At 42.3% G+C, this 107,295-nt stretch overlaps 4 protein-coding genes and 7 long non-coding RNA genes across 21 annotated transcripts in view; 9 read left to right on the top strand and 2 right to left on the bottom strand.

The window, feature by feature from the left end:
• Positions 1-825: 825 nt before the first annotated feature.
• LOC140738364 (C-signal-like) lies at positions 826-19,076 on the top strand. Of its 3 annotated transcripts, XM_073065585.1 has the most exons (6): positions 826-944; positions 11,886-11,937; positions 13,725-13,912; positions 16,398-16,553; positions 18,104-18,214; positions 18,800-19,076. In XM_073065585.1, exons 2-6 carry the CDS (start codon positions 11,934-11,936, stop codon positions 18,911-18,913), a joined length of 573 nt encoding a protein of 190 aa, XP_072921686.1. In that variant the 5' UTR covers positions 826-944; positions 11,886-11,933; the 3' UTR covers positions 18,914-19,076. The 3 variants fall into 3 exon arrangements, with proteins under 3 accessions (XP_072921686.1, XP_072921687.1, XP_072921685.1); XM_073065584.1 differs by lacking the exon at positions 826-944 and having other exon boundaries at positions 11,769-11,937; XM_073065586.1 differs by lacking the exons at positions 826-944; positions 16,398-16,553 and having other exon boundaries at positions 11,756-11,937.
• A 1,844-nt stretch (positions 19,077-20,920) lies between these two features.
• LOC140738365 (uncharacterized) lies at positions 20,921-27,563 on the top strand. The gene is made up of 2 exons (XR_012101364.1): positions 20,921-21,228; positions 27,287-27,563. It is a non-coding gene; the product is annotated as an uncharacterized lncRNA (long non-coding RNA).
• Positions 27,564-29,400: 1,837 nt separating this feature from the next.
• On the top strand, positions 29,401-42,743 carry LOC140738360 (C-signal-like). 3 transcript variants are annotated; one of them, XM_073065581.1, is made up of 7 exons: positions 29,416-29,708; positions 33,119-33,254; positions 35,209-35,260; positions 37,379-37,566; positions 40,056-40,211; positions 41,764-41,874; positions 42,463-42,743. In XM_073065581.1, the coding sequence occupies exons 2-7, from the start codon at positions 33,186-33,188 to the stop codon at positions 42,574-42,576; spliced, it is 690 nt and encodes a 229-aa protein (XP_072921682.1). In that variant the 5' UTR covers positions 29,416-29,708; positions 33,119-33,185; the 3' UTR covers positions 42,577-42,743. The 3 variants fall into 3 exon arrangements, with proteins under 3 accessions (XP_072921684.1, XP_072921682.1, XP_072921683.1); XM_073065583.1 differs by lacking the exon at positions 40,056-40,211 and having other exon boundaries at positions 29,401-29,708; XM_073065582.1 differs by lacking the exon at positions 33,119-33,254 and having other exon boundaries at positions 29,423-29,708.
• On the bottom strand, positions 42,630-44,268 carry LOC140738362 (uncharacterized). The gene is made up of 2 exons (XR_012101363.1): positions 43,699-44,268; positions 42,630-42,816 (listed from the first exon to the last, which is right to left on the bottom strand). It is a non-coding gene; the product is annotated as an uncharacterized lncRNA (long non-coding RNA).
• A 93-nt stretch (positions 44,269-44,361) lies between these two features.
• LOC140738361 (uncharacterized) lies at positions 44,362-49,711 on the top strand. 2 transcript variants are annotated; one of them, XR_012101361.1, is made up of 4 exons: positions 44,362-44,482; positions 44,709-44,878; positions 46,796-46,931; positions 49,431-49,711. It is a non-coding gene; the product is annotated as an uncharacterized lncRNA (long non-coding RNA). The 2 variants fall into 2 exon arrangements; XR_012101362.1 differs by lacking the exons at positions 44,362-44,482; positions 44,709-44,878 and adding an exon at positions 46,475-46,692.
• A 2,373-nt stretch (positions 49,712-52,084) lies between these two features.
• LOC140738354 (C-signal-like) lies at positions 52,085-64,479 on the top strand. Of its 4 annotated transcripts, XM_073065577.1 has the most exons (8): positions 52,085-52,264; positions 52,495-52,664; positions 54,870-55,005; positions 56,949-57,000; positions 59,123-59,310; positions 61,799-61,957; positions 63,507-63,617; positions 64,199-64,479. In XM_073065577.1, exons 3-8 carry the CDS (start codon positions 54,937-54,939, stop codon positions 64,310-64,312), a joined length of 693 nt encoding a protein of 230 aa, XP_072921678.1. In that variant the 5' UTR covers positions 52,085-52,264; positions 52,495-52,664; positions 54,870-54,936; the 3' UTR covers positions 64,313-64,479. The 4 variants fall into 4 exon arrangements, with proteins under 4 accessions (XP_072921678.1, XP_072921679.1, XP_072921681.1 ...); XM_073065578.1 differs by lacking the exon at positions 52,085-52,264 and having other exon boundaries at positions 52,393-52,685; XM_073065580.1 differs by lacking the exons at positions 52,085-52,264; positions 54,870-55,005 and having other exon boundaries at positions 52,400-52,664.
• LOC140738359 (uncharacterized) lies at positions 64,366-67,273 on the bottom strand. The gene is made up of 2 exons (XR_012101360.1): positions 65,435-67,273; positions 64,366-64,552 (listed from the first exon to the last, which is right to left on the bottom strand). It is a non-coding gene; the product is annotated as an uncharacterized lncRNA (long non-coding RNA).
• An 11,502-nt stretch (positions 67,274-78,775) lies between these two features.
• LOC140738352 (C-signal-like) lies at positions 78,776-87,468 on the top strand. The gene is made up of 6 exons (XM_073065574.1): positions 78,776-78,925; positions 79,943-79,994; positions 82,118-82,305; positions 84,791-84,946; positions 86,496-86,606; positions 87,188-87,468. The coding sequence occupies exons 1-6, from the start codon at positions 78,791-78,793 to the stop codon at positions 87,299-87,301; spliced, it is 756 nt and encodes a 251-aa protein (XP_072921675.1). The 5' UTR covers positions 78,776-78,790; the 3' UTR covers positions 87,302-87,468.
• A 4,066-nt stretch (positions 87,469-91,534) lies between these two features.
• LOC140738358 (uncharacterized) lies at positions 91,535-94,436 on the top strand. Its single transcript, XR_012101359.1, has 2 exons — positions 91,535-91,654; positions 94,156-94,436. It is a non-coding gene; the product is annotated as an uncharacterized lncRNA (long non-coding RNA).
• Positions 94,437-96,445: 2,009 nt separating this feature from the next.
• LOC140738357 (uncharacterized) lies at positions 96,446-101,405 on the top strand. Its single transcript, XR_012101358.1, has 3 exons — positions 96,446-96,567; positions 98,487-98,622; positions 101,125-101,405. It is a non-coding gene; the product is annotated as an uncharacterized lncRNA (long non-coding RNA).
• Positions 101,406-103,762: 2,357 nt separating this feature from the next.
• The window catches only part of LOC140738356 (uncharacterized), a 5,427-nt gene continuing 1,894 nt past the window's right edge, over positions 103,763-107,295 (top strand). Inside the window, exons 1-2 of one of the 3 annotated variants that reach the window (XR_012101356.1) lie at positions 103,763-103,958; positions 104,189-104,358. This is a non-coding gene — a long non-coding RNA (uncharacterized lncRNA). Of the gene's footprint in view, positions 103,959-104,050; positions 104,380-106,276; positions 106,413-107,295 lie in introns of those variants that run through there. The other 2 variants (XR_012101357.1, XR_012101355.1) reach the window with 2 other exon arrangements.

The raw sequence follows: 107,295 nt of genomic DNA, 5'->3' as shown, positions 1-107,295 counted from the left end.
TGGAATGGTGGGACAGACTTGATGGACTGAATGGCCTAATTCTGCTCCTAGCTATTATGGTCTTATATAAAATTAAATGAGTAGTACAAAAATAAAAATTTGAAAAATAGTAAGGTAGTATTCATGGGTTCAATGTCCATTCAGAAATCTGATAACAGAGGGGAAGAAGCTGTTCTGAATCACTGAGTGTGTGTCTTCAGGCTCCTGAACCTCCTCCTTGACGGTACTGTATCAATGAGAGCAGGGCCTGTGTTGGATGATGGGGTTCCCTAATGATGGATGCCACCTTTTTGAGGCATCGCTCCTTGAAGATGTCCTGGATGCTACGGAGGCAGTCCATCCTCCCTTACATACCAGGAGAGCACAGAACTCCAACCAGGGCTTCAAATCAGACATTTGAAAACAAAGGTACGTATTAGGCAATGATATCCTTATGGGTTTAATGATAACAGACGAGGCTGCCCTTCACTGGGGAGCCCCATGCATCCTCAGAACCCAATGTCTCGCAGTTTATCTCCATGCTGTAATTCACATACTGAAATGGATAACCCTCGACTCTTGAGGTGTTAACTCCATCGCTTCATGCGTTTGGGGTGTGCACATTGGGAACCAAGTTCCAAAGCTTGGTTACTTTGATTCATGAGTGATAGATGTATTTAAAGTCTAATTTCTTTCTATGCCTGGGCTGAAAATCGGCCGAGAGAGGATTGACCAGTTTTACATATCGGGATTATCCTCACCCAGATTTGCATAAACTAACATAACGCCAAGGACCCGCCCGGAATTTACATGTGGAAGGGGAGCCAGGTCGGGGGTGGGGGTGGAGGGATTCGGAGCGGCGACTGTGGCGGTGGGGATGCAGCCGGAGCGAGTCACAGGCTGAGTCCGGGGGGGACAGTGATTGATTTCGGCCAATTACGTTTGTTCAGTGAGGCCCTTCTCAGGTAACTCTGTAAATTCCTGTGGCTGTAAAAAGCTTAATCTAAGTGCTGAGAAAGATTGCAAAATTATGTAATACAGAGGCTGCCATTAATATACCAGTGCAGCGGTGTGCTACACGCAGCGCTGAAATAACGACACGGAGTCGGTAAACTGCAGTTAAAGAAGATTTTATTCGAACTTCGCGGCTTCGCTTTAAAGCCTCCCTGATCCCGCCCTCCCCGGGCACGGATGCTGTAGGGGCACGTACTCACAAACCCCCGCGGGCTTTTCCCTTTGTTGGTGAAGCAGACCTGGCCTTTGTGCCTGCACGCTGGCTATTTGTGAGCCGGTTCGAGTGCGCTAGGAAGTGGGTCGCCACATACCCCCCCCCCCGAACCGGCGGTACACCCCCCAATGTCCACAGTCTGGGCCGGGCCCTGTTTGGGAGGTCGGCCTCTGCGCCGCGGTGCCGGGAACTCGACCAGTTGCGCCACGTCCACATGGGCCGGTTTGAGTCGGTCCACCGTGAAAACCTCCTCTCTCCCCCCAACGTCCAGCACGAACATGGACCTGTTGTTCCTGAGCACCGTAAATGGCCGCTCATAGGGCCGTTGCAGCGGTGGCCGATGCCCGCCCCATCGTACAAACACAAACTTACAGTTCTGCAGGTCTTTGGGTACGCAGGTCGGGTTCTGCCCATGCTGTGAAGTGGGTATGGGGGCCAGGTTGCCGAGCCTCTCGCGTAGTCTGCCCAGGACTGCTGCGGGTTCTTCGTCGTGCCCCCTTGGGGCCGGTATGAACTCTCCTGGGACGACCAGAGGTGCACCGTACACCAACTCGGCCGACGAGGTGTGCAGATCGTCTTTTGGCGCCGTGCGGATACCGAGTAGGACCCAGGGAAGCTCGTCCGCCCAGTTAGCTCCTCGCAGGCGGGCCATGAGAGCCGACTTTAGGTGACGGTGGAAACGTTCAACTGTGGGTGGTAGGCAGTTGTGTGGTGCAGCTGAGTCCCCAACAGGCTGGCCATCGCTGACCACAGGCTGGAGGTGAACTGGGCGCCTCTGTCGGAGGTAATGTGGGCCAGTACACCAAAGCGGGACACCCAGGTGGTGATCAGTGCCCGGGCGCAAGATTCGGAGGTGGTGTCGGTGAGCGGGATCGCTTCTGGCCATCTTGTGAACCAGTCCACGATAGTCAGGAGGTGTCGCGCTCCACGCGACACTGGCAGGGGGCCGACAATATCCACATGAATGTGGTCGAAACGCCGGCGGGTGGGGTGGAACTGCTGCGGCAGAGCTTTGGTGTGCCGTTGCACCTTGGCCATCTGGCAGTGCATGCACGTTCTGGCCCATTCACTGACCTGCTTGCAGAGTCTGTGCCAAATGAACCTGCTGGAGACCATCCGGACAGTTGTCCGGATGGAGGGGTGCGCTAAGTTATGAATGGAGTCGAAAACACGTCGCCACCAAGGTGCCGGAACAACGGGACGGGGCTGGCCAGTGGCGACGTCACAGAGTAGGGTCCTCTCACCTGGGCCTACGGGGAGATCCTGGAGCTGCAAACCGGAGACTGCGGTTCTGTAACTAGGGATCTCCTCGTCTGCCTGCTGCGCCTCTGCCAGCGCCTCAAAGTCTACCCCTTGGGAAACGGCATGAATGTTGGGGCGAGAGAGCGTGTCCGCCACGACATTGTCCTTACCTGAGACGTGCCGGACATCCGTCGTGTATTCAGAGATGTAGGACAGATGGCGCTGCTGGTGGGACGACCAGGGATCGGACACCTTTGTGAATGTAAAGGTAAGCGGTTTGTGGTCCGTGAACACGGTGAAGGGCCTACCTTCTAAGAAGTACCTGAAATGCCAGATTGCCAGGTATAGCGCCAACAGTTCCCGGTCGAAAGCACTGTATTTGAGCTCGGGTGGTCGCAGGTGTTTGCTGAAAAACGCCAGGGGTTGCCAGCGGCCCGCGATGAGTTGTTCCAGCACCCCACTGACTGCCGTGTTAGATGCGTTCACTGTGAGGGCGGTAGGGACGTCCATTCTGGGGTGCACTAGCATCGTGGCGTTTGCCAAGGCTGCTTTGGTTTTAATGAAAGTGGCGGTGGACTCCTCGTCCCAGGTAACGTCCTTGCCCAGACCCGACATCAGGGTGAACAGGGGGCGCATGATTCGGGCAGCTGAAGGGAGGAAACGGTGGTAGAAATTTACCATACCCACAAATTCCTGAAGGCCTTTGATTGTGGTGGGTCAGGGGAAATGGCGGACTGCGTCTACCTTAGCGGGCAGAGGGGTTGGCCCGTCTTTAGTAATCCTGTGGCCCAGGAAGTCGATGGTGTCGAGCCCGAACTGGCATTTGGCCGGGTTGATTGTTAGACCGTATTCACTCAGTCGGGTGTAGAGTTGACGGAGGTGGGACAGATGCTCCTGACGACTGCTGCTTGCTATGGGGATGTCGTCCAAATAGATGAAAGCGAAGTCCAGGTCGCGTCCCACCGCGTCCATTAACCGCTGGAACGTCTGTGCGGCATTCTTCAGGGCGAACGGCATTTGGAGGAACTCGAAAAGGCCGAACGGGGTGATGAGTGCCTTTTTGGGGACGTCGTCCGGATGCATCGGGATTTGATGGTATCCCCGGACGAGGTCTACCTTGGAGAAGATCCGTGCGCCGTGCAGGTTTGCTGCAAAGTCCTGAATGTGCGGCACAGGGTAGCGGTCCGGTGTTGTAGCCTCGTTCAGCCTGCGGTAGTCGCCGCATGGTCTCCAGCCCCCTGTTGCTTTGGGCACCATGTGCAGGGGGGAGGCCCATGGGCTGTCGGACCGCCGGATGATCCCCAGTTCCTCCATCCTCTTGAACTCCTCCTTCGCCAGTCGGAGCTTGTCCGGGGGAAGCCTTCGAGCATGGGCGTGGAGGGGTGGTCCCTGGGTCAGGATGTGGTGCTGTACGCCGTGTCAGGGCATGGCTGCCGTGAACTGCGGTGCCAGAACCGATGGGAAATCCGCCAGGACCCTGGTGAAGTCGTTGTCGGACGGCGTGATGGAGTCTAGGTGTGGGGCCGGCAACTAGGCTTCATCCAGGGAGAACGTTTGAAAGGTCTTGGCGTGGACCAGTCTCTTCCTTGGCAGGTCGACCAGTAGGCTGTGAGCCCGCAAAAAATCTGCTCCCAGGAGCGGTTGGGCTACGGCGGCCAGTGTGAAGTCCCACGTGAACCGGCTGGAGCCGAACTGTAGCTGCACCGTACGGGTGCCGTAGGTCCTTACTGTGCTGCCGTTCACGGCCCTCGGGGGGGACCCGGTGCCCTGCTGCGGGTGTCGTAACTCGTCGGAGGTAAGACGCTGATCTCGGCACCGGTGTCGACCAAAAAGCGGCGTCCCGACTGCTTGTCCCAGACATACAGGAGGCTATCCCGATGGCCAGCCGCCGTAGCCATCAGTGGCGGCTGGCCCTGGCGTTTCCCAGGAACTTGCAGGGCGGGCGACAGCGGCGGGCTTCTGCGCCCCACCGCTGGTGGTAGAAGCACCATTGTTCGTTGGTCTCCTCACCCCTGCCTCTGGGTTTAGCGGGCTCTGTGGCCGGGCCTGGTCTGGTCTGCTGCTGGGAGCGTGGCCTGGTGATCTGTGCGATGGACGCCTCACTCACTTTCTTGGCGTTCCACAGCACGTCCGCCCAGGCTGCCACCTTCCAGGGGTCGCTGAAATCCGCGTCGGACAGCAGCAGGCGTATGTCCTCGGGCAGCTGCTCCAGGAATGCCTGCTCAAACATGAGGCAGGGCTTGTGTCCGCCGGCCAGAGACAACATCTCATTCATTAAAGCCAATTGAGGTCTGTCTCCCAAGCCATCCAAGTGCAGTAAGCGGGCAGCCCGCTCGCGCCGTGAGAGTCCGTAAGTCCTTATGAGCAGGGCTTTCAATTCTGTGTACTTGCCATCCGCTGGGGGAGACTGTACGAACTCCTCAACCTGGGCGGCTGTGTCCTGGTCGAGGGAGCTCACCACGTAGTAGTAACGTGTGGCATCCGAGGTTATCTGCCAAACGTGGAATTGGGCTTCTGCTTGCTGGAACCATAGGTGAGGTCGCAGCGTCCAGAAGCTTGGCAGTTTCAACGAAACCGCATGAATAGATGCGGCATCGTTCATCTCCGGTCCAAATATCGTTTGGACCATCGGGGTCACCAATTGTAGCGGTGTGCTACACGCAGCGCTAAAATAACGACACGGAGTCGGTAAACTGCAGTTAAAGAAAGATTTTATTCGAACTTCACAGCCTTGCTTTAAAGCCTCCCTGACCCGCCCTCCCCGGGCGCAGATGCTGTAGGGGGCACGTACTCACAGTCCCCCGCGGGCTTTTCCCTTTGTTGGTGAAGCAGACCTGGCGCCCTTTTGGGACTGGCCTTTGTGCCGGCGTGCTGGCTATTTGTGAGCCGGTTCGAGTGCGCTAGGGAGTGGGTCGCCACACCAGCACCTTTTCTGGTATCATTTCCAGTCATTGGCAGGTGTCCAAGGTACCTGCCGTAACAGAACTGAGTGTTGCCCTGCTATCATCGCTCGGGAACTCGGCCGTATCAAAGGAAAGGAGAATGTTACTACATCTTTCTAAAGTGAGAAAGAATTATATATTCATTGAGCAGGTCTGCCATTAAGAATGAAATAGTCTGGCACCTCAGTAACCCCCCCCCCCCCCCCAGTCGGATGGCTGAATACCTCAAGGATTGGCAGCTCACTAGAACCAACACGTAAATGGGCATTCGTTAGTTCATGCAGCCCATTTTTGGAAGCCATGGGTTAGACTAATGTGAACTTCTACTCCACCTTGGAATAAATAGATAGATAGATAGATAGATACTTTATTCATCCCCATGGGGAAATTCAACATTTTTTCCAATGTCCCATACACTTGTTGTAGCAAAACTAATTACATACAATAATTAGCTCAGTAAAAATATGATATGCATCTAAAATCACCCTCTCAAAAAGCATTAATAATAGCTTTTAAAAAGTTCTTAAGTAGTTTACTTAAATACATTGAGTCCTAACCCCGGCACTTTAACATATCTTACTCCTGGCGGTTGAATTGTAAAGCCGAATGGCATTGGGGAGTATTGATCTCTTCATCCTGTCTGAGGAGCATTGCATCGATAGCAACCTGTCGCTGAAACTGCTTCTCTGTCTCTGGATGGTGCTATGTAGAGGATGTTCAGGGTTTTCCATAATTGACCGTAGCCTACTCAGCGCCCTTCGCTCTGCTACCGATGTTATACTCTCCAGTACTTTGCCCACGACAGAGCCCGCCTTCCTTACCAGCTTATTAAGACGTGAGGCGTCCCTCTTCTTAATGCTGCCTCCCCAACACGCCACCACAAAGAAGAGGGCGCTCTCCACAACTGACCTATAGAACATCTTCAGCATCTCACTACAAACATTGAATGACGCCAACCTTCTAAGGAAGTACAGTCGACTCTGTGCCTTCCTGCACAAGGCATCTGTGTTGGCAGTCCAGTCTAGTTTCTCGTCTAACTGTACTCCCAGATACTTGTAGGTCTTAACCTGCTCCACACATTCTCCATTAATGATCACTGGCTCCATATGAGGCCTAGATCTCCTAAAGTCCACCACCATCTCCTTGGTCTTGGTGATATTGAGACGCAGGTAGTTTGAGTTGCACCATATCACAAAGTCCTGTATCAGTTTCCTATACTCTTCCTCCTGTCCATTCCTGACACACCCCACTATGGCCGTGTCGTCAGCGAACTTCTGCACATGGCAGGACTCCGAGTTATATTGGAAGTCTGATGTGTACAGGGTGAACAGGACCGGAGAGAGCACGGTCCCCTGCGGCGCTCCTGTGCTGCTGACCACCGTGTCAGACCTACAGTCTCCCAACCGCACATACTGAGGTCTATCTGTCAAGTAGTCCACTATCCAATCCACCATGTGAGAGTCTACTCCCATCTCCGTTAGTTTGTGCTTTAAGATCTTGGGCTGGATGGTGTTAAAGGCACTAGAGAAGTCCAGGAATGTAATCCTCACAGCACCACTGACCCCATCCAGGTGAGAGAGGGATTTGTGCAGCAAATACGTGATAGCATCCTCCACTCCCACCTTCTCCTTATACGCAAACTGAAGAGGATCCCGGGCGTGCCTGGTTTGTGGCCTCAGATTCTGTATTATCAGCCGCTCCATGGTCTTCATCACGTGCGACGTCAAGGCAACAGGTCTGAAGTCATTCAACTCCTTTGGTTGTGGTTTCTTCAGTACCGGGACAATACAGGATGTTTTCCACTGTCTGGGTACTCTTCTCTGCTCCAGGCTCATGTTGAAGATGCGCTGTAGTGGTTCTCCCAGCTCAGTCGCACAGGCCCTCAGTAATCGTGGGGAAACTCCATCCGGTCCAGCCGCCTTGCTGGTACAGATCTTCCTCAGTTGACCTTCCACCTGTGCAGCCGTTATCCTGGGCGTGGGCAAGGTCTCCTGTGAGTGGCTATTTTCCTGTGAGGGAAGTAAGCCTGGCGTGGAGTTCTGCTGTGAGGATGAGATTGTGCTGTCGAACCTATTGAAGAAGTTTTTCAGCTGGTTCGCTTTCTCCACATCTCCACTTATGTTTGCCCCCCGCTTTGCACCGCATCCGGTGATGATCTTCATCCCATCCCACACCTCCTTCATGCTTTTTTTCTGCAGCTTTTGTTCTAGCTTCCTCCTATACTGCTCCTTTGCCCCCCTTATCTGTACTCTGAGTTCCTTCTGAACTCTTTTAAGCTCCAACCAATCACCATCTTTAAAGGCCCTCTTCTTCTGATTTAGGAGGCCTTTGATGTGACTAGTGATCCAGGGCTTATTATTGGGATAGCAGCGAACAGTTCTAACAGGAACAACGACATCCACACAAAAGTTAATATAGTCCGTTGTGCATTCAGTGACCTCCCCAACGCCCCTACAAAGCCCCCCTTGCAGTTCATCCCAGTTAGTAGTACCGAAGCAGTCTCTCAGGGCCTGTTCAGCTTCAGGAGTCCACTTTCTAAAAGAGCGTGTAGTAGTGGGATGCCTCATCACAATTGATTTATATCTGGGCTGTAACAAAACCAGGTTGTGATCAGCTTTCCTCAGTGCAGGCAGCGGGGATGCACTGTATGCATCCTCTACGTTTGCATACAGTAGGTCAATAGTCCTATTACCCCTGGTGTAGCAATCCACGTACTGGGAGAAAGCAGGTAGTGTCTTGTCCAAAGTCACATGGTTGAAGTCCCCTGTAATTAACACCAGTGCCTCAGGGTGCTGTGTCTGAAGCCTAGCAACAGCGGAGCTGATGACGTCACACGCTACCGTTGCGTCGGCACGCGGCGGGACATACACATTCACAACAATGACACTTGTGAATTCTCGCGGCAGATAATATGGCCTCATACTCACGGCGATCAGCTCAATATCTCTTTCACAAACGGAGATCTTTGTACTTACATGCCCGGGGTTACACCATCTTACGTTAATGTAGACAGCGAGTCCCCCTCCTTTCTTCTTCCCACACTTTTTGGCATCTCTGTCAAATCTTACCGTAGTAAAACCAGGTAATTCTACATTTACATCCGGGATATTAGCTGTCAGCCATGTTTCGGAAAAGCACATTAAACTGCATTCCTTGTATGCTTTAACATTCCTGGTTATATATCCTGGTTTATATGGTTTATATCCTGGTCTGCATTCCAGGGGTAAAATAATTGAGCCTAGGTGAGAAAAGACCCAACTAATTGGCACAGTTGGAGTAGTGGAGGCTAACTCCGATGAGGTCCTCTTGGCAGAAATGACTGGGAGCATCTTGTGATAACCAATGGCCATTTCAAAGGAAGCGCCAAGACAAGATCTCATACCACTTCCTCCTGTTTAGTTGTTGGCATTGGTTAGATTAATTTTAATTAAGCGTGCATTCGATGTACACAAGTTATGGTTTTAATCGTGAAGCCTGATGTGGTCATTCTGTCAGAAACCTTGAAGTAGATGGTCCTGGTAGAACTGACAGTTCCTGCGGAAGACCTGGTTGAGGAGGCCTTCGAAGGTAAGAAAGCCAGATACCAGGAGCTGGTGGAACAGTGCCAGAGACGGGGTGGAGGGCACGATGCGAGTACATAGAGGTTTAGCTGGCAGCTTGATGTGCAGAAACTGCTCTCTCTTCTTGGCAAAGAAATGAGCCAGTAGAACTGTCACAGAGGCTGCTGGGCGAGCAGGTGGCTGTGTAACAAGAGGTTTGACCTGTGGACTGGTGCTGCTGGGACACAAGCTAGGGCCTGATCTACCCTGGCTGTTGAAAGACCCAAAGCACCCAAAGGACAGGTTACATCACTGATGATGTGTCCCAGGGCATCCTAGGATATATCGCAGCATCATAATCATCAAATATAACTGTTGCCTCAATAAAGAAGTGAAGAAAGCTAATGGCATGCTGGCTTTTATAACAACAGGAATTGAGTATAGGAATAAAGAGGTCCTTCTGCAGCTGTACAGGGTCCTAGTGAGACCCCACCTGGAGTATTGTCTGCAGTTTTGGTCTCCAAATTTGGGGAAGGACATTCTTGCTATTGAGGGAGTGCAACGTAGATTCACAAGGTTAATTCCCGGAATGGCGGGACTGTCATATGTTGAAAGATTGGAGCGACTGGGCTTGTATACACTGGAATTTAGAAGGATGAGAGGGGATCTGATTGAAACATATAAGATTATTAAGGGATTGGACACACTGGAGGCAGGAAGCATGTTCCCACTGATGGGTGAGTCCAGAACTAGAGGCCACAGTTTAAGAATAAGGGGTAGGCCATTTAGAACAGAGATGCAGAAAAACTTTTTCACCCAGGGAGTGGTGGATATGTGGAATGCTCTGCCCCAGAAGGCAGTGGAGGCCAAGTCTCTGGATGCATTTAAGAGAGAGTTAGATAGAGCTCTTATAGATAGCGGGGTCAAGGGATATGGGGAGAGGGCAGGAACGGGGTACTGATTGTGTATGATCAGCCATGATCACAGTGAATAGTGGTGCTGGCTAGAAGGGTCGAATGGCCTACTCCTGCACCTACTGTCTATTGTCTATAAAGTTATTCTGAAATGGAGATCTTTAACAGAGACATTTTTAATGTGTTTAATTCGTGATGGAACTCCAGTGGCACTGCTCACATCTGTGGTGAAAGGTTGAGTGATCAGCAGAGAAGTGGAGAAGTCTGCAGGCTGCAATAATGGAATAGGACAATAGATATTTACATACAAACACCGTTCAGGAACAAAATTTAGAAACATTGGCAGAGCTGTGACTATAGCAGCTACTAAAGAAACTGCCATCTAGTATAAGGGCGCGAACTTAAAAAATGAGATGTTAATTTTATTTATTACAAAAAATAATTTACACTAGATACAATTATATTTAAAATTTTAATGGTGGGAACTATATACACTTTTCACCGAAAATTATTCCTAGCCATTCAGAATATTACTTGATGCCAATTTCAGACAAGTTAAAAATTATATAATAAGATCAAATTTCATGATATAAATGGACTGAAGGGCAGGAATTTAGAGAATTTCAAGCTTTTACTGGATGGATATTCCATCAGAGGGAAGGGGACCGTGGCACGGGGGGTGGGGGCAGGAGGGTCAAATTGGACCGGCTTTCACTTGCGGACAGTCCGCTCGGGTTGCAGAAGGGAGTTTCTCAGCAGGATGGGGCCATCACCTAACCCAGCCTTTACATGAGTTAACGTTCAAGTCGCGGGCCCGCCCAGAGTTTATATCAGTCGATACCCAGACATTGTGATGGGAGAGCCGGGGCTGGAGTGATGGCAGCAGGGATGCAGCGAGCGGTGCTAGTGACGGGAGTGAATCGCGGGCTGGGCCTGGAGTTGATCCGCCAGCTGAGCCGGGCTGAGCGGCCGCCACGTTACCTGTTCGCCGCCTGCAGAGACACCGAGGAAGCCCGGGGGACGGTGAGTGGCTTCAGCTCTGAAAGGCAGCTTATTGCTTGAGGCAATGGTCAAGAGGGCTTTTACCAAACGGTTAATAGCCTGATGATGGGGTGGGATCTTTCTGCAGAGGCGACCCACTCGGTACGAGGCTGAGTCAAATAATTTCTCCCTTAGCCGCGCCTGTGCTTTGTTTCTATTTAAACAAAGTCCAGCTCCCGTTGCAACTCTCAACCCCCAGCCCTGGTAAGAATGGATCACTGGAGCGACAAAGAGCAGGAGGTCAATATTTACAGGGACATCGACAGGTTATACGGATATGTTGTGGTCCGATTGAAAAAGCCGAATAGGCACGGGGCGAGGGGCTGAATGGCCTACGCGTGTTTCTGTGCATCAGGTAAAATGACCATTATCTGGCCATTGAGTCCGTTTGTTTTCATTTTTTTTAAATCTCGCTCTTCTTTGGATTCTGTGGTTATCGTTTGCTGCACTTTTGGAGCATGAGGTAGGGTAAATCATTAATTTAAAATATTCTTCCACCTTTGAAAAGATTCTCTTTGGTTTTCTGTTGATGTATGTAAAAATAAAGATATATGTCAACATTGTGCAGCTTTTTTCCTCTGCCACTTGTTGAATTCTCATCAGTAATTTTTCTGTTTTATATTACCCGTGCCCAGAAGGATCCCAGTGTCATAAAGTCACTAGAACATTGTGCATTGTGAATGGGCTGAAGTCAGATGTTTTGTATTCCTGCTTTTGAAACCACAAATAATGTATTTAGTACAATTTTCTTCTATTTGTCCAACATGCACAATTTGGCTGTTCTTTCATAGTACTTATTCTGCTAAAATCATCAAAACATTTGAAAATGTACTCTAGTGATTTATTGTTAATGCCTCTCTGGACTCTTGCCATATTTTTCATGCAACAAAAAAATGTCCACAGAGCCGGCTGTAGAGATTTTCACTGATCAGATGCTGTTGGATAATATTGCCGTTTATTTTTCCGAATGGTATTTAATTAATGTCTCTGTGCTCTGTAGGATCTTAAGAACTTGGCAAAAGGTTTCTCAAACATAAAAATAGTTAATATGGGTAAGTGGTTATTAATACCATAGAGACCTTTGTTAAGACTGTGAATTTTCCTGCATGCTCTGAGTTGATTTCTGTATTAATCGTCGTCCTATTAAATTAATTTGATTATATCAAAAAACTATATAATTGCAACTTGTTTAAATGAGATGATCTCCTTTCACATTTGATAAATAGACATATTTGTTTCTGTATCTCGATCAGCTAAATTTGTAAAATTGGAAATCGCGGTTTGTACATCAAATTCCTTTTCATAAGATGAAGGAGCAGAATTAGGCTATTTGGTCCATCAAATCTGCTCCACCATTCCATCACAGCTGATTATTAACCCCATTCTCTTGCCCTCTCCCCAACTACTTTGACACCGTTACTACCTACCGTGTTACCGTGTTCATCAGCACCTTTGACTCAGCCGACAACTGTGGTTTCACCAGCAAACTTGAATATGGCTTTGGAGCTGTGCTTAGCTACATGCTTCTAACGGTAGAGCAGAGCAGAGGACTAAACACACGGCCTTGCAGTGCACCTGTGGGATTGTGGGAGGAAACCAAAGCGTCTGGAGGAAACTCATGAGGTTACGGGGACAACACAAAACTTTACAGGCAACAGTGGGAATTGAATCTGGGTCGGGTCGGTGGTACTGTAAGTCATTGAGCTAATCATGATGGTACTGTGCCACCATCTTGTACGTGTACAACCTCTTATATCCGATTCTATGCTGTTTGATGGATCTGCTTCGCACATCTTCAGACTTGCCCCCTCTTACTGCAGAGTTACCCCTTTTAGTACAGTATTCGGTATTTCTGCCCTGGGGTAAAGAGACTCTGACCATCTATACTATTTATTCCCCTCTTAATTTCATATACTTCTGTCGGGTCTTCCACCCATCAGTCCTGAGCATTCCAGAGAAGACAATCCGAGTTTGTCCCGTCTCTCCGTATAGCTGTTATGTTTGACGACATATTCCGGTGATGGTAAACCTGGTCCTAACATTTCATCCAACTTGCCATTCCCAAAGCCACAAAAGATTTACTCGTGTTGTAAGTATAGTTAAGAGTTGTTTTCTTTTGTAAATTTATGGCACTTTTTATAATAATGTGCTGCAAATACTTTTTTTGTTTAAACTCGAATGTTACCAATGTTTAAACAAATCTCAGGCTGCTTTTGTTGTATCAGGGTAGTTTTGCACCTACAGCTATCTTGATTCCTGCAGGTGTGGCTTTTTGAAAGATTCAAGCTACTGCAGTTACCAAACATGGTGATGTTTGCTGATCAGCCAATTTGATAAATGTACATATATCTGCAAAAATTATCTTTTAGCTGCTCAAGTTAACTTACCAGAACTAAATTTTGAACTGATTTATTTCTTCCTTTTATTTATCAGTGTTTTAACTAACATCATAAAATACTGAAGTATATTGTCAATCATGTTTTGGTATTTGTACATTTATAAATGATACTCTATTAGCATATCAGAGCTCTGAGAATGAGGGGTGTAGACTTTATGCAGGCGTACAAGTGGCTAAGGTACCTGTGGCTGTAACCATCCAGCAATCCAGAAAATTGATTGAGAAAAAAAAGGTAGTTTAAGAGTTAAAGAATGTGCTTAACGTTTGTACTCCAACTTTAGATACACTGCACTGCGTTTTACAATCTATTTGTTAAATATCATCAGTGTTAGATATAATGTACATCTCTGTGCTGTAATATGACACGAGCAGCTTTTAAGTTAGAAAAAGGCAGTACAAATGAATAACCCAGATTTAATTTCTTTATGTATATTTTTAAAGATCTGGATGACTTTGACAGCATTCAAACGAGTGCTGAAGAGATACAAAAGGTATTGAAAAACGATGGCCTGAATCTGTTAATAAACAATGCTGGGATCAATATTGACGGAGGTCTGAATGACATTACCCCAGAAATGATGACGAAGTCTCACACGATCAATGTCATTGGCCCAATGATGGTTACCAAGGTAACTTGCAATTTAGGTTTGGTTTTGAGGTATTCATTGTACCATTGGTTCTGTTCAATTTCCTTGGCTGGGCAGAGGGTACAGAGAAGAGGGTGGGGACTAAATCCTCCTCGTACTATCTTTCAGAATGGATGCAAGAGATGCTGTGTACAAACGCTGTACTTTGTACCCTAGTTTTTGAGATTGCTTTTCTTCCAAGAAATCTTGCTTAAATGCTGCATTGATAGGTCTACAACAGGGGTTCCCAACTTTTTTTTAATGCAGTGGAGTTTTATCATTAATTGATGCACCATCAATAACTCTCTGAGACGTGAGGCGAGATATCGGCTTTTATTGACTGGAAGAAAGAACAAGCAGTAGTTGACCACCATACTACATCCTGGAGACTGAGGGCCGGGCTCAGGCCTCAATCGCCTTTATACCGGGGTCTGTGGGAGGAGCCACAGTCAGTGGGAGGAGCCACAGGAGCAGTCAGCAGGGGCATGTCCAGACAGGTATATGTAGTTCACCACATTAACTAAGGGGTCCATGGACTCCAGGTTGTGACCGCTGGCCTACACTTAATCGATGACTTGTTTGGCCAGTTTGTTAACTGTCTCTCATCAAGTTGTCAACTTGTGAACATGACTAAGTAGATCATTATGAAGGAGCAGAAAACATCATTCATTGGGCAACTGAGAGAAGGAAAATAATAATATTGACTTTAAAATAGGACTTGAAACTACTAAAATCTTTTCAGGTCACCTGAAGCAGTTAATGGATAACTTTGGAAAAGTAGTCACTAGCCAGTTCATGGACAGCAAGATGTAACAAATGATCACGTGATTTATTTCTGGCAGTGTAGAAAGAGAGAAAGTAATGGTTAAATTATTGGTTCTTATATCCACCTAAGAGAACAGACAGTTGAACAGCTCTGTGTTTAAATCCCATCTAAAAGTCAGTAAAATTCCAAAGATGTACAGGTTAGGGTTACTAAATTGTGGGCATGCTATGTATGCTGCCCTCAGCACCTTCCTGAAGCAAGCAACACAGTTCACTGTGTGTTTTGATATACATGTGACAAACAAAGTTAATCTTTAGTATCACTGCTAGTGCAACAGTGTTCAGAACTGCTGTGGTATGCCTGCTGACGGCTTTTGTGCTCAGTCCTCGGAAGCTGGACTTGAATCTGCAACCTCCTGACTTGAGTTGAGATTATTACCAAGTAGGCAGCAGCTGATGCAAAGATATCAGCAGATTTTGAAAATTCTGTTTGACAAGTTATAGTCGCTAATGAGAAGAGTTTAAGACTGGCGTATTTGGACAACAATTTTTTTCATAAGTGCTGCTTCCTCAGAGTTTATTTTATGATAGACTGCTTGAAGCTAAAATATAATTTCAGATCACTTTTATCACCTGGGAATTTGGAGAAAGAAATTAACTCTGAATGAATTAATGTGTTTCATTGCATAACGGTTGCTGATGCCTTGCAATAGTTCAACTAAGCTAAAAACGTTTTGCTGATGATTATCGCGTACTCAGTGTGAGAGGTTTCTCAACCTTGTCCAAAAATCAGCCGGTATTGATGGATTCCAGTTGCCCTGATGCCGTTTCTCCATGACAGCAGTGTCCTGGTGAAAACCTCCACCACGCTTGTCTCTGATAGCGCTAAGATTTGCAGGGAAAAATCTAAATGGGAATGCAGAAAATTAATCTTCCGTGACATGTTGCACTTCATGGTTTTGTATGCTTGAAGCATGTTGTCAACCAGCTACAGGTAGTTTGGTGTTCTGCATTTGCCAAGAAAAATTTCAACAACATCCTTGAATACCTTCCATGCAATTTTCTCCAGTCCCACTAGAAGTTCTTCAAGTGCCTGTCATTGATGATCTGTTTGATTTGTGGACCATCAAAAATGCCTTTCTTAATCTTGGCATCAGATATTCTGAGAAATTCGTCTCAAACATTGAAATCTTTTGAGGAAATTTATAGCCTTTCTAAAGCTTGTCCTGCCTAAACATGCCCAGGGGTGCCTGGACAAGATGGAAATCTTTTCAGCTTACATTGTGGACAATGTTTTAATTGACTTGAATTATGAGTTCAAATAAAAAATAGAGGTGATTTCAAAATAATGGTTCACGATAAGGAAATTCCATGGAGGTTGCATGATCATCAGCCCAAAATCCATAAGATACACCCAAAAGTATTCAGCAAGCAAAATTTTTGTTGCCCAGTGTCATCTGTTATCTTAGTTGTCATTATCATTTGACATTCCTCTCCATATATTTGTACTTCAAAGATTATTTTAAAAATCTTTAGAAAGGCAATGAAGTGCTCAATAAGCTATAATAGATGTTCAGGTTGTTTATTTTGCTTGTTTTAATCAATTTTGTTAATTTCAATGACATTGTCTCATTTTCCCAAAAAGAAGAACGTGCCAAGTGTTATTCCTGTTTATAATGCTCGTTTGTGCTGCTTTTCTCAGTACCTCTTCCTTATGTTACAGGCTTTTCTGCCGGCTTTAATGAAAGCAGCTCAGCTGAGTGATGAACCTGGCTTCAGCAGTAAGAAAGCAGCGGTTATCAACATGTCCTCTATCATGGGCTCCATGGAGACTTTCAGCATGGAGTTTTGGAAAGCATGTGCCTACAGGATCAGCAAGGTCCTTGTCCTTAACTGCATGCACAAAGGGGAACAATGATTAAACAAATCCAACTGCATTCGATAACTCGTGTTTGTTGATGTTTGTTTATCCTCCAGGTTCTTTACAGAACTTTTACTTTGCCATTTGGAGGCGGTGGACGTGTGGGCTGGTTGTACTTACCAAAATGAAGCCATAGTTAGCATTAGTTACTTCCTGCCATGACATCAGTGAACCCTATCGCAGATAAAATATTGGGGCGGCAGTGGTATCGTGGTGGCTAGCACAATGCTTTACGGTACCAGTGACCCAGGTTCAGTTCCCGTCGCTGTTTGCAAGACATTTTGTACATTCTCCCTGTGACCATGTGGCTTCCTTGCATATTCCAAAGACCTACCTGTTGGTAGGTTCATTGGCCATCGTAAAGTGGTTAGGCTAGTGCATAGTAGATGCAGAGTAAATCTTTTAACTTCCTCAATTTCATTCTTTAGCTCACCCCTCAGAAGAACACCGCTGTTTTTTTTAAAAATCAGCATGATCTATTTCTAATTTTCTGCCCTGGCATCCCACAGCATCTTGTGTGAAATTACCATTTGTAGAGATTTTCATAATGTCAGCTGGGTGCCAATCCTTGGAAGAGGTTTCACCCCTTGGTCTAAGCTGCAATGAAAAGTTAGTACTTTTGTCTAGAACCATTCTGCTAAAGTGCCTTAATGACACAACTGGCTATAGACAAATTGCAACAAGAATGGCACAATGCAGAATGGTCTAGTCATTAATAAAATGTGACTCAATGCATTCAGACTAAAGCTGAACAATGCGTGATTAATTGGAACTGTGTGTGGATAGAAAAGACTGCAAAAACACAAATAATGCTGAGATTTCTGAATAAGAACATAAAGTGCATGAAAGATGATGAATGTCTACAAGTGGCCGGAGCTCAAATGCTATGAGAAGATTGGCCATTCCGTTATGACCTTTTTTCATTCCTTTCCACACCTTGTGGCACATAGGCTGGAAACCTATAGCACTTTTGTCTGCTTTCTTGAGGCCGAGTTGCCAGCTCGACACCCAACCCAGCACGGATGGAAAGCGTGCAGGGAGCCAGCCGGATTCGAACCCAGGACCACTCGCCTCCAAGTCGGGTGTGGATGCCACAACACCACCAACTGGCTATTCCATTATGGAAAGCGCAATAAAGCTTCAGGATGTGTACACCACAAATCACCGGGATTATCACAGTAGATAAATTAGAGTGACATTCACATTTTTCAAGAATGCATAAAACTATATAAACCCTTGCCTGGAATGTCTTTTAAAACCCATTTTAAAAGTGAAAAGTCACAATACCTAATGGTTGTGACAAGGAGTTTGGGCTGAAACCATTGCGGTTTTTAATCGGAAGGGCAAATGAGAGTCTGAAGAAGAGTTAGTATTCTGGGAAAGAACAGTGAGGAGGTGGGATTGACACTTGTATGAGTTGGTCATCTGATGCCTTAAAGAAAACTTGCGAACTGCAATTTTTGCCAGATAATAATGCAGTCACTTAGCTATATTGGTCTTTTAAACAGGCTGGACTGAATATGGTCACCAAGTGCTTAACTAATGAGCTGACACCCCACGGAATCCTTTGTGCTTCAGTGCACCCCGGCTGGGTCAAAACAGACATGGGTACTGAAAAGGTAAGAAAAAAGACATAGTGAATAGTCTAGAATTGCATCAGCCATCAATATGACTAAGTTTTTTAAATAAGAGATTTCAATTCTATCTCAGTAGTTAATTTGTTATTAATCTTGATTAATATCCACCCATTTTATTGTTTGCTTATACTATTTACCTCAATTTCCTCTGTAATTATTTTAATATTTGCCAAGCTTGAGTTTTAATGAAAGTTGTTACATCAGAAAATGAACTTTTTGTTTTTGGATTATGCAGCGTAACCCCCCCCCCCCCATTTCACCATCAGTGAGTTATGTTGCCATATTCAAAGTAGTTCATTGCAGTTCATCACTTTAATTAGGCTTTTGCCTTTGGCACACATCACGTTTGTTGTCATATTGTCTCCTGCTGTCCAGGCTGCCTCACTGAGGCCACTGATACGAGGGGTCTGCAAGTTCATTCCAATGCAGATTTTTCCCCAAGGTCCGGTAACTAGTTTGGATATTGATTCAGAGCTGCCCTTGCCGGACAAAATACCTTCATGTCTGGGGATCTTGGTCTTTGTACTTTATTTCTATCTAATCTTTTATTTTGTTTGCTTTCACCAGGCACCACTAACCAAAGAAGAAAGTATACAAGGATTACTCAGGGTGTTTTCGAATCTGTCAGACAAAGACAATGGATCGTTTATAGACTGGAGAGGTGAACGTGTACCTTGGTGAAGACTAACTTGCACGAATTAACATGAAATCAAAGTGGAATTTATTACCACTGATTTTTGAATTTATAAGTTTAATATTGCATATTGGAAGTAATGAACAGTATACTAGATGTACTTAACACTTTAATAAATATAAATTCTTAATAAAGTTATCACAATTTAACTGAATTACGTGTATTGAATTTCTTGCACTTCATTTGAATATACACCCAGTGGCCGCATTATTAGGTAGCTCCTGTACCTAATAAAGTGGCCACTGAGTATACGATCATGGTCTTCTGCTGCTACAGCCCATCCACTTCAAGGTTTGATGTGTTGTGCCTTCAGAGATGCTCTTCTGCACGTCACTTGTATCATGTCATTATTAGCTACTGTTGCCTTCCTGTCAGCTTAAGCCAGTCTGGCTATTCTCCCCTGACCTCTCTGTTCCAGCTGCTACCATCCGGGAAACGGTACCGCAGCATTAAAGTCAGGAACAACAGGTTCTGGGACAGCTTCTTCCACCAGCCCAACAGACTGATTAATTCATGCTGATACAATTGTATTTCTATGCTGTATTGTTATACATACATTTATTACAAATTACTATAAATTGCACATACAGATGGAAATGTAAAGATTTTTACTCATGTATATGAAGGATATTAGAAATAAAGTCAAATATTCAATTCATTGACAAGGCATTTTTGCCCATGGAAATGCCTCACATTGGATGTTTTTTGTAATTTATCTTTTTATTGAAGTTCATCATCAAACAAACATTTCCACAAGATGTATTTCAGACGTTGTACATATCTATCATATAATCATATATATCACAAATCTCCACAAAGTATTTATCTGAGGTATACACATAGAAAAGAGTGGAAAGAAAAAACAAGCAAAAGGAAAGAACTATGTACAAGTAGGGAGTGATTTTTTTTTACAACATATTCATTGATTTGTGAGAATAAAATCAGGTCTATGAGGCATTATGTAGTTAAACCATTTTTCCCAGTATGAATCAAATTGTTCCAAATTAGATAAAATTCTCTTACGTTTGATTGGATTTAATAGCCCATTGACCTTAGAAGAAATGAATTTTACCTTGTCCTTATCCATCTGTATTTATCTGTCAATGCACCATTGAAATTAGAATAAAACTTGATCGATCTACTCCCTGAACAATTAAGAACCAAGAAGTGCAAATAACATCAAAAATGGCAATGAACGTGTGATTCCAAGGCTGAGGTCTCTAGTAGATGACCCTGCGTTGAGTTACAGGAAATGTCTAGCTGTGGGGGATAACCCCTCCTACTTGTGAGTTGAGGGCCCCCAATGCAGTATTCATAAAAGTCAGTGAACAAATCCATTACACAGAAAAGATTTCCCTGTGTACTCCTCCTATATATATACATACACACACATATACATATATTTATATATATATGTATATATATATATACACACACACACATACATACACACACACACACACACACATTACATACACATATATATTGTCATTTTGGTGGGGAAAAAGGAGTAAGTGAGAGAATAAAGAATAACAACTAAGTAATATAAAATCCACATTATAATAAATATTTCTCGAGATAGGTATATCACCGTGTACTTTTGCTTCCATTTAGCTTCTCAACATTTTTAAAGTTAGCCAAACCTTATGGCTCTTCTGAAGGGGGTGAGGACTGTCTTTGGGAAACTCCCGGTCTCTTCCTGATATATTTCTCTCGGCCTCCTCCCGTCTCCTGCCTTCTCGTTTCTCACACTATTTCCCAAGCGGAGCGGGACAGTTCCTCAGTCAGGCTTTCCCTCGTTTTGGTGACACTAACGGGCAACCCTCTTGTCTTCATGTCTGTAGTCGCCTCTTCCACCGTCTGGTACAACCACATCCCATTGTCATAAAACATTCGGTATAGCAGGGTACGGAGTTTGAAATCTAATCTTGTTTTGCTTTAGTACTCGCTTTACTTCAGAATATTCTTTACGCTTCTGCAGAACCATGGGGGGGGGTAATCTTAGTCGAGATATATTAATTTATCGTCATAAAACACTCTCTTCTTACCCCTGGCCCTTTGTAGAATCTGCGCCTTGGTGCTGTACTGCAGGAATTTTATTATTATTGAGCGTGGCTTTCTATCCTGGGTAGGTTTCGGAACGAACGTGCGGTGGTCTCTCTCAACTTCCAGCTCCATAACCGATGGAAGATCCAGCGCGTCCCGCAGTAACTTTTCGACAAATTCCGTCATGGATGAGCCCTCCGCTCCTTCGGGAACGTTGTAGATTCTGATATTTCCCCCGCCGTGATCTTCCCTCCAGGTCAAGCAGTTTACCTTCTTGGTGATGTATTATTTTTATTGTCTTGCTCAGTATCCACTCCACGTTTTGAACGCGATCTTCCACCTTCTCAATGCGAGTCTCTGCCACCGCTATTTTTTGATTAACGCTGGCGAGCTCTGCCTTAATATCACGGAGCTGCTGCTTTATATCTTTCTGGACCTCCATTATTTCTTTCAGGATTTCGAAGCTGTTCGCCACTTTGCATGAACGAGGCCCAGCAGCCGCCTCGCTAGCATGCAGTCGGGTCGTAGAGACGCTCGCTGCACTCCTCTCGGACGCAGGCTCCGCAGTGTCGCTTTTTTTATTTCCATTTCTTCTCCCCATTCTTGCCCCCCTTTTCAGTTCAAGTATTTTTCGAAAAATATTATATTTGATGGGTTATTGGGGCTTAATACGTGCTTTTCCGGAGGAGCTTGTGACTTAAGCTGCCATTCTCGATGATGACATCACCGGACTCTCGCCTCTGCTTCCACATTGGATGTTTTTTGTTTTTCTCAGTATTCTCTGTATAGTTGAGAGACTGTGTGTGCAAATCCCAGGAGGTCTGCAGCTTCTGAGATACTCAAACCACCCCATCTGGCACCAATAATCACTCCACAGTCAAACTCACTTAGAGCACATTTCTTCCGCATTCTGATGTTTGGTCTGGGAAAAGAAACAAGTGAACCTCTTGACCATGTCTGCATGCTTTTAAACACTGAGTTGCTGCCTTGCGATTGGCTGATCAAATATATACATTAATGAGCAGGTGTACTGGTGTACCTAATAAAGTGGCAGCTGAGCGTAATCTTCAGCGGCATTGGCAATGTAGTGAAATCAGATTTTTTTGGTATCGATAATTTGTTTATTATTGTCACGTGTGCCCAGATAGAGCAAAAGCTTGTCTTGTATACAGTTCATACGAATGAAATGATCATCGGGAATTGGGGGAGATTGCAAGTTGCAAGCAGAGGTCACGATTGGAGAGTAATAGCCAGTAAGGATCAATAATAAACTAACATTCAGAGGGCAGTTACAAACTCAGTGAGAAGAACGTGGGTAAAGCAGATGCAATATATAGACAATAGGTGCAGGAGTAGGCCATTCGGCCCTTTGAGCCAGCACCACCATTCAATGTGATCATGGTTGATCATCCACAATCCCCGTTCCTGCCCTCTCCACGTATCATTTGACTCCACTATCTTTAGGAACTCTATCTAACTCTTTCTTGAAAGCATCCAGAGAATTGGCCTCCACTGCCTTCTGAGACAGAGCATTCCATAGATCCACAACTCTCTGGGTGAAAAAGTTTTTCCTCAACTCTGTTCTAAATGGCCTACCCCTTATTCTTAAACTGTGGCCTCTGGTTCTGGACTCCCCCAACATCAGGAATATGTTTCCTGCCTCTAGCGTGTCCAATCCCTTAATAATCTTATATGTTTCAATCAATAACCTTATATGTTTCAGTCATTATATATAGGGAAACTTGTCTGGGGGAGTCAGCAAGAGATGAGAACAAATTTGATAGTTGGTCTCTTTAGTAGCATGTATCAATAAACTGTTAACGTGAAAGGATTTCTCCAGCAGGTAGCCCATCATCCAGTTGGGAAACTGTCCAGAGGCTTCTCTATGCAAGATATCAATCTGTGGGGGAATTCTGCAGGGTTTATAATCCAAATATGCAAGGACTCTCGCGCCTGAACGTTATTTAGTGTATAAACTAGCTAGCCTCCTTCCCCCTCCCGCCACCTTTTTATTCTGGCCTCTTTTCAGACCTGAAGAAGTGTCTTGGCCCGAAACGTCGACTGTTCATTTATTTCTATAGATGCTGCCTGACCCGCTGGGTTCCTCCAGCATTTTGTGTGAGTTACTTGGATTTCCAGCGTCTGCAGTTTTTCTCGTGTTTTGTCTTCCACCAGATTGGTAGTTACGCCAGGTTCCTGTGTTTGCAGCCTCTTGTGTTTCACTTGATCACACACTCTTGTTGCAATTCCAATGCAGTACCGACGAAGGGTCTCGGCCCGAAACGTCGACAGCGCTTCTCCCTATAGATGCTGCCTGGCCTGCTGTGTTCCACCAGCATTTTGTGTGTGTTGTTGTTCCAATGCAGTACTGTTGCTTTCTGGGTGAAGTGTTTCATCTGCTCTATTAAAAGGATCTAAAGATTCAAAGGCACTACTTTGAAGAGTAGGTAACTTATTCCTTATGCCCCTCAAGTAACGCCATTGAAACTGATTATTACAGTGCTGTTTGTGGGAATTTACAGTTTGATTAGCTGTTATGATTCCAGCATTACAATAGTTAATAAATATTTAACTGCAGAATGTTCTGGAAAAACCAAGGTTAAAAAGTGTTGTAAAAAACAAAGATCTTTCGAAAAAATTTCGTAAATTGATAATACAGTGGTCACATTATATTTTGAAGTTATCTGTTAAGTCAGTTGTCATAATGTAAATAAAGTACTTTCCACAGATTTATTTGGGAACCAGTGGATCCTTTAAGCTGGAAAGAACTGAGTTTGCCACATCACAAGGAGTAAATGTAATAAAGATAGAATTTCATCTAAATACTATTAATTTTTTGGAATATGTACTTCCAGTCTGAAAAATATTGGGCCTAAATTCTTTGATGTGCCAAACTCTTTCTCACCATTCCCGCCATTACATTTCCTGTGGGATATGGGTGACTTTGATTTTGCATGTCAGTCTTTATTCTGCATGCAAAACAATTTATCATGAAAGCATTTGCCCAAAGGTTGGCATTCTGATTCGGAATCTTGTGCCAAATGATACCTTTTTAAAAAAAATAATTTAAATTAGTTTTTCAAAACATTTTACAAAATTAAAAAACCCCAAATCCCAATGAGGAACATTAATACAGTGCAAGATTAAGCATACAATAACAATATGCTACAAAGGAAGAGAATTTAACAAAAAAGCACCTAAATTAAAGACAAGTGAGCTTAGTGTCCTCCCCAAGCCCCACAACACAAGAAAAAAACAACAACAACTCCAGACCAACCACCACACAGTATAAAGAGTATAAGTCCGGACAGTCAAACTCCCAGACTGTGAATACACTTAGCAACAGAGGATAATAATGCCTACTACCAGAAAAAAAAAAAGGGAGCTGAAAGCAAGGGACTGAAAAGAAGAAGAAAAAAAAAACCCTAGTCAGGAGGAAGGTTATGAAAGTACTCGATAAAAGGTCCCCAGACCTTATGGAACTTTAGATCCGAATTAAGAACTGAATAATGAATTTTTTCGAGGTCCAAGCAGGCCATAATGTGCCAAATGATCCCTTGACCAAATTAAGGGTGTGAGTAACTGAGTTTATTAAACGGCATTTAAAGATAAACAAATTCAGAATCAGAATTGGGTTTAATACCATTGGCATATGTCGTGACACTTGTTTTGCAGAAGGACGTTTAGCAACGGAGGATCTGGAACTGTTTGAGATGGTCACTGCCAAAATGTCTGTCTGCTGATGCACCCAGTGACATTTGAACAGATAGATAGAAGTTCTCTCTTTAGTACATTTGGTTCGTTTGAACAGGTGATTTTATCAGAGATCCTACTTGACTAGTATTGACTATTTCTTCTTCCATGATTTTCTACCCACTTGCTCCTTCCATCCCCCAACTCTACATTTAACTTTTTCAGATCATTGGAGTCCAATTCCTTCACTTTATCATTTCAGAGGACCTGAGTGTAAGTGTCATTACAAAGAAGGCACATGCAAAACGCCGGAGGAACTCAGCAGGCCAGGCAGCATCTACGGGGGGGAGAAAAGTACAGTCGATGTTTCGGGCCGGGACGTTTCGGCAAGACTGGAGGAAGAAAAGCTGAAGAGCAGAGTTAAAAGGTGGTGGGGGTAGGGGAGAGGGGAACACAAGGGTTTCGGGCCCAAAACGTCGACTGCACTTTTTTCCGTAGATGCTGCCTGGCCTGCGGAGTTCCTGCGGCATTTTTTGTGTGTTGCTCGGATTTCCAGCATCTGCAGGTTTTCTCCTGTTTGTGACGAAGAAGGTCACGGCAGCAGCTCTTCGGCCTGTCGTCTACAACTTTGACAATCCTTTATAGATGCACAGTGGAGAGAACGCTGACTGGTCGCATTCCAGACTGGTATGGGAGCACCAATGCCTGTGAGTGGAGAAGGCTACAAAAAGTAGTCGTTCCAGCCAAGCCCAGTCCAATATGGGAAAAGGGATTTACTCGTGATGGACTGGGCCGTATCCACTACTTTTTGTAGGAGTTTCGGTACAAGGGCATTGGTGGTTTCAGTGTGATGCAGCCAGTCAATATACTCTCCACTACACGTCTGTAGAAGTTGATCAGAGGTTTAGATGTCATGCTGAATCTTTGCAAACTGCTAAGGTGCTGTGGTACCAGTCAGTCAGATTTTCAATTTCTCTCCTGTATGCTGATTCATCAGCACCTTTGACTCAGCCGACAACTGTGGTTTCACCAGCAAACTTGAATATGGCTTTGGAGCTGTGCTTAGCTACATGCTTCTAACGGTAGAGCAGAGCAGAGAACTAAACACACAGCCTTGCAGTGCACCTGTCCTGATGGAGATCGTGGAGATGTTGTTGCCAATCCGAACCGACTGGCGTCTGCAAAATGAGGAAATCAAGATATTGAGGCCGAGGGCCAGGAGCAAATTGTTTAGTTTTGAGGGGATGATGGTATTGAATGCTGAGCTGTAGTCGATAAAGAGCGTCCGGATGTGTGCATCTTTGCTGGACCGATGTTCCAGGGCTGACTGAAGAGCCAATGAGATGGCATCTTCGGTGGAGTTATAGAGATACAGCGCAGAATAGGTCCTTCCAGCCCTTTTCTATGCCAGCCTAATCATCAGACAATTTACAGTGAGCAATTAACTTGCCAACCGGTACGTCCCTGGACTGTGGGAGGAAACTCATGAGGTTACGGGGACAACGCAAATCTCTTTACAGGCAACAGTGGGAATTGAATCTGGGTCGGGTCTGTGGTACTGAAAATCATTGAGCTAATCATGATGGTACTGTGCCACCATCTTGTACGTGTACAACCTCTTAAATCCGATTCTATGCTGTTTGATGGATCTGCTTTGCACATCTTCAGACTTGCCCCCTCTTACTGCAGAGTTACCCCTTTTAGTACAGTATTCGGTATTTCTGCCCTGGGGTAAAGAAACTCAGACCATCTATACTATTTATTCCTCTCTTAATTTCATATACTTCTGTCGGGTCTTCCACCCATCAGTCCTGAGCATTCCAGAGAAGACATTCCGAGTTTGTCCCGTCTCTCCGTATAGCTGTTATGTTTGACGACATATTCCGGTGATGGTAAACCTGGTCCTAACATTTCATCCAACTTGCCATTCCCAAAGCCACAAAAGATTTACTCGTGGAGTAAGTAGTAGTTAAGAGTTGTTTTCTTTTGTAAATTTATGGCACTTTTTATAATAATGTGCTGCAAATACTTTTTTTGTTTAAACTCGAATGTTGCCAATGTTTAAACAAATCTCAGGCTGCTTTTGTTGTATCAGGGTAGTTTTGCACCTACAGCTATCTTGATTCCTGCAGGTGTGGCTTTTTGAAAGATTCAAGCTACTGCTGTTACCCATGGTGATGTTTGCTGATCAGCCAATTTGATAAATGTACATTTATCTGTAAAAATTATCTTTTAGCTGCTCAAGTTAACTTACCAGAACTAAATTTTGAACTTAATTATTACTCCCTTTTATTTATCCGATACCCTTTTTCACCATCAGTGAGTTATGTTGCCATATTCAAAGTAGTTCATTGCAGTTCATCACTTTAATTAGGCTTTTGCCTTTGGCACACATCACGTTTGTTGTCATATTGTCTCCTGCTGTCCAGGCTGCCTCACTGAGGCCACTGATACGAGGGGTCTGCAAGTTCATTCCAATGCAGATTTTTCCCCAAGGTCCGGTAACTAGTTTGGATATTGATTCAGAGCTGCCCTTGCCGGACAAAATACCTTCATGTCTGGGGATCTTGGTCTTTGTACTTTATTTCTATCTAATCTTTTATTTTGTTTGCTTTCACCAGGCACCACTAACCAAAGAAGAAAGTATACAAGGATTACTCAGGGTGTTTTCGAATCTGTCAGACAAAGACAATGGATCGTTTATAGACTGGAGAGGTGAACGTGTACCTTGGTGAAGACTAACTTGCACGAATTAACATGAAATCAAAGTGGAATTTATTACCACTGATTTTTGAATTTATAAGTTTAATATTGCATATTGGAAGTAATGAACAGTATACTAGATGTACTTAACACTTTAATAAATATAAATTCTTAATAAAGTTATCACAATTTAACTGAATTACGTGTATTGAATTTCTTGCACTTCATTTGAATATACACCCAGTGGCCGCATTATTAGGTAGCTCCTGTACCTAATAAAGTGGCCACTGAGTATACGATCATGGTCTTCTGCTGCTACAGCCCATCCACTTCAAGGTTTGATGTGTTGTGCCTTCAGAGATGCTCTTCTGCACGTCACTTGTATCATGTCATTATTAGCTACTGTTGCCTTCCTGTCAGCTTAAGCCAGTCTGGCTATTCTCCCCTGACCTCTCTGTTCCAGCTGCTACCATCCGGGAAACAGTACCGCAGCATTAAAGTCAGGAACAACAGGTTCTGGGACAGCTTCTTCCACCAGCCCAACAGACTGATTAATTCATGCTGATACAATTGTATTTCTATGCTGTATTGTTATACATACATTTATTACAAATTACTATAAATTGCACATACAGATGGAAATGTAAAGATTTTTACTCATGTATATGAAGGATATTAGAAATAAAGTCAAATATTCAATTCATTGACAAGGCATTTTTGCCCATGGAAATGCCTCACATTGGATGTTTTTTGTAATTTATCTTTTTATTGAAGTTCATCATCAAACAAACATTTCCACAAGATGTATTTCAGACGTTGTACATATCTATCATATAATCATATATATCACAAATCTCCACAAAGTATTTATCTGAGGTATACACATAGAAAAGAGTGGAAAGAAAAAACAAGCAAAAGGAAAGAACTATGTACAAGTAGGGAATGATTTTTTTTTACAACATATTCATTGATTTGTGAGAATAAAATCAGGTCTATGAGGCATTATGTAGTTAAACCATTTTTCCCAGTATGAATCAAATTGTTCCAAATTAGATAAAATTCTCTTACGTTTGATTGGATTTAATAGCCCATTGACCTTAGAAGAAATGAATTTTACCTTGTCCTTATCCATCTGTATTTATCTGTCAATGCACCATTGAAATTAGAATAAAACTTGATCGATCTACTCCCTGAACAATTAAGAACCAAGAAGTGCAAATAACATCAAAAATGGCAATGAACGTGTGATTCCAAGGCTGAGGTCTCTAGTAGATGACCCTGCGTTGAGTTACAGGAAATGTCTAGCTGTGGGGGATAACCCCTCCTACTTGTGAGTTGAGGGCCCCCAATGCAGTATTCATAAAAGTCAGTGAACAAATCCATTACACAGAAAAGATTTCCCTGTGTACTCCTCCTATATATATACATACACACACATATACATATATTTATATATATATGTATATATATATACACACACACACATACATACACACACACACACATTACATACACATATATATTGTCATTTTGGTGGGGAAAAAGGAGTAAGTGAGAGAATAAAGAATAACAACTAAGTAATATAAAATCCACATTATAATAAATATTTCTCGAGATAGGTATATCACCGTGTACTTTTGCTTCCATTTAGCTTCTCAACATTTTTAAAGTTAGCCAAACCTTATGGCTCTTCTGAAGGGGGTGAGGACTGTCTTTGGGAAACTCCCGGTCTCTTCCTGATATATTTCTCTCGGCCTCCTCCCGTCTCCTGCCTTCTCGTTTCTCACACTATTTCCCAAGCGGAGCGGGACAGTTCCTCAGTCAGGCTTTCCCTCGTTTTGGTGACACTAACGGGCAACCCTCTTGTCTTCATGTCTGTAGTCGCCTCTTCCACCGTCTGGTACAACCACATCCCATTGTCATAAAACATTCGGTATAGCAGGGTACGGAGTTTGAAATCTAATCTTGTTTTGCTTTAGTACTCGCTTTACTTCAGAGTATTCTTTACGCTTCTGCAGAACCATGGGGGGGGGGTAATCTTAGTCGAGATATATTAATTTATCGTCATAAAACACTCTCTTCTTACCCCTGGCCCTTTGTAGAATCTGCGCCTTGGTGCTGTACTGCAGGAATTTTATTATTATTGAGCGTGGCTTTCTATCCTGGGTAGGTTTCGGAACGAACGTGCGGTGGTCTCTCTCAACTTCCAGCTCCATAACCGATGGAAGATCCAGCGCGTCCCGCAGTAACTTTTCGACAAATTCCGTCATGGATGAGCCCTCCGCTCCTTCGGGAACGTTGTAGATTCTGATATTTCCCCCGCCGTGATCTTCCCTCCAGGTCAAGCAGTTTACCTTCTTGGTGATGTATTATTTTTATTGTCTTGCTCAGTATCCACTCCACGTTTTGAACGCGATCTTCCACCTTCTCAATGCGAGTCTCTGCCACCGCTATTTTTTGATTAACGCTGGCGAGCTCTGCCTTAATATCACGGAGCTGCTGCTTTATATCTTTCTGGACCTCCATTATTTCTTTCAGGATTTCGAAGCTGTTCGCCACTTTGCATGAACGAGGCCCAGCAGCCGCCTCGCTAGCATGCAGTCGGGTCGTAGAGACGCTCGCTGCACTCCTCTCGGACGCAGGCTCCGCAGTGTCGCTTTTTTTATTTCCATTTCTTCTCCCCATTCTTGCCCCCCTTTTCAGTTCAAGTATTTTTCGAAAAATATTATATTTGATGGGTTATTGGGGCTTAATACGTGCTTTTCCGGAGGAGCTTGTGACTTAAGCTGCCATTCTCGATGATGACATCACCGGACTCTCGCCTCTGCTTCCACATTGGATGTTTTTTGTTTTTCTCAGTATTCTCTGTATAGTTGAGAGACTGTGTGTGCAAATCTCAGGAGGTCTGCAGCTTCTGAGATACTCAAACCACCCCATCTGGCACCAATAATCACTCCACAGTCAAACTCACTTAGAGCACATTTCTTCCGCATTCTGATGTTTGGTCTGGGAAAAGAAACAAGTGAACCTCTTGACCATGTCTGCATGCTTTTAAACACTGAGTTGCTGCCTTGCGATTGGCTGATCAAATATATACATTAATGAGCAGGTGTACTGGTGTACCTAATAAAGTGGCAGCTGAGCGTAATCTTCAGCGGCATTGGCAATGTAGTGAAATCAGATTTTTTTGGTATCGATAATTTGTTTATTATTGTCACGTGTGCCCAGATAGAGCAAAAGCTTGTCTTGTGCTTGAATGAAATGATCATCGGGAATTGGGGGAGATTGCAAGTTGCAAGCAGAGGTCACGATTGGAGAGTAATAGCCAGTAAGGATCAATAATAAACTAACATTCAGAGGGCAGTTACAAACTCAGTGAGAAGAACGTGGGTAAAGCAGATGCAATATATAGACAATAGGTGCAGGAGTAGGCCATTCGGCCCTTTGAGCCAGCACCACCATTCAATGTGATCATGGTTGATCATCCACAATCCCCGTTCCTGCCCTCTCCACGTATCATTTGACTCCACTATCTTTAGGAACTCTATCTAACTCTTTCTTGAAAGCATCCAGAGAATTGGCCTCCACTGCCTTCTGAGACAGAGCATTCCATAGATCCACAACTCTCTGGGTGAAAAAGTTTTTCCTCAACTCTGTTCTAAATGGCCTACCCCTTATTCTTAAACTGTGGCCTCTGGTTCTGGACTCCCCCAACATCAGGAATATGTTTCCTGCCTCTAGCGTGTCCAATCCCTTAATAATCTTATATGTTTCAATCAATAACCTTATATGTTTCAGTCATTATATATAGGGAAACTTGTCTGGGGGAGTCAGCAAGAGATGAGAACAAATTTGATAGTTGGTCTCTTTAGTAGCATGTATCAATAAACTGTTAACGTGAAAGGATTTCTCCAGCAGGTAGCCCATCATCCAGTTGGGAAACTGTCCAGAGGCTTCTCTATGCAAGATATCAATCTGTGGGGGAATTCTGCAGGGTTTATAATCCAAATATGCAAGGACTCTCGCGCCTGAACGTTATTTAGTGTATAAACTAGCTAGCCTCCTTCCCCCTCCCGCCACCTTTTTATTCTGGCCTCTTTTCAGACCTGAAGAAGTGTCTTGGCCTGAAACGTCGACTGTTCATTTATTTCTATAGATGCTGCCTGACCCGCTGGGTTCCTCCAGCATTTTGTGTGAGTTACTTGGATTTCCAGCGTCTGCAGTTTTTCTCGTGTTTTGTCTTCCACCAGATTGGTAGTTACGCCAGGTTCCTGTGTTTGCAGCCTCTTGTGTTTCACTTGATCACACACTCTTGTTGCAATTCCAATGCAGTACCGACGAAGGGTCTCGGCCCGAAACGTCGACAGCGCTTCTCCCTATAGATGCTGCCTGGCCTGCTGTGTTCCACCAGCATTTTGTGTGTGTTGTTGTTCCAATGCAATACTGTTGCTTTCTGGGTGAAGTGTTTCATCTGCTCTATTAAAAGGATCTAAAGATTCAAAGGCACTACTTTGAAGAGTAGGTAACTTATTCCTTATGCCCCTCAAGTAACGCCATTGAAACTGATTATTACAGTGCTGTTTGTGGGAATTTACAGTTTGATTAGCTGTTATGATTCCAGCATTACAATAGTTAATAAATATTTAACTGCAGAATGTTCTGGAAAAACCAAGGTTAAAAAGTGTTGTAAAAAACAAAGATCTTTCGAAAAAATTTCGTAAATTGATAATACAGTGGTCACATTATATTTTGAAGTTATCTGTTAAGTCAGTTGTCATAATGTAAATAAAGTACTTTCCACAGATTTATTTGGGAACCAGTGGATCCTTTAAGCTGGAAAGAACTGAGTTTGCCACATCACAAGGAGTAAATGTAATAAAGATAGAATTTCATCTAAATACTATTAATTTTTTGGAATATGTACTTCCAGTCTGAAAAATATTGGACCTAAATTCTTTGATGTGCCAAACTCTTTCTCACCATTCCCGCCATTACATTTCCTGTGGGATATGGGTGACTTTGATTTTGCATGTCAGTCTTTATTCTGCATGCAAAACAATTTATCATGAAAGCATTTGCCCAAAGGTTGGCATTCTGATTCGGAATCTTGTGCCAAATGATACCTTTTTAAAAAAAATAATTTAAATTAGTTTTTCAAAACATTTTACAAAATTAAAAAACCCCAAATCCCAATGAGGAACATTAATACAGTGCAAGATTAAGCATACAATAACAATATGCTACAAAGGAAGAGAATTTAACAAAAAAGCACCTAAATTAAAGACAAGTGAGCTTAGTGTCCTCCCCAAGCCCCACAACACAAGAAAAAAACAACAACAACTCCAGACCAACCACCACACAGTATAAAGAGTATAAGTCCGGACAGTCAAACTCCCAGACTGTGAATACACTTAGCAACAGAGGATAATAATGCCTACTACCAGAAAAAAAAAAAGGGAGCTGAAAGCAAGGGACTGAAAAGAAGAAGAAAAAAAAAACCCTAGTCAGGAGGAAGGTTATGAAAGTACTCGATAAAAGGTCCCCAGACCTTATGGAACTTTAGATCCGAATTAAGAACTGAATAATGAATTTTTTCGAGGTCCAAGCAGGCCATAATGTGCCAAATGATCCCTTGACCAAATTAAGGGTGTGAGTAACTGAGTTTATTAAACAGCATTTAAAGATAAACAAATTCAGAATCAGAATTGGGTTTAATACCATTGGCATATGTCGTGACACTTGTTTTGCAGAAGGACGTTTAGCAACGGAGGATCTGGAACTGTTTGAGATGGTCACTGCCAAAATGTCTGTCTGCTGATGCACCCAGTGACATTTGAACAGATAGATAGAAGTTCTCTCTTTAGTACATTTGGTTCGTTTGAACAGGTGATTTTATCAGAGATCCTACTTGACTAGTATTGACTATTTCTTCTTCCATGATTTTCTACCCACTTGCTCCTTCCATCCCCCAACTCTACATTTAACTTTTTCAGATCATTGGAGTCCAATTCCTTCACTTTATCATTTCAGAGGACCTGAGTGTAAGTGTCATTACAAAGAAGGCACATGCAAAACGCCGGAGGAACTCAGCAGGCCAGGCAGCATCTACGGGGGGGAGAAAAGTACAGTCGATGTTTCGGGCCGGGACGTTTCGGCAAGACTGGAGGAAGAAAAGCTGAAGAGCAGAGTTAAAAGGTGGTGGGGGTAGGGGAGAGGGGAACACAAGGGTTTCGGGCCCAAAACGTCGACTGCACTTTTTTCCGTAGATGCTGCCTGGCCTGCGGAGTTCCTGCGGCATTTTTTGTGTGTTGCTCGGATTTCCAGCATCTGCGGGTTTTCTCCTGTTTGTGACGAAGAAGGTCACGGCAGCAGCTCTTCGGCGTGTCGTCTACAACTTTGACAATCTTGTGCCAAATGATCCCTTTTTTTAAAAAAAAAGGTACTGTATATATACTAGAAAAAAATTCTAAGAGTTTTGGTGTTTGTACATTTATAAACGATACTGTATTAACATATCAGAGCTCTGAGAGAGAGGGGTGTAGACTTTATGTAGGCGTACAAGTGGCCATCACCTAACCCAGCCTTTACATGAGTTAATGTTCAAGTCGAGGGCCCGCCCAGAGTTTATATCATTCGATACCCAGACATTGTGATGGGAGAGCCGGGGCTGGAGTGACGGCAGCAGGGATGCAGCGAGCAGTGCTAGTGACGGGAGCGAATCGCGGGCTGGGCCTGGAGTTGATCCGCCAGCTGAGCCGGGCTGAGCGGCCACCACGTTACCTGTTCGCCGCCTGCAGAGACCCCGAGGGAGCCCGGGGGACGGTGAGTGGCTTCAGCTCTGAAAGGCAGCTTATTGCTTGAGGCAATGGTCAAGAGGGCTTTTACCAAACGGTTAATAGCCTCATGATGGGGTGGGATCTTTCTGCAGAGGCGACCCACTCGGTACGAGGCTGAGTCAAATAATTTCTCCCTTAGCCGCGCCTGTGCTTTGTTTCTATTTAAACAAAGTCCAGCTCCCGTTGCAACTCTCAACCCCCAGCCCTGGTAAGAATGGATCACTGGAGCGACAAAGAGCAGGAGGTCAATATTTACAGGGACATCGACAGGTTATACGGATATGTTGTGGTCCGATTGAAAAAGCCGATTAGGCACGGGGCGAGGGGCTGAATGGCCTACGCCTGTTTCTGTGCATCAGGTAAAATGACCATTATCTGGCCATTGAGTCCGTTTGTTTTCATTTTTTTAAAATCTCGCTCTTCTTTGGATTCTGTGGTTATCGTTTGCTGCACTTTTGGAGCATGAGGTAGGGTAAATCATTAATTTAAAATATTCTTCCACCTTTGAAAAGATTCTCTTTGGTTTTCTGTTGATGTATGTAAAAATAAAGATATATGTCAACATTGTGCAGCTTTTTTCCTCTGCCACTTGTTGAATTCTCATCAGTAATTTTTCTGTTTTATATTACCCGTGCCCAGAAGGATCCCAGTGTCATAAAGTCACTAGAACATTGTGCATTGTGAATGGGCTGAAGTCAGATGTTTTGTATTCCTGCTTTTGAAACCACAAATAATGTATTTAGTACAATTTTCTTCTATTTGTCCAACATGCACAATTTGGCTGTTCTTTCATAGTACTTATTCTGCTAAAATCATCAAAACATTTGAAAATGTACTCTAGTGATTTATTGTTAATGCCTCTCTGGACTCTTGCCATATTTTTCATGCAACAAAAAAATGTCCAAAGAACCGGCTGTAGAGATTTTCACTGATCAGATGCTGTTGGATAATATTGCCGTTTATTTTTCCGAATGGTATTTAATTAATGTCTCTGTGCTCTGTAGGATCTTAAGAACTTGGCAAAAGGTTTCTCAAACATAAAAATAGTTAATATGGGTAAGTGATTATCAATACCATAGTGACTTTTGTTAAGACTGTGAATTTTCCTGCATGCTCTGAGTTGATTTCTGTATCAAAAGTGAAGCTGAGTGTGGTTATCCCCTTTGGTTCAGGAGCCTGACGGTTGAGGGGTAGTAACTGTCCGTCTCTGAACATGGTAGGTCAGCCATGAGGCTCCTGTACCACCTTCCTGATGGCAACAGAAGGAAGAGAGCACGACCTGGGTATTGGGGGTCCCTGATAATAGACGCTGATGAAACACTGTCGCAGGATAGTCATCTAGGTATGCTCAATGAGGGGGGGATTTACTCGTGATGGACTGGGCCGTATCCACTACTTTTTGTAGGCGTTTCTGTTGAAGGGCATTGGTGTTTTCAGTGTGATGCAGCCACTCAATATACTCTCCACTACATATCTATAGAAGTTCGTCAGAGGTTTAGATGTCAAGCTGAATCTTCACAAACTCATAGGGAAGTAGAGGCACTGCTGTGCTTTCTTCATAATTCTACTTGCGTGCTGAGCCCAGGACAGGTCCTCCAAAATATAACACTGAGGAAGTTAAAGCTGCTGACCCCTTCGACCTCTGATGAGGACTGGCTCATGAACCTCCGTTTCCTCCTGCTGAAGTCAATAATTCACTCCCAGGTCTTGCTGACATTGAGTAAGAGGTTTTTGCTGTGGCACCAGTCAGTCAGATTTTCAATTTCTCTCCTATATGCTGATTCATCAGCACCTTTGACTCAGCCGACAACTGTGGTTTCGCCAGCAAACTTGAATATGGCTTTGGAGCTGTGCTTAGCTACATGCTTCTAACGGTAGAGCAGAGCAGAGGACTAAACACACGGCCTTGCAGTGCACCTGTGGGATTGTGGGAGGAAATCAAAGCGTCTGGAGGAAACTCATGAGGTTACGGGGACAACACAAAACTTTACAGGCAACAGTGGGAATTGAATCTGGGTCGGGTCGGTGGTACTGTAAATCATTGAGCTAATCATGATGGTACTGTGCCACCATCTTGTACGTGTACAACCTCTTAAATCCGATTCTATGCTGTTTGATGGATCTGCTTCGCACATCTTCAGACTTGCCCCCTCTTACTGCAGAGTTACCCCTTTTAGTACAGTATTCGGTATTTCTGCCCTGGGGTAAAGAGACTCTGACCATCTATACTATTTATTCCTCTCTTAATTTCATATACTTCTGTCGGGTCTTCCACCCATCAGTCCTGAGCATTCCAGAGAAGACATTCCGAGTTTGTCCCGTCTCTCCGTATAGCTGTTTGACGACATATTCCGGTGATGGTAAACCTGGTCCTAACATTTCATCCAACTTGCCATTCCCAAAGCCACAAAAGATTTACTCGTGTAGTAAGTATAGTTAAGAGTTGTTTTCTTTTGTAAATTTATGGCACTTTTTATAATAATGTGCTGCAAATACTTTTTTTGTTTAAACTCGAATGTTACCAATGTTTAAACAAATCTCAGGCTGCTTTTGTTGTATCAGGGTAGTTTTGCACCTACAGCTATCTTGATTCCTGCAGGTGTGGCTTTTTGAAAGATTCAAGCTACTGCAGTTACCCATGGTGATGTTTGCTGATCAGCCAATTTGATAAATGTACATTTATCTGCAAAAATTATCTTTTAGCTGCTCAACTTAACTTACCAGAACTAAATTTTGAACTGATTTATTACTCCCTTTTATTTATCAGTGTTTTAACTAACATCATAAAATAGTGAAGTATATTGTCAATCATGTTTTGGTATTTGTACATTTATAAATGATACTCTATTAGCATATCAGAGCTCTGAGAATGAGGGGTGTAGACTTTATGTAGGCGTACAAGTGGCTAAGGTACCTGTGGCTGTAACCATCCAGCAATCCAGAAAATTGATTGAGAAAAAAAAAGGTATTTTAAGAGTTAAAGAATGTGCTTAACATTTGTACTCCAACTTTAGATACACTGCACTGCGTTTTACAATCTATTTGTTAAATATCATCAGGGTTAGATATAATGTATATCTCTGTGCTGTGATATGACACGAGCAGCTTTTAAGTTAGAAAAAGGCAGTACAAATGAATAACCCAGATTTAATTTCTTTATGTGTATTTTTAAAGATCTGGATGACTATGACAGCATTCAAACGAGTGCTGAAGAGATACAAAAGGTATTGAAAAACGATGGCCTGAATCTGTTAATAAACAATGCTGGGATCAATATTGACGGAGGTCTGAATGACATTACCCCAGAAATGATGACAAAGACTCACACGATCAATGTCATTGGCCCAATGATGGTTACCAAGGTAACTTGCAATTTAGGTTTGGTTTTGAGGTATTCATTGTACCATTGGTTCTGTTCAATTTCCTTGGCTGGGCAGAGGGTACAGAGAAGAGGGTGGGGACTAAATCCTCCTCGTACTATCTTTCAGAATGGATGCAAGAGATGCTGTGTACAAATGCTGTACTTTGTACCCTAGTTTTTGAGATTGCTTTTCTTCCAAGAAATCTTGCTTAAATGCTGCATTGATAGGTCTACAACAGGGGTTCCCAACTTTTTTTTAATGCAGTGGAGTTTTATCATTAATTGATGCACCATCAATAACTCTCTGAGACGTGAGGCGAGATATCGGCTTTTATTGACTGGAAGAAAGAACAAGCAGTAGTTGACCACCATACTACATCCTGGAGAATGAGGGCCAGGCTCAGGCCTCAATCGCCTTTATACCGGGGTCTGTGGGAGGAGCCATGGTCAGTGGGAGGGGCCACAGGAGCAGTCAGCAGGGAGCGTGTCCAGACAGGTATATATAGTTCACCACATTAACTAAGGGGTCCATGGACTCCAGGTTGTGACCGCTGGCCTACACTTAATCGATGACTTGTTTGGCCAGTTTGTTAACTGTCTCTCATCAAGTTGTCAACTTGTGAACATGACTAAGTAGATCATTATGAAGGAGCAGAAAATGTCATTCATTGGGCAACTGAGAGAAGGAAAATAATAATATTGACTTTAAAATAGGACTTGAAACTATTAAAATCTTTTCAGGTCACCTGAAGCAGTTAATGGATAACTTTGGAAAAGTAGTCACTAGCCAGTTCATGGACAGCAAGATGTAACAAATGATCACGTGATTTATTTCTGGCAGTGTAGAAAGAGAGAAAGTAATGGTTAAATTATTGGTTCTTATATCCACCTAAGAGAACAGACAGTTGAACAGCTCTGTGTTTAAATCCCATCTACAAGTCAGTAAAATTCCAAAGATGTACAGGTTAGGGTTACTAAATTGTGGGCATGCTATGTATGCTGCCCTCAGCACCTTCCTGAAGCAAGCAACACAGTTCACTGTGTGTTTTGATATACATGTGACAAACAAAGTTAATCTTTAGTATCACTGCTAGCGCAACAGTGTTCAGAACTGCTGTGGTATGCCTGCTGACGGCTTTTCTGCTCAGTTCTCGGAAGCTGGACTTGAATCTGCAACCTCCTGACTTGAGTTGAGATTATTACCAAGTAGGCAGCAGCTGATGCAAAGATATCAGCAGATTTTGAAAATTCTGTTTGACAAGTTATAGTCGCTAATGAGAAGAGTTTAAGACTGGCGCATTTGGACAACAATTTTTTTTCATAAGTGCTGCTTCCTCAGAGTTTATTTTATGATAGACTGCTTGAAGCTAAAATATAATTTCAGATCACTTTTATCACCTGGGAATTTGGAGAAAGAAATTAACTCTGAATGAATTAATGTGTTTCATTGCATAACGGTTACTGATGCCTTGCAATAGTTCAACTAAGCTAAAAACGTTTTGCTGATGATTATCGCTTGTACTCAGTGTGAGAGGCTTCTCAACCTTGTCCAAAAATCAGCCGGCATTGATAGATTCCAGTTGCCCTGATGCCGTTTCTCCATGACAGCAGTGTCCTGGTGAAAACCTCCACCACGCTTGTCACTGATAGCGCTAAGATTTGCAGGGAAAAATCTAAATGGGAATGTAGAAATTTAATCTTCCGTGACATGTTGCACTTCATGGTTTTGTATGCTTGAAGCATGTTGTCAACCAGCTACAGGTAGTTTGGTGTTCTGCATTTGCCAAGAAAAATTTCAACAACATCCTTGAATACCTTCCATGCAATTTTCTCCGGTCCCACTAGAAGTTCTTCAAGTGTCTGTCATTGATGATCTGTTTGATTTGTGGACCATCAAAAACGCCTTTCTTAATCTTGGCATCAGATATTCTGAGAAATTCGTCTCAAACATTGAAATCTTTTGAGGAAATTTATAGCCTTTCTAAAGCTTGTCCTGCCTAAACATGCCCAGGGGTGCCTGGACAAGATGGAAATCTTTTCAGCTTACATTGTGGACAATGTTTTAATTGACTTGAATTATGAGTTCAAATAAAAAATAGAGGTGATTTCAAAATAATGGTTCACGATAAGGAAATTCCATGGAGGTTGCATGATCATCAGCCCAAAATCCATAAGATACACCCAAAAGTATTCAGCAAGCAAAATTTTTGTTGCCCAGTGTCATCTGTTATCTTAGTTGTCATTATCATTTGACATTCCTCTCCATATATTTGTACTTCAAAGATTATTTTAAAAATCTTTAGAAAGGCAATGAAGTGCTCAATAAGCTATAATAGATGTTCAGGTTGTTTATTTTGCTTGTTTTAATCAATTTTGTTAATTTCAATGACATTGTCTCATTTTCCCAAAAAGAAGAACGTGCCAAGTGTTATTCCTGTTTATAATGCTCGTTTGTGCTGCTTTTCTCAGTACCTCTTCCTTATGTTACAGGCTTTTCTGCCGGCTTTAATGAAAGCAGCTCAGCTGAGTGATGAACCTGGCTTCAGCAGTAAGAAAGCAGCGGTTATCAACATGTCCTCTATCATGGGCTCCATGGAGACTTTCAGCATGGAGTTTTGGAAAGCATGTGCCTACAGGATCAGCAAGGTCCTTGTCCTTAACTGCATGCACAAAGGGGAACAATGATGAAACAAATCCAACTGCATTCGATAACTCGTGTTTGTTGATGTTTGTTTATCCTCCAGGTTCTTTACAGAACTTTTACTTTGCCATTTGGAGGCGGTGGACGTGTGGGCTGGTTGTACTTACCAAAATGAAGCCATAGTTAGCATTAGTTACTTCCTGCCATGACATCAGTGAACCCTATCGCAGATAAAATATTGGGGCGGCAGTGGTATCGTGGTGGCTAGCACAATGCTTTACGGTACCAGTGACCCAGGCTCAGTTCCCGTCGCTGTTTGCAAGACATTTTGTACATTCTCCCTGTGACCATGTGGCTTCCTTGCATATTCCAAAGACCTACCTGTTGGTAGGTTCATTGGCCATCGTAAAGTGGTTAGGCTAGTGCATAGTAGATGCAGAGTAAATCTTTTAACTTCCTCAATTTCATTCTTTAGCTCACCCCTCAGAAGAACACCGCTGTTTTTTTTTTTAAATCAGCATGATCTATTTCTAATTTTCTGCCCCTGGCATCCCACAGCATCTTGTGTGAAATTACCATTTGTAGAGATTTTCATCATGTCAGCTGGGTGCCAATCCTTGGAAGAGGTTTCACCCCTTGGTCTAAGCTGCAATGAAAAGTTAGTACTTTTGTCTAGAACCATTCTGCTAAAGTGCCTTAATGACACAACTGGCTATAGACAAATTGCAACAAGACTGGCACAATGCAGAATGGTCTAGTCATTAATAAAATGTGACTCAATGCATTCAGACTAAAGCTGAACAATGCGTGATTAATTGGAACTGTGTGTGGATAGAAAAGACTGCAAAAACACAAATAATGCTGAGATTTCTGAATAAGAACATAAAGTGCATGAAAGATGATGAATGTCTACAAGTGGCCGGAGCTCAAATGCTATGAGAAGATTGGCCATTCCGTTATGACCTTTTTTCATTCCTTTCCACACCTTGTGGCACATAGGCTGGAAACCTATAGCACTTTTGTCTGCTTTCTTGAGGCCGAGTTGCCAGCTCGACACCCAACCCAGCACGGATGGAAAGCGTGCAGGGAGCCAGCCGGATTCGAACCCAGGACCACTCGCCTCCAAGTCGGGTGTGGATGCCACAACACCACCAACTGGCTATTCCATTATGGAAAGCGCAATAAAGCTTCAGGATGTGTACACCACAAATCACCGGGATTATCACAGTAGATAAATTAGAGTGACGTTCACATTTTTCAAGAATGCATAAAACTATATAAACCTTTGCCTGGAATGTCTTTTAAAACCCATTTTAAAAGTGAAAAGTCACAATACCTAATGGTTGTGACAAGGAGTTTGGGCTGAAACCATTGCGGTTTTTAATCGGAAGGGCAAATGAGAGTCTGAAGAAGAGTTAGTATTCTGGGAAAGAACAGTGAGGAGGTGGGATTGACACTTGTATGAGTTGGTCATCTGATGCCTTAAAGAAAACTTGCGAACTGCAATTTTTGCCAGATAATAATGCAGTCACTTAGCTATATTGGTCTTTTAAACAGGCTGGACTGAATATGGTCACCAAGTGCTTAACTAATGAGCTGACACCCCACGGAATCCTTTGTGCTTCAGTGCACCCCGGCTGGGTCAAAACAGACATGGGTACTGAAAAGGTAAGAAAAAAGACATAGTGAATAGTCTAGAATTGCATCAGCCATCAATATGACTAAGTTTTTTAAATAAGAGATTTCAATTCTATCTCAGTAGTTAATTTGTTATTAATCTTGATTAATATCCACCCATTTTATTGTTTGCTTATACTATTTACCTCAATTTCCTCTGTAATTATTTTAATATTTGCCAAGCTTGAGTTTTAATGAAAGTTGTTACATCAGAAAATGAACTTTTTGTTTTTGGATTATGCAGCATAACCCCCCCCCCCCCCCCATTTCACCATCAGTGAGTTATGTTGCCATATTCAAAGTAGTTCATTGCAGTTCATCACTTTAATTAGGCTTTTGCCTTTGGCAAACATCACATTTGTTGTCGTATTGTCTCCTGCTGTCCAGGCTGCCTCACTGAGGCCACTGATACGAGGGGTCTGCAAGTTCATTCCAATGCAGATTTTTCCCCAAGGTCCGGTAACTAGTTTGGATATTGATTCAGAGCTGCCCTTGCCGGACAAAATACCTTCATGTCTGGGGATCTTGGTCTTTGTACTTTATTTCTATCTAATCTTTTATTTTGTTTGCTTTCACCAGGCACCACTAACCAAAGAAGAAAGTATACAAGGATTACTCAGGGTGTTTTCGAATCTGTCAGACAAAGACAATGGATCGTTTATAGACTGGAGAGGTGAACGTGTACCTTGGTGAAGACTAACTTGCACGAATTAACATGAAATCAAAGTGGAATTTATTACCACTGATTTTTGAATTTATAAGTTTAATACTGCATATTGGAAGTAATGAACAGTATACTAGATGTACCTAACACTTTAATAAATATAAATTCTTAATAAAGTTATCACAATTTAACTGAATTACGTGTATTGAATTTCTTGCACTTCATTTGAATATACACCCAGTGGCCACATTATTAGGTAGCTCCTGTACCTAATAAAGTGGCCACTGAGTATACGATCATGGTCTTCTGCTGCTACAGCCCATCCACTTCAAGGTTTGATGTGTTGTGCCTTCAGAGATGCTCTTCTGCACGTCACTTGTATCACGTCATTATTAGCTACTGTTGCCTTCCTGTCAGCTTAAGCCAGTCTGGCTATTCTCCCCTGACCTCTCTGTTCCAGCTGCTACCATCTGGGAAACGGTACCGCAGCATTAAAGTCAGGAACAACAGGTTCTGGGACAGCTTCTTCCACCAGCCCAACAGACTGATTAATTCATGCTGATACAATTGTATTTCTATGCTGTATTGTTATACATACATTTATTACAAATTACTATAAATTGCACATACAGATGGAAATGTAAAGATTTTTACTCATGTATATGAAGGATATTAGAAATAAAGTCAAATATTCAATTCATTGACAAGGCGTTTTTGCCCATGGAAATGCCTCTCATTGGATGTTTTTTGTAATTTATTTTTTTATTGAAGTTCATCATCAAACAAACATTTCCACAAGATGTATTTCAGACGTTGTACATATCTATCATATAATCATATATATCACAAATCTCCACAAAGTATTTATCTGAGGTATACACATAGAAAAGAGTGGAGAGAAAAAACAAGCAAAAGGAAAGAACTATGTACAAGTAGGGAGTGATCTTTTTTTTTACAACAGATTCATTGATTTGTGAGAATAAAATCAGGCCTATGAGGCATTATGTAGTTAAACCATTTTTCCCAGTATGAATCAAATTGTTCCAAATTAGATAAAATTCTCTTACATTTGATTGGATTTAATAGCCCATTGACATTAGAAGAAATGAATTTTACCTTGTCCTTATCCATCTGTATTTATCTGTCAATGCATCATTGAAATTAGAATAAAACTTGATCAATCTACTCCCTGAACAATTAAGAAACAAGAAGTGCAAATAACATCAAAAATGGCAATGAACGTGTGATTCCAAGGCTGAGGTCTCTAGTAGATGACCCTGCGTTGAGTTACAGGAAATGTCTAGCTGTGGGGGATAACCCCTCCTACTTGTGAGTTGAGGGCCCCCAATGCAGTATTCATAAAAGTCAGTGAACAAATCCATTACACAGAAAAGATTTCCCTGTGTACTCCTCCTATATATATACATACACAAACATATACATATTTTTATATTATATATATATATATATTATATACACACATACACATACATACATACATACACATATATATTGTCATTTTGGTGGGGAAAAAGGAGTAAGTGAGAGAATAAAGAATAATAACTAAGTAATATAAAATCCACATTATAATAAATATTTCTCGAGATAGGTATATCACCATGTACTTTTGCTTCCATTTAGCTTCTCAACATTTTTAAAGTTAGCCAAATCTTATGGCTCTTCTGAAGGGGGTGAGGACTGTCTTTGGGAAACTCCCGGTCTCTTCCTGATATATTTCTCTCGGCCTCCTCCCGTCTCCTGCCTTCTCGTTTCTCGCACTATTTCCCAAGCGGAGCGGGATAATTCCTCATTCAGGCTTTCCCTCGTTTTGGTGACACTAACGGGCAACCCTCTTGTCTTCATGTCTGTAGTCGCCTCTTCCACCGTCTGGTACAACCACGTCCCATTGTCATAAAACACTCGAAGTATAGCAGGGTACGGAGTTTGAAATCTAATCTTGTTTTGCTTTAGTACTCGCTTTACTTCAGAGTATTCTTTACGCTTCTGCAGAACCATGGGGGGGGGTAATCTTAGTCGAGATATATTAATTTATCGTCATAAAACACTCTCTTCTTACCCCTAGCCCTTTGTAGAATCTGCGCCTTGGTGCTGTACTGCAGGAATTTTATTATTATTGAGCGTGGCTTTCTATCCTGGGTAGGTTTCGGAACGAACGTGCGGTGGGCTCTCTCAACTTCCAGCTCCATAACCGAGGGAAGATCCAGCGCGTCCCGCAGTAACTTTTCGACAAATTCCGTCATAGATGAGCCCTCCGCTCCTTCGGGAACGTTGTAGATTCTGATATTTCCCCCGCCGTGATCTTCCCTCCAGGTCAAGCAGTTTACCTTCTTGGTGATGTATTATTTTTATTGTCTTGCTCAGTATCCACTCCACGTTTTGAACGCGATCTTCCACCTTCTCAATGCGAGTCTCTGCCACCGCTATTTTTTGATTAACGCTGGCGAGCTCTGCCTTAATATCACGGAGCTGCTGCTTTATATCTTTCTGGACCTCCATTATTTCTTTCAGGATTTCGAAGCTGTTCGCCACTTTGCCTGAACGAGGCCCAGCAGCCGCCTCGCTAGCATGCAGTCGGGTCGTAGAGACGCTCGCTGCACTCCTCTCGGACGCAGGCTCCGCAGTGTCGCTTTTTTTTTCCATTTCTTCTCCCCATTCTTGCCCCCCTTTTCAGTTCAAGTATTTTTCGAAAAATATTATATTTGATGGGTTATTGGGGCTTAATACGTGCTTTTCCGGAGGAGCTTGTGACTTAAGCTGCCATTCTCGATGATGACATCACCGGACTCTCGCCTCTGCTTCCACATTGGATGTTTTTTGTTTTTCTCAGTATTCTCTGTATAGTTGAGAGACTGTGTGTGCAAATCCCAGGAGGTCTGCAGCTTCTGAGATACTCAAACCACCCCATCTGGCACCAATAATCACTCCACAGTCAAACTCACTTAGAGCACATTTCTTCCGCATTCTGATGTTTGGTCTGGGAAAAGAAACAAGTGAACCTCTTGACCATGTCTGCATGCTTTTAAACACTGAGTTGCTGCCTTGCGATTGGCTGATCAAATATATACATTAATGAGCAGGTGTACTGGTGTACCTAATAAAGTGGCAGCTGAGCGTAATCTTCAGCGGCATTGGCAATGTAGTGAAATCAGATTTTTTTGGTATCGATAATTTGTTTATTATTGTCACGTGTGCCCAGATAGAGCAAAAGCTTGTCTTGTATACAGTTCATACGAATGAAATGATCATCGGGAATTGGGGGAGATTGCAAGTTGCAAGCAGAGGTCACGATTGGAGAGTAATAGCCAGTAAGGATCAATAATAAACTAACATTCAGAGGGCAGTTACAAACTCAGTGAGAAGAACGTGGGTAAAGCAGATGCAATATATAGACAATAGGTGCAGGAGTAGGCCATTCGGCCCTTTGAGCCAGCACCACCATTCAATGTGATCATGGCTGATCATCCACAATCCCCGTTCCTGCCCTCTCCACGTATCATTTGACTCCACTATCTTTAGGAACTCTATCTAACTCTTTCTTGAAAGCATCCAGAGAATTGGCCTCCACTGCCTTCTGAGGCAGAGCATTCCACAGATCCACAACTCTCTGGGTGAAAAAGTTTTTCCTCAACTCTGTTCTAAATGGCCTACCCCTTATTCTTAAACTGTGGCCTCTGGTTCTGGACTCCCCCAACATCAGGAATATGTTTCCTGCCTCTAGCGTGTCCAATCCCTTAATAATCTTATACGTTTCAATCAATAACCTTATATGTTTCAGTCATTATATATAGGGAAACTTGTCTGGGGGAGTCAGCAAGAGATGAGAACAAATTTGATAGTTGGTCTCTTTAGTAGCATGTATCAATAAACTGTTAACGTGAAAGGATTTCTCCAGCAGGTAGCCCATCATCCAGTTGGGAAACTGTCCAGAGGCTGCTCTATGCAAGATATCAATCTGTGGGGGAATTCTGCAGGGTTTATAATCCAAATATGCAAGGACTCTCGCGCCTGAACATTATTTAGTGTATAAACTAGCTAGCCTCCTTCCCCCTCCCGCCACCTTTTTATTCTGGCCTCTTTTCAGTCCTGAAGAAGTTTTTTGGCCCGAAACGTCGACCAAATTAAGGGTGTGAGTAACTGAGTTTATTAAACAGCATTTAAAGATAAACAAATTCAGAATCAGAATTGGGTTTAATACCATTGGCATATGTCGTGACACTTGTTTTGCAGAAGGACGTTTAGCAACGGAGGATCTGGAACTGTTTGAGATGGTCACTGCCAAAATGCCTGTCTGCTGATGCACCCAGTGACATTTGAACAGATAGATAGAAGTTCTCTCTTTAGTACATTTGGTTCGTTTGAACAGGTGATTTTATCAGAATTCCTACTTGACTAGTATTGACTATTTCTTCTTCCATGATTTTCTACCCACTTGCTCCTTCCATCCCCCAACTCTACATTTAACTTTTCCAGATCATTGGAGTCCAATTCCTTCACTTTATTATTTCAGAGGCCCTGAGTGTAAGTGTCATTACAAAGAAGGCACATGCAAAACACCGGAGGAACTCAGCAGGCCAGGCAGCATCTACGGGGGGAGAAAAGTACAGTCGATGTTTCGGGCCGGGACGTTTCGGCAAGACTGGAGGAAGAAAAGCTGAAGAGCAGAGTTAAAAGGTGGTGGGGGTAGGGGAGAGGGGAACACAAGGGTTTCGGGCCCGAAACGTCGACTGCACTTTTTTCCGTAGATGCTGCCTGGCCTGCGGAGTTCCTGCGGCATTTTTTGTGTGTTGCTCGGATTTCCAGCATCTGCAGTTTTTCTCCTGTTTTGACGAAGAAGGTCACGGCAGCAGCTCTTCGGCCTGTCGTCTACAACTTTGACAATCCTTTATAGATGCACAGTGGAGAGAACGCTGACTGGTCGCATTCCAGACTGGTATGGGAACACCAATGCCTGTGAGTGGAGAAGGCTACAAAAAGTAGTTGTTCCAGCCAAGCCCAGTCCAATATGGGAAAAGGGATTTACTCGTGATGGACTGGGCCGTATCCACTACTTTTGTAGGAGTTTCGGTACAAGGGCATTGGTGGTTTCAGTGTGATGCAGCCAGTCAATATACTCTCCACTACACGTCTGTAGAAGTTGATCAGAGGTTTAGATGTCATGCTGAATCTTTGCAAACTGCTAAGGAGCTGTAGCACCAGTCAGTCAGATTTTCAATTTCTCTCCTGTATGCTGATTCATCAGCACCTTTGACTAAGCCGACAACTGTGGTTTCACCAGCAAACTTGAATATGGCTTTGGAGCTGTGCTTAGCTACATGCTTCTAACCGTAGAGCAGAGGAGAGGACTAAAAACATGGCCTTGCAGTGCACCTGTCCTGATGGAGATCGTGGAGATGTTGTTGCCAATCCGAACCGACTGGCGTCTGCAAAATGAGGAAATCAAGATATTGAGGCCGAGGGCCAGGAGCAAATTGTTTAGTTTTGAGGGGATGATGGTATTGAATGCTGAGCTGTAGTCGATAAAGAGCGTCCGGATGTGTGCATCTTTGCTGGACCGATGTTCCAGGGCTGACTGAAGAGCCAATGAGATGGCATCTTCGGTGGAGTTATAGAGATACAGCGCAGAATAGGTCCTTCCAGCCCTTTTCTATGCCAGCCTAATCATCAGACAATTTACAGTGAGCAATTAACTTGCCAACCGGTACGTCCCTGGACTGTGGGAGGAAACTCATGAGGTTACGGGGACAACGCAAAACTCTTTACAGGCAACAGTGGGAATTGAATCTGGGTCGGGTTGGTGGTATTGTAAATCATTGAGCTAATCATGATGGTACTGTGCCACCATCTTGTACGTGTACAACCTCTTAAATCCGACTCTATGCTGTTTGATGGATCTGCTTCGCACATCTTCAGACTTGCCCCCTCTTACTGCAGAGTTACCCCTTTTAGTACAGTATTCGGTATTTCTGCCCTGGGGTAAAGAGACTCTGACCATCTATACTATTTATTCCTCTCTTAATTTCATATACTTCTGTCGGGTCTTCCACCCATCAGTCCTGAGCATTCCAGAGAAGACATTCCGAGTTTGTCCCGTCTCTCCGTATAGCTGTTATGTTTGACGACATATTCCGGTGATGGTAAACCTGGTCCTAACATTTCATCCAACTTGCCATTCCCAAAGCCACAAAAGATTTACTTGTGGAGTAAGTATAGTTAAGAGTTGTTTTCTTTTGTAAATTTATGGCACTTTTTATAATAATGTGCTGCAAATACTTTTTTTGTTTAAACTCGAATGTTGCCAATGTTTAAACAAATCTCAGGCTGCTTTTGTTGTATCAGGGTAGTTTTGCACCTACAGCTATCTTGATTCCTGCAGGTGTGGCTTTTTGAAAGATTCAAGCTACTGCTGTTACCCATGGTGATGTTTGCTGATCAGCCAATTTGATAAATGTACATTTATCTGTAAAAATTATCTTTTAGCTGCTCAAGTTAACTTACCAGAACTAGATTTTGAACTGATTTATTACTCCCTTTTATTTATCCGATACCCTTTTTCACCATCAGTGAGTTATGTTGCCATATTCAAAGTAGTTCATTGCAGTTCATCACTTTAATTAGGCTTTTGCCTTTGGCAAACATCACGTTTGTTGTCGTATTGTCTCCTGCTGTCCAGGCTGCCTCACTGAGGCCACTGATACGAGGGGTCTGCAAGTTCATTCCAATGCAGATTTTGCCCCAAGGTCCGGTAACTAGTTTGGATATTGATTCAGAGCTGCCCTTGCCGGACAAAATACCTTCATGTCTGGGGATCTTGGTCTTTGTACTTTATTTCTATCTAATCTTTTATTTCGTTTGCTTTCACCAGGCACCACTAACCAAAGAAGAAAGTATACAAGGATTACTCAGGGTGTTTTCGAATCTGTCAGACAAAGACAATGGATCGTTTATAGACTGGAGAGGTGAACGTGTACCTTGGTGAAGACTAACTTGCACGAATTAACATGAAATCAAAGTGGAATTTATTACCACTGATTTTTGAATTTGTAAGTTTAATATTGCATATTGGAAGTAATGAACAGTATACTAGATGTACTTAACACTTTAATAAATATAAATTCTTAATAAAGTTATCACAATTTAACTGAATTATGTGTATTGAATTTCTTGCACTTCATTTGAATATACACCCAGTGGCCACATTATTAGGTAGCTCCTGTACCTAATAAAGTGGCCACTGAGTATACCATCATGGTCTTCTGCTGCTACAGCCCATCCACTTCAAGGTTTGATGTGTTGTGCCTTCAGAGATGCTCTTCTGCACGTCACTTGTATCACGTCATTATTAGCTACTGTTGCCTTCCTGTCAGCTTAAGCCAGTCTGGCTATTCTCCCCTGACCTCTCTGTTCCAGCTGCTACCATCCGGGAAACGGTACCGCAGCATTAAAGTCAGGAACAACAGGTTCTGGGACAGCTTCTTCCACCAGCCCAACAGACTGATTAATTCATGCTGATACAATTGTATTTCTATGCTGTATTGTTATACATACATTTATTACAAATTACTATAAATTGCACATACAGATGGAAATGTAAAGATTTTTACTCATGTATATGAAGGATATTAGAAATAAAGTCAAATATTCAATTCATTGACAAGGCGTTTTTGCCCATGGAAATGCCTCTCATTGGATGTTTTTTGTAATTTATCTTTTTATTGAAGTTCATCATCAAACAAACATTTCCACAAGATGTATTTCAGAAGTTGTACATATCTATCATATAATCATATATATCACAAATCTCCACAAAGTATTTATCTGAGGTATACACATAGAAAAGAGTGGAAAGAAAAAACAAGCAAAAGGAAAGGACTATGTACAAGTAGGGAGTGATCTTTTTTTTTACAACAGATTCATTGATTTGTGAGAATAAAATCAGGCCTATGAGGCATTATGTAGTTAAACCATTTTTCCCAGTATGAATCAAATTGTTCCAAATTAGATAAAATTCTCTTACATTTGATTGGATTTAATAGCCCATTGACATTAGAAGAAATGAATTTTACCTTGTCCTTAGCCATCTGTATTTATCTGTCAATGTACCATTGAAATTAGAATAAAACTTGATCGATCTACTCCCTGAACAAATAAGAACCAAGAAATGCAAATAACATCAAAAATGGCAATGAACGTGTGATTCCAGGGCTGTGGTCTCTAGTAGATGACCCTGCGTTGAGCTAGAGGAAATGTCTAGCTGTGGGGGATAACCCCTCCTACTTGTGAGTTGAGGGCCCCCAATGCAGTATTCATAAAAGTCAGTGAACAAATCCATTACACAGAAAAGATTTCCCTGTGTACTCCTATATATATACATACACACACATATACATATACCCACACATATATATACACACACATACATACATACATACACACACACACACACACACATTACATACACATATATATTCTCATTTTGGTGGGGAAAAAGGAGTAAGTGAGAGAATAAAGAATAACAACTGTTACGAATGTGCCACAACTCTGAGGGGCCAAAGGGTACAAAGTCGCCCCCTCCTTCTTGAGAATCACAAGATCGCTATTAATTCGGGTCTGGGACCCAGGAAATGAGAGAGAATCTTCAAGGTTTTAGAATGTGTCCTGGCCCCTCAGCAAGACAAAGCCACGGATAACGGCCATTGTCTCTTGGAGACGGAATTGTGTATTGAGTATTGTACTATTCATTGAAGCCCCTCAGGGGACGACCAGAGTGGGCTGGTTGAGGGATTGCATCATCCCAACCTGATTGACATCTGAGACCCTGTGAGTAAGGATAAAAGAGGGTCTGGGGAACAACCCCTTCAGACACACCAGGAGAAACGTATGAGACCGGTGGGGACTTGTGTGTGTGTGTTTATCCTTGCCTGGATGACAAGTCCTCCACGGAACGGCCTCGCTAAAGGACGAATACGGATCAAGATCAGATCAAGGAAAGCCGGCAAGTTTCTTTTCTCAAAATCTCTCTCTCTCCAACAATTGCAAACCCAGCGGTCCCCAAAGGCTGAAGCCTGCATGAACTGAGTGACTTTTATATTTCCATCGGACAATACATTATCCCCCTAGACAACGATAGAGCTTATTTCTCATTGATTATTATTATACCCGTACTTTCAGATTTAGTATTGACGACGTATATTATCTGTATGTTTGCATTGATATTATTTTTGTGTCTTTTTACTAATAAATATTGTTAAAAATAGTATCATCAGACTTCAACGGACCTCTCCATTTTTGCTGGTAAGTGACCCAGTTACGGGGTTCGTAACACAGCTAAGTAATATAAAATCCACATTATAATAAATATTTCTCGAGATAGGTATATCACCGTGTACTTCTGCTTCCATTTAGCTTCTCAACATTTTTAAAGTTAGCCAAACCTTATGGCTCTTCTGAAGGGGGTGAGGACTGTCTTTGGGAAACTCCCGGTCTCTTCCTGATATATTTCTCTCGGCCTCCTCCCGTCTCCTGCCTTCTCGATTCTCGCACTATTTCCCAAGCGGAGCGGGATAATTCCTCAGTCAGGCTTTCCCTCGTTTTGGTGACACTAACGGGCAACCCTCTTGTCTTCATGTCTGTAGTCGCCTCTTCCACCGTCTGGTACAACCACGTCCCATTGTCATAAAACACTCGAAGTATAGCAGGGTACGGAGTTTGAAATCTAATCTTGTTTTGCTTTAGTACTCGCTTTACTTCAGAGTATTCTTTACGCTTCTGCAGAACCATGGGGGGGGGGGGGTAATCTTAGTCGAGATATATTAATTTATCGTCATAAAACACTCTCTTCTTACCCCTGGCCCTTTGTAGAATCTGCGCCTTGGTGCTGTACTGCAGGAATTTTATTATTATTGAGCGTGGCTTTCTATCCTGGGTAGGTTTCGGAACGAACGTGCGGTGGGCTCTCTCAACTTCCAGCTCCATAACCGAGGGAAGATCCAGCGCGTCCCGCAGTAACTTTTCGACAAATTCCGTCATAAACGAGCCCTCTGCTCCTTCGGGAACGTTGTAGATTCTGATATTTCCCCCGCCGTGATCTTCCCTCCAGGTCAAGCAGTTTACCTTCTTGGTGATGTATTATTTTTATTGTCTTGCTCAGTATCCACTCCACGTTTTGAACGCGATCTTCCACCTTCTCAATGCGAGTCTCTGCCACCGCTATTTTTTGATTAACGCTGGGGAACTCTGCCTTAATATCACGGAGCTGCTGCTTTATATCTTTCTGGACCTCCATTATTTCTTTCAGGATTTCGAAGCTGTTCGCCACTTTGCCTGAACGAGGCCCAGCAGCCGCCTCGCTAGCATGCAGTCGGGTCGTAGAGACGCTCGCTGCGCTCCTCTCGGACGCAGGCTCCGCAGTGTCGCTTTTTTTATTTCCATTTCTTCTCCCCATTCTTGCCCCCCTTTTCAGTTCAAGTATTTTTTGAAAAATATTATATTTGATGGGTTATTGGGGCTTAATACGTGCTTTTCCGGAGGAGCTTGTGACTTAAGCTGCCATTCTCGATGATGACATCACCGGACTCTCGCCTCTGCTTCCACATTGGATGTTTTTTGTTTTTCTCAGTATTCTCTGTATAGTTGAGAGACTGTGTGTGCAAATCCCAGGAGGTCTGCAGCTTCTGAGATACTCAAACCACCCCATCTGGCACCAATAATCACTCCACAGTCAAACTCACTTAGAGCACATTTCTTCCGCATTCTGATGTTTGGTCTGGGAAAAAAAACAACTGAACCTCTTGACCATGACTGCATGCTTTTAAACACTGAGTTGCTGCCTCACGATTGGCTGATCAAATATATACATTAATGAGCAGGTGTACTGGTGTACCTAATAAAGTGGCAGCTGAGCGTAATCTTCAGCGGCATTGGCAATGTAGTGAAATCAGATTTTTTTGGTATCGATAATTTGTTTATTATTGTCACGTGTGCCCAGATAGAGCAAAAGCTTGTCTTGTATACAGTTCATACGAATGAAATGATCATCGGGAATTGGGGGAGATTGCAAGTTGAAGCAGAGGTCACGATTGGAGAGTAATAGCCAGTAAGGATCAATAATAAACTAACATTCAGAGGGCAGTTACAAACTCAGTGAGAAGAACGTGGGTAAAGCAGATGCAATATATAGACAATAGGTGCAGGAGTAGGCCATTCGGCACTTCGAGCCAGCACCACCATTCAATGTGATCATGGCTGATCATCCACAATCCCCGTTCCTGCCCTCTCCACGTATCATTTGACTCCACTATCTTTAGGAACTCTATCTAACTCTTTCTTGAAAGCATCCAGAGAATTGGCCTCCACTGCCTTCTGAGGCAGAGCATTCCACAGATCCACAACTCTTTGGGTGAAAAAGTTTTTCCTCAACTCTGTTCTAAATGGCCTACCCCTTATTCTTAAACTGTGGCCTCTGGTTCTGGACTCCCCCAACATCAGGAATATGTTTCCTGCCTCTAGCGTGTCCAATCCCTTAATAATCTTATACGTTTCAATCAATAACCTTATATGTTTCAGTCATTATATATAGGGAAACTTGTCTGGGGGAGTCAGCAAGAGATGAGAACAAATTTGATAGTTGGTCTCTTTAGTAGCATGTATCAATAAACTGTTAACGTGAAAGGATTTCTCCAGCAGGTAGCCCATCATGCAGTTGGGAAACTGTCCAGAGGCTGCTCTATGCAAGATATCAATCTGTGGGGGAATTCTGCAGGGTTTATAATCCAAATATGCAAGGACTCTCGCGCCTGAACGTTATTTAGTGTATAAACTAGGAAGAGAATTTAACAAAAAAGCACCTAAATTAAAGACAAGTGAGCTTAGTGTCCTTCCCAAGCCCCACAACACAAGAAAAAAACAACAACTCCAGACCAACCACCACACAGTATAAAGAGTATAAGTCCGGACAGTCGAACTCCCAGACTGTGAATACACTTAGCAACAGAGGATAATAATGCCTACTACCAGAAAAAAAAGGGAGCTGAAAGCAAGGGAAAAAAAAAAACCCAAGTCAAGAGGAAGGTTATGAAAGTACTCGATAAAAGGTCCCCAGACCTTATGGAACTTTAGGTCCGAATTAAGAACTGAATAATGAATTTTTTCGAGGTCCAAGCAGGCCATAATGTGCCAAATGATCCCTTGACCAAATTAAGGGTGTGAGTAACTGAGTTTATTAAACGGCATTTAAAGATAAACAAATTCAGAATCAGAATTGGGTTTAATACCATTGGCATATGTCGTGACACTTGTTTTGCAGAAGGACGTTTAGCAACGGAGGATCTGGAACTGTTTGAGATGGTCACTGCCAAAATGCCTGTCTGCTGATGCACCCAGTGACATTTGAACAGATAGATAGAAGTTCTCTCTTTAGTACATTTGGTTCGTTTGAACAGGTGATTTTATCAGAGATCCTACTTGACTAGTATTGACTATTTCTTCTTCCATGATTTTCTACCCACTTGCTCCTTCCATCCCCCAACTCTACATTTAACTTTTCCAGATCATTGGAGTCCAATTCCTTCACTTTATCATTTCAGAGGACCTGAGTGTAAGTGTCATTACAAAGAAGGCACATGCAAAACGCCGGAGGAACTCAGCAGGCCAGGCAGCATCTACGGGGGGAGAAAAGTACAGTCGATGTTTCGGGCCGGGACGTTTCGGCAAGACTGGAGGAAGAAAAGCTGAAGAGCAGAGTTAAAAGGTGGTGGGGGTAGGGGAGAGGGGAACACAAGGGTTTCGGGCCCGAAACGTCGACTGCACTTTTTTCCGTAGATGCTGCCTGGCCTGCGGAGTTCCTGCGGCATTTTTTGTGTGTTGCTCGGATTTCCAGCATCTGCGGGTTTTCTCCTGTTTGTGACGAAGAAGGTCACGGCAGCAGCTCTTCGGCCTGTCGTCTACAACTTTGACAATCTTGTGCCAAATGATCCCTTTTTTAAAAAAAAAGTACTGTATATATACTAGAAAAAAATTCTAAGAGTTTTGGTGTTTGTACATTTATAAACGATACTCTATTAACATATCAGAGCTCTGAGAGAGAGGGGTGTAGACTTTATGTAGGCGTACAAGTGGCCATCACCTAACCCAGCCTTTACATGAGTTAATGTTCAAGTCGCGGGCCCGCCCAGAGTTTATATCAGTCGATACCCAGACATTGTGATGGGAGAGCCGGGGCTGGAGTGACAGCAGCAGGGATGCAGCGAGCGGTGCTAGTGACGGGAGCGAATCGCGGGCTGGGCCTGGAGTTGATCCGCCAGCTGAGCCGGGCTGAGCGGCCGCCACGTTACCTGTTCGCCGCCTGCAGAGACCCCGAGGGAGCCCGGGGGACGGTGAGTGGCTTCAGCTCTGAAAGGCAGCTTATTGCTTGAGGCAATGGTCAAGAGGGCTTTTACCAAATGGTTAATAGCCTCATGATGGGGTGGGATCTTTCTGCAGAGGCGACCCACTCGGTACGAGGCTGAGTCAAATAATTTCTCCCTTAGCCGCGCCTGTGCTTTGTTTCTATTTAAACAAAGTCCAGCTCCCGTTGCAACTCTCAACCCCCAGCCCTGGTAAGAATGGAGCGACAAAGAGCAGGAGGTCAATATTTACAGGGACATCGACAGGTTATACGGATATGTTGTGGTCCGATTGAAAAAGCCGATTAGGCACGGGGCGAGGGGCTGAATGGCCTACGCGTGTTTCTGTGCATCAGGTAAAATGACCATTATCTGGCCATTGAGTCCGTTTGTTTTCATTTTTTTAAAATCTCGCTCTTCTTTGGATTCTGTGGTCATCGTTTGCTGCACTTTTGGAGCATGAGGTAGGGTAAATCATTAATTTAAAATATTCTTCCACCTTTGAAAAGATTCTCTTTGGTTTTCTGTTGATGTATGTAAAAATAAAGATATATGTCAACATTGTGCAGCTTTTTTCCTCTGCCACTTGTTGAATTCTCATCAGTAATTTTTCTGTTTTATATTACCCGTGCCCAGAAGGATCCCAGTGTCATAAAGTCACTAGAACATTGTGCATTGTGAATGGGCTGAAGTCAGATGTTTTGTATTCCTGCTTTTGAAACCACAAATAATGTATTTAGTACAATTTTCTTCTATTTGTCCAACATGCACAATTTGGCTGTTCTTTCATAGTACTTATTCTGCTAAAATCATCAAAACATTTGAAAATGTACTCTAGTGATTTATTGTTAATGCCTCTCTGGACTCTTGCCATATTTTTCATGCAACAAAAAAATGTCCAAAGAACCGGCTGTAGAGATTTTCACTGATCAGATGCTGTTGGATAATATTGCCGGTTATTTTTCCGAATGGTATTTAATTAATGTCTCTGTGCTCTGTAGGATCTTAAGAACTTGGCAAAAGGTTTCTCAAACATAAAAATAGTTAATATGGGTAAGTGATTATCAATACCATAGTGACTTTTGTTAAGACTGTGAATTTTCCTGCATGCTCTGAGTTGATTTCTGTATCAAAAGTGAAGCTGAGTGTGGTTATCCCCTTTGGTTCAGGAGCCTGACGGTTGAGGGGTAGTAACTGTCTGTCTCTGAACATGGTAGGTCAGCCATGAGGCTCCTGTACCACCTTCCTGATGGCAACAGAAGGAAGAGTGCACGACCTGGGTATTGGGGGTCCCTGATAATAGACGCTGATGAAACACTGTCGCAGGATAGTCATCTAGATATGCTCAATGAGGGGGGGATTTACTCGTGATGGACTGGGCCGTATCCACTACTTTTTGTAGGCGTTTCTGTTGAAGGGCATTGGTGTTTTCAGTGTGATGCAGCCACTCAATATACTCTCCACTACATATCTATAGAAGTTCGTCAGAGGTTTAGATGTCAAGCTGAATCTTCACAAACTCATAGGGAAGTAGAGGCACTGCTGTGCTTTCTTCATAATTCTACTTGCGTGCTGAGCCCAGGACAGGTCCTCCAAAATATAACACTGAGGAAGTTAAAGCTGCTGACCCCTTCGACCTCTGATGAGGACTGGCTCATGAACCTCCGTTTCCTCCTGCTGAAGTCAATAATTCACTCCCAGGTCTTGCTGACATTGAGTAAGAGGTTTTTGCTGTGGCACCAGTCAGTCAGATTTTCAATTTCTCTCCTATATGCTGATTCATCAGCACCTTTGACTCAGCCGACAACTGTGGTTTCGCCAGCAAACTTGAATATGGCTTTGGAGCTGTGCTTAGCTACATGCTTCTAACGGTAGAGCAGAGCAGAGGACTAAACACACGGCCTTGCAGTGCACCTGTGGGATTGTGGGAGGAAATCAAAGCGTCTGGAGGAAACTCATGAGGTTACGGGGACAACACAAAACTTTACAGGCAACAGTGGGAATTGAATCTGGGTCGGGTCGGTGGTACTGTAAATCATTGAGCTAATCATGATGGTACTGTGCCACCATCTTGTACGTGTACAACCTCTTAAATCCGATTCTATGCTGTTTGATGGATCTGCTTCGCACATCTTCAGACTTGCCCCCTCTTACTGCAGAGTTACCCCTTTTAGTACAGTATTCGGTATTTCTGCCCTGGGGTAAAGAGACTCTGACCATCTATACTATTTATTCCCCTCTTAATTTCATATACTTCTGTCGGGTCTTCCACCCATCAGTCCTGAGCATTCCAGAGAAGACAATCCGAGTTTGTCCCGTCTCTCCGTATAGCTGTTATGTTTGACGACATATTCCGGTGATGGTAAACCTGGTCCTAACATTTCATCCAACTTGCCATTCCCAAAGCCACAAAAGATTTACTCATGTAGTAAGTATAGTTAAGAGTTGTTTTCTTTTGTAAATTTATGGCACTTTTTATAATAATGTGCTGCAAATACTTTTTTTGTTTAAACTCGAATGTTGCCAATGTTTAAACAAATCTCAGGCTGCTTTTGTTGTATCAGGGTAGTTTTGCACCTACAGCTATCTTGATTCCTGCAGGTGTGGCTTTTTGAAAGATTCAAGCTACTGCTGTTACCCATGGTGATGTTTGCTGATCAGCCAATTTGATAAATGTACATTTATCTGTAAAAATTATCTTTTAGCTGCTCAAGTTAACTTACCAGAACTAAATTTTGAACTGATTTATTACTCCCTTTTATTTATCAGTGTTTTAACTAACATCATAAAATAGTGAAGTATATTGTCAATCATGTTTTGGTATTTGTACATTTATAAATGATACTCTATTAGCATATCAGAGCTCTGAGAATGAGGGGTGTAGACTTTATGTAGGCGTACAAGTGGCTAAGGTACCTGTGGCTGTAACCATCCAGCAATCCAGAAAATTGATTGAGAAAAAAAAGGTATTTTAAGAGTTAAAGAATGTGCTTAACATTTGTACTCCAACTTTAGATACACTGCACTGCGTTTTACAATCTATTTGTTAAATGTCATCAGGGTTAGATATAATGTACATCTCTGTGCTGTGATATGACACGAGCAGCTTTTAAGTTAGAAAAAGGCAGTACAAATGAATAACCCAGATTTAATTTCTTTATGTGTATTTTTAAAGATCTGGATGACTTTGACAGCATTCAAACGAGTGCTGAAGAGATACAAAAGTTATTGAAAAACGATGGCCTGAATCTGTTAATAAACAATGCTGCGATCAATATTGACGGAGGTCTGAATGACATTACCCCAGAAATGATGACAAAGACTCACACGATCAATGTCATTGGCCCAATGATGGTTACCAAGGTAACTTGCAATTTAGGTTTGGTTTTGAGGTATTCATTGTACCATTGGTTCTGTTCAATTTCCTTGGCTGGGCAGAGGGTACAGAGAAGAGGGTGGGGACTAAATCCTCCTCGTACTATCTTTCAGAATGGATGCAAGAGATGCTGTGTACAAATGCTGTACTTTGTACCCTAGTTTTTGAGATTGCTTTTCTTCCAAGAAATCTTGCTTAAATGCTGCATTGATAGGTCTACAACAGGGGTTCCCAACTTTTTTTTAATGCAGTGGAGTTTTATCATTAATTGATGCACCATCAATAACTCTCTGAGACGTGAGGCGAGATATCGGCTTTTATTGACTGGAAGAAAGAACAAGCAGTAGTTGACCACCATACTACATCCTGGAGACTGAGGGCCAGGCTCAGGCCTCAATCGCCTTTATACCGGGGTCTGTGGGAGGAGCCACGGTCAGTGGGAGGGGCCACAGGAGCAGTCAGCAGGGAGCGTGTCCAGACAGGTATATGTAGTTCACCACATTAACTAAGGGGTCCATGGACTCCAGGTTGGGACCGCTGGCCTACACTTCATCGATGACTTGTTTGGCCAGTTTGTTAACTGTCTCTCATCAAGTTGTCAACTTGTGAACATGACTAAGTAGATCATTATGAAGGAGCAGAAAACATCATTCATTGGGCAACTGAGAGAAGGAAAATAATAATATTGACTTTAAAATAGGACTTGAAACTATTAAAATCTTTTCAGGTCACCTGAAGCAGTTAATGGATAACTTTGGAAAAGTAGTCACTAGCCAGTTCATGGACAGCAAGATGTAACAAATGACCATGTGATTTATTTCTGGCAGTGTAGAAAGAGAGAAAGTAATGGTTAAATTATTGGTTCTTATATCCACCTAAGAGAACAGACAGTTGAACAGCTCTGTGTTTAAATCCCATCTAAAAGTCCGTAAAATTCCAAAGATGTACAGGTTAGGGTTACTAAATTGTGGGCATGCTATGTATGCTGCCCTCAGCACCTTCCTGAAGCAAGCAACACAGTTCACTGTGTGTTTTGATATACATGTGACAAACAAAGTTAATCTTTAGTATCACTGCTAGTGCAACAGTGTTCAGAACTGCTGTGGTATGCCTGCTGACGGCTTTTGTGCTCAGTCCTCGGAAGCTGGACTTGAATCTGCAACCTCCTGACTTGAGTTGAGATTATTACCAAGTAGGCAGCAGCTAATGCAAAGATATCAGCAGATTTTGAAAATTCTGTTTGACAAGTTATAGTCGCTAATGAGAAGAGTTTAAGACTGGCGTATTTGGACAACAATTTTTTTCATAAGTGCTGCTTCCTCAGAGTTTATTTTATGATAGACTGCTTGAAGCTAAAATATAATTTCAGATCACTTTTATCACCTGGGAATTTGGAGAAAGAAATTAACTGTGAATGAATTAATGTGTTTCATTGCATAACGGTTGCTGATGCCTTGCAATAGTTCAACTAAGCTAAAAACGTTTTGCTGATGATTATCGCTTGTACTCAGTGTGAGAGGCTTCTCAACCTTGTCCAAAAATCAGCCGGTATTGATGGATTCCAGTTGCCCTGATGCCGTTTCTCCATGACAGCAGTGTCCTGGTGAAAACCTCCACCACGCTTGTCTCTGATAGCGCTAAGATTTGCAGGGAAGAATCTAAATGGGAATGCAGAAATTTAATCTTCCGTGACATGTTGCACTTCATGGTTTTGTATGCTTGAAGCATGTTGTCAACCAGCTACAGGTAGTTTGGTGTTCTGCATTTGCCAAGAAAAATTTCAACAACATCCTTGAATACCTTCCATGCAATTTTCTCCAGTCCCACTAGAAGTTCTTCAAGTGCCTGTCATTGATGATCTGTTTGATTTGTGGACCATCAAAAACGCCTTTCTTAATCTTGGCATCAGATATTCTGAGAAATTCGTCTCAAACATTGAAATCTTTTGAGGAAATTTATAGCCTTTCTAAAGCTTGTCCTGCCTAAACATGCCCAGGGGTGCCTGGACAAGATGGAAATCTTTTCAGCTTACATTGTGGACAATGTTTTAATTGACTTGAATTATGAGTTCAAATAAAAAATAGAGGTGATTTCAAAATAATGGTTCACGATAAGGAAATTCCATGGAGGTTGCATGATCATCAGCCCAAAATCCATAAGATACACCCAAAAGTATTCAGCAAGCAAAATTTTTGTTGCCCAGTGTCATCTGTTATCTTAGTTGTCATTATCATTTGACATTCCTCTCCATATATTTGTACTTCAAAGATTATTTTAAAAATCTTTAGAAAGGCAATGAAGTGCTCAATAAGCTATAATAGATGTTCAGGTTGTTTATTTTGCTTGTTTTAATCAATTTTGTTAATTTCAATGACATTGTCTCATTTTCCCAAAAAGAAGAACGTGCCAAGTGTTATTCCTGTTTATAATGCTCATTTGTGCTACTTTTCTCAGTACCTCTTCCTTATGTTACAGGCTTTTCTGCCGGCTTTAATGAAAGCAGCTCAGCTGAGTGATGAACCTGGCTTCAGCAGTAAGAAAGCAGCGGTTATCAACATGTCCTCTATCATGGGCTCCATGGAGACTTTCAGCGTGCACTTCTATTGGAAAGCATTTGCCTACAGGATCAGCAAGGTCCTTGTCCTTAACTGCATGCACAAAGGGGAACAATGATGAAACAAATCCAACTGCATTCGATAACTCGTGTTTGTTGATGTTTGTTTATCCTCCAGGTTCTTTACAGAACTTTTACTTTGCCATTTGGAGGCGGTGGACGTGTGGGCTGGTTGTACTTACCAAAATGAAGCCATAGTTAGCATTAGTTACTTCCTGCCATGACATCAGTGAACCCTATCGCAGATAAAATATTGGGGCGGCAGTGGTATCGTGGTGGCTAGCACAATGCTTTACGGTACCAGTGACCCAGGTTCAGTTCCCGTCGCTGTTTGCAAGACATTTTGTACATTCTCCCTGTGACCATGTGGCTTCCTTGCATATTCCAAAGACCTACCTGTTGGTAGGTTCATTGGCCATCGTAAAGTGGTTAGGCTAGTGCATAGTAGATGCAGAGTAAATCTTTTAACTTCCTCAATTTCATTCTTTAGCTCACCCCTCAGAAGAACACCGCTGTTTTTTTTAAAATCAGCATGATCTATTTCTAATTTTCTGCCCTGGCATCCCACAGCATCTTGTGTGAAATTACCATTTGTAGAGATTTTCATAATGTCAGCTGGGTGCCAATCCTTGGAAGAGGTTTCACCCCTTGGTCTAAGCTGCAATGAAAAGTTAGTACTTTTGTCTAGAACCATTCTGCTAAAGTGCCTTAATGACACAACTGGCTATAGACAAATTGCAACAAGAATGGCACAATGCAGAATGGTCTAGTCATTAATAAAATGTGACTCAATGCATTCAGACTAAAGCTGAACAATGCGTGATTAATTGGAACTGTGTGTGGATAGAAAAGACTGCAAAAACACAAATAATGCTGAGATTTCTGAATAAGAACATAAAGTGCATGAAAGATGATGAATGTCTGCAAGTGGCCGAAGCTCAAATGCTATGAGAAGATTGGCCATTCCGTTATGACCTTTTTTCATTCCTTTCCACACCTTGTGGCACATAGGCTGGAAACCTATAGCACTTTTGTCTGCTTTCTTGAGGCCGAGTTGCCAGCTCGACACCCAACCCAGCACGGATGGAAAGCGTGCAGGGAGCCAGCCGGATTCGAACCCAGGACCACTCGCCTCCAAGTCGGGTGTGGATGCCACAACACCACCAACTGGCTATTCCATTATGGAAAGCGCAATAAAGCTTCAGGATGTGTACACCACAAATCACCGGGATTATCACAGTAGATAAATTAGAGTGACATTCACATTTTTCAAGAATGCATAAAACTATATAAACCCTTGCCTGGAATGTCTTTTAAAACCCATTTTAAAAGTGAAAAGTCACAATACCTAATGGTTGTGACAAGGAGTTTGGGCTGAAACCATTGCGGTTTTTAATCGGAAGGGCAAATGAGAGTCTGAAGAAGAGTTAGTATTCTGGGAAAGAACAGTGAGGAGGTGGGATTGACACTTGTATGAGTTGGTCATCTGATGCCTTAAAGAAAACTTGCGAACTGCAATTTTTGCCAGATAATAATGCAGTCACTTAGCTATATTGGTCTTTTAAACAGGCTGGACTGAATATGGTCACCAAGTGCTTAACTAATGAGCTGACACCCCACGGAATCCTTTGTGCTTCAGTGCACCCCGGCTGGGTCAAAACAGACATGGGTACTGAAAAGGTAAGAAAAAAGACATAGTGAATAGTCTAGAATTGCATCAGCCATCAATATGACTAAGTTTTTTAAATAAGAGATTTCAATTCTATCTCAGTAGTTAATTTGTTATTAATCTTGATTAATATCCACCCATTTTATTGTTTGCTTATACTATTTACCTCAATTTCCTCTGTAATTATTTTAATATTTGCCAAGCTTGAGTTTTAATGAAAGTTGTTACATCAGAAAATGAACTTTTTGTTTTTGGATTATGCAGCATAACCCCCCCCCATTTCACCATCAGTGAGTTATGTTGCCATATTCAAAGTAGTTCATTGCAGTTCATCACTTTAATTAGGCTTTTGCCTTTGGCAAACATCACATTTGTTGTCGTATTGTCTCCTGCTGTCCAGGCTGCCTCACTGAGGCCACTGATACGAGGGGTCTGCAAGTTCATTCCAATGCAGATTTTTCCCCAAGGTCCGGTAACTAGTTTGGATATTGATTCAGAGCTGCCCTTGCCGGACAAAATACCTTCATGTCTGGGGATCTTGGTCTTTGTACTTTATTTCTATCTAATCTTTTATTTTGTTTGCTTTCACCAGGCAAAACTAACCAAAGAAGAAAGTATACAAGGATTACTCAGGGTGTTTTCGAATCTGTCAGACAAAGACAATGGATCGTTTATAGACTGGAGAGGTGAACGTGTACCTTGGTGAAGAATAACTTGCACGAATTAACATGAAATCAAAGTGGAATTTATTACCACTGATTTTTGAATTTATAAGTTTAATACTGCATATTGGAAGTAATGAACAGTATACTAGATGTACCTAACACTTTAATAAATATAAATTCTTAATAAAGTTATCACAATTTAACTGAATTACGTGTATTGAATTTCTTGCACTTCATTTGAATATACACCCAGTGGCCACATTATTAGGTAGCTCCTGTACCTAATAAAGTGGCCACTGAGTATACGATCATGGTCTTCTGCTGCTACAGCCCATCCACTTCAAGGTTTGATGTGTTGTGCCTTCAGAGATGCTCTTCTGCACGTCACTTGTATCACGTCATTATTAGCTACTGTTGCCTTCCTGTCAGCTTAAGCCAGTCTGGCTATTCTCCCCTGACCTCTCTGTTCCAGCTGCTACCATCCGGGAAACGGTACCGCAGCATTAAAGTCAGGAACAACAGGTTCTGGGACAGCTTCTTCCACCAGCCCAACAGACTGAGTAATTCATGCTGATACAATTGTATTTCTATGCTGTATTGTTATACATACATTTATTACAAATTACTATAAATTGCACATACAGATGGAAATGTAAAGATTTTTACTCATGTATATGAAGGATATTAGAAATAAAGTCAAATATTCAATTCATTGACAAGGCGTTTTTGCCCATGGAAATGCCTCTCATTGGATGTTTTTTGTAATTTATTTTTTTATTGAAGTTCATCATCAAACAAACATTTCCACAAGATGTATTTCAGACGTTGTACATATCTATCATATAATCATATATATCACAAATCTCCACAAAGTATTTATCTGAGGTATACACATAGAAAAGAGTGGAAAGAAAAAACAAGCAAAAGGAAAGAACTATGTACAAGTAGGGAGTGATCTTTTTTTTTACAACAGATTCATTGATTTGTGAGAATAAAATCAGGCCTATGAGGCATTATGTAGTTAAACCATTTTTCCCAGTATGAATCAAATTGTTTCAAATTAGATAAAATTCTCTTACATTTGATTGGATTTAATAGTCCATTGACATTAGAAGAAATGAATTTTACCTTGTCCTTATCCATCTGTATTTATCTGTCAATGCATCATTGAAATTAGAATAAAACTTGATCAATCTACTCCCTGAACAATTAAGAAACAAGAAGTGCAAATAACATCAAAAATGGCAATGAACGTGTGATTCCAAGGCTGAGGTCTCTAGTAGATGACCCTGCGTTGAGTTACAGGAAATGTCTAGCTGTGGGGGATAACCCCTCCTACTTGTGAGTTGAGGGCCCCCAATGCAGTATTCATAAAAGTCAGTGAACAAATCCATTACACAGAAAAGATTTCCCTGTGTACTCCTCCTATATATATACATACACAAACATATACATATTTTTATATTATATATATATATATATATATATTATATACACACACACACATACATACATACATACACATATATATTGTCATTTTGGTGGGGAAAAAGGTGTAAGTGAGAGAATAAAGAATAACAACTAAGTAATATAAAATCCACATTATAATAAATATTTCTCGAGATAGGTATATCACCGTGTACTTTTGCTTCCATTTAGCTTCTCAACATTTTTAAAGTTAGCCAAACCTTATGGCTCTTCTGAAGGGGGTGAGGACTGTCTTTGGGAAACTCCCGGTCTCTTCCTGATATATTTCTCTCGGCCTCCTCCCGTCTCCTGCCTTCTCGTTTCTCACACTATTTCCCAAGCGGAGCGGGACAGTTCCTCATTCAGGCTTTCCCTCGTTTTGGTGACACTAACGGGCAACCCTCTTGTCTTCATGTCTGTAGTCGCCTCTTCCACCGTCTGGTACAACCACATCCCATTGTCATAAAACATTCGGTATAGCAGGGTACGGAGTTTGAAATCTAATCTTGTTTTGCTTTAGTACTCGCTTTACTTCAGAGTATTCTTTACGCTTCTGCAGAACCATGGGGGGGGGGTAATCTTAGTCGAGATATATTAATTTATCGTCATAAAACACTCTCTTCTTACCCCTGGCCCTTTGTAGAATCTGCGCCTTGGTGCTGTACTGCAGGAATTTTATTATTATTGAGCATGGCTTTCTATCCTGGGTAGGTTTCGGAACGAACGTGCGGTGGTCTCTCTCAACTTCCAGCTCCATAACCGATGGAAGATCCAGCGCGTCCCGCAGTAACTTTTCGACAAATTCCGTCATAGATGAGCCCTCCGCTCCTTCGGGAACGTTGTAGATTCTGATATTTCCCCCGGCGTGATCTTCTCTCCAGGTCAAGCAGTTTACCTTCTTGGTGATGTATTATTTTTATTGTCTTGCTCAGTATCCACTCCACGTTTTGAACGCGATCTTCCACCTTCTCAATGCGAGTCTCTGCCACCGCTATTTTTTGATTAACGCTGGCGAGCTCTGCCTTAATATCACGGAGCTGCTGCTTTATATCTTTCTGGACCTCCATTATTTCTTTCAGGATTTCGAAGCTGTTCGCCACTTTGCCTGAACGAGGCCCAGCAGCCGCCTCGCTAGCATGCAGTCGGGTCGTAGAGACGCTCGCTGCACTCCTCTCGGACGCAGGCTCCGCAGTGTCGCTTTTTTTATTTCCATTTCTTCTCCCCATTCTTGCCCCCCTTTTCAGTTCAAGTATTTTTCGAAAAATATTATATTTGATGGGTTATTGGGGCTTAATACGTGCTTTTCCGGAGGAGCTTGTGACTTAAGCTGCCATTCTCGATGATGACATCACCGGACTCTCGCCTCTGCTTCCACATTGGATGTTTTTTGTTTTTCTCAGTATTCTCTGTATAGTTGAGAGACTGTGTGTGCAAATCCCAGGAGGTCTGCAGCTTCTGAGATACTCAAACCACCCCATCTGGCACCAATAATCACTCCACAGTCAAACTCACTTAGAGCACATTTCTTCCGCATTCTGATGTTTGGTCTGGGAAAAGAAACAAGTGAACCTCTTGACCATGTCTGCATGCTTTTAAACACTGAGTTGCTGCCTTGCGATTGGCTGATCAAATATATACATTAATGAGCAGGTGTACTGGTGTACCTAATAAAGTGGCATCTGAGCGTAATCTTCAGCGGCATTGGCAATGTAGTGAAATCAGATTTTTTTGGTATCGATAATTTGTTTATTATTGTCACGTGTGCCCAGATAGAGCAAAAGCTTGTCTTGTATACAGTTCATACGAATGAAATGATCATCGGGAATTGGGGGAGATTGCAAGTTGCAAGCAGAGGTCACGATTGGAGAGTAATAGCCAGTAAGGATCAATAATAAACTAACATTCAGAGGGCAGTTACAAACTCAGTGAGAAGAACGTGGGTAAAGCAGATGCAATATATAGACAATAGGTGCAGGAGTAGGCCATTCGGCCCTTTGAGCCAGCACCACCATTCAATGTGATCATGGCTGATCATCCACAATCCCCGTTCCTGCCCTCTCCACGTATCATTTGACTCCACTATCTTTAGGAACTCTATCTAACTCTTTCTTGAAAGCATCCAGAGAATTGGCCTCCACTGCCTTCTGAGGCAGAGCATTCCACAGATCCACAACTCTCTGGGTGAAAAAGTTTTTCCTCAACTCTGTTCTAAATGGCCTACACCTTATTCTTAAACTGTGGCCTCTGGTTCTGGACTCCCCCAACATCAGGAATATGTTTCCTGCCTCTAGCGTGTCCAATCCCTTAATAATCTTATACGTTTCAATCAATAACCTTATATGTTTCAGTCATTATATATAGGGAAACTTGTCTGGGGTAGTCAGCAAGAGATGAGAACAAATTTGATAGTTGGTCTCTTTAGTAGCATGTATCAATAAACTGTTAACGTGAAAGGATTTCTCCAGCAGGTAGCCCATCATGCAGTTGGGAAACTGTCCAGAGGCTGCTCTATGCAAGATATCAATCTGTGGGGGAATTCTGCAGGGTTTATAATCCAAATATGCAAGGACTCTCGCGCCTGAACATTATTTAGTGTATAAACTAGCTAGCCTCCTTCCCCCTCCCGCCACCTTTTTATTCTGGCCTCTTTTCAGTCCTGAAGAAGTTTTTTGGCCTGAAACGTTGACCAAATTAAGGGTGTGAGTAACTGAGTTTATTAAACAGCATTTAAAGATAAACAAATTCAGAATCAGAATTGGGTTTAATACCATTGTCATATGTCGTGACACTTGTTTTGCAGAAGGACGTTTAGCAATGGAGGATCTGGAACTGTTTGAGATGGTCACTGCCAAAATGCCTGTCTGCTGATGCACCCAGTGACATTTGAACAGATAGATAGAAGTTCTCTCTTTAGTACATTTGGTTCGTTTGAACAGGTGATTTTATCAGAATTCCTACTTGACTAGTATTGACTATTTCTTCTTCCATGATTTTCTACCCACTTGCTCCTTCCATCCCCCAACTCTACATTTAACTTTTCCAGATCATTGGAGTCCAATTCCTTCACTTTATCATTTCAGAGGACCTGAGTGTAAGTGTCATTACAAAGAAGGCACATGCAAAACGCCGGAGGAACTCAGCAGGCCAGGCAGCATCTACGGGGGGAGAAAAGTACAGTCGATGTTTCGGGCCGGGACGTTTCGGCAAGACTGGAGGAAGAAAAGCTGAAGAGCAGATTTAAAAGGTGGTGGGGGTAGGGGAGAGGGGAACACAAGGGTTTCGGGCCTGAAACGTCGACTGCACTTTTTTCCGTAGATGCTACCTGGCCTGCGGATTTCCTGCGGCATTTATTGTGTGTTGCTCGGATTTCCAGCATCTGCGGGTTTTCTCCTGTTTGTGACGAAGGAGGTCACGGCAGCAGCTCTTCGGCCTGTCGTCTACAACTTTGACAATCCTTTATAGATGCACAGTGGAGAGAACGCTGACTGGTCGCATTCCAGACTGGTATGGGAACACCAATGCCTGTGAGTGGAGAAGGCTACAAAAAGTACCGTAGATTCCGGACTACAGAGCGCACCTGATTAAAAGCCGCTGGCTCTAATTTTAGAAATAAAATCAATTTTTTAATTGTAAAGGCCGCTCCGGATTTTAGGCCGCACCGGATTTTCGGCCGCAGGTGTCCCACGTTGTAATATGAGATATTTACACAGAAAGATGTTACACGTGAGGATTTTTTTAACTTTTAATTAAATCCATATGGTAACAAAAACAAATACATATTGCAAATGCTTTTTTTCGAACCGGGCCCGTAATGCGGCTACTTTTAAATATACGTTGCGTATACTTCTTTACTGAACAACATTCCAATATCTCCTAACGACTGGTAAAAAATATATATACTGCAGCTTACCAGGAAAAGTTATTGATCACCTTTAACTTAAAAGCAGCGTTCGCTCAGATCCAAAGCCGCTCGCGTAATGCGCTCCCTCCCACCTTTCCGTTTCATCGCAAACCGGCATTTTCCCACAAGACACCGCGAAACCGGGTGTGATGTCATAGCATCCCGCGATGTAGTACAGAAAACAAATATAGTTAAAACTCTTCTAACTTTAACTAGAAAATGAATTACTAAGCGAAAATATTATAAACTAAGTAACTGCCATAAGGCAGCACAATGCTTCGAGTGTTTTCCATGTTGATGAGGGTGAGTACAAATGACTGATTTACAATAATTTAATTGTGAAAGTGCGCTTGATTTATCGTACAATTTCATTGGACCTCTGTGAACTACTCATCAATTTTATTGGTCTACTGTTATGAGGCAAAATGTTTACGAGGCGGCATGAAAAAAAACCATGCATTAGCCGCTTCGGATTATAGGCCGCAAAGTTCAAAGCTGTTCAAAATGTGGGAAAAAAGTAGCGGCTTAAAATCCGGAATCTACGGTAGTCGTTCCAGCCAAGCCCAGTCCAATATGGGAAAAGGGATTTACTCGTGATGGACTGGGCCGTATCCACTACTTTTTGTAGGAGTTTCGGTACAAGGGCATTGGTGGTTTCAGTGTGCTGCAGCCAGTCAATATACTCTCCACTACACGTCTGTAGAAGTTGATCAGAGGTTTAGATGTCAAGCTGAATCTTTGCAAACTGCTAAGGAGCTGTAGCACCAGTCAGTCAGATTTTCAATTTCTCTCCTGTATGCTGATTCATCAGCACCTTTGACTCAGCCGACAACTGTGGTTTCACCAGCAAACTTGAATATGGCTTTGGAGCTGTGCTTAGCTACATGCTTCTAACCGTAGAGCAGAGCAGAGGACTAAACACACGGCCTTGCAGTGCACCTGTCCTGATGGAGATCGTGGAGATGTTGTTGCCAATCCGAACCGACTGGCGTCTGCAAAATGAGGAAATCAAGATATTGAGGCCGAGGGCCAGGAGCAAATTGTTTAGTTTTGAGGGGATGATGGTATTGAATGCTGAGCTGTAGTCGATAAAGAGCGTCCGGATGTGTGCATCTTTGCTGGACCGATGTTCCAGGGCTGACTGAAGAGCCAATGAGATGGCATCTTCGGTGGAGTTATAGAGATACAGCGCAGAATAGGTCCTTCCAGCCCTTTTCTATGCCAGCCTAATCATCAGACAATTTACAGTGAGCAATTAACTTGCCAACCGGTACGTCCCTGGACTGTGGGAGGAAACTCATGAGGTTACGGGGACAACGCAAAACTCTTTACAGGCAACAGTGGGAATTGAATCTGGGTCGGGTCGGTGGTACTGTAAGTCATTGAGCTAATCATGATGGTACTGTGCCACCATCTTGTACGTGTACAACCTCTTAAATCCGATTCTATGCTGTTTGATGGATCTGCTTCGCACATCTTCAGACTTGCCCCCTCTTACTGCAGAGTTACCCCTTTTAGTACAGTATTCGGTATTTCTGCCCTGGGGTAAAGAGACTCTGACCATCTATACTATTTATTCCCCTCTTAATTTCATATACTTCTGTCGGGTCTTCCACCCATCAGTCCTGAGCATTCCAGAGAAGACAATCCGAGTTTGTCCTGTCTCTCCGTATAGCTGTTATGTTTGACGACATATTCCGGTGATGGTAAACCTGGTCCTAACATTTCATCCAACTTGCCATTCCCAAAGCCACAAAAGATTTACTTGTGGAGTAAGTATAGTTAAGAGTTGTTTTCTTTTGTAAATTTATGGCACTTTTTATAATAATGTGCTGCAAATACTTTTTTTGTTTAAACTCGAATGTTGCCAATGTTTAAACAAATCTCAGGCTGCTTTTGTTGTATCAGGGTAGTTTTGCACCTACAGCTATCTTGATTCCTGCAGGTGTGGCTTTTTGAAAGATTCAAGCTACTGCTGTTACCCATGGTGATGTTTGCTGATCAGCCAATTTAATAAATGTACATTTATCTGTAAAAATTATCTTTTAGCTGCTCAAGTTAACTTACCAGAACTAAATTTTGAACTTAATTATTACTCCCTTTTATTTATCCGATACCCTTTTTGACCATCAGTGAGTTATGTTGCCATATTCAAAGTAGTTCATTGCAGTTCATCACTTTAATTAGGCTTTTGCCTTTGGCAAACATCACGTTTGTTGTCATATTGTCTCCTGCTGTCCAGGCTGCCTCACTGAGGCCACTGATACGAGGGGTCTGCAAGTTCATTCCAATGCAGATTTTTCCCCAAGGTCCGGTAACTAGTTTGGATATTGATTCAGAGCTGCCCTTGCCGGACAAAATACCTTCATGTCTGGGGATCTTGGTCTTTGTACTTTATTTCTATCTAATCTTTTATTTTGTTTGCTTTCACCAGGCACCACTAACCAAAGAAGAAAGTATACAAGGATTACTCAGGGTGTTTTCGAATCTGTCAGACAAAGACAATGGATCGTTTATAGACTGGAGAGGTGAACGTGTACCTTGGTGAAGACTAACTTGCACGAATTAACATGAAATCAAAGTGGAATTTATTACCACTGATTTTTGAATTTATAAGTTTAATATTGCATATTGGAAGTAATGAACAGTATACTAGATGTACTTAACACTTTAATAAATATAAATTCTTAATAAAGTTATCACAATTTAACTGAATTACGTGTATTGAATTTCTTGCACTTCATTTGAATATACACCCAGTGGCCACATTATTAGGTAGCTCCTGTACCTAATAAAGTGGCCACTGAGTATACGATCATGGTCTTCTGCTGCTACAGCCCATCCACTTCAAGGTTTGATGTGTTGTGCCTTCAGAGATGCTCTTCTGCACGTCACTTGTATCACGTCATTATTAGCTACTGTTGCCTTCCTGTCAGCTTAAGCCAGTCTGGCTATTCTCCCCTGACCTCTCTGTTCCAGCTGCTACCATCCGGGAAACAGTACCGCAGCATTAAAGTCAGGAACAACAGGTTCTGGGACAGCTTCTTCCACCAGGTCAACAGACTGATTAATTCATGCTGATACAATTGTATTTCTATGCTGTATTGTTATGCATACATTTATTACAAATTACTATAAATTGCACATACAGATGGAAATGTAAAGATTTTTACTCATGTATGTGAAGGATATTAGAAATAAAGTCAAATATTCAATTCATTGACAAGGCGTTTTTGCCCATGGAAATGCCTCTCATTGGATGTTTTTTGTAATTTATTTTTTTATTGAAGTTCATCATCAAACAAACATTTCCACAAGATGTATTTCAGACGTTGTACATATCTATCATATAATCATATATTTCACAAATCTCCACAAAGTATTTATCTGAGGTATACACATAGAAAAGAGTGGAAAGAAAAAACAAGCAAAAGGAAAGAACTATGTACAAGTAGGGAGTGATCTTTTTTTTTACAACAGATTCATTGATTTGTGAGAATAAAATCAGGCCTATGAGGCATTATGTAGTTAAACCATTTTCCCAGTATGAATCAAATTGTTCCAAATTAGATAAAATTCTCTTACATTTGATTGGATTTAATAGCCCATTGACATTAGAAGAAATGAATTTTACCTTCTCCTTAGCCATCTGTATTTATCTGTCAATGTACCATTGAAATTAGAATAAAACTTGATCGATCTACTCCCTGAACAAATAAGAACCAAGAAGTGCAAATAACATCAAAAATGGCAATGAATGTGTGATTCCAAGGCTGAGGTCTCTAGTAGATGACCCTGCATTGAGCTACAGGAAATGTCTAGCTGTGGGGGATAACCCCTCCTACTTGTGAGTTGAGGGCCCCCAATGCAGTATTCATAAAAGTCAGTGAACAAATCCATTACACAGAAAAGATTTCCCTGTGTACTCCTCCTATATATATACACACACACACACATTACATACACATATATATTCTCATTTTGGTGGGGAAAAGGAGTAAGTGAGAGAATAAAGAATAAGAACTAAGTAATATAAAATCCACATTATAATAAATATTTCTCGAGATAGGTATATCACCGTGTACTTTTGCTTCCATTTAGCTTCTCATCATTTTTAAAGTTAGCCAAACCTTACGGCTCTTCTGAAGGGGGTGAGGACTGTCTTTGGGAAACTCCCGGTCTCTTCCTGATATATTTTTATCGGCCTCCTCCCGTCTCCTGCCTTCTCGATTCTCGCACTATTTCCCAAGCGGAGCGGGATAATTCCTCATTCAGGCTTTCCCTCGTTTTGGTGACACTAACGGGCAAACCTCTGGCCTTCATGTCTGTAGTTGCCTCTTCCACCGTCTGGTACAACCACGTCCCGTTGTCATAAAACACTCGAAGTTTAGCAGGGTACGGAGTTTGAAATCTAATCTTGTTTTGCTTTAGTACTCGCTTTACTTCAGAGTATTCTTTACGCTTCTGCAGAACCATAGGGGGGGGGGTAATCTTGGTCGAGATATATTAATTTATCATCATAAAACACTCTCTTCTTACCCCTAGCCCTTTGTAGAATCTGCGCCTTGGTGCTGTACTGCAGGAATTTAATTATTATTGAGCGTGGCTTTCTATCCTGGGTAGGTTTTGGGACTAACACACGGTGGGCTCATTCGACTTCCAGCTCCATAACCGAGGGAAGATCCAGCGTGTCCTGCAGTAACTTTTCGACAAATTCCGTCATAGATGAGCCCTCCGCTCCTTCGGGAACGTTGTAGATTCTGATATTTCCCCCGCCGTGATCTTCCCTCCAGGTCAAGCAGTTTACCTTCTTGGTGATGTATTATTTTTATTGTCTTGCTCAGTATCCACTCCACGTTTTGAACGCGATCTTCCACCTTCTCAATGTGAGTCTCTGCCACCGCTATTTTTTGATTAACGCTGGGGAACTCTGCCTTAATATCACGGAGCTGCTGCTTTATATCTTTCTGGACCTCCATTATTTCTTTCAGGATTTCGAAGCTGTTCGCCACTTTGCCTGAACGAGGCCCAGCAGCCGCCTCGCTAGCATGCAGTCGGGTCGTAGAGACGCTCGCTGCACTCCTCTCGGACGCAGGCTCCGCAGTGTCGCTTTTTTTATTTCCATTTCTTCTCCCCATTCTTGCCCCCCTTTTCAGTTCAAGTATTTTTCGAAAAATATTATGTTTGATGGGTTATTGGGGCTTAATACGTGCTTTTCCGGAGGAGCTTGTGACTTAAGCTGCCATTCTCGATGATGACATCACCAGACTCTCGCCTCTGCTTCCACATTGGATGTTTTTTGTTTTTCTCAGTATTCTCTGTATAGTTGAGAGACTGTGTGTGCAAATCCCAGGAGGTCTGCAGCTTCTGAGATACTCAAACCACCCCATCTGGCACCAATAATCACTCCACAGTCAAACTCACTTAGAGCACATTTCTTCCGCATTCTGATGTTTGGTCTGGGAAAAGAAACAAGTGAACCTCTTGACCATGTCTGCATGCTTTTAAACACTGAGTTGCTGCCTTGCGATTGGCTGATCAAATATATACATTAATGAGCAGGTGTACTGGTGTACCTAATAAAGTGGCAGCTGAGCGTAATCTTCAGCGGCTTTGGCAATGTAGTGAAATCAGATTTTTTTGGTATCGATAATTTGTTTATTATTGTCACGTGTGCCCAGATAGAGCAAAAGCTTGTCTTGTATACAGTTCATACGAATGAAATGATCATCGGGAATTGGGGGAGATTGCAAGTTGCAAGCAGAGGTCACGATTGGAGAGTAATAGCCAGTAAGGATCAATAATAAACTAACATTCAGAGGGCAGTTACAAACTCAGTGAGAAGAACGTGGGTAAAGCAGATGCAATATATAGACAATAGGTGCAGGAGTAGGCCATTTGGCACTTCGAGCCAGCACCACCATTCAATGTGATCATGGTTGATCATCCACAATCCCCGTTCCTGCCCTCTCCACATATCATTTGACTCCACTATCTTTAGGAACTCTATCTAACTCTTTCTTGAAAGCATCCAGAGAATTGGCCTCCACTGCCTTCTGAGACAGAGCATTCCATAGATCCACAACTCTCTGGGTGAAAAAGTTTTTCCTCAACTCTGTTCTAAATGGCCTACCCCTTATTCTTAAACTGTGGCCTCTGGTTCTGGACTCCCCCAACATCAGGAATATGTTTCCTGCCTCTAGCGTGTCCAATCCCTTAATAATCTTATATGTTTCAATCAATAACCTTATATGTTTCAGTCATTATATATAGGGAAACTTGTCTGGGGGAGTCAGCAAGAGATGAGAACAAATTTGATAGTTGGTCTCTTTAGTAGCATGTATCAATAAACTGTTAACGTGAAAGGATTTCTCCAGCAGGTAGCCCATCATCCAGTTGGGAAACTGTCCAGAGGCTGCTCTATGCAAGATATCAATATGTGGGGGAATTCTGCAGGGTTTATAATCCAAATATGCAAGGACTCTCGCGCCTGAACATTATTTAGTGTATAAACTAGCTAGCCTCCTTCCCCCTCCCGCCACCTTTTTATTCTGGCCTCTTTTCAGACCTGAAGAAGTGTCTTGGCCCGAAACGTCGACTGTTCGTTTATTTCTATAGATGCTGCCTGACCCGCTGGGTTCCTCCAGCATTTTGTGTGAGTTACTTGGATTTCCAGCGTCTGCAGTTTTTCTCGTGTTTTGTCTTCCACCAGATTGGTAGTTACGCCAGGTTCCTGTGTTTGCAGCCTCTTGTGTTTCACTTGATCACACACTCTTGTTGCAATTCCAATGCAGTACCGACGAAGGGTCTCGGCCCGAAACGTCGACAGCGCTTCTCCCTATAGATGCTGCCTGGCCTGCTGTGTTCCACCAGCATTTTGTGTGTGTTGTTGTTCCAATGCAGTACTGTTGCTTTCTGGGTGAAATGTTTCATCTGCTCTTTTAAAAGGATCTAAAGATTCAAAGGCACTACTTTGAAGAGTAGATAACTTATTCCTTATGCCCCTCAAGTAACGTCATTGAAACTGATTATTACAGTGCTGTTTGTGGGAATTTACAGTTTGATTAGCTGTTATGATTCCAGCATTACAATAGTTAATAAATATTTAACTGCAGAATGTTCTGGAAAAACCAAGGTTAAAAAGTGTTGTAAAAAACAAAGATCTTTCGAAAAAATTTCGTAAATTGATAATACAGTGGTCACATTATATTTTGAAGTTATCTGTTAAGTCAGTTGTCATAATGTAAATAAAGTACTTTCCACAGATTTATTTGGGAACCAGTGGATCCTTTAAGCTGGAAAGAACTGAGTTTGCCACATCACAAGGAGTAAATGTAATAAAGATAGAATTTCATCTAAATACTACCGGTATTAATTTTTTGGAATATGTACTTCCAGTCTGAAAAATATTGGGCCTAAATTCTTTGATGTGCCAAACTCTTTCTCACCATTCCCGCCATTACATTTCCTGTGGGATATGGGTGACTTTGATTTTGCATGTCAGTCTTTATTCTGCATGCAAAACAATTTATCATGAAAGCATTTGCCCAAAGGTTGGCATTCTGATTCGGAATCTTGTGCCAAATGATACCTTTTTAAAAAAAAAAATTAAATTAGTTTTTCAAAACATTTTACAAAATTAAAACCCCCAAATCCCAATGAGGAGCATTAATACAGTGCAAGATTAAGCATACAATAACAATATGCTACAGAGGAAGAGAATTTAACAAAAAAGCACCTAAATTAAAGACAAGTGAGCTTAGTGTCCTCCCCAAGCCCCACAACACAAGAAAAAAACAACAACTCCAGACCAACCACCACACAGTATAAAGAGTATAAGTCCAGACAGTCAAACTCCCAGACTGTAAATACACTTAGCAACAGAGGATAATAATGCCTACTACCAGAAAAAAAAGGGAGCTGAAAGCAAGGGACCGAAAAGAAGAAAAAAAAAGAAAAAAAAAACCCCTAGTCAAGAGGAAGGTTATGAAAGTACTCGATAAAAGGTCCCCAGACCTTATGGAACTTTAGATCCGAATTAAGAACTGAATAATGAATTTTTTCGAGGTCCAAGCAGGCCATAATGTGCCAAATGATCCCTTGACCAAATTAAGGGTGTGAGTAACTGAGTTTATTAAACAGCATTTAAAGATAAACAAATTCAGAATCAGAATTGGGTTTAATACCATTGGCATATGTCGTGACACTTGTTTTGCAGAAGGATGTTTAGCAACGGAGGATCTGGAACTGTTTGAGATGGTCACTGCCAAAATGCCTGTCTGCTGATGCACCCAGTGACATTTGAACAGATAGATCGAAGTTCTCTCTTTAGTACATTTGGTTTGTTTGAACAGGTGATTTTATCAGAGATCCTACTTGACTAGTATTGACTATTTCTTCTTCCATGATTTTCTACCCACTTGCTCCTTCCATCCCCCAACTCTACATTTAACTTTTCCAGATCATTGGAGTCCAATTCCTTCACTTTATCATTTCAGAGGACCTGAGCGTAAGTGTCATTACAAAGAAGGCACATGCAAAACGCCGGAGGAACTCAGCAGGCCAGGCAGCATCTACGGGGGGAGAAAAGTACAGTCGATGTTTCGGGCCGGGACGTTTCGGCAAGACTGGAGGAAGAAAAGCTGAAGAGCAGAGTTAAAAGGTGGTGGGGGTAGGGGAGAGGGGAACACAAGGATTTCGGGCCCGAAACGTCGACTGCACTTTTTTCCGTAGATGCTGCCTGGCCTGCGGAGTTCCTGCGGCATTTTTTGTGTGTTGCTCGGATTTCCAGCATCTGCGGGTTTTCTCCTGTTTGTGACGAAGAAGGTCACGGCAGCAGCTCTTCGGCGTGTCGTCTACAACTTTGACAATCTTGTGCCAAATGATCCCTTTTTTAAAAAAAAGTACTGTATATATACTAGAAAAAAATTCTAAGAGTTTTGGTGTTTGTACATTTATAAACGATACTCTATTAACATATCAGAGCTCTGAGAGAGAGGGGTGTAGACTTTATGTAGGCGTACAAGTGGCCATCACCTAACCCAGCCTTTACATGAGTTAATGTTCAAGTCGCGGGCCCGCCCAGAGTTTATATCAGTCGATACCCAGACATTGTGATGGGAGAGCCGGGGCTGGAGTGACGGCAGCAGGGATGCAGCGAGCGGTGCTAGTGACGGGAGCGAATCGCGGGCTGGGCCTGGAGTTGATCCGCCAGCTGAGCCGGGCTGAGCGGCCGCCACGTTACCTGTTCGCCGCCTGCAGAGACCCCGAGGGAGCCCGGGGGACGGTGAGTGGCTTCAGCCCTGAAAGGCAGCTTATTGCTTGAGGCAATGGTCAAGAGGGCTTTTACCAAATGGTTAATAGCCTGATGATGGGGTGGGATCTTTCTGCAGAGGCGACCCACTCGGTACGAGGCTGAGTCAAATAATTTCTCCCTTAGCCGCGCCTGTGCTTTGTTTCTATTTAAACAAAGTCCAGCTCCCGTTGCAACTCTCAACCCCCAGCCCTGGTAAGAATGGATCACTGGAGCGACAAAGAGCAGGAGGTCAATATTTACAGGGACATCGACAGGTTATACGGATATGTTGTGGTCCGATTGAAAAAGCCGATTAGGCACGGGGCGAGGGGCTGAATGGCCTACGCGTGTTTCTGTGCATCAGGTAAAATGACCATTATCTGGCCATTGAGTCCGTTTGTTTTCATTTTTTTAAAATCTTGCTCTTCTTTGGATTCTGTGGTCATCGTTTGCTGCACTTTTGGAGCATGAGGTAGGGTAAATCATTAATTTAAAATATTCTTCCACCTTTGAAAAGATTCTCTTTGGTTTTCGTTGATGTATGTAAAAATAAAGATATATGTCAACATTGTGCAGCTTTTTTCCTCTGCCACTTGTTGAATTCTCATCAGTAATTTTTCTGTTTTATATTACCCGTGCCCAGAAGGATCCCAGTGTCATAAAGTCACTAGAACATTGTGCATTGTGAATGGGCTGAAGTCAGATGTTTTGTATTCCTGCTTTTGAAACCACAAATAATGTATTTAGTACAATTTTCTTCTATTTGTCCAACATGCACAATTTGGCTGTTCTTTCATAGTACTTATTCTGCTAAAATCATCAAAACATTTGAAAATGTACTCTCGTGATTTATTGTTAATGCCTCTCTGGACTCTTGCCATATTTTTCATGCAACAAAAAAATGTCCAAAGAACCGGCTGTAGAGATTTTCACTGATCAGATGCTGTTGGATAATATTGCCGTTTATTTTTCCGAATGGTATTTAATTAATGTCTCTGTGCTCTGTAGGATCTTAAGAACTTGGCAAAAGGTTTCTCAAACATAAAAATAGTTAATATGGGTAAGTGATTATCAATACCATAGTGACTTTTGTTAAGACTGTGAATTTTCCTGCATGCTCTGAGTTGATTTCTGTATCAAAAGTGAAGCTGAGTGTGGTTATCCCCTTTGGTTCAGGAGCCTGACGGTTGAGGGGTAGTAACTGTCTGTCTCTGAACATGGTAGGTCAGCCATGAGGCTCCTGTACCACCTTCCTGATGGCAACAGAAGGAAGAGAGCACGACCTGGGTATTGGGGGTCCCTGATAATAGACGCTGATGAAACACTGTCGCAGGATAGTCATCTAGATATGCTCAATGAGGGGGGGATTTACTCGTGATGGACTGGGCCGTATCCACTACTTTTTGTAGGCGTTTCTGTTGAAGGGCATTGGTGTTTTCAGTGTGATGCAGCCACTCAATATACTCTCCACTACATATCTATAGAAGTTCGTCAGAGGTTTAGATGTCAAGCTGAATCTTCACAAACTCATAGGGAAGTAGAGGCACTGCTGTGCTTTCTTCATAATTCTACTTGCGTGCTGAGCCCAGGACAGGTCCTCCAAAATATAACACTGAGGAAGTTAAAGCTGCTGACCCCTTCGACCTCTGATGAGGACTGGCTCATGAACCTCCGTTTCCTCCTGCTGAAGTCAATAATTCACTCCCAGGTCTTGCTGACATTGAGTAAGAGGTTTTTGCTGTGGCACCAGTCAGTCAGATTTTCAATTTCTCTCCTATATGCTGATTCATCAGCACCTTTGACTCAGCCGACAACTGTGGTTTCGCCAGCAAACTTGAATATGGCTTTGGAGCTGTGCTTAGCTACATGCTTCTAACGGTAGAGCAGAGCAGAGGACTAAACACACGGCCTTGCAGTGCACCTGTGGGATTGTGGGAGGAAATCAAAGCGTCTGGAGGAAACTCATGAGGTTACGGGGACAACACAAAACTTTACAGGCAACAGTGGGAATTGAATCTGGGTCGGGTCGGTGGTACTGTAAATCATTGAGCTAATCATGATGGTACTGTGCCACCATCTTGTACGTGTACAACCTCTTAAATCCGATTCTATGCTGTTTGATGGATCTGCTTCGCACATCTTCAGACTTGCCCCCTCTTACTGCAGAGTTACCCCTTTTAGTACAGTATTCGGTATTTCTGCCCTGGGGTAAAGAGACTCTGACCATCTATACTATTTATTCCCCTCTTAATTTCATATACTTCTGTCGGGTCTTCCACCCATCAGTCCTGAGCATTCCAGAGAAGACAATCCGAGTTTGTCCCGTCTCTCCGTATAGCTGTTATGTTTGACGACATATTCCGGTGATGGTAAACCTGGTCCTAACATTTCATCCAACTTGCCATTCCCAAAGCCACAAAAGATTTACTCATGTAGTAAGTATAGTTAAGAGTTGTTTTCTTTTGTAAATTTATGGCACTTTTTATAATAATGTGCTGCAAATACTTTTTTTGTTTAAACTCGAATGTTACCAATGTTTAAACAAATCTCAGGCTGCTTTTGTTGTATCAGGGTAGTTTTGCACCTACAGCTATCTTGATTCCTGCAGGTGTGGCTTTTTGAAAGATTCAAGCTACTGCAGTTACCCATGGTGATGTTTGCTGATCAGCCAATTTGATAAATGTACATTTATCTGCAAAAATTATCTTTTAGCTGCTCAAGTTAACTTACCAGAACTAAATTTTGAACTGATTTATTACTCCCTTTTATTTATCAGTGTTTTAACTAACATCATAAAATAGTGAAGTATATTGTCAATCATGTTTTGGTATTTGTACATTTATAAACGATACTCTATTAGCATATCAGAGCTCTGAGAATGAGGGGTGTAGACTTTATGTAGGCGTACAAGTGGCTAAGGTACCTGTGGCTGTAACCATCCAGCAATCCAGAAAATTGATTGAGAAAAAAAAAGGTATTTTAAGAGTTAAAGAATGTGCTTAACATTTGTACTCCAACTTTAGATACACTGCACTGCGTTTTACAATCTATTTGTTAAATATCATCAGTGTTAGATATAATGTAAATCTCTGTGCTGTGATATGACACGAGCAGCTTTTAAGTTAGAAAAAGGCAGTACAAATGAATAACCCAGATTTAATTTCTTTATATATATTTTTAAAGATCTGGATGACTTTGACAGCATTCAAACGAGTGCTGAAGAGATACAAAAGGTATTGAAAAACGATGGCCTGAATCTGTTAATAAACAATGCTGGGATCAATATTGACGGAGGTCTGAATGACATTACCCCAGAAATGATGACGAAGACTCACACGATCAATGTCATTGGCCCAATGATGGTTACCAAGGTAACTTGCAATTTAGGTTTGGTTTTGAGGTATTCATTGTACCATTGGTTCTGTTCAATTTCCTTGGCTGGGCAGAGGGTACAGAGAAGAGGGTGGGGACTAAATCCTCCTCGTACTATCTTTCAGAATGGATGCAAGAGATGCTGTGTACAAATGCTGTACTTTGTACCCTAGTTTTTGAGATTGCTTTTCTTCCAAGAAATCTTGCTTAAATGCTGCATTGATAGGTCTACAACAGGGGTTCCCAACTTTTTTTTAATGCAGTGGAGTTTTATCATTAATTGATGCACCATCAATAACTCTCTGAGACGTGAGACGAGATATCGGCTTTTATTGACTGGAAGAAAGAACAAGCAGTAGTTGACCACCATACTACATCCTGGAGAATGAGGGCCAGGCTCAGGCCTCAATCGCCTTTATACCGGGGTCTGTGGGAGGAGCCATGGTCAGTGGGAGGGGCCACAGGAGCAGTCAGCAGGGAGCGTGTCCAGACAGGTATATATAGTTCACCACATTAACTAAGGGGTCCATGGACTCCAGGTTGTGACCGCTGGCCTACACTTCATCGATGACTTGTTTGGCCAGTTTGTTAACTGTCTCTCATCAAGTTGTCAACTTGTGAACATGACTAAGTAGATCATTATGAAGGAGCAGAAAATGTCATTCATTGGGCAACTGAGAGAAGGAAAATAATAATATTGACTTTAAAATAGGACTTGAAACTATTAAAATCTTTTCAGGTCACCTGAAGCAGTTAATGGATAACTTTGGAAAAGTAGTCACTAGCCAGTTCATGGACAGCAAGATGTAACAAATGATCACGTGATTTATTTCTGGCAGTGTAGAAAGAGAGAAAGTAATGGTTAAATTATTGGTTCTTATATCCACCTAAGAGAACAGACAGTTGAACAGCTCTGTGTTTAAATCCCATCTACAAGTCAGTAAAATTCCAAAGATGTACAGGTTAGGGTTACTAAATTGTGGGCATGCTATGTATGCTGCCCTCAGCACCTTCCTGAAGCAAGCAACACAGTTCACTGTGTGTTTTGATATACATGTGACAAACAAAGTTAATCTTTAGTATCACTGCTAGTGCAACAGTGTTCAGAACTGCTGTGGTATGCCTGCTGACGGCTTTTCTGCTCAGTCCTCGGAAGCTGGACTTGAATCTGCAACCTCCTGACTTGAGTTGAGATTATTACCAAGTAGGCAGCAGCTGATGCAAAGATATCAGCAGATTTTGAAAATTCTGTTTGACAAGTTATAGTCGCTAATGAGAAGAGTTTAAGACTGGCGTATTTGGACAATTTTTTTCATAAGTGCTGCTTCCTCAGAGTTTATTTTATGATAGACTGCTTGAAGCTAAAATATAATTTCAGATCACTTTTATCACCTGGGAATTTGGAGAAAGAAATTAACTCTGAATGAATTAATGTGTTTCATTGAATAACGGTTACTGATGCCTTGCAATAGTTCAACTAAGCTAAAAACGTTTTGCTGATGATTATCGCTTGTACTCAGTGTGAGAGGCTTCTCAACCTTGTCCAAAAATCAGCCGGTATTGATGGATTCCAGTTGCCCTGATGCCGTTTCTCCATGACAGCAGTGTCCTGGTGAAAACCTCCACCACACTTGTCTCTGATAGCGCTAAGATTTGCAGGGAAAAATCTAAATGGGAATGCAGAAATTTAATCTTCCGTGACATGTTGCACTTCATGGTTTTGTATGCTTGAAGCATGTTGTCAACCAGCTACAGGTAGTTTGGTGTTCTGCATTTGCCAAGAAAAATTTCAACAACATCCTTGAATACCTTCCATGCAATTTTCTCCGGTCCCGCTAGAAGTTCTTCAAGTGTCTGTCATTGATGATCTGTTTGATTTGTGGACCATCAAAAATGCCTTTCTTAATCTTGGCATCAGATATTCTGAGAAATTCGTCTCAAACATTGAAATCTTTTGAGGAAATTTATAGCCTTTCTAAAGCTTGTCCTGCCTAAACATGCCCAGGGGTGCCTGGACAAGATGGAAATCTTTTCAGCTTACATTGTGGACAATGTTTTAATTGACTTGAATTATGAGTTCAAATAAAAAATAGAGGTGATTTCAAAATAATGGTTCACGATAAGGAAATTCCATGGAGGTTGCATGATCATCAGCCCAAAATCCATAAGATACACCCAAAAGTATTCAGCAAGCAAAATTTTTGTTGCCCAGTGTCATCTGTTATCTTAGTTGTCATTATCATTTGACATTCCTCTCCATATATTTGTACTTCAAAGATTATTTTAAAAATCTTTAGAAAGGCAATGAAGTGCTCAATAAGCTATAATAGATGTTCAGGTTGTTTATTTTGCTTGTTTTAATCAATTTTGTTAATTTCAATGACATTGTCTCATTTTCCCAAAAAGAAGAACGTGCCAAGTGTTATTCCTGTTTATAATGCTCGTTTGTGCTGCTTTTCTCAGTACCTCTTCCTTATGTTACAGGCTTTTCTGCCGGCTTTAATGAAAGCAGCTCAGCTGAGTGATGAACCTGGCTTCAGCAGTAAGAAAGCAGCGGTTATCAACATGTCCTCTATCATGGGCTCCATGGAGACTTTCAGCATGGAGTTTTGGAAAGCATGTGCCTACAGGATCAGCAAGGTCCTTGTCCTTAACTGCATGCACAAAGGGGAACAATGATTAAACAAATCCAACTGCATTCGATAACTCGTGTTTGTTGATGTTTGTTTATCCTCCAGGTTCTTTACAGAACTTTTACTTTGCCATTTGGAGGCGGTGGACGTGTGGGCTGGTTGTACTTACCAAAATGAAGCCATAGTTAGCATTAGTTACTTCCTGCCATGACATCAGTGAACCCTATCGCAGATAAAATATTGGGGCGGCAGTGGTATCGTGGTGGCTAGCACAATGCTTTACGGTACCAGTGACCCAGGTTCAGTTCCCGTCGCTGTTTGCAAGACATTTTGTACATTCTCCCTGTGACCATGTGGCTTCCTTGCATATTCCAAAGACCTACCTGTTGGTAGGTTCATTGGCCATCGTAAAGTGGTTAGGCTAGTGCATAGTAGATGCAGAGTAAATCTTTTAACTTCCTCAATTTCATTCTTTAGCTCACCCCTCAGAAGAACACCGCTGTTTTTTTAAAAATCAGCATGATCTATTTCTAATTTTCTGCCCTGGCATCCCACAGCATCTTGTGTGAAATTACCATTTGTAGAGATTTTCATAATGTCAGCTGGGTGCCAATCCTTGGAAGAGGTTTCACCCCTTGGTCTAAGCTGCAATGAAAAGGTAGTACTTTTGTCTAGAACCATTCTGCTAAAGTGCCTTAATGACACAACTGGCTATAGACAAATTGCAACAAGAATGGCACAATGCAGAATGGTCTAGTCATTAATAAAATGTGACTCAATGCATTCAGACTAAAGCTGAACAATGCGTGATTAATTGGAACTGTGTGTGGATAGAAAAGACTGCAAAAACACAAATAATGCTGAGATTTCTGAATAAGAACATAAAGTGCATGAAAGATGATGAATGTCTACAAGTGGCCGGAGCTCAAATGCTATGAGAAGATTGGCCATTCCGTTATGACCTTTTTTCATTCCTTTCCACACCTTGTGGCACATAGGCTGGAAACCTATAGCACTTTTGTCTGCTTTCTTGAGGCCGAGTTGCCAGCTCGACACCCAACCCAGCACGGATGGAAAGCGTGCAGGGAGCCAGCCGGATTTGAACCCAGGACCACTCGCCTCCAAGTCGGGTGTGGATGCCACAACACCACCAACTGGCTATTCCATTATGGAAAGCGCAATAAAGCTTCAGGATGTGTACACCACAAATCACCGGGATTATCACAGTAGATAAATTAGAGTGACATTCACATTTTTCAAGAATGCATAAAACTATATAAACCCTTGCCTGGAATGTCTTTTAAAACCCATTTTAAAAGTGAAAAGTCACAATACCTAATGGTTGTGACAAGGAGTTTGGGCTGAAACCATTGCGGTTTTTAATCGGAAGGGCAAATGAGAGTCTGAAGAAGAGTTAGTATTCTGGGAAAGAACAGTGAGGAGGTGGGATTGACACTTGTATGAGTTGGTCATCTGATGCCTTAAAGAAAACTTGCGAACTGCAATTTTTGCCAGATAATAATGCAGTCACTTAGCTATATTGGTCTTTTAAACAGGCTGGACTGAATATGGTCACCAAGTGCTTAACTAATGAGCTGACACCCCACGGAATCCTTTGTGCTTCAGTGCACCCCGGCTGGGTCAAAACAGACATGGGTACTGAAAAGGTAAGAAAAAAGACATAGTGAATAGTCTAGAATTGCATCAGCCATCAATATGACTAAGTTTTTTAAATAAGAGATTTCAATTCTATCTCAGTAGTTAATTTGTTATTAATCTTGATTAATATCCACCCATTTTATTGTTTGCTTATACTATTTACCTCAATTTCCTCTGTAATTATTTTAATATTTGCCAAGCTTGAGTTTTAATGAAAGTTGTTACATCAGAAAATGAACTTTTTGTTTTTGGATTATGCAGCATAACCCCCCCCCATTTCACCATCAGTGAGTTATGTTGCCATATTCAAAGTAGTTCATTGCAGTTCATCACTTTAATTAGGCTTTTGCCTTTGGCAAACATCACGTTTGTTGTCGTATTGTCTCCTGCTGTCCAGGCTGCCTCACTGAGGCCACTGATACGAGGGGTCTGCAAGTTCATTCCAATGCAGATTTTTCCCCAAGGTCCGGTAACTAGTTTGGATATTGATTCAGAGCTGCCCTTGCCGGACAAAATACCTTCATGTCTGGGGATCTTGGTCTTTGTACTTTATTTCTATCTAATCTTTTATTTTGTTTGCTTTCACCAGGCACCACTAACCAAAGAAGAAAGTATACAAGGATTACTCAGGGTGTTTTCGAATCTGTCAGACAAAGACAATGGATCGTTTATAGACTGGAGAGGTGAACGTGTACCTTGGTGAAGACTAACTTGCACGAATTAACATGAAATCAAAGTGGAATTTATTACCACTGATTTTTGAATTTATAAGTTTAATACTGCATATTGGAAGTAATGAACAGTATACTAGATGTACCTAACACTTTAATAAATATAAATTCTTAATAAAGTTATCACAATTTAACTGAATTACGTGTATTGAATTTCTTGCACTTCATTTGAATATACACCCAGTGGCCACATTATTAGGTAGCTCCTGTGCCTAATAAAGTGGCCACTGAGTATACGATCATGGTCTTCTGCTGCTACAGCCCATCCACTTCAAGGTTTGATGTGTTGTGCCTTCAGAGATGCTCTTCTGCACGTCACTTGTATCACGTCATTATTAGCTACTGTTGCCTTCCTGTCAGCTTAAGCCAGTCTGGCTATTCTCCCCTGACCTCTCTGTTCCAGCTGCTACCATCCGGGAAACAGTACCGCAGCATTAAAGTCAGGAACAACAGGTTCTGGGACAGCTTCTTCCACCAGCCCAACAGACTGATTAATTCATGCTGATACAATTGTATTTCTATGCTGTATTGTTATACATACATTTATTACAAATTACTATAAATTGCACATACAGATGGAAATGTAAAGATTTTTACTCATGTATATGAAGGATATTAGAAATAAAGTCAAATATTCAATTCATTGACAAGGCGTTTTTGCCCATGGAAATGCCTCTCATTGGATGTTTTTTGTAATTTATTTTTTTATTGAAGTTCATCATCAAACAAACATTTCCACAAGATGTATTTCAGACGTTGTACATATCTATCATATAATCATATATATCACAAATCTCCACAAAGTATTTATCTGAGGTATACACATAGAAAAGAGTGGAAAGAAAAAACAAGCAAAAGGAAAGAACTATGTACAAGTAGGGAGTGATCTTTTTTTTTACAACAGATTCATTGATTTGTGAGAATAAAATCAGGCCTATGAGGCATTATGTAGTTAAACCATTTTTCCCAGTATGAATCAAATTGTTTCAAATTAGATAAAATTCTCTTACATTTGATTGGATTTAATAGTCCATTGACATTAGAAGAAATGAATTTTACCTTGTCCTTATCCATCCGTATTTATCTGTCAATGCATCATTGAAATTAGAATAAAACTTGATCAATCTACTCCCTGAACAATTAAGAAACAAGAAGTGCAAATAACATCAAAAATGGCAATGAACGTGTGATTCCAAGGCTGAGGTCTCTAGTAGATGACCCTGCGTTGAGTTACAGGAAATGTCTAGCTGTGGGGGATAACCCCTCCTACTTGTGAGTTGAGGGCCCCCAATGCAGTATTCATAAAAGTCAGTGAACAAATCCATTACACAGAAAAGATTTCCCTGTGTACTCCTCCTATATATATACATACACAAACATATACATATTTTTATATTATATATATATATTATATACACACACACACATACATACATACATACACATATATATTGTCATTTTGGTGGGGAAAAAGGAGTAAGTGAGAGAATAAAGAATAATAACTAAGTAATATAAAATCCACATTATAATAAATATTTCTCGAGATAGGTATATCACCATGTACTTTTGCTTCCATTTAGCTTCTCAACATTTTTAAAGTTAGCCAAATCTTATGGCTCTTCTGAAGGGGGTGAGGACTGTCTTTGGGAAACTCCCGGTCTCTTCCTGATATATTTCTCTCGGCCTCCTCCCGTCTCCTGCCTTCTCGTTTCTCGCACTATTTCCCAAGCGGAGCGGGATAATTCCTCATTCAGGCTTTCCCTCGTTTTGGTGACACTAACGGGCAACCCTCTTGTCTTCATGTCTGTAGTCGCCTCTTCCACCGTCTGGTACAACCACGTCCCATTGTCATAAAACACTCGAAGTATAGCAGGGTACGGAGTTTGAAATCTAATCTTGTTTTGCTTTAGTACTCGCTTTACTTCAGAGTATTCTTTACGCTTCTGCAGAACCATGGGGGGGGGTAATCTTAGTCGAGATATATTAATTTATCGTCATAAAACACTCTCTTCTTACCCCTAGCCCTTTGTAGAATCTGCGCCTTGGTGCTGTACTGCAGGAATTTTATTATTATTGAGCGTGGCTTTCTATCCTGGGTAGGTTTTGGGACTAACACACGGTGGGCTCATTCCACTTCCAGCTCCATAACCAAGGGAAGATCCAGCGCGTCCCGCAGTAACTTTTCGACAAATTTCGTCATAAACGAGCCATCTGCTCCTTCGGGAACGTTGTAGATTCTGATATTTCCCCCGCCGTGATCTTCCCTCCAGGTCAAGCAGTTTACCTTCTTGGTGATGTATTATTTTTATTGTCTTGCTCAGTATCCACTCCACGTTTTGAACGCGATCTTCCACCTTCTCAATGCGAATCTCTGCCACCGCTATTTTTTGATTAACGCTGGGGAACTCTGCCTTAATATCACGGAGCTGCTGCTTTATATCTTTCTGGACCTCCATTATTTCTTTCAGGATTTCGAAGCTGTTCGCCACTTTGCCTGAACGAGGCCCAGCAGCCGCCTCGCTAGCATGCAGTCGGGTCGTAGAGACGCTCGCTGCACTCCTCTCGGACGCAGGCTCCGCAGTGTCGCTTTTTTTATTTCCATTTCTTCTCCCCATTCTTGCCCCCCTTTTCAGTTCAAGTATTTTTTGAAAAATATTATATTTGATGGGTTATTGGGGCATAATACGTGCTTTTCCGGAGGAGCTTGTGACTTAAGCTGCCATTCTCGATGATGACATCACCGGACTCTCGCCTCTGCTTCCACATTGGATGTTTTTTGTTTTTCTCAGTATTCTCTGTATAGTTGAGAGACTGTGTGTGCAAATCCCAGGAGGTCTGCAGCTTCTGAGATACTCAAACCACCCCATCTGGCACCAATAATCACTCCACAGTCAAACTCACTTAGAGCACATTTCTTCCGCATTCTGATGTTTGGTCTGGGAAAAGAAACAAGTGAACCTCTTGACCATGTCTGCATGCTTTTAAATACTGAGTTGCTGCCTTGCGATTGGCTGATCAAATATATACATTAATGAGCAGGTGTACTGGTGTACCTAATAAAGTGGCAGCTGAGCGTAATCTTCAGCGGCATTGGCAATGTAGTGAAATCAGATTTTTTTGGTATCGATAATTTGTTTATTATTGTCACGTGTGCCCAGATAGAGCAAAAGCTTGTCTTGTATACAGTTCATACGAATGAAATAATCATCGGGAATTGGGGGAGATTGCAAGTTGCAAGCAGAGGTCACGATTGGAGAGTAATAGCCAGTAAGGATCAATAATAAACTAACATTCAGAGGGCAGTTACAAACTCAGTGAGAAGAACGTGGGTAAAGCAGATGCAATATATAGACAATAGGTGCAGGAGTAGGCCATTCGGCCCTTTGAGCCAGCACCACCATTCAATGTGATCATGGCTGATCATCCACAATCCCCGTTCCTGCCCTCTCCACGTATCATTTGACTCCACTATCTTTAGGAACTCTATCTAACTCTTTCTTGAAAGCATCCAGAGAATTGGCCTCCACTGCCTTCTGAGGCAGAGCATTCCACAGATCCACAACTCTCTGGGTGAAAAAGTTTTTCCTCAACTCTGTTCTAAATGGCCTACCCCTTATTCTTAAACTGTGGCCTCTGGTTCTGGACTCCCCCAACATCAGGAATATGTTTCCTGCCTCTAGCGTGTCCAATCCCTTAATAATCTTATATGTTTCAATCAATAACCTTATATGTTTCAGTCATTATATATAGGGAAACTTGTCTGGGGGAGTCAGCAAGAGATGAGAACAAATTTGATAGTTGGTCTCTTTAGTAGCATGTATCAATAAACTGTTAACGTGAAAGGATTTCTCCAGCAGGTAGCCCATCATCCAGTTGGGAAACTGTCCAGAGGCTTCTCTATGCAAGATATCAATCTGTGGGGGAATTCTGCAGGGTTTATAATCCAAATATGCAAGGACTCTCGCGCCTGAACATTATTTAGTGTATAAACTAGCTAGCCTCCTTCCCCCTCCCGCCACCTTTTTATTCTGGCCTCTTTTCAGTCCTGAAGAAGTTTTTTGGCCTGAAACGTTGACCAAATTAAGGGTGTGAGTAACTGAGTTTATTAAACAGCATTTAAAGATAAACAAATTCAGAATCAGAATTGGGTTTAATACCATTGGCATATGTCGTGACACTTGTTTTGCAGAAGGACTTTTAGCAACGGAGGATCTGGAACTGTTTGAGATGGTCACTGCCAAAATGCCTGTCTGCTGATGCACCCAGTGACATTTGAACAGATAGATAGAAGTTCTCTCTTTAGTACATTTGGTTCGTTTGAACAGGTGATTTTATCAGAGATCCTACTTGACTAGTATTGACTATTTCTTCTTCCATGATTTTCTACCCACTTGCTCCTTCCATCCCCCAACTCTACATTTAACTTTTCCAGATCATTGGAGTCCAATTCCTTCACTTTATTATTTCAGAGGCCCTGAGTGTAAGTGTCATTACAAAGAAGGCACATGCAAAACGCCGGAGGAACTCAGCAGGCCAGGCAGCATCTACGGGGGGAGAAAAGTACAGTCGATGTTTCGGGCCGGGACGTTTCGGCAAGACTGGAGGAAGAAAAGCTGAAGAGCAGAGTTAAAAGGTGGTGGGGGTAGGGGAGAGGGGAACACAAGGGTTTCGGGCCCGAAACGTCGACTGCACTTTTTTCCGTAGATGCTGCCTGGCCTGCGGAGTTCCTGCGGCATTTTTTGTGTGTTGCTCGGATTTCCAGCATCTGCAGTTTTTCTCCTGTTTGTGACGAAGAAGGTCACGGCAGCAGCTCTTCGGCCTGTCGTCTACAACTTTGACAATCCTTTATAGATGCACAGTGGAGAGAACGCTGACTGGTCGCATTCCAGACTGGTATGGGAACACCAATGCCTGTGAGTGGAGAAGGCTACAAAAAGTAGTTGTTCCAGCCAAGCCCAGTCCAATATGGGAAAAGGGATTTACTCGTGATGGACTGGGCCGTATCCACTACTTTTTGTAGGAGTTTCGGTACAAGGGCATTGGTGGTTTCAGTGTGATGCAGCCAGTCAATATACTCTCCACTACACGTCTGTAGAAGTTGATCAGAGGTTTAGATGTCATGCTGAATCTTTGCAAACTGCTAAGGAGCTGTAGCACCAGTCAGTCAGATTTTCAATTTCTCTCCTGTATGCTGATTCATCAGCACCTTTGACTCAGCCGACAACTGTGGTTTCACCAGCAAACTTGAATATGGCTTTGGAGCTGTGCTTAGCTACATGCTTCTAACCGTAGAGCAGAGGAGAGGACTAAAAACATGGCCTTGCAGTGCACCTGTCCTGATGGAGATCGTGGAGATGTTGTTGCCAATCCGAACCGACTGGCGTCTGCAAAATGAGGAAATCAAGATATTGAGGCCGAGGGCCAGGAGCAAATTGTTTAGTTTTGAGGGGATGATGGTATTGAATGCTGAGCTGTAGTCGATAAAGAGCATCCGGATGTGTGCATCTTTGCTGGACCGATGTTCCAGGGCTGACTGAAGAGCCAATGAGATGGCATCTTCGGTGGAGTTATAGAGATACAGCGCAGAATAGGTCCTTCCAGCCCTTTTCTATGCCAGCCTAATCATCAGACAATTTACAGTGAGCAATTAACTTGCCAACCGGTACGTCCCTGGACTGTGGGAGGAAACTCATGAGGTTACGGGGACAACGCAAAACTCTTTACAGGCAACAGTGGGAATTGAATCTGGGTCGGGTCGGTGGTACTGTAAATCATTGAGCTAATCATGATGGTACTGTGCCACCATCTTGTACGTGTACAACCTCTTAAATCCGATTCTATGCTGTTTGATGGATCTGCTTCGCACATCTTCAGACTTGCCCCCTCTTACTGCAGAGTTACCCCTTTTAGTACAGTATTCGGTATTTCTGCCCTGGGGTAAAGAGACTCTGACCATCTATACTATTTATTCCTCTCTTAATTTCATATACTTCTGTCGGGTCTTCCACCCATCAGTCCTGAGCATTCCAGAGAAGACATTCCGAGTTTGTCCCGTCTCTCCGTATAGCTGTTATGTTTGACGACATATTCCGGTGATGGTAAACCTGGTCCTAACATTTCATCCAACTTGCCATTCCCAAAGCCACAAAAGATTTACTCGTGGAGTAAGTATAGTTAAGAGTTGTTTTCTTTTGTAAATTTATGGCACTTTTTATAATAATGTGCTGCAAATACTTTTTTTGTTTAAACTCGAATGTTGCCAATGTTTAAACAAATCTCAGGCTGCTTTTGTTGTATCAGGGTAGTTTTGCACCTACAGCTATCTTGATTCCTGCAGGTGTGGCTTTTTGAAAGATTCAAGCTACTGCTGTTACCCATGGTGATGTTTGCTGATCAGCCAATTTGATAAATGTACATTTATCTGTAAAAATTATCTTTTAGCTGCTCAAGTTAACTTACCAGAACTAAATTTTGAACTTAATTATTACTCCCTTTTATTTATCCGATACCCTTTTTCACCATCAGTGAGTTATGTTGCCATATTCAAAGTAGTTCATTGCAGTTCATCACTTTAATTAGGCTTTTGCCTTTGGCACACATCACGTTTGTTGTCATATTGTCTCCTGCTGTCCAGGCTGCCTCACTGAGGCCACTGATACGAGGGGTCTGCAAGTTCATTCCAATGCAGATTTTTCCCCAAGGTCCGGTAACTAGTTTGGATATTGATTCAGAGCTGCCCTTGCCGGACAAAATACCTTCATGTCTGGGGATCTTGGTCTTTGTACTTTATTTCTATCTAATCTTTTATTTTGTTTGCTTTCACCAGGCACCACTAACCAAAGAAGAAAGTATACAAGGATTACTCAGGGTGTTTTCGAATCTGTCAGACAAAGACAATGGATCGTTTATAGACTGGAGAGGTGAACGTGTACCTTGGTGAAGACTAACTTGCACGAATTAACATGAAATCAAAGTGGAATTTATTACCACTGATTTTTGAATTTATAAGTTTAATACTGCATATTGGAAGTAATGAACAGTATACTAGATGTACCTAACACTTTAATAAATATAAATTCTTAATAAAGTTATCACAATTTAACTGAATTACGTGTATTGAATTTCTTGCACTTCATTTGAATATACACCCAGTGGCCACATTATTAGGTAGCTCCTGTGCCTAATAAAGTGGCCACTGAGTATACGATCATGGTCTTCTGCTGCTACAGCCCATCCACTTCAAGGTTTGATGTGTTGTGCCTTCAGAGATGCTCTTCTGCACGTCACTTGTATCACGTCATTATTAGCTACTGTTGCCTTCCTGTCAGCTTAAGCCAGTCTGGCTATTCTCCCCTGACCTCTCTGTTCCAGCTGCTACCATCCGGGAAACAGTACCGCAGCATTAAAGTCAGGAACAACAGGTTCTGGGACAGCTTCTTCCACCAGCCCAACAGACTGATTAATTCATGCTGATACAATTGTATTTCTATGCTGTATTGTTATACATACATTTATTACAAATTACTATAAATTGCACATACAGATGGAAATGTAAAGATTTTTACTCATGTATATGAAGGATATTAGAAATAAAGTCAAATATTCAATTCATTGACAAGGCGTTTTTGCCCATGGAAATGCCTCTCATTGGATGTTTTTTGTAATTTATTTTTTTATTGAAGTTCATCATCAAACAAACATTTCCACAAGATGTATTTCAGACGTTGTACATATCTATCATATAATCATATATATCACAAATCTCCACAAAGTATTTATCTGAGGTATACACATAGAAAAGAGTGGAAAGAAAAAACAAGCAAAAGGAAAGAACTATGTACAAGTAGGGAGTGATCTTTTTTTTTACAACAGATTCATTGATTTGTGAGAATAAAATCAGGCCTATGAGGCATTATGTAGTTAAACCATTTTTCCCAGTATGAATCAAATTGTTTCAAATTAGATAAAATTCTCTTACATTTGATTGGATTTAATAGTCCATTGACATTAGAAGAAATGAATTTTACCTTGTCCTTATCCATCCGTATTTATCTGTCAATGCATCATTGAAATTAGAATAAAACTTGATCAATCTACTCCCTGAACAATTAAGAAACAAGAAGTGCAAATAACATCAAAAATGGCAATGAACGTGTGATTCCAAGGCTGAGGTCTCTAGTAGATGACCCTGCGTTGAGTTACAGGAAATGTCTAGCTGTGGGGGATAACCCCTCCTACTTGTGAGTTGAGGGCCCCCAATGCAGTATTCATAAAAGTCAGTGAACAAATCCATTACACAGAAAAGATTTCCCTGTGTACTCCTCCTATATATATACATACACAAACATATACATATTTTTATATTATATATATATATTATATACACACACACACATACATACATACATACACATATATATTGTCATTTTGGTGGGGAAAAAGGAGTAAGTGAGAGAATAAAGAATAATAACTAAGTAATATAAAATCCACATTATAATAAATATTTCTCGAGATAGGTATATCACCATGTACTTTTGCTTCCATTTAGCTTCTCAACATTTTTAAAGTTAGCCAAATCTTATGGCTCTTCTGAAGGGGGTGAGGACTGTCTTTGGGAAACTCCCGGTCTCTTCCTGATATATTTCTCTCGGCCTCCTCCCGTCTCCTGCCTTCTCGTTTCTCGCACTATTTCCCAAGCGGAGCGGGATAATTCCTCATTCAGGCTTTCCCTCGTTTTGGTGACACTAACGGGCAACCCTCTTGTCTTCATGTCTGTAGTCGCCTCTTCCACCGTCTGGTACAACCACGTCCCATTGTCATAAAACACTCGAAGTATAGCAGGGTACGGAGTTTGAAATCTAATCTTGTTTTGCTTTAGTACTCGCTTTACTTCAGAGTATTCTTTACGCTTCTGCAGAACCATGGGGGGGGGTAATCTTAGTCGAGATATATTAATTTATCGTCATAAAACACTCTCTTCTTACCCCTAGCCCTTTGTAGAATCTGCGCCTTGGTGCTGTACTGCAGGAATTTTATTATTATTGAGCGTGGCTTTCTATCCTGGGTAGGTTTTGGGACTAACACACGGTGGGCTCATTCCACTTCCAGCTCCATAACCAAGGGAAGATCCAGCGCGTCCCGCAGTAACTTTTCGACAAATTTCGTCATAAACGAGCCCTCTGCTCCTTCGGGAACGTTGTAGATTCTGATATTTCCCCCGCCGTGATCTTCCCTCCAGGTCAAGCAGTTTACCTTCTTGGTGATGTATTATTTTTATTGTCTTGCTCAGTATCCACTCCACGTTTTGAACGCGATCTTCCACCTTCTCAATGCGAATCTCTGCCACCGCTATTTTTTGATTAACGCTGGGGAACTCTGCCTTAATATCACGGAGCTGCTGCTTTATATCTTTCTGGACCTCCATTATTTCTTTCAGGATTTCGAAGCTGTTCGCCACTTTGCCTGAACGAGGCCCAGCAGCCGCCTCGCTAGCATGCAGTCGGGTCGTAGAGACGCTCGCTGCACTCCTCTCGGACGCAGGCTCCGCAGTGTCGCTTTTTTTATTTCCATTTCTTCTCCCCATTCTTGCCCCCCTTTTCAGTTCAAGTATTTTTTGAAAAATATTATATTTGATGGGTTATTGGGGCATAATACGTGCTTTTCCGGAGGAGCTTGTGACTTAAGCTGCCATTCTCGATGATGACATCACCGGACTCTCGCCTCTGCTTCCACATTGGATGTTTTTTGTTTTTCTCAGTATTCTCTGTATAGTTGAGAGACTGTGTGTGCAAATCCCAGGAGGTCTGCAGCTTCTGAGATACTCAAACCACCCCATCTGGCACCAATAATCACTCCACAGTCAAACTCACTTAGAGCACATTTCTTCCGCATTCTGATGTTTGGTCTGGGAAAAGAAACAAGTGAACCTCTTGACCATGTCTGCATGCTTTTAAATACTGAGTTGCTGCCTTGCGATTGGCTGATCAAATATATACATTAATGAGCAGGTGTACTGGTGTACCTAATAAAGTGGCAGCTGAGCGTAATCTTCAGCGGCATTGGCAATGTAGTGAAATCAGATTTTTTTGGTATCGATAATTTGTTTATTATTGTCACGTGTGCCCAGATAGAGCAAAAGCTTGTCTTGTATACAGTTCATACGAATGAAATAATCATCGGGAATTGGGGGAGATTGCAAGTTGCAAGCAGAGGTCACGATTGGAGAGTAATAGCCAGTAAGGATCAATAATAAACTAACATTCAGAGGGCAGTTACAAACTCAGTGAGAAGAACGTGGGTAAAGCAGATGCAATATATAGACAATAGGTGCAGGAGTAGGCCATTCGGCCCTTTGAGCCAGCACCACCATTCAATGTGATCATGGCTGATCATCCACAATCCCCGTTCCTGCCCTCTCCACGTATCATTTGACTCCACTATCTTTAGGAACTCTATCTAACTCTTTCTTGAAAGCATCCAGAGAATTGGCCTCCACTGCCTTCTGAGGCAGAGCATTCCACAGATCCACAACTCTCTGGGTGAAAAAGTTTTTCCTCAACTCTGTTCTAAATGGCCTACCCCTTATTCTTAAACTGTGGCCTCTGGTTCTGGACTCCCCCAACATCAGGAATATGTTTCCTGCCTCTAGCGTGTCCAATCCCTTAATAATCTTATATGTTTCAATCAATAACCTTATATGTTTCAGTCATTATATATAGGGAAACTTGTCTGGGGGAGTCAGCAAGAGATGAGAACAAATTTGATAGTTGGTCTCTTTAGTAGCATGTATCAATAAACTGTTAACGTGAAAGGATTTCTCCAGCAGGTAGCCCATCATCCAGTTGGGAAACTGTCCAGAGGCTTCTCTATGCAAGATATCAATCTGTGGGGGAATTCTGCAGGGTTTATAATCCAAATATGCAAGGACTCTCGCGCCTGAACATTATTTAGTGTATAAACTAGCTAGCCTCCTTCCCCCTCCCGCCACCTTTTTATTCTGGCCTCTTTTCAGTCCTGAAGAAGTTTTTTGGCCTGAAACGTTGACCAAATTAAGGGTGTGAGTAACTGAGTTTATTAAACAGCATTTAAAGATAAACAAATTCAGAATCAGAATTGGGTTTAATACCATTGGCATATGTCGTGACACTTGTTTTGCAGAAGGACGTTTAGCAACGGAGGATCTGGAACTGTTTGAGATGGTCACTGCCAAAATGCCTGTCTGCTGATGCACCCAGTGACATTTGAACAGATAGATAGAAGTTCTCTCTTTAGTACATTTGGTTCGTTTGAACAGGTGATTTTATCAGAATTCCTACTTGACTAGTATTGACTATTTCTTCTTCCATGATTTTCTACCCACTTGCTCCTTCCATCCCCCAACTCTACATTTAACTTTTCCAGATCATTGGAGTCCAATTCCTTCACTTTATCATTTCAGAGGACCTGAGTGTAAGTGTCATTACAAAGAAGGCACATGCAAAACGCCGGAGGAACTCAGCAGGCCAGGCAGCATCTACGGGGGGAGAAAAGTACAGTCGATGTTTCGGGCCGGGATGTTTCGGCAAGACTGGAGGAAGAAAAGCTGAAGAGCAGATTTAAAAGGTTGTGGGGGTAGGGGAGAGGGGAACACAAGGGTTTCGGGCCCGAAACGTCGACTGCACTTTTTTCCATAGATGCTGCCTGGCCTGCGGAGTTCCTGCGGCATTTTTTGTGTGTTGCTCGGATTTCCAGCATCTGCGGGTTTTCTCCTGTTTGTGACGAAGAAGGTCACGGCAGCAGCTCTTCGGCCTGTCGTCTACAACTTTGACAATCCTTTATAGATGCACAGTGGAGAGAACGCTGACTGGTCGCATTCCAGACTGGTATGGGAACACCAGTGCCTGTGAGTGGAGAAGACTACAAAAAGTAGTCGTTCCAGCCAAGCCCAGTCCAATATGGGAAAAGGGATTTACTCGTGATGGATTGGGCCGTATCCACTACTTTTTGTAGGAGTTTCGGTACAAGGGCATTGGTGGTTTCAGTGTGATGCAGCCAGTCAATATACTCTCCACTACACGTCTGTAGAATTTGATCAGAGGTTTAGATGTCATGCTGAATCTTTGCAAACTGCTAAGGTGCTGTGGCACCAGTCAGTCAGATTTTCAATTTCTCTCCTGTATGCTGATTCATCAGCACCTTTGACTCAGCCGACAACTGTGGTTTCACCAGCAAACTTGAATATGGCTTTGGAGCTGTGCTTAGCTACATGCTTCTAACCGTAGAGCAGAGCAGAGGACTAAACACACGGCCTTGCAGTGCACCTGTCCTGATGGAGATCGTGGAGATGTTGTTGCCAATCCGAACCGACTGGCGTCTGCAAAATGAGGAAATCAAGATATTGAGGCCGAGGGCCAGGAGCAAATTGTTTAGTTTTGAGGGGATGATGGTATTGAATGCTGAGCTGTAGTCGATAAAGAGCGTCCGGATGTGTGCATCTTTGCTGGACCGATGTTCCAGGGCTGACTGAAGAGCCAATGAGATGGCATCTTCGGTGGAGTTATAGAGATACAGCGCAGAATAGGTCCTTCCAGCCCTTTTCTATGCCAGCCTAATCACCAGACAATTTACAGTGAGCAATTAACTTGCCCACCGGTACGTCCCTGGACTGTGGGAGGAAACTCATGAGGTTACGGGGACAACGCAAATCTCTTTACAGGCAACAGTGGGAATTGAATCTGGGTCGGGTCTGTGGTACTGTAAGTCATTGAGCTAATCATGATGGTACTGTGCCACCATCTTGTACGTGTACAACCTCTTAGATCCGATTCTATGCTGTTTGATGGATCTGCTTTGCACATCTTCAGACTTGCCCCCTCTTACTGCAGAGTTACCCCTTTTAGTACAGTATTCGGTATTTCTGCCCTGGGGTAAAGAGACTCAGACCATCTATACTATTTATTCCTCTCTTAATTTCATATACTTCTGTCGGGTCTTCCACCCATCAGTCCTGAGCATTCCAGAGAAGACATTCCGAGTTTGTCCCGTCTCTCCGTATAGCTGTTATGTTTGACGACATATTCCGGTGATGGTAAACCTGGTCCTAACATTTCATCCAACTTGCCATTCCCAAAGCCACAAAAGATTTACTCGTGGAGTAAGTAGTAGTTAAGAGTTGTTTTCTTTTGTAAATTTATGGCACTTTTTATAATAATGTGCTGCAAATACTTTTTTTGTTTAAACTCGAATGTTGCCAATGTTTAAACAAATCTCAGGCTGCTTTTGTTGTATCAGGGTAGTTTTGCACCTACAGCTATCTTGATTCCTGCAGGTGTGGCTTTTTGAAAGATTCAAGCTACTGCTGTTACCCATGGTGATGTTTGCTGATCAGCCAATTTGATAAATGTACATTTATCTGTAAAAATTATCTTTTAGCTGCTCAAGTTAACTTACCAGAACTAAATTTTGAACTTAATTATTACTCCCTTTTATTTATCCGATACCCTTTTTCACCATCAGTGAGTTATGTTGCCATATTCAAAGTAGTTCATTGCAGTTCATCACTTTAATTAGGCTTTTGCCTTTGGCACACATCACGTTTGTTGTCATATTGTCTCCTGCTGTCCAGGCTGCCTCACTGAGGCCACTGATACGAGGGGTCTGCAAGTTCATTCCAATGCAGATTTTTCCCCAAGGTCCGGTAACTAGTTTGGATATTGATTCAGAGCTGTCCTTGCCGGACAAAATACCTTCATGTCTGGGGATCTTGGTCTTTGTACTTTATTTCTATCTAATCTTTTATTTTGTTTGCTTTCACCAGGCACCACTAACCAAAGAAGAAAGTATACAAGGATTACTCAGGGTGTTTTCGAATCTGTCAGACAAAGACAATGGATCGTTTATAGACTGGAGAGGTGAACGTGTACCTTGGTGAAGACTAACTTGCACGAATTAACATGAAATCAAAGTGGAATTTATTACCACTGATTTTTGAATTTGTAAGTTTAATATTGCATATTGGAAGTAATGAACAGTATACTAGATGTACTTAACACTTTAATAAATATAAATTCTTAATAAAGTTATCACAATTTAACTGAATTATGTGTATTGAATTTCTTGCACTTCATTTGAATATACACCCAGTGGCCACATTATTAGGTAGCTCCTGTACCTAATAAAGTGGCCACTGAGTATACCATCATGGTCTTCTGCTGCTACAGCCCATCCACTTCAAGGTTTGATGTGTTGTGCCTTCAGAGATGCTCTTCTGCACGTCACTTGTATCACGTCATTATTAGCTACTGTTGCCTTCCTGTCAGCTTAAGCCAGTCTGGCTATTCTCCCCTGACCTCTCTGTTCCAGCTGCTACCATCCGGGAAACAGTACCGCAGCATTAAAGTCAGGAACAACAGGTTCTGGGACAGCTTCTTCCACCAGGTCAACAGACTGATTAATTCATGCTGATACAATTGTATTTCTATGCTGTATTGTTATACATACATTTATTACAAATTACTATAAATTGCACATACAGATGGAAATGTAAAGATTTTTACTCATGTATATGAAGGATATTAGAAATAAAGTCAAATATTCAATTCATTGACAAGGCGTTTTTGCCCATGGAAATGCCTCTCATTGGATGTTTTTTGTAATTTATCTTTTTATTGAAGTTCATCATCAAACAAACATTTCCACAAGATGTATTTCAGAAGTTGTACATATCTATCATATAATCATATATATCACAAATCTCCACAAAGTATTTATCTGAGGTATACACATAGAAAAGAGTGGAAAGAAAAAACAAGCAAAAGGAAAGGACTATGTACAAGTAGGGAGTGATCTTTTTTTTTACAACAGATTCATTGATTTGTGAGAATAAAATCAGGCCTATGAGGCATTATGTAGTTAAACCATTTTTCCCAGTATGAATCAAATTGTTCCAAATTAGATAAAATTCTCTTACATTTGATTGGATTTAATAGCCCATTGACATTAGAAGAAATGAATTTTACCTTGTCCTTATCCATCTGTATTTATCTGTCAATGCACCATTGAAATTAGAATAAAACTTGATCGATCTACTCCCTGAACAAATAAGAACCAAGAAATGCAAATAACATCAAAAATGGCAATGAACGTGTGATTCCAGGGCTGTGGTCTCTAGTAGATGACCCTGCGTTGAGCTAGAGGAAATGTCTAGCTGTGGGGGATAACCCCTCCTACTTGTGAGTTGAGGGCCCCCAATGCAGTATTCATAAAAGTCAGTGAACAAATCCATTACACAGAAAAGATTTCCCTGTGTACTCCTATATATATACATACACACACATATACATATACCCACACATATATATACACACACATACATACATACATACACACACACACACACACACATTACATACACATATATATTCTCATTTTGGTGGGGAAAAAGGAGTAAGTGAGAGAATAAAGAATAACAACTGTTACGAATGTGCCACAACTCTGAGGGGCCAAAGGGTACAAAGTCGCCCCCTCCTTCTTGAGAATCACAAGATCGCTATTAATTCGGGTCTGGGACCCAGGAAATGAGAGAGAATCTTCAAGGTTTTAGAATGTGTCCTGGCCCCTCAGCAAGACAAAGCCACGGATAACGGCCATTGTCTCTTGGAGACGGAATTGTGTATTGAGTATTGTACTATTCATTGAAGCCCCTCAGGGGACGACCAGAGTGGGCTGGTTGAGGGATTGCATCATCCCAACCTGATTGACATCTGAGACCCTGTGAGTAAGGATAAAAGAGGGTCTGGGGAACAACCCCTTCAGACACACCAGGAGAAACGTATGAGACCGGTGGGGACTTGTGTGTGTGTGTCTATCCTTGCCTGGATGACAAGTCCTCCACGGAACGGCCTCGCTAAAGGACGAATACGGATCAAGATCAGATCAAGGAAAGCCGGCAAGTTTCTTTTCTCAAAATCTCTCTCTCTCCAACAATTGCAAACCCAGCGGTCCCCAAAGGCTGAAGCCTGCATGAACTGAGTGACTTTTATATTTCCATCGGACAATACATTATCCCCCTAGACAACGATAGAGCTTATTTCTCATTGATTATTATTATACCCGTACTTTCAGATTTAGTATTGACGACGTATATTATCTGTATGTTTGCATTGATATTATTTTTGTGTCTTTTTACTAATAAATATTGTTAAAAATAGTATCATCAGACTTCAACGGACCTCTCCATCTTTGCTGGTAAGTGACCCAGTTACGGGGTTCGTAACACAGCTAAGTAATATAAAATCCACATTATAATAAATATTTCTCGAGATAGGTATATCACCGTGTACTTCTGCTTCCATTTAGCTTCTCAACATTTTTAAAGTTAGCCAAACCTTATGGCTCTTCTGAAGGGGGTGAGGACTGTCTTTGGGAAACTCCCGGTCTCTTCCTGATATATTTCTCTCGGCCTCCTCCCGTCTCCTGCCTTCTCGATTCTCGCACTATTTCCCAAGCGGAGCGGGATAATTCCTCAGTCAGGCTTTCCCTCGTTTTGGTGACACTAACGGGCAACCCTCTTGTCTTCATGTCTGTAGTCGCCTCTTCCACCGTCTGGTACAACCACGTCCCATTGTCATAAAACACTCGAAGTATAGCAGGGTACGGAGTTTGAAATCTAATCTTGTTTTGCTTTAGTACTCGCTTTACTTCAGAGTATTCTTTACGCTTCTGCAGAACCATGGGGGGGGGGGGGTAATCTTAGTCGAGATATATTAATTTATCGTCATAAAACACTCTCTTCTTACCCCTGGCCCTTTGTAGAATCTGCGCCTTGGTGCTGTACTGCAGGAATTTTATTATTATTGAGCGTGGCTTTCTATCCTGGGTAGGTTTCGGAACGAACGTGCGGTGGGCTCTCTCAACTTCCAGCTCCATAACCGAGGGAAGATCCAGCGCGTCCCGCAGTAACTTTTCGACAAATTCCGTCATAAACGAGCCCTCTGCTCCTTCGGGAACGTTGTAGATTCTGATATTTCCCCCGCCGTGATCTTCCCTCCAGGTCAAGCAGTTTACCTTCTTGGTGATGTATTATTTTTATTGTCTTGCTCAGTATCCACTCCACGTTTTGAACGCGATCTTCCACCTTCTCAATGCGAGTCTCTGCCACCGCTATTTTTTGATTAACGCTGGCGAGCTCTGCCTTAATATCACGGAGCTGCTGCTTTATATCTTTCTGGACCTCCATTATTTCTTTCAGGATTTCGAAGCTGTTCGCCACTTTGCCTGAACGAGGCCCAGCAGCCGCCTCGCTAGCATGCAGTCGGGTCGTAGAGACGCTCGCTGCGCTCCTCTCGGACGCAGGCTCCGCAGTGTCGCTTTTTTTATTTCCATTTCTTCTCCCCATTCTTGCCCCCCTTTTCAGTTCAAGTATTTTTTGAAAAATATTATATTTGATGGGTTATTGGGGCTTAATACGTGCTTTTCCGGAGGAGCTTGTGACTTAAGCTGCCATTCTCGATGATGACATCACCGGACTCTCGCCTCTGCTTCCACATTGGATGTTTTTTGTTTTTCTCAGTATTCTCTGTATAGTTGAGAGACTGTGTGTGCAAATCCCAGGAGGTCTGCAGCTTCTGAGATACTCAAACCACCCCATCTGGCACCAATAATCACTCCACAGTCAAACTCACTTAGAGCACATTTCTTCCGCATTCTGATGTTTGGTCTGGGAAAAAAAACAACTGAACCTCTTGACCATGACTGCATGCTTTTAAACACTGAGTTGCTGCCTCACGATTGGCTGATCAAATATATACATTAATGAGCAGGTGTACTGGTGTACCTAATAAAGTGGCAGCTGAGCGTAATCTTCAGCGGCATTGGCAATGTAGTGAAATCAGATTTTTTTGGTATCGATAATTTGTTTATTATTGTCACGTGTGCCCAGATAGAGCAAAAGCTTGTCTTGTATACAGTTCATACGAATGAAATGATCATCGGGAATTGGGGGAGATTGCAAGTTGAAGCAGAGGTCACGATTGGAGAGTAATAGCCAGTAAGGATCAATAATAAACTAACATTCAGAGGGCAGTTACAAACTCAGTGAGAAGAACGTGGGTAAAGCAGATGCAATATATAGACAATAGGTGCAGGAGTAGACCATTCCGCACTTCGAGCCAGCACCACCATTCAATGTGATCATGGCTGATCATCCACAATCCCCGTTCCTGCCCTCTCAACGTATCATTTGACTCCACTATCTTTAGGAACTCTATCTAACTCTTTCTTGAAAGCATCCAGAGAATTGGCCTCCACTGCCTTCTGAGGCAGAGCATTCCACAGATCCACAACTCTTTGGGTGAAAAAGTTTTTCCTCAACTCTGTTCTAAATGGCCTACCCCTTATTCTTAAACTGTGGCCTCTGGTTCTGGACTCCCCCAACATCAGGAATATGTTTCCTGCCTCTAGCGTGTCCAATCCCTTAATAATCTTATACGTTTCAATCAATAACCTTATATGTTTCAGTCATTATATATAGGGAAACTTGTCTGGGGGAGTCAGCAAGAGATGAGAACAAATTTGATAGTTGGTCTCTTTAGTAGCATGTATCAATAAACTGTTAATGTGAAAGGATTTCTCCAGCAGGTAGCCCATCATCCAGTTGGGAAACTGTCCAGAGGCTGCTCTATGCAAGATATCAATCTGTGGGGGAATTCTGCAGGGTTTATAATCCAAATATGCAAGGACTCTCGCGCCTGAACATTATTTAGTGTATAAACTAGCGAGCCTCCTTCCCCCTCCCGCCACCTTTTTATTCTGGCCTCTTTTCAGTCCTGAAGAAGTTTTTTGGCCTGAAACGTTGACCAAATTAAGGGTGTGAGTAACTGAGTTTATTAAACAGCATTTAAAGATAAACAAATTCAGAATCAGAATTGGGTTTAATACCATTGGCATATGTCGTGACACTTGTTTTGCAGAAGGACGTTTAGCAACGGAGGATCTGGAACTGTTTGAGATGGTCACTGCCAAAATGCCTGTCTGCTGATGCACCCAGTGACATTTGAACAGATAGATAGAAGTTCTCTCTTTAGTACATTTGGTTCGTTTGAACAGGTGATTTTATCAGAATTCCTACTTGACTAGTATTGACTATTTCTTCTTCCATGATTTTCTACCCACTTGCTCCTTCCATCCCCCAACTCTACATTTAACTTTTCCAGATCATTGGAGTCCAATTCCTTCACTTTATTATTTCAGAGGCCCTGAGTGTAAGTGTCATTACAAAGAAGGCACATGCAAAACACCGGAGGAACTCAGCAGGCCAGGCAGCATCTACGGGGGGAGAAAAGTACAGTCGATGTTTCGGGCCGGGACGTTTCGGCAAGACTGGAGGAAGAAAAGCTGAAGAGCAGAGTTAAAAGGTGGTGGGGGTAGGGGAGAGGGGAACACAAGGGTTTCGGGCCCGAAACGTCGACTGCACTTTTTTCCGTAGATGCTGCCTGGCCTGCGGAGTTCCTGCGGCATTTTTTGTGTGTTGCTCGGATTTCCAGCATCTGCAGTTTTTCTCCTGTTTTGACGAAGAAGGTCACGGCAGCAGCTCTTCGGCCTGTCGTCTACAACTTTGACAATCCTTTATAGATGCACAGTGGAGAGAATGCTGACTGGTCGCATTCCAGACTGGTATGGGAACACCAATGCCTGTGAGTGGAGAAGGCTTCAAAAAGTAGTTGTTCCAGCCAAGCCCAGTCCAATATGGGAAAAGGGATTTACTCGTGATGGACTGGGCCGTATCCACTACTTTTGTAGGAGTTTCGGTACAAGGGCATTGGTGGTTTCAGTGTGATGCAGCCAGTCAATATACTCTCCACTACACGTCTGTAGAAGTTGATCAGAGGTTTAGATGTCATGCTGAATCTTTGCAAACTGCTAAGGAGCTGTAGCACCAGTCAGTCAGATTTTCAATTTCTCTCCTGTATGCTGATTCATCAGCACCTTT

This window comes from Hemitrygon akajei, chromosome 14 (assembly GCF_048418815.1).
Source record: "Hemitrygon akajei chromosome 14, sHemAka1.3, whole genome shotgun sequence".
Classification (NCBI taxonomy): domain Eukaryota; kingdom Metazoa; phylum Chordata; class Chondrichthyes; order Myliobatiformes; family Dasyatidae; genus Hemitrygon; species Hemitrygon akajei.
This window is presented reverse-complemented; position numbering and strand designations above follow the sequence as displayed.

Bases quoted from the DNA above. Each gene is read 5' to 3' on its own strand.
- LOC140738364 (XM_073065585.1), top strand. The intron at 16,554-18,103 runs GTCCTTGTCCTT...TCTTTTAAACAG, and splicing joins GTGCCTACAGGATCAGCAAG to GCTGGACTGAATATGGTCAC. The intron at 18,215-18,799 runs GTAAGAAAAAAG...TGCTTTCACCAG, and splicing joins CAGACATGGGTACTGAAAAG to GCACCACTAACCAAAGAAGA.
- LOC140738360 (XM_073065581.1), top strand. From the start codon at position 33,186: ATGCACCCAGTGACATTTGAACAGATAGATAGAAGTTCTCTCTTTAGT. The intron at 37,567-40,055 runs GTAACTTGCAAT...CTTATGTTACAG, and splicing joins GCCCAATGATGGTTACCAAG to GCTTTTCTGCCGGCTTTAAT. The intron at 41,875-42,462 runs GTAAGAAAAAAG...TGCTTTCACCAG, and splicing joins CAGACATGGGTACTGAAAAG to GCACCACTAACCAAAGAAGA.
- LOC140738354 (XM_073065577.1), top strand. From the start codon at position 54,937: ATGCACCCAGTGACATTTGAACAGATAGATAGAAGTTCTCTCTTTAGT. The intron at 57,001-59,122 runs GTAAGTGATTAT...GTATTTTTAAAG, and splicing joins CATAAAAATAGTTAATATGG to ATCTGGATGACTTTGACAGC. The intron at 63,618-64,198 runs GTAAGAAAAAAG...TGCTTTCACCAG, and splicing joins CAGACATGGGTACTGAAAAG to GCAAAACTAACCAAAGAAGA.
- LOC140738352 (XM_073065574.1), top strand. From the start codon at position 78,791: ATGCAGCGAGCGGTGCTAGTGACGGGAGCGAATCGCGGGCTGGGCCTG. The intron at 79,995-82,117 runs GTAAGTGATTAT...ATATTTTTAAAG, and splicing joins CATAAAAATAGTTAATATGG to ATCTGGATGACTTTGACAGC. The intron at 82,306-84,790 runs GTAACTTGCAAT...CTTATGTTACAG, and splicing joins GCCCAATGATGGTTACCAAG to GCTTTTCTGCCGGCTTTAAT.